This window comes from Xenia sp. Carnegie-2017, unplaced genomic scaffold (assembly GCF_021976095.1).
Source record: "Xenia sp. Carnegie-2017 unplaced genomic scaffold, XeniaSp_v1 HiC_scaffold_16, whole genome shotgun sequence".
NCBI lineage: Eukaryota > Metazoa > Cnidaria > Anthozoa > Malacalcyonacea > Xeniidae > Xenia > Xenia sp. Carnegie-2017.
The window spans coordinates 5,848,197-5,992,375 of NW_025813469.1; the positions used below are offsets into that span (position 1 = coordinate 5,848,197).

At 36.6% G+C, this 144,179-nt stretch overlaps 7 protein-coding genes, 4 long non-coding RNA genes and 1 pseudogene across 14 annotated transcripts in view; 6 read left to right on the forward strand and 6 right to left on the reverse strand.

The window, feature by feature from the left end:
* The window catches only part of LOC124436552 (palmitoyltransferase ZDHHC11-like), a 20,024-nt gene extending 14,439 nt beyond the window's left edge, over positions 1-5,585 (forward strand). Inside the window, exons 5-10 of one of the 3 annotated variants that reach the window (XM_046986496.1) lie at positions 1,977-2,092; positions 2,201-2,323; positions 2,559-2,677; positions 2,759-2,869; positions 4,186-4,232; positions 5,094-5,585. In XM_046986496.1, the coding sequence (XP_046842452.1) occupies positions 1,977-2,092; positions 2,201-2,323; positions 2,559-2,677; positions 2,759-2,869; positions 4,186-4,232; positions 5,094-5,160 (583 nt within the window). In that variant the 3' untranslated portion in view covers positions 5,161-5,585. The remainder of the gene's footprint in view (positions 1-1,976; positions 2,093-2,200; positions 2,324-2,558; positions 2,678-2,758; positions 2,870-4,185; positions 4,233-5,093) is intronic. The other 2 variants (XM_046986497.1, XM_046986498.1) reach the window with 2 other exon arrangements.
* A 5,796-nt stretch (positions 5,586-11,381) lies between these two features.
* LOC124435900 lies at positions 11,382-12,834 on the forward strand (annotated as a pseudogene).
* A 54-nt stretch (positions 12,835-12,888) lies between these two features.
* On the reverse strand, positions 12,889-14,397 carry LOC124435901. Its single transcript, XM_046985832.1, has one exon. It carries the CDS (start codon positions 14,395-14,397, stop codon positions 12,889-12,891), a length of 1,509 nt encoding a protein of 502 aa, XP_046841788.1.
* A 2,309-nt stretch (positions 14,398-16,706) lies between these two features.
* Positions 16,707-21,681, reverse strand: LOC124436553. Its single transcript, XR_006945388.1, has 3 exons — positions 21,509-21,681; positions 20,357-20,809; positions 16,707-16,901 (listed from the first exon to the last, which is right to left on the reverse strand). It is a non-coding gene; the product is annotated as an uncharacterized LOC124436553 (long non-coding RNA).
* Positions 21,682-22,099: 418 nt separating this feature from the next.
* LOC124436801 (beta-1-syntrophin-like) lies at positions 22,100-30,147 on the forward strand. Its single transcript, XM_046986774.1, has 5 exons — positions 22,100-22,914; positions 24,228-24,456; positions 25,725-25,921; positions 26,531-26,730; positions 29,108-30,147. Exons 1-5 carry the CDS (start codon positions 22,164-22,166, stop codon positions 29,198-29,200), a joined length of 1,470 nt encoding a protein of 489 aa, XP_046842730.1. The 5' UTR covers positions 22,100-22,163; the 3' UTR covers positions 29,201-30,147.
* Positions 30,148-36,594: 6,447 nt separating this feature from the next.
* Positions 36,595-84,509, forward strand: LOC124437638 (phosphorylase b kinase regulatory subunit beta-like). 2 transcript variants are annotated; one of them, XM_046987610.1, is made up of 36 exons: positions 36,595-36,874; positions 37,370-37,511; positions 37,933-38,032; positions 38,675-38,782; positions 39,600-39,659; positions 40,119-40,255; positions 41,964-42,027; positions 42,761-42,856; positions 42,923-43,027; positions 43,409-43,501; positions 43,671-43,728; positions 43,806-43,886; positions 44,401-44,436; positions 44,695-44,844; positions 45,682-45,788; positions 46,444-46,496; positions 47,141-47,234; positions 47,308-47,391; positions 51,482-51,586; positions 56,260-56,342; positions 56,759-56,849; positions 58,081-58,142; positions 59,128-59,390; positions 60,138-60,286; positions 61,262-61,330; positions 62,049-62,108; positions 62,205-62,278; positions 69,369-69,429; positions 69,533-69,627; positions 69,746-69,813; positions 70,091-70,152; positions 71,065-71,172; positions 71,990-72,064; positions 83,235-83,279; positions 83,505-83,542; positions 84,213-84,509. In XM_046987610.1, the coding sequence occupies exons 1-36, from the start codon at positions 36,826-36,828 to the stop codon at positions 84,214-84,216; spliced, it is 3,129 nt and encodes a 1,042-aa protein (XP_046843566.1). In that variant the 5' UTR covers positions 36,595-36,825; the 3' UTR covers positions 84,217-84,509. The 2 variants fall into 2 exon arrangements, with proteins under 2 accessions (XP_046843566.1, XP_046843565.1); XM_046987609.1 differs by lacking the exon at positions 84,213-84,509 and having other exon boundaries at positions 83,505-83,977.
* LOC124437641 lies at positions 81,668-82,223 on the reverse strand. The gene is made up of 2 exons (XR_006945790.1): positions 82,166-82,223; positions 81,668-81,899 (listed from the first exon to the last, which is right to left on the reverse strand). It is a non-coding gene; the product is annotated as an uncharacterized LOC124437641 (long non-coding RNA).
* A 710-nt stretch (positions 84,510-85,219) lies between the features above and the next one.
* On the forward strand, positions 85,220-86,193 carry LOC124437640. Its single transcript, XR_006945789.1, has 2 exons — positions 85,220-85,776; positions 85,936-86,193. It is a non-coding gene; the product is annotated as an uncharacterized LOC124437640 (long non-coding RNA).
* Positions 86,194-87,191: 998 nt separating this feature from the next.
* On the reverse strand, positions 87,192-88,907 carry LOC124435902. Its single transcript, XM_046985834.1, has one exon. It carries the CDS (start codon positions 88,905-88,907, stop codon positions 87,192-87,194), a length of 1,716 nt encoding a protein of 571 aa, XP_046841790.1.
* A 16,875-nt stretch (positions 88,908-105,782) lies between these two features.
* Positions 105,783-115,634, reverse strand: LOC124437639 (putative ammonium transporter 1). Its single transcript, XM_046987611.1, has 8 exons — positions 115,547-115,634; positions 112,321-112,572; positions 110,432-110,646; positions 109,190-109,319; positions 108,335-108,441; positions 107,973-108,111; positions 106,950-107,171; positions 105,783-106,018 (listed from the first exon to the last, which is right to left on the reverse strand). The coding sequence occupies exons 1-8, from the start codon at positions 115,632-115,634 to the stop codon at positions 105,879-105,881; spliced, it is 1,293 nt and encodes a 430-aa protein (XP_046843567.1). The 3' UTR covers positions 105,783-105,878.
* On the forward strand, positions 107,399-109,493 carry LOC124437644. The gene is made up of 2 exons (XR_006945792.1): positions 107,399-107,468; positions 109,162-109,493. It is a non-coding gene; the product is annotated as an uncharacterized LOC124437644 (long non-coding RNA).
* An 18,164-nt stretch (positions 115,635-133,798) lies between the features above and the next one.
* Positions 133,799-135,028, reverse strand: LOC124435903. Its single transcript, XM_046985835.1, has one exon. It carries the CDS (start codon positions 135,026-135,028, stop codon positions 133,799-133,801), a length of 1,230 nt encoding a protein of 409 aa, XP_046841791.1.
* Positions 135,029-144,179: the final 9,151 nt, after the last annotated feature.

A 144,179-nucleotide genomic window follows, 5' to 3' on the forward strand; every position in this document is an offset into this window, starting at 1 on the left:
CAAGACGCCTGCTCAGGCGTACACTCGTGTTCTTGTGATCAAACAATTTCAGTTTTGACGATCGGATCAAAAAATGAAAGAATGTCGGAAAACATGAGCCGATGGCGATTGATTTCTAGAGTTTCTTGATTCGAGCAACATTGCCAAGTGTTTGGATCGGGCTATCGGCCATCTAATCAGTGATCAAACATTTGAGAAACTACTTTTATTAAATATCAATAAGAGGCATTGTTGCAAGTATTGTTAGCAAAAGCATGAAAGCTAAATCCTTCCAAATGCCAAATTACAGTGCTAAAATCTCTCATTCAAAGGAAGCTGTAAAAATTTGTAAACAACAAAGTCAAAATATCGATAAATCAGGAATTTAAAAGTATATGTCGCACCATGCAATATGTTGTAGCGTAGCTTTGTCTTTTTTTGCGTAAATATTTCCAACCTTTTTATTGTTTGTTAAAGGATGGCTTCTATATTTGTATTGTCGAAGAATTATATTTTGCACTCCTTGCAGTCGCAATGTTGTGAAAGCCAATGCATTCTGGGCCAACAAAGTCGATTTCTCGACACCACAAGCCGAAGCCTCTACTTGTGCCCCTCCTGAGCGCGAGTAATAAGTGTCAAGCTATGGCCCTGTGGAAAATAACTACATTAGCATTGATATATTTACCATGTGCAATGCCTCGGCATTTAAACAATAAACAAAAAAATTAAAATTGGAACAGAATCATCGGCAATATAGTCCTATCAAAATGTTAATAAGTAAATATTCATACAACACAACAAACCGGTTTCATATATCCTGTTAAAAGAACGATGTATCTATTTACTACACGATTGTTAGACAAATAAGATATTATATTTTACAAAAATCGTTTTAATTCAAAATGGCGAAGAACTTATCGTACTATCTTTAAAATTTACGAACTTTTATGAAGACATCGCTGCTGTAATGTTTTTTGAAGCTTCCTTTGCACGATATAAGCACGTGAACTCAAACACACATAACATGCACTGAGCGTATAGAGAGCAATAAAAAAGGTAAGATAATTACAGGACATTTTGATCAAACATTGTGCACAGCGAATGTTTTGTACGAAAGAGAAGCGCCAAAGTAAGGAATGATTTCATAATGTGGCATTTTGAGAAGAAATTATTATTGTTATTTTTCATATGTTGTTATTACGAAAGGGAATGACCTTGGGACTTCACTATAGATGTGTTTATAAAGTTTTTGTACTTTATAATTTAAACTCAAGGCCACAGTAAAGAAAGAAACAATAGTCTCACTCTAATGAAAATTTAAAGTGGCAAATATCTTATTGTCCATGCGATTAACTTGGTGCAGAGAAGTAAAATGCGTTACCAAGATGAATGTTAAGATGACTAGCTACAGCCAGTAATCTATTTAATGAAAAATACAGCACCAAGTAGTGGGACTACTGACTACAGTTTGTTCCGTGTTCTGTAACTCTGGTCAAGGCTACCCACTTGTACACACTGTGTTCCTATTTTTTTAAGATTTGCCGTAACAGCTTTATTTAGTATAATGAAAGGTATATCTTGTACGCATGTGTTCTCCTTTTTACGTCACATCCTGTTCAGAGTCACCCACTTCTAGGCCACAAAACCCATTAGAGATAAAATTTTTGTCTTATGAAATATACTGCAAGTGTTCTTAATTTCGATTTAATACCTAGGTCAAGAAGTTATTTCCCTGACCCTGATATAAAGGCACTTTAAGGCTAGTTCAGTTCGTTTAGATATACGAACTTGATTGGTATGACTGTTGATAATAAAGTAAATGGTTCGAACGCGGGAGTATTGTTACATGTTTGTAGGTGTAGATTGTCCAGGTTGGTATAGTCCTGAGAAGGACTTTTGCTCAACAACAACATCAACAACAACAGTCCAACAATTTACATCTACAAACATGTAACAGTTGATATTGTTAATGAAGGTAGTTATCTTTTGTTTTGTAGAATGTTTCTCGGTTGTGTATCTTCGGCCCTCGCTTCAGTGGTATTCATTATGGCGTTCTGTCTTTATCTTTGTATCGTATATTTTATCGATAGAGACAGGCTGGTGAAAGACAGATGTACTTGTCTATATGACTGGTTTTACGTTCTAACTTTGTTACACATTTGATATTCAACGTCCATGAAGTCTGACGTGGGGATGACGATGGAAACTTTTTTCTTTTCAGGGTGGAGTATCGTTCGCGAGATGAACGACAAAACCTTTCTGGCTGTCGATATAGTAATCATCGTTTTACTCTTCGTCGCATTTCTTCTGCTCGGTCACTTAATGTGTTTTCATATAGTTTTAAGTAAGTTAAATATTTTAGTTTGTAAAATTTCCTTTAGTTGGCATATGCTTCATTATTTTACTTGCATGCGAAGATGGAAAAAGAAAGAAAACGCTTATTTCCTTTGTTATTTCTTGCCCCGATGGTTATATTGGATATCAATGGGATTGTTGTTTTAGACGCATGTTTCTGGAAGTTAATAAAAATCTTTTTTGATGTTTCTCTTCTAAAATTTTATTTTTCATTTGTGTTATAGTTAGTAAAGGTATGTCCACGTATGATTTTATTGTTCAAAGTCGTCAAACTGTCGCTGAAGCTGCAGAGTCTAATCCATCAATATCGATGACTTCGCCAAAAAAGCTAAAGTCATACAAGGTTTGTCAGTATTAGAAAAGAGTATGAATCCAATTCTAAGTTTGATGTAAGAAATAAAAGATGTTTACTGTGTTTGCACAGGTATGCAAACCGAGAAGTCTTTTTGGGAGAACTTCAATGCAGATCAGTGCAAGCCCGAGACCGAATTTCGAGGGTTCCACCTGCTCAAGAGTTCTCACGAACGTCTTCGAGGTTTGCATTAGCAAATTAAAACACTGTAAACATCTATTACTTTTATAAACAACAATAATGCGAAACAGACAAATTTAACACAAAGGTTTCAATTGTTCTTTTTAAATTACGTTATTTATCGCTTCCTTTGCCATTAACAACAAATTAAAGTCGGTCCATTACTCCGTCGATCCACAAATCATGTTGAGCTCTGTTTTCTTTGCGTATGAACAACAAACCACTCATAGTTTGGGAAATAAATTGCTAATTAATTATTTTCACAGAAAACGTGCGGGATAAAACGCCCACTCCAATTGCATGTCATTGATAAGTCCTACAACTGTTCTTGAGACAATTTTAATGTTCCATGACGTGTGAAGGGTGGAGGGGTGGGTGATCTAACTTTATGTCTAACTTTGAGATGTCTACCCTTCGGCTAGTTTGATGACAATGACCTTGTGTCTTGGTGTAACTTAGGTGCCGATTACATAGGCGAGTTGACCCGCTTTGCCGAGTTGACTCCCTTTGAATAATTATTATATATTGTTTTGACAGTTGATTACATGGCAAGCGAGTTTTCCCGCCTTGCCGGGATCCCGGTTCTTGGTTGCCGAGTTACTCGCTTAGGTGGGATGAAAATTCCCATGTAATCGCAATGTGCCGAGTTGGCTCGGCAAAGCGGGAAAAGAAATTTGATTCACGCGTGCGTTTTGCCCTCGGAAGCAATAAAACCATTAGCCGCGTGGCAAATAACTCCTTTGTGATTGATTTGCAAATTCTCATTTATTCATTAATTAATTTGATTGGCTAAGGTCAGATCGGTTTGCACAGGCTAATGCGAACATAGCTATCTTTCATTGTTTTTAATTTATAAAATAGCCTTTTAGAAACACATGTTGCGTGGTTTGCGTGGTAGATGTAAAAGGCAAAAATCTAAACAATATTAACAATATGTCATTAAAATCGATAAATTTATCTTTCATTGTTATCAAATGGCTATAAACGAATTCGAAAACATAATTCGTGTTGAGTTATATAAACCTTTGTAAAAGTTTGGGAGAAACTCGAAATTTCTTGGAAACATTCACACTTTGTGCTCGTGCTAGCCACGCAAATTCTAGTTTTTCCCAAACTTACCCGCGTTTTTATATAACTCTATAGAAACACGGAATTTTTTATTTTTTAAAAGTGAAACAAAGCGTCGTACTTTACTCCATCAAAAAATATGTTATTATTGAAGGAATATCACATCACATTGATCTTTTTTTATGAAGAGTAGCCCGCATATTTTGTATATCACAAATGACTAACTGAACTTGTTTTCTTTTATTCTTAAGTTGAACAAAGTCGCTGCTCAAGAGATAACTGTTCAATGTGAAAGAAGGTGAGTTGTCAAACTTAGCTAGATCGACAAGATGCAGGTCAGGCGTTCACTCGAGCTACTTGAGAACAGTGCTTGGTTATATTTGCGTACCATAATACGTAGTTGTCAAATGCCACAACAAAATCAACTGTAATGCAATCTCACCTGTGGCAATGTATTATGTAAGCAAATCATGTTTCGTTATACGTGCCATTAGTGGCACTCACCTTTGAAACGATCCAAGAAAGATTTTCGTTGGTTAAACTTCGTGTAAGTAACGAGTGATTTGGGTAATCTCGCGACAATACAAGAAAATCCAAATTTTAAACGTGGTCTTATCTATACATCTGGATGTCTGTTTTGTTACCTTTATTTTGACATAGTCTCCTTACAATTTTTCATGTCTTAGCTATTTAATGTGCATATGTCAGGGTCAGGGAAATAACTTCTTTAGATAGTTAAATACACTTTAATAATAAACTCGATTCAACGAAAATTTACCATATGGTCTTTTGGGGCCAAAAATTAGAACACATCATTAACGATACAGCTCTTAGTATACAGAAAAAGCTGTTTTAGCAAATTTTCTACAAAACTCGCACTAAAAATGTAAAATGTTGCTAAGGTGTATTGTTTGATGATATCCCGTTAACGAATTTTCAAAGAAAACCTTTAAAAGTAAAACTACGTTTTCTCCTTTTCCACGTCACTTCCGGCACGAAGTCGCCTACTTTTTGGCCCAAAAAAATCCATAAAGATAAATTTTCGACTTATCTGATATATTGCAAATGTTCTTCAGGAATTTAATTTTCCCTAAAATTAATATTCCAGCGAGTGATTTTAAAGTGGTCGTCTGATTGCTTTATATATTTTTCTTTCAAGCAGCAGTGCGGAGATGAAAACAAAACATGTACAAGATTGTCGTATTGAAATTGACGATTCAAGTTAAAAACAATTCAATTTTAATATTGAATTTTTACGACATTACTTGGTATGACCGTGTTAAATATTCTATTGGTAATTTTGTAAATCCATTCGATGCTGCTGAAGTCACCCATGAAAGTAGAAAATGTCATTGATTGAAAACCGGACGTCACACCAGTGCATATAAATGATCCCAAGTTGTTTGTAGAAATGGTTCACAATGTGTATCATAACTATTGAGTCAACCATATTTGAATTGCAATAACATTTGTAAATATTTTCCTCCTTACTTCAAATCACTAGAATCTTTATGATCAATTTTATTATGACAAGAGCTGAAATGAATTTAATTAACGAGGGACCATGTTGGTAAACTATATATGTAGACGCGTATTTATAATACATATTGTATATAGCATAGTATATGATAGTAAAATTATGAAGCAATTACCGTGGCACTGGTTTTTCAAATGTATATGTTTAGCTGGGTTGAGAAAAATGTTGAAGTGCAAGATCTCTTTTATACAAAGACGTTGACTATTTTTTTACGGCTTCTACCCTCCTAAAAAAAAACCCGTTGAAAGTAAAAGGTTAAAGTATGAAACAACGCAAAAGAAATTATTGATTTCATACCTGGGTAATTTCAAAGCAAAGATGAAAGAATTAATTTCGAAGCCCATGAACACTCCAACCATTTCTCTCTCGATTTTATTAATCAAGTTGAGGGTGCAAGTATAACTAATTTCGAATTAAGACTGATATAAGCGTAAACTAATTTTGAAGCTGGAAACAAATGCAACGACCCTCCGGTATCGTTCATAACCCAGGAATGGATGGAAGACAAAATATATCTCGAAGATTACTTCACGCCAAAACATGAAGAGCGCAACTCTAGCCATTCGAAGCTCGAATCTTTCCATGCACGACAAAAAAGACGTTTATAAACGCAACAGATTTAGATACAGTACTTGAGAGAATTTATCTTCTAACAGTGGTGACCTTCCCGTGAATGTTTGATTCAATGGCGGTAGTCCATCACAGGGTCAATCATTGTAACTAGAACGACAACTCGCCGCCATGTAATGGATATTTGATAAGATTTTCCAAACATGCGACGCTTTAACAATTAACATATTTTAATTTTTGACACATCAGACCTAAATCCAAAGAAAACTATTCCGAGCAACATTAAAATATTTCGTACAATATTTGTGAACTCTTATGCGATTCTATAGGAATTCTCAAGTACTACATTAATTATGATTTGGCTATAAGTCACGTAGCCTGCAGAAAAGCACTCTACAGCTGCCAGGTGGGGCGCTTAATTTCACCCACTAGGGTGCTTGCTTGTGGAAAAAAGTGGGGGTACATGTCCCGGTATAATTTCCTTAAGTTAATTTACGATAACATAAAATAAGGCGACGACTTGAGTCATGATTTACTTATTGAACCAGAGATCTGACACAAACGGAATAATTAAATGAAGATATGATCTTCGCACTTTGCTGGACAATTTAAGCAATCGTCTCAGGAACCTGAAAAAATCAGGTGACTCAACGGGATTCGAACGCATGACCTCTGCGGTGCCGGTGCAGAGCTCTGACCAACTGAGCTATGAAGTCACACAGTGGTGAGCAGGTCAATATTGCTGGGCTCATGTTTTCTCGTGAAAGGAATGTCGTATGAATGTTTTATGCAGTGCGGTGCAGAGCTCTGTGTTTCAGAGCTCTGCACCGGCACCGCAGAGGTCATGGGTTCGAATTCCGTTGAGTCACCTGATTTTTTCAGGTTCCTGAGACGATTGCTTAAATTGTCCAGCAAAGTGCGAAGATCATATCTTCATTTAATTTCAAACACCGCACTGCATAAAACATTCATACGACATTCCTTTCACGAGAAAACATGAGCCCAGCAATATTGACCTGCTCACCACTGTGTGACTTCATAGCTCAGTTGGTCAGAGCTCTGCACCGGCACCGCAGAGGTCATGCGTTCGAATCCCGTTGAGTCACCTGATTTTTTCAGGTTCCTGAGACGATTGCTTAAATTGTCCAGCAAAGTGCGAAGATCATATCTTCATTTAATTTCAAACACCGCACTGCATAAAACATTCATACGACATTCCTTTCACGAGAAAACATGAGCGCAGCAATATTGACCTGCTCACCACTGTGTGACTTCATAGCTCAGTTGGTCAGAGATCTGCACCGGCACCGCAGAGGTCATGGGTTCGAATCCCGTTGAGTCACCTGATTTTTTCAGGTTCCTGAGACGATTGCTTAAATTGTCCAGCAAAGTGCGAAGATCATATCTTCATTTAATTTCAAACACCGCACTGCATAAAACATTCATACGACATTCCTTCACGAGGAAACATCAGCCCAGCAATATTGACCTGCTCACCACTGTGTGAGTTCATAGCTCAGTTGGTCAGAGCTCTGCACCGGCACCGCAGAGGTCATGCGTTCGAATCCCGTTGAGTCACCTGATTTTTTCAGGTTCCTGAGACGATTGCTTAAATTGTCCAGCAAAGTGCGAAGATCATATCTTCATTTAATTTCAAACACCGCACTGCTTAAAACATTCATACGACATTCCTTTCACGAGAAAACATGAGCGCAGCAATATTGACCTGCTCACCACTGTGTGACTTCATAGCTCAGTTGGTCAGAGATCTGCACCGGCACCGCAGAGGTCATGGGTTCGAATCCCGTTGAGTCACCTGATTTTTTCAGGTTCCTGAGACGATTGCTTAAATTGTCCAGCAAAGTGCGAAGATCATATCTTCATTTAATTTCAAACACCGCTTTGCATATATAACATTCATACGACATTCCTTCACGAGAAAACATGAGCCCAGCAATATTGACCTGCTCACCACTGTGTGACTTCATAGCTCAGTTGGTCAGAGCTCTGCACCGGCACCGCAGAGGTCATGCGTTCGAATCCCGTTGAGTCACCTGATTTTTTAGGTTCCTGAGACGATTGCTTAAATTGTCCAGCAAAGTGCGAAGATCATATCTTCATTTAATTTCAAACACAGCACTGCATAAAACATTCATACGACAAACGGAATAGTTAAATACAGAGCCCTGTATTTGTAACTGTTAGGACATGTAATTTTTTCAACATTTTTCTTCATAATCAATGTGTTTGGGTAAAAAAGGTCACATGGGTATTTTGCCGCCAATTTTGTTTCAGAAACGCAAATTATAACCATTTTTTACTAAGGCGATTAATTATGAAAAAAATGTTTACAATGATTTTACGTTGCTTTATAATAGTGCTAACGAAAGCGATGAAGAAACCTACGCGCGCTCTCCTCGTGGCAAAAACAGTATAAATTGCATCCACTTCGTTAAATAAATGCATTTCGTTTATGATGACATCTACAAGCAACTGAATTTCAAAGCTAGTGATCGCTGTCTATTCATGGATAAGAAAATACAACAGAAAAATTGCCTTTCCACCGATTAATGCTCTTATTATTGCTGGCTTTTGTAACGTAAATGGCGGACGCTTGGCAATTTTACTTCCGGTGTCCCCACTGAGTGTCCTAACTCTTTCCTATGTGGGGCTCTGGGTAAATATGGACTACAGACGTACCCTGTCGTACCCAGTAACGAAAAGAGCTTGAAACTTTTAGACGCTGCAACTACAAATATAACTATCATTGCAGAAATTTAATTTGTCTTTATACTAATTTATACCATTTGAATTTTTTTTTACACACTTTCAATCTAACTTCTATAGAAGTGTTCTTTCTAATAATCGTAGTTAGTAATACACAGAGCACGTAATCTCGAAGATGGAAAAGAAATAACACAGTCACACTCAATCTTCCATAGGAATAGTCAAGGGAGGAATAGTTATTCTCCTTCGAAGATGTGTGACGATCTTATGACTTGTTTCATGAAACAGATCAGTCAAAATATTATGTGATCGCTTCTTAGTTGGTATTGTCATCTTTCCGTAAGCGATGGTTCTGGGTGATATATCTTTTATCATCTTAAGGTAATTCTCATCGCCGAATTCATTCCAGTTATCTAGAGCGTTGGTTCGAGCTTCTTTACGAGATTTTTCATTGTTCAGAAACAAACGCCTTTTCTCTTTCTTTTCATCGTAATTTGGCGCTGGAAGGATGGCTGAATAATAATTCGGGTGGCAAACGAACAAATATTTTGTGAGTATTTCTTCATCAACGGAAGCACTTTCTTCTTCATTCGCCGTTTTATAATACCAGCAGCTCTGACCGCAGGTCAACAACAAAATATTCACGCCAAACGAGTTACAAGCAGCCATCAAAATAAGTTGATGAAACTCGTAGGGCAATCGTTTACCATTTTCTATCAGTTTAACGAATCTTTCGAACTCTAAATTACTAAAAGCGTTATCAACAATGTCCTTGTACAAATGCATGTCCCTTTTCAATTGTTTTGAAATTTTATCTCTAAAGTCTTCTCTCTCGACATCAAGAATCGCCGCCATTGCTTGAAAAAGAGAATCGTCGGTATAATCTCCTTCAAAAAGCGTCAACCCGAGTTCCTTAGTAATCGCATCCCCTTGATAAAACATTGCTGCAAATTTCGCTTTCTTTTTCGAATTTTCCGACTGACCGATCTGCCATTCGTGGCGATTTGACTGGTAATAAATCTTCATACTCGAGTAGATAACATCGCCCAAAATCTTACCGTCCTTGTAAGAGGTAGTCGCCAGACTTAAACAGAAACAAAAATCCATAAAACCGTTTTCATCGACCAAATCAGTCCACTTTTTGAAAGCGTTTTTGTAATGAACGTAAGTGTACATAAAAAATTTCCACGTCCAAATTAACGCAAATAAATTGCAGACAGAAATACTGAAGGCGAGCACTGTATTACATATCATCAAGCCGTATAGAAATGGTGCTGCAGGTAGAGAGCATGTCAGATCTTTATAATCGTAAGGGACACGATCAGAAAAGTCACAATTAAAAGACGCACGCCATCGACGTTCGCGAAGCCAGTTTGCAAGCACAACGAATACAACGACATTGGTGATGCACAAGAACAGTGATTTTATTGTGTACATAAAAACTAAATAATGGCTTAAACGTGCAATCTCTTTGAGACGTACCACCAAATTGCGAATTTTTTGTTTCGTTTCCTTGTCTTCAGGAAGATGCAAACCGGTAAGTTTGCTACTTGAGCCTGCATTACCTGAAGAAGAAAATGTTGAATGTTACATGATTAGAATAAGATTCAATCCGACAAGTTATTCCAACGCAATACATTAAAATGTTTTGATTTAAATAATTATCAATTAAGTTTGTTGTATAGGTTGCATAAAAAAGTGAAAACGACGCTAAGGTTATTAACGCTCAAGTTTGCAAAAACCTTTGTTGGAAATAGTTAGTTGCACTTCCTATGGTTCATCTGACCGTGACATTTTTGCCAATAATAACCATGTTTTAGTGAGACTGTGAGAATTGTCTTGCAGAGAAGCACTTTTGGAATGGCTTGCGCACGAAAAGACAAAACTAAGGCCCCGTTCACACTAACACGTATTCTATCGAAACCGTAAACATTTTGATACGTTTAGGCCTTCCGTCCACACTAGCACGCGGATCGGATTCACAGAATCCGTATAAGTTTGGAAAGGCTGTCGAAAGTGGATAAAGACGAATTCGTATATGTTTTGTGCTAGTGTGGACGGTCGGATCCGCATAAAAATTGAAACGATGACGTCAACCAAACGCAAAACTCAAAATAAACGTGGTATGATTTAAGTAAATTTGCTTCTATTTTATTATTAATCGATTTTTAGGATGAGGATCTCGCTCTTTTTAATGCTTCATTTGTCCGACACAGAAGACAACTATTGTTATGTTGAAATAGTTATTTCTAGGCCTGCATATCGACGAAATAGCTAAACAAACGGCTGACTGAGGCGAAAAGGTTTTGGTTGAAAGCGCGAGCTGGGACAGTTTCGTTTCACAAACTTTCGTCGCGAAAAGTCTTATTTTGCATGATCAAATTGCTTATTATGTCTTGCAAGACATTCATTACAAATCTCAAAAGGTAGTAGGGACCATCGAAAAACGAACCGAAAACGGTAGTGTGGACGCGGATCAATGAGGTATTTGCCGGTTGCCAGTCTCCCTTAAATTTGCGCGGTTTTTGCAATGCATTCTGGGATCGCCAGGGGGCAAACATTGTGTATCTTTATAAAGATATCTTTTCGTAAAAAGTTTATATTCACATTATAATGGAAAAAGGGGATCACTGTGCTGTTTATAGTTGTGATAACGATAGAAGATATCATGAAAAATATATCGTTTCCGATCACGTTGGTATTCTTCCCTATTTTTCTCCGAAAAACGCAAAAGACAAGAGTGCTTGGCAAAAGCTGATCAACAGGAAAAACTTTAGTCACTACTAATACGAAGGTTTGTTCTAATCATTTTCTTGCTGGTTATCGATCCGAAGGCTGTCCCAATCCAACTTTGTATCTAAAAGGATACCAATCAAAAGAAAGAGTAGAAAAATTCTGTGTGAAGGCAGTACTGAGAAAAGCTTTGACAATGAGGATGAGGCATTTTTTGCAGCTGAAATCACTGTTCCTGAGCAGTGTACTGAGCCAGAGTCTGTGCACCAAGAGAGTCCACAAATACATTGCACAACAGACTTGGATGTTACAAGTTATGATTCTGATAATAGCTACAGCTTTGAAAGTGATAAACATGACCTCATTGACTGTTTTTACCATGGCGATGTTAAAATGTTGAAAAGAAACTTATTTATTGAACAAGCTATTTGCAAGAAGAATTGCTACCGCTACTCTGGATTGTCCCTAGAAAGGTTGAACTTAGTTTTCAGTTTGATTAAAGAGAAAGCAAAGAGTATTGGAGAGGTTCTACTGATACAGCCACTGCCCAGTCTATTAAAAGAGGGCATGTCTCAAGAGTATTGACACATTGGGAAGAATTCATTCTTACTCTTGTCAGGACACGAAAAGGGTTTGATGTCATGTTTTTGGCTGATACATTTTCTGTTCAGCTAGTCATGTTTCCCGGATTTATACGACTTGGGTTAGATTCCTGTCTAACGAGCTGTCATTCTTTGTGCCTAGGCCAAGTAAGTCTGAAATCAAAGAAACTACCTAAGCGATTTCAGAAATTTAACAAGTTAAGGATAATTATTGATTGGACAGAATTTTTTTATAAAAACCTAAGATACCTGGGAGCCAGAAAATCTCATGGAGCAGCTATAAGCATTGGAACACTGCTAAACTATCAGTTGGCATTACCCCAACTGATATTTTTTCCTTCATCCCACCCTTTTGGACTGGTTCAATATCTGACAAGGAAATTGTCACCAACTCTGGTTTCATAAACTTGCTAGAAAAAGGTGATGGTATCATGGCTAATAAGGGATTCCTTGTTAGAGATATACTTGTGGTGAAGAAAGTTCACCTTATTTCTCCTGCCTATTGTCGTGGACCTAGGCTTTCCTCTCGTGGAACAACTCATACTCGGCGTGTGGCATCATTAAGATCTCATGTCGAAAGGAATATAATGAAACTAAAGCAATTTCAGATTTTGTCAGGAGTTATTCCATTGACATTAAAATCAGTTTTGGACAACATTTTGTTTATGTGTGCCGCTATATGTAATGTAGGAAAGCGTGGTATAAAGTTATCCTTACATAATCTAAAATAAATTATACTTAATATTTTTATTTTGAAAAACTATTATTTGTAAATATAAATTTTATCATTGCACATATTTCAATAAAAGACTACCAATAATACAATTCTTATAGAAAAGAAACACAGTTTTAAATACATCACTCCAGAAGTCACCATCAAATGGTATTTCTACTATATCAATTCCTTTTTCTGTAAATACAATAAAATCACATTTGTCGATTTGGCTTATAGCCATTTGGACTTGAAAGGAATGTAAATGGTTCCTGTTCAACACTTTAATTCCACTATCATTAGTTTTCCCACCAATAGCTGTTGAGAAAAATGCAGATTTGGGATCCATATTCTTGTATGTTTGAGGGCACTTAATTTCAAGTGTCCTTGAGCCACAACATTCACATTGGCATATTCCATCCAAACGCACTCCCATCCATAAATTTTTGGGGTCAACAAGCAAAACAGGTTCTTCTATTTTAACTTTTTCAGGCTTCTTTGTACGCAGTCTCTTGTAAAGATACAGAACCTCTTTTTCTTTGTCTAGTCCATATTGCATAGCATTTAAGTTTATCAAATTGTTCTTGTCTTCCAAAAAATTAGCAACAGTTTTTGATAAATCAGCCGAAGGGGTGCGCTCTTTTGTTTTTTGTCTAGTGTAAATAGCTTTGACTTTTTTTCCTGTTACCATGGCATGTCTCATTTTATGCCATTCTTCATTTTTGGATTGTCCTTTTGTTGCAGCTGAAATGAACAATTGTTCTTCTTCAGTGAATTTTAATGTGCTAATGAAGGTATCACAGGCTTTCTTCACTCTTATTTTAATCAAATGTTGATTTTCCCTTGCAAATATTTTAGCTTTTGTTTCTATGTTAAGACTATTAAGTTTAAAAACCGTTTTCATTTTTTTTACTTTGTCTGAATGTGGGCACTCAGGAAGGAAATCCAAAATACCAGAATTTTCATCAATGTCTCTCAACTTCCTGGCAAATTCTACTTTGTCTACTTCACTTATTGTGGTTCTCATACGATTTGACATTGGGTCAAATGAGTCAACCCAAGAGTCGCCGAGAGATACATGTTTCCTTTTCCGTTTGGGTTTCACCGAGTGACAAATTTTTATTTCCAGTAATGGTAAGGGCTTATTTCTTGGTGTTGGCTTTGGTTGCCAGTATGCTGGAAGTGAAGTCACTGAAGTTCTTTTACCTGACAAAAACTCTTCAAGTTCAAACATATAAGCACCCAAGTGCTTGCATCCCTGATCTGAACTACCTTTACATTCACAAAATGCAGAAGACACAGAGCCTTTTGGTGAAAGTATGAACCAGGATCTGTATTCTTTCATGCCTTCTGGTGTTTTGCCCCTTTGTGTGGGTAAAACACTGCCAATGTCAATGTGAAACTTGCTATCATCATTGTCATAGACAATAGTTAAACATAAATTCCTTACATGACCATTTTGGTGTAATTTATAATCATCAAATGTTCTCGAAGATGCCAACATTTCTTTGTCATATTCTGCTTTACTAACTATTAAATGAATAAAAATATCCAACAGTCCAAATGTTGGTAAAGCTGACATGTCATTTTAAATGGATCTTGTAGGCGCTTTCCAGCAGGAAGTGTCAATCGTTCTTGAAGACAATGCTCCAAGGAATCCTTTGAAAAATCAGGATCAATTGGTAGTTTTGCCTCCTCAGTGGCTTCTGCTCACTTTATGAGATCGGATTTTAACTTTCCAGTCTTTGAAATTATTTCTCTGGTGAAATTGCTCATCCATGACAACTGTACTAGTGTCAACATTCTTCGCAATGTTTTCATTTTCAAGCTTTTCTTGTTTGGTTTTACAAAATATGGTTTTATGTTAAGATAGACAAAATGTGTTTTTGGGTTTGTATTTGCGGGATATTGTTTTAGGTTTTGATGGACAAGGTACAGTTCTAGTTTTGAGTGGAGATGATTGGTCATTAGAAAGACATGGTTCTTCCTTAAGTTCAAAATCAACCAACACAGGTGGTTGGTATTCATTGGCAGGTATTGGGGCGAGACAACAACTATTGATAGGTTGCAAAAGATTGAAATGGCAAGCAGCTCTGTGAAAGTTATGCAAGACTAAAGTCATTGGACAATCACAGAATCGATCAGGGGCGGATCTAGAGTATGTCAAATCCGTCGCGCGACTGATGTTTGATATTCAAAAATTGCCCATTCATATTAATTAAAAATTCATTAATTATTCTTACTTTATTATCGCATTTACTTCGTGATAAAAATCCATCTTTATTTATTATTGAAAACTAATGACTAACCCAATGAATATCTCGTTGGTAACCAGATCAGTTGAATTTTAATTGACCTGGAATAACCGACTTATAAGCGGGGTGGCTTGACTGGTTCGACGGATAAAGGAGTCTAAGAACGCCAAAAACGATTATTTATTGGTCAATGGCCAGATCAGTGGACAGATCGACTGATAAGAGGGGTGGCCGGACGTATAAGGGAGTCCAATTGCTATCTTACAATTGGTTCATTTAAATTTTTGTTTTATTGTGATTGGTTTGACGGATTTCGACTGATAGCCAACTGAACTAACATAGTCAAGTTCACTGTCTGAATTGAATGTTTGATCGTTTCATAGTAATTTTTATAAGCATGATAGAAACTAAACTACAATCAGATGGAATTTATGGAAATCTTTAACAAATTCATATATTGACATGAATGCTGCTGTCCAAACTGTGAATTTTTTCAAGAGGGTGAAAAATTTATGGATAAATTGTAAATGCTTGGCAAAGACGATCTCGCGAGCAACATTTCAGTCATTGATGGTCAAAAGAAAGCCAACATTGTTTTGAGTTTTATCAGCAGAAATTTACATCCAAAATCGTAATTAAAGGACAAGTGAAGTGTATGCATGAATGTAATATATCAAAGTCAATTTATGCGAGTGTGTGATGCTAATAAGCCATATATTTGGCATGATAATGAGCCTAAATATTTGGAAAAACATTCGAGTTTTGTTCACTTCAGTTTTTTTTTGAAAAAACATAAGCAAAATGTGTTGCTTTTACGCAAAAACGATGCCCACAAAATACATTTTGTATTGCTCTAAAACGCTGAAAATGGCATTTTCAAGGCTCTGAAATTCAAAATTTCTCAGGGGAGAATGCCTCAGACCCCAGGTGAGGAGCGCCTCCGACGTTTTATGACTGATGTTTCAAAAATCCTAGATCCGCCCCTGGAATCGATCATATTTTAACAATGACGCAACACCAGGCGAGGAGTGAAATAAAACCATTTCTGCTCAAGCATAGCATAAACACAAATTTCATGCTGCAAGGACGTGGCACAAGCGTACATATCCACTGTTTCTCCCCACGTACCGCACATAATGCTTCGCTCCAGATGCTTTTCCATCGATTCGTATCGAAATAAATACGGTCGAAAAGTAGCTGGATTTTGTATCAAAACATCGTTATACATTTCTCGAATGTGAGCAAAGTTTTCGTCGCTTTCACCGTTTATAGCCAACGCAACTGCTCGATAAAAGCAATTGCTGTCTCCACATACTTTTACTTCTTTTCTCCCAACTGGTAACGAATACCCATTACAACGAATAGCCATTATAATGGAAATAGGTGCTTTAAATTGAGAATTCTCAAAAATATCACTATTACAGATAAATTTCTGAAGAAATGTTTGCCCTCTGGCGATCCCAAAATGCATAGCAAAAACCGCGCAAATTTAAGGGAGACTGGCAACCGGCAAATACCTCATTGATGCGTTTTCGATTATTTAAAATCGTGGCCAGAGATTTGTCAGGCGGAAAGCAAATTTTCAATATGAACATAATAGCCCAACATAAGACTTTTAAAAAAGCCATCACAGTAATAAAATAGAGAAGGATTTATTAATAACGTTTCGTCTTTAACTTAAGACTTCAGATTATTTGAGTTAATTTATATACACAAATTGTTACAAGAAGAAATAAACACAAAGCACGTTCGGATACGAGTACTGTCATCACAAGCTACGACCGCACATTCCAGACTGGCATCTTTGGTTTCAAACCTTCACTTCATTCACCTAAAACATGTTTCTGATCGTGAGAACTCAAAAAAACTAAGCCATCAACAACGCACACAAGACCGCAAGATATTTCGCCTTAGCACTGGACAGATTAACACAAACCCAATCAACCCTGAGTGCTGACGACGTGGTTTTCAATTTCTCAAATCGTTTCATCACGCAAAAAGAAAAAGAAATCCTTTCGAAGGGCCTCAACTTTGCTGTTCCACCTGCCAAACTAAACTCGTGCACTTTCCTCACACCATTTGAGAAGTTTTACAATCGCCTTCAACAATAACCCGTCCACACACCCTCTGGCTTTTTCCCTGACTCAATTAAAGCTAAGCTAAAGGACATAGCTTACTCGGGTTTTCGCAGTTACAGCCGACCGAATGCCTTATACATGGAGAATGAACTAAACGCGTTAAATGATCTGAGAAATGACAACAACATCGTCATCCTAAAACCGGATAAAGGCAACGGAGTTGTTATTCTGAATAAAAACGACTACCACAAAAAGATGATGGAAATTCTAGCGGACGCATCGAAATTCCAACTTTTAAATGATGATGCAATCAAAATTACAATGAAACGCGAGAGTCAAGTAAAGAAAACTTAAGGCAGAAAAATGCATAAATGAAAAAACATACAACGAACTTTATCCCAATGGTACACGTATCGGCATACTATATGGACTCCCTAAAATTCATAAATCCTCCATCCCTCTAAGACCAATCTTATCTAGTATTGACCACTACTCCTACAAGCTAGCCAAATTCTTTATTCCTTTCCTTACACCAATCTCCGCCAGCTCCCATGTTATCAAGGATTCTTTCTCTTTTGTCCAAGATCTTTTACAAAGTGACATTAACGCCAATAACGTTGTGATGGCGAGCTTTGATGTTAAATCATAGTTCACCAACATCCCAGTTGATGAAACAATCGCCATAATAACTAATCACCTCTTCTCCAACACGTCCTTTCAAGGCCTTGACCGTTCACAATTCACTCAACTTCTCTCCCTCTCCGTCAAAAACTGTCATTTCTTCTTTAACGGCCAAGTTCATCAACAGATTGATGGTGTGGCTATGGGCAGCCCCCTAGGCCCACTATTTGCGAACATATTTATGGCCTTCAATGAGAATTCATGGCTTCACAACTGTCCCTCCACCTTCAAAACCCTTCTTTACCAACGTTACGTTGATGATTGCTTTCTACTCTTCCGATCATTGGATCACATACCTCTTTTCCTTACCTATCTCAACCACCAACACCCTAACATCTCCTTTACATCTGAACTGGAAAAAGACAACACGCTCCCCTTTCTTGGCGTAAAAATAACTCGCTCAAACTGCAAGTTTTCCACTTCCGTGTATCGTAAACCCACTTTCACTGGTCTCTTCACCAATTTCCATAGTTTCATTCCCATTCAATACAAACGCTCCTTGATCTCCTCTTTACTTCACAGAATTTTCAACCTCTGTTCCAGCTATGAACACTTTCATACCGAACTAGAAGTTGTTAGAAAATTGTTCACCTTAAACAACTTCCCTTCATACATATTTGACAATCATGTTCACCGCTTCCTCAACAATACATTTGAACCCCAAAGATCTTATTCACACTGCTCCTAAGAAAATCATTCTGTCTCCCTTTCACTGGCCTACACTGTCTTCAGATTCGCACTCAAATCACTCTACTCTGCAATGCTGCCTTTCCTCATATCAACGTTCGCTTTGTTTTTCGTTCTTCCAGGCGTCTCTCCTCTTTCTTTCCTTCTAAAGATAGGGTTCCCAAGCTCCTGAGATCTGGTGTTGTATACTCAATTAACTGTCGATGCTGCTCTGCATTGTATGTCGGTCAAACCACGCGTCATTTACACACCAGAATATCAGAACACTTGGGCATCTCTCCTTTAACAGGGAAACCTTCCTTATGTCCACCACCATCTGCAGTTCTTTCTCATATAAGAAATACATCTCACTCTGCCGATTTTAATGACTTCTCAATTCTCTCTTTCTCCTCCGACAATTATGACCTTATGATTCATGAAAGCCTTCTTATATCCAAACTTAAACCCTCTCTTATCACCCAAGGCAACTCAATCCCCCTTCACCTTCTTTAATATACCGCCATTCTCACTTAATTCCGTCATCTACACTTCTTACTCCCCTCACATGTAATTTAGCACCCTGTAATATATGCTTGTATTTAAAACCTCGTGTATATAAATTAACTCAAATAATCTGAAGATGTCTTAAGTTAAAGACGAAAGGTTATTAATAAATCCTTCTCTATTTTATTATTGTTGTGGCTTTTTTAGAAGTCTTATGTTGGTCTATTATGTTCATATTGAAAATTCGCTTTCGATTAAACGAATCCGTATACTTTTGAATCCGTGTTAGTGTGGATGGGTCCCTAAAAAGCAATTGGAACCCAGGGTTAGGGGTTAGGATTAACAAATTGCGGAGTATTTAGCGTTTTTCCTTTTTTCATGTCCATTTTCTAAAAACTTCAATAATTCATATCAGGATTAATTAAACTCAAATTTATTCATAATTGATGAGGAATGTAACAATTATTTGCAATTAAAGGCTAAGCGTATGTATTAGCCTAAAACTTTGTAAGCTTGAACAACATGTGCCATATTTGAGCATAATGTGTTCCACTTTCCTTTTCGCTGCCTCGTTTTCGTGCGCAAACTATTTCAAAGGTGATTCTTAATAACACAATTAAATCTTATTTAAAAAATGGTCATTTTTTCGACAATTTTACCATCACATAGATCAATGGAATTCAAACGAACTATTTCCACCAAAGGATTGCGCAAATCATGCGCGCTGATGACTTTGGTGACGTTTTCCAAACAGCTCAGTTTCTTCATAAAACCTGTATAGTACCAATTTTTAAAATTTTTTTCCTTTAGCCTCGATAGCCGAAAGATTTCAAGTGAGAGTGAAGGAATTGAACTGATCCCTCGTGTTTGGACACCCAGACACCACACTTCCCAAGCCCCTGTCTCTTTCAAAATTGGTATACTACTAAACATTTATTGACTGAAATCTAGGAACAGTGCTCAGTGTTCCCCTTGGTTTTAACTAGGGAAAGAATGGTAGGCTAGGGTAAACAAAACACACTGTTTCACTTAGTCTCAGTGATAATTTTTAGATCATAGTAGCTAATTTCATAACTTCCAATCCAACAATATGATATTTTCTGCCTAAACTAATGAGAAATTAATATCAAATTATACGTATATTTCAGTACGGAGCCTTTGTGAAGAGTGATGCTAGATTGAAACTAGAATATTTAGCCGATCTAGAGTGTTGCACATTTTCTTTCATAAGCCATTTTGAGATCATGGAGATTAAAAATCAATTCTATTTTCATACGACAAAAAGAGTGATGTCAAAAACTATACTGGGTATTAATGATTTGCAGTTAGGTTGCCAGGATATCAATTTAATAAATACCTTGTAAAATTCTCTTTTCTGTATTGAATTCTACTGGCTTTATGGTGCTAAATTCAGAGAACACTTCAGATAGTTGTTGGAACAGAAAAAATGTTGCTGGCATCTTGAACCAGAGCAGATGGATGACAAAAAACACACTCCACTCCAAGAGCATCCAGTAGGGGAAATATATGAGATACTTTCCATCAAAGATTCTTGAACATTTGGAGCTGACATAGTTCATGATGCTGTAGTCCAATTGCATGTCTTTATCATCAGGAAAACACCATATATTGTAGGTACCAGAGATGGTGATACCAGCCAATGAAAACAAGATTGCCATTAGCAAACAATTCAGACTGTAGAAGGTCAGGACTTCCCACCATGGACGGAAACGACTTACAGCCTTGTCTCCAAATGATTCTAATTTAGCTGCATCTGATAATGACAACATTTTTGTTTTCTAATGTCTTGCTAAATGTAAAAAAAGTTTGCTTAGCAAGCTGGCCACCATGCATGGCAAAAATCAATCAAAAAGAAATGGCAAATCAATCATAAATACATGTTTTAGGAAAAATTGCAACATTTGTTTTAAATTTATCTGTTTCACATTGTTCATGTTACTTTAATAAAATGTTAAAGATTTTTTTTGTTATAGCACTGGCTAATGAAAACTTTGGAAATGTTTGTGAGAACTCTCACAAAGGTCTCCTCAGTTTTCACACACCTAGGCAAACATAGCAAACATCCTTATTTCTCAATAAAAGTCACTGATCACAAAGAACTTCAGTATAAATTTTGAATGGAAAAAATTGATAACAACATCATCTAACAAACTCAAGATTGGGTGACATTCAACAATATTAAAGAGGCATAGTTGAATCAATCATCAATTTACAAGCATGCTTTGATCTTTTAAGCCATAGAAGACGTGTGGAGTGAGATGAAATGATGCATGATCTATAAACTGGATCTTATTTATCAAGCTAACTGATAACCTGCAACATTTGATAAGTCAAAATGAGTTGTTTCAAAACATGGTTAATCAGTGTGAAAATTCAAAGATATACTTCATATTTGAGATTGACAATGTCTAAGACAACGTGAATGACCTTAACACTGACCAGGCTTTATTATCCAAAACCCAATTACGAACAACACAAAAATACTCACTCAACACTCAATAGGCGTGAAACCGAAGTAACACTAACACTTTTCTCAGAATTAATATGTCTTTGAGTTTGCCAAAATTATGAGATATTTTTGCATTTATATTGTTGCTAAAAACAAGTTTACTTAAAATGAAATCATGAATTAGTTTTTTCGAGTGCAAAATTCCACGAAGAGAAAGAGATACCAACTAATTTGACTTGATAACTTGACCACTTGACTGTAACAAATTTAATATCTGAAATTCCCAATGGAAATATGGAAATTCCATAAAACAGACTAGTTTGAGATTCCTAATCTAAAAATTGGTTACTCCTTTTAGGAAGCTCCCAAAAAAACTTCCAACTAAACTTTTTTAAAAGAAAGTTTATTTCTTCATTTCCTGGAATGAATGAATAAACTATAAAATTCAAACATTTGGAAAAACGTGTACATGTTGAACTGCGGCTAACATGGACAAATGGGCTATTTGCACTTTCCTAGGAAAACTGAGAATTCAATAAATAAGGATATCACCAATGTGATAAGTTCTAAGCGCCGGGTGTTAAACCCCTTGTGAGTCCAAATATCCGTGTTATTAAGGTTAATGGGAAGTCAAGGAAGGTCAACAGGAATTCGCTACTGAAGCAAGACATATATGTGTAAGAGAATGTGAGCTATGGCTGCTTCATCGCGCTCCGGTTTGCTCGATTACTACACGAAGGATGGCTGGCGACGTGTTTTCGTTTCGCTAGACGAAGAAACGCTTACGTTAAATGCCGAAGACTACTCGAAATCTTCCAACTCTAGCACAGTATCGTCCAAAAATGGCAACGACTCGTTGGCAGCTTCACCCGAAGAGAAAATCCCGCCCGAATCGATTTTGAATGAAGTCCGCAAAGTCCGCGTAATCAAACAAGAAGTCGGAGGTTTGGGTATATCTATAAAAGGTGGAAAGGAGAACAAAATGCCGATTCTTATTTCGAAGATCTTCAAAGGACTCGCAGCCGATCAAACAGACGCGTTGTATGTTGGGGATGCGATACTCGCTGTCAATCAGGAAGACCTTAGGAATGCGACCCACGACGAAGCCGTGCGTGCTCTAAAGCAAGCAGGACGTGAAGTGGATTTGACAGTTAAATATCTAAAGGAGGTTACGCCGTACTTTCGCGGCTCAAAAAGTAGCGAATCCAGTGGGGGAATTCCGAGCACATCACCTCAAAACTGGCCTGAACTAAAATCGATTCTTTTGAAACTCTGTTATGTATCGCGATACATTCCAGCCAAAGTCCAAGGGGCGGAAGGAAGAAGTTTTGAGATCTTCAGTTCAGATGGTCGTTCAGCGTGTATCTTACGATGCAACGATGCAGCATCCGCCCAGCAATGGTACAATGTAATACATTCAAACGTTGCTCGACTTATAGAACCTGGTAAGATAATTTAATTTAACCTTCGCCTGTGCATACCAAAGAAACGAATTGAATTAATTACTAAGGGTGATCATTAGCTCAGCTATTTGTCTGAAGTGTGGTGAATTCCTTGAGTTAATTACCAAGGTGAAAGAAACCTTACAAGGATAATTAGTTTCTCATTCAAATGCACTTTGGATATAAATTCCCTTGAAAACAGAGACAATTTTTAAAGAGGTTCATGATCACCTTTGGAATTCTATATGTATGCAAAATCTTAAAAAATTCACAGTTTTTTGTTGTATATTAGTACAATGCATTGAAGCAATTCCAAGCATATCGATTATTCAAACATAACATTTTTGTCATATTAAATTTAATTATATGTGCAAGATAAATCAATTAAGATTCTGTGGCACTTGGCTTTGTAAACAAAACAAACAAACAAACAACATTTGTATTCCGGCCAGTATTAATGCCCACCAGGGGGGTTGACCAGTCCATGAACTTTTCTACGCCAAACGTCTCTATCTCTCGCCATATCTCTCGTTATACCCATCGCCTTCATATCACTGTTCACAGCATCCATCCATCTCTTTCTCGGTCTACCTCATTTGCGGACTCCATCAACATTCATATGCAACATTCTACGAATTTCAGCACTTTCTTCCCTCCTTTCCACATGCCTAAACCACCTCAAATGCTGGCGCCTTACCCAATTCTCGATACACTCAACACCAACTCTTTCTCTAATCTCTTCACTTCGAATCCTATCCATCAACGTTACACCACACATCATCCTAAGCATTCTCCTTTCTGTCGACGCCAATCTTCTCAGGTCCTCTGCTTTCGGCGCCCAACACTCTGCTCCATATCCCAAAACACTTCTAACTCATGCCTTGTACAATTCTCCCTTCTGCTTCAACGAAGTCAACTTTCCGCACAACATTCCCGACAACTCTCTAAAACTCCACCATGCTGCTTGAACTCTGTTCCTCACCGCTTGTATTATGAATTATATGTAGAGTTTTGATTATTTCATTGTTCAAAAAAACTCACGCACTTGTCAAAATCATGCCTATAACAGTTAACACATTTAAGAATAGATTAATAGCTCATGAATTATTGTTTCTGTTTTTGCAAGCTTTTAATGGCCACTCAAGAAATCTATCATATTAACCTTTGCTAATTTTTGGCTTCTCAATAAATAAATAAATGGTAGACTAACTAACCATGAGCCAATGTTGGATGAGCCAATGTTTTGAACTGGCTATGCTCCTGTGTGCCCTTTAGTTTAGCATGACAACTTCAAATTTAATTTTTTCAATCTTTAGCCATTGATGAAGCAAACATAATTTTAAGCGGCACGCCAGGGAACAGGGAGATTCACACAATGGGCTGGCTGAGTGAACAGGTTTATGTTGGAGGTGATAGTCCAAAACCGGAATGGAAACCAGTTTTTCTTGCTTTGACTGATAAAGATATGTTACTGTATGATGCTGTTGCGTTCACATTGGAGGACTGGGCATCGCCATTCATGAGTCATCCTCTTCTTGCTACCAGGTATCCAATTTTTACATTTATCTTTTTAAAAAAGGAATTAATTTATCTCCCTACAAGTTAATTAGGTGTTTACTGAATTAGAATGTCCCTGAACTTTTCATGTTGTTTTTAGTGAAAAGTTTGCATGGAAAATCAACAAACTTTGTACATAGTGTTCTAAATTTGTTATGCATAATGATGGAATAACCGTTCTCAGGTTCTTTTAATTGTATTTATTTTTTTCTAAGCTTTAGGCTACCAAATTGTTCTCTTCAACAGGTGTGAGTTGAATGATTACGAATTATGAGATTACCTATATACGTGACACATACCTGTGTACATGACACATCATACATGTCATCACATAATTCATATTCATTCACCACATGCCTGTTGAAGGCTGCAGTTTGGTAATCAAAAGGTCATTAGAAAAATCAATATTTTCTATGAACTCCATGTATGATTGTAATAACTCAAACTAATTAGTCATTATGTGATTTAGTCATAGAGTAAACATGTTGGGGGAAAGGTGTAAATATAATTGTTTTAATTCATCGCATTATGGACACATGTGTTTATTATCAATACTTTGAAGATTATTGGAAAAAAATTCACTTTCTTGACTTTGTCATTGAAATGATTGGTCACTAAGCAAAACTAATTAGCTGCCCATACAATCTTTACAAATTGTGTCTTGTTTGCCATTTCAATCAAGGCATAGGTGTTTGCTGTAAAACAATGATAAAATATTGTCATAAACTCTTTTCATTTAGCTATTTTAGACTAACCTACTCACTTTAGACATAAGAGCAGTTTTTACCATATTCCAACTGAATCCAAAAGCATGATAATATGCTGTGTGCTATAAAACATAGTAGAGATTTATTTTACTTTATGCATTGACACATTACAATTTCGTCATTAGCGTTTGTATATTCAACATTGTTAGTAATTTTAAAATGAGAACATTATTATTGCAAATTGTTTATGTATAAGAAGTCAAGCTATCAAGATGTAAGTATGTTATCGTTTCATTCTTCTCAAACGTTCATTATTAACAAAGGGAAGTTATCTACAATGCTGCCTTTTGAGTTGAAATTTTAGTCTTTTCTCATTTTTTTTACTTTCATATTTAACTTGTACGCATGTAAAAAAAAGCTGGTTTCTTAAACTTTTCGGATTTGGCCTATTTTCAACTTCGCCCTTCATGCTAATTCGTTATTCAAATTTCAATGTATTTTCATAAAGAATTCTCTGTGCTTTATAAATTATCTGTTGCACGTTGTTAGGTTGGTAAATTCAGCGGGTACATCTACGGAACGCTTGAATTCACCAGATTTGACTTTCGGTACCAGAACCGGATCGCGAAAGGGCGTCGAAGCTCATCTTTTCCGTGCTGAAACACCAAGAGAGCTAGCACATTGGTGTCGCAGTATCATCGAAGGAGCGCACAGTGCAGCTGCATTAATCAAGGAAATCAATTGTGGTAAGATTTGGAATGCTTCTTTTACATCTGTGATGAGTGGTATTTTAAAGTGCTGATGAAGTGAAAATTTCGCTTTTTAAATTTCAGTTTTATTCTACAGAACTTTTAAATTCACAGTAGACTCTCTAAAGCAGTTTATGAATGGAGTTGAATCTCTATTTAACGCTGGTTTTTGTAAGACATTATTCGTCAGAAATCATTTGTTTGAATTTTTTTCAAGACAGGCTTCCGAATGACATGATTTGTCTTTATTTGACATAATCTTTCTAGATTCGTTGTAACTGACGCTCGTTCACTAAAATTTTGTTGTATTTTGTCACTATTGACGGGAAACACAGTTTTTATTTAAATTTTGCTGTCGCAACACTGTCGTAATTGTGGTAAAAAACAAAAAGTATAATAATTGTGATAGCTAGAGTAAGGCCTATAGAATACTAAATGCTACAATCGTTTTACTTTTTATTTAATTCGTCGCTTCCATAGATTGACTTTACACACTCCTGTAATTTGCCGTAATGACAAAAGTTGAGCAGTTTTTTTTACCGCCAGTGCATAGAATATTTGACATTCGTTATTCTTACGTATATTTCATTGTTATTCCTACGTTAGCTGTCACGTGGCACAACGAGGAAACACGCCTTACGATCCATTACGAGAACGGCTTCAAATTAACAGACGCTAAATCTGGTTTCGACCCAAATGGTAAATCGCATGTCATGTGGTCGTTTCCATTTGATCGTTTAAAGATGTCAGCTGACGACGGACAACGTCTATTGTGGCTTGATTTTGGTGGTGACGAGGGTGAGCAGGTATTGCTGTACAACAAAATTTTCTTTAATTAGCATTATTTAAAGTGGTTCTATGACGAAAACTTAACGTTAAAAAATCATCGATTTTAGCATTCAATAGTTTAAACACATATCAATTATTGCTTTCGTAAAATTTAAGCAAAAATAATAATATAACGAGGGAGTTATGAACATTTGAAATGTCTAATTTTCATGTCCGCCATTAAAATCGGCCATTTTGAATATTTGCAATCAGCAAAGGTCAGTGACGTCATAGTCTTAACACGGCAAGAAGCGCACAATGGAAAGTATACAAAGAAAAACATAAATAGAGCAAAAAAATGTCAAATTCATCGAGATCTAGCTCGCTCTCTGAGTCTTCGATCGAGACAAACGCATCGATTTCTTCATCGGAATTTGTGACGGCAAATTTGAACGAATCTAATTCGGAAATTTTGCCATTTGTCGATAATATTGAACCCCTTGCTTCGCCCGATGAAATTGCTGAGTACGAAGCTACAGTCGCAGAAGAACGGCGGGTTGAAGACATGCTGCAAGATCGTTTTGATGCCCGTGTTGATGTTACTTCATGGTAAGATGTCATTCTTAGTGTGTTACTTTGATCTGAATCGTCTGCCGTTAGCTATGATAACTTTATGGAAACATACAATTTGGCCAACATTAAAGGTGTGAATGTGGCCATTGTTCGTTGGATCTTGTTGTCAACCCTCAAGAGTGCCGATGCTGCATGGAAATAGAGCAATGCCGTGGTAAAATGTATCAGTTCGAAATCGATGAAAGGAAATGCATTTTGGATCACCCTGGCTTTAACGAAGTTTGCCTGAACGAATTTGTTCTTCAAGCAGCTTCGTTAGGTTTAAAGACCAAAGGTCTTTACGCATGATACAGACACTTCATTTTGTATTTCCTTTAAAACCTTAGTATAAATGTATATTATATATTGAAAGTTTGCCTGGATGTATTATTGGTTCTCTCAAATTGTGAAAATTTATCATCTGCAATATGTGTAAGTATATAATAATTGCAACTTGTGCTAACCTGACGCCGCTCTCTTGACGTTGTTGGTGTTTGTGGTTTCTTCCAAATAGTAGGTACGGCACCAGGTTTGAGCCGTCTAGTCATACCACCCAAATGGAATAAACGCTCAAAACAATCATCCGAGAAGTGATTCAAACAAATCATAAATCGAATTTTGCGCGAACTTGGATTAAAGTTGGCGCGCTTCGTCTGAACAAATTTAACCCAAATTCTTCTCAAAGACTCGCCGTTTGGGCTTTTATGTAATGAAATGCCTGTACTTCTATCAGACTTATTACTGCAATCTTGCACGACACAGCGTGTTGAAGGCATGTTAAAAAAATTGAGTTATACAACCTTTTAAATCTCTATTTGTATATAGTGTTATATTGTAAACAGCCGCGAGTTAAGACTATGACGTCACAAGCACCTTCCTTCTTGAAAATTCAAATATGGCGCATTTTAATGGCGGCTCTTAAAGTTCAAGTTTTATCGCTACGTAACTCGAGCAGCATGAAATACATTGCGCTAAAATTTCGCCAGAAGAGATTTTTTAACATACACTATTAATCTATGAAAAAAAAACGAGAGGCAAAATTTTCGTCATAGTACCACTTTAAGAAATAGAAAACGTTTCCGCGTTTCTATAGGTTTATAAAAATACGCGGGAAAGATTAGGAGAAACTAGAAATTGGGTGGCTAGCATGACCACGAAGTGCAAGCATTTTTTCGAACATTCAACCAATCAGTACTCCTGTTCTTGAAAGGCTATTTTATTAGGCTATATAGGAACATAAATGGCGAATTTTGCTATTGTAGTCAATGCAACCTGGATAAACGATAGTAATTAGCTAATGTAAGATAGAGATTTTTATCAATGTGCTTCTGCCAAATTTTCGTATATATTAGACAACGTAGTGACGAAATTGAGTTCAGTTTGCCGCAAGGTGAAAAACTAATGATAAAACATAAACAAAAGCGCGCAATAAATCTTAGTTCATACGTATTCTTTGGGACTCAAATTGAGCCAAATTTGTTGTTTCGTTTTCATTTTAAATGTTTTGCGTTTGTAAAATTGCTCAAGACTGAAGATTCAACTGATGAAATCATGAAAATAGCGTCAAAATCACCAGTTAAAATGGCATCGACTCACCCATATACATGAGCGTATCACACCGTTTTACGCCATTTTCACAACATTTTATCTGAGACGGCACATCATATTTGTTAAACTTATCAAGTGTAGAATTATTAAAGCTTTTTTGGCGAGGAAATAAAATTTATAGCAAAAACTATACTGTTGATGTATAGAGAAGTGATTTATCATTTTATTCATTAACTTGCTCAATTTCATTTTCAGGAACTTGACCTCCGCGGATGTCCTAAACCTGTTGTGTTCGTGTTACATACATTTCTCTCAGCAAAAACTGCTCGTTTGGGACTGTTTGCGTGAAACGAAGATGCTTTGTTTTTAGAAGACATTGTATATATTGCAAAAAAGGAGTTTCCATCGTCACTCAAATGATATATTTTTCCATCTGAATAATAGTAGATGATGATGTTTTGTTATAACGCTCATATTTATTTCCGGTTGACGTTTGTCCTAAATTAAAGAATGAATGTAACGGCAATGCTTTGCGAGCTTCATGTTCTTCTCTTGTGTTGTTGAACTGTGAATATAGCTATTACACGGAGTTTAAAGATTATTTTCTGAAAAACCAACATTGGAATAACGTCATTCTTTAATTTAACTCTTACTGTTTCTTCGTCCAACCGCGCTTTGGGGTTAGTGGACCAGACTAGGCAGTAGTCAAATAGACATGCAGTATCAACAACCAGACCGCCAATTTTGGGTAATCCGAAAATGGTTATCTATGCCTACTTATCGCGCAAAGCGTTACCTTTAGACTCGTTCTTTATAATATTGTTTCTGTATGGTTTTTGCCAAACCCCATTGTTTAGCCGATTGTCGCGAATTACGGATGTAGTGTGTGTGAATTATTGAATGTCGAGGATTTAACGGTGTGAACAAGCATTGAAAAAATTTCAGCCGTAACCTTGAAAGTAACCTTTAAACAAGTCAGCCATATTTTGTGTCATGACTTTAAAATGTGCGCAAGGCAACCCCCTGTGATTACTCAATAGAATATTTTTTACCTTTTTTCAATGCTTAAAGTCATCTAGCTGAAGAATTATATTTTTAATATATAGTCTATAACTTATAACTGTATGTTACAAATTTTATTGGGATATTTGTGAAACTTATAGCCACTCTTTTAAAATTACGTTTTGCCAGTAAGTAAAATTGAAGTTTGACAAGTAATTTGTACATTTGTTTTATAATCTTATAATAACTTGCACATGTATGAATTACTTATGAATAGATAATCGCCTCCCGTATTTTATTCAATTTTATTCGAGCCAAGATAGTTAGTCCACTGGCCTATCGTGAACATGTATTCTCGAAAAACTGCTCATATGTGAAATCAGCTGATGTTTAGAATTTGCATGATTCAGAAATAATTGATCTCCAAACGTAAACGCAGTTAAAATGAATTTCAAGCTTGAAACTTGCAAAAGTAGCCATAATTCGTATTTGTTGTTTTCAACTGCGTATGCCCGTTTTGGGATCAATTATTGCTGAATCATGCAAATTCCAAACTTTTGCTGATATCAAAGATGAGCAATTTGGAAGGGCGCGTTCTTAGTTACAAGAACAAAAGCTTTTCTGCCTTTGGGAAATCGACTTTTAACATCAGCACAAGTGGGATTAGCATAGTGATCAGGCAAGTTACAACAGCTACGCAGTTTTTCAAATGTGTATGTTCTGTTTCATAAACCTTCAAAATAATTGCTGTTAGACCATTTAATGGCTGAGTAAAAGTAAGTTAATGATTTAGAACCCAATTCCGTAGACTTTTTAATACCGTGTTCAAGTGAGAGAAGGACGCCATCTTGAGAGGTGTTTTACCATAGAATTTTGTAACTATAGAATTTTGGTGGAGTCAGATATCTAGTAGATTGGGTTCTAGGGCAATTATATAAGTAAATTCATGTGCACTCGTTCTTCAGACAGTTTTAGATCATTTCACACGTGATTCACTAGATTTCTGGTTTTGGCAAAATGGGTCGTTGAGTCTCAGGAATATTCAAGTAAATAAAGTTTGATTATTCAAAGCAATTAGCCACAACAGGAACTATCAATTCTGACTTTTTGTTGCTTAACTGCAGTGGCGTAGTAAACTCGTTAATTCAGGAAGCACAAATTCATATATGCATTTTCAATCCCTTGAAAACAATGGATTTTTAACAAGGAAGTTAATGCGGCAGAATATAAATATATGAAAAAGTGCTCTCCCCAAATTAACGAGCTCCCTCCGCCACAGACAGCTCAACTGATGTTGTTTTTGTTTAGTCAGACGGTTGTATTATCTATAGACATAACAAGCAGAACATGCCTCTTGTTGCTCCTTAATGAGGATGGTGCACACTGGTACGTGGGAAATATTGTGAAATCCAACGAATACCAAAGATCTTACATCATCATTCATGAAAGTTCAAGCGCCGTAACAACTTCAGGGTACCATTGAAAAAAATTAAGGACATGCATCTTTACGTCACCTCCCATAGCGTTGGCTATTAATCTGCTTGTTTGGAAGATAAAATTTTAGTCGAAGCGCAGCTATCGACTTGTTCACATCAAAAGAGTGGAAAATTTTGATAAGTTCATTTCAAGGAATTTCTTTCAGTACAGTTTTATAGTTTGTAAATGATTTATTGTCATGATAATGACTCTAATAGGTCTATTAGAATGTTAGGCATATTTGAAACTAAAATTAGAATGAGAAATAAAATTAGAATTAGAATTAAAATTTTGTCTATCTAGAAAAAATATGTATGGGAGTAATAGAAAGTGAGTGTTTTTCAATGTTGGTATAAACGGCAATGGCAATACCTAGTAGCTAGATTTTTTCAAAAAAAAAAATTGAAGACACAAATATTCGTAAATATTAATGTGAATATCAAAACACATTTTCTCCTCTAAAGATTCCAAAGTGACTTACTAGATGAATCATTGTTGCGTTTAGATTAGCAAACACGCAGAGAAAATCGATGGCGATTGTAGTAACCGTTTTTATGCTTTTTGCGTTGGCAAGTCAAAGCGTTGCAGAGCTTAGCAAATGTAAGTGAGTTTTTTTTAATACGTGGAAGATTTAGAGTTAGTTACTTTTTTGAGAGAAGTGCGCTCAATTAGATTAACTAAAGTTAAGCAAAGGAAGCGATCGCTTTGTCAACACAAAGTTGGTAGCAAAGAAAATATCACTTTGTCCTCTAATATTAAAATACTAGAAGCAACAAAGTTGTAATATGTGCATCTACTGTATCTTAATTCAGAGGCAGGATGCAAAATATCATTTCTACTTGGGAAATGTTGGTTGATGATTGAATACTTTGAGTTTCCTTTCATATTACAAAGTATAATTGTACAACACAACAAGTTCGACTTACTCTGTTGATGATCACAAAGGGAGTAGATTATTAATGAAACTATTTTCTTCCCTATTATCATTTGAATATTGCTGGTTTTTAATTTCTGAACATTGCTCAATGTATGTGTTGCTTTTACAATTTCAAATGGGGCACCAACTTTGTTAAATTTTATTGATTTTTTTATTTTTCATCAGGCTAAATTAAAAAAAGGTTAACTTACTTAGATTAACTATACAATTGTACATTTACAATATAATTACAGCTTATATTATATCACTCGAGCACCACTTTCCATGACATGTTTAAAGAATAGGACATAATATTGAAATCTTCGTATAATGTGAAAACGAGGATAAAAACATGTGGGCACATGCGTTGAAACTGCACCAACGTGTAATTCAAAATTTTAAAAACTCTGACGCAATTGTTTGTTAGCAATCTCACTTGCATCCAAAATTTCGCTGCTCTTTCATAGATAAAGAATTATATTTTCACAGGCGCCCGTGGCATGAACTTGGACGGCTTTGAAACCACTCAATATGCAGTGTCTAAAGGATCTCCAAAAGGATTGCATGCTCTTACAGCATGCTTATGGATGTCCACCCCAGCCAGTTACGCACACACTTTTTATCCCACACTTCTGTCCTACAAAGTGAAAGGTGCACCATATGGAAACAGTTTCACGCTGGAAATCCATCCCGATCTTACTTTGTATGCAGAAAATGATGTTTACAGGTGCGAGTAGACGAAGTACTTTTTCTGCAGAAAAATTATCAAGTCAAACAACTTCACAGCCTAAATAGCTGTTCTTACCTACATAGCTGCTTTTTAAAATCTTCATGAACAGAATATTTGACTATTGCATATTTAAGGCCTTCATCAACAGAATACTTTTTGTAGACATTTCTTGGATTTAGCTAACTGTCAAATACTACATTGTATGGCTTAATGCCTCTACAAACAAAAAGTAATTCGCCATTTGTAGTTAACTAATTTTCTGTACAAGGCTTTGGCAATGATACTAAAGAGACCCTTTTCACTTAAATCCATAAAGTCAACCCTAAGTTAAGCTGATTAACCTTTTAAGATGTGCCCAACTATTTGCACGAAAGTTTTAGTTGTCCAAAAATGTTTGAAAATTGAATTAATTAGAACTGGCGTAAAACTTGCTGATGGTAAACTTCATCATCTGTGCGTCACGTGGAAATCGTTTACTGGTGTTCTCACAGTTCAAAAGAACGGCAATTTGATGATATCGATTTCCAACGTCCGAAGAGGTGAAATAATAAAGCGTCGTGGTACTTGATGGATTGGACAAGATCAAGACTCAGGACCAACTTTCGGATTCCAAAAGAAACATTCGTTTAAAGGAATGATAACAAAAGTCAACATCTGGGACAGAGTCTTGACAAATTTCGAGATTCAACTTGTTGGAAAAAATTGCGGCCCGCTTATCAAGGGTAACCTCAAAGAGTACAGCGACTTTAAAATGTTCAAGGCTGTCAAATTCATCCAGCGTCCACCTTGCTGCCCTATTTGTACTTGTAGCGCTTAGCTTCTCTGTAATGATGATATCAAAGACATAAATAAAGAAAACATCAAATAATTCGATAGATTTTGCAATATTTTTTGTGTTTGAAAACAATTCCAATGCTGTTTATGCTCTGACGTAATCTCCATAAAAGCTACTGCGCAGCAGAAAATTGTTGTAATGATATTTGGGCATTGTTGACAAGTAGCTTTGTGCTCTACAGGTTTTTTTACTCAAACTTAAATAAAAACGCAGTTTAACTATTAAAAAAGTATTTTTTGCAAAATTTGCAGTTTCATCAAAGATATTTCTACTTTTTTAAAGGTACCAAGTCTTTTGCAATAAGTAAAAGAATTGCTTTTTACATCTACGCGTGGGAAGATTTTCCAAATATACAGTATTCACAACTTCTCTTCCACAAGACATTTTTTTCACTGAAGCTGCTCTTTGCTCATATATCAAATTAATCTCATTTCTCAATTAAACAGCTCTATAGTGCTGTGTGTGCTTTTTAATCGTTGGCAAACTTTCTGGGTGAGATTATCTGAACCATAACTTCATGATTCCCTTTAGCAATTCAAACATTGGCGCATATTGAACGTCGGAAATCAACACACTTTTTACTGAAAATCTATTTTTACCACGTAGAGATTGTAGAAATTACCAAGGTCAGCGCTTTCATTTCAAATTCCCGTCTGAAGCCTCAAAAATGAGTCAGTGTCTTGTTTCAAGTTTGTATTGTTTTGTTGTATTCTTTCAAGCATGGGTTTTGAAAGCGTTCACTTGTTGGGGGTCTTCCATGTTTGTGATGCAATAATCCAAGAAAATTAGAAAAGTGATGAAACTATTTCATATTCCCTATTTTTAATCAGTTTCTTTTCTTTTTCCAGCAAACATTTCAACAAAATCCTCCATAATCCATTTGTTTTGTTTCTTTACATTGAAAAGACATATATTTCGTCAATGATTAAGCCATTTAGAAATTCCCTGCTCATGGCGAACTTTCATTATTTTGAAAATTTTCTAATCTGCTAAATTGTAGCTTTCAATGTATCATAAACGTTCTGATGCGAAACTAAACTTTTGGGTGTTTCTCCTATAAAAGAAACCAATACTCCTAACGTTATAGGTGTGACGACACCCAGACACCCACGGCTTCCAAAGACCCGGTTTGAAGAACAAATTCCGCAATTTTACGTGCTAGTGTAGAGAGTGAAGAGAATTAATGTATTGACAATTGAAAGTGCTGCACCGTATCTTGGTGTGAATTGTGGGCGATGGTAGAGCTGGCATCTGTTGCATATACTGGTACACGTTGACATGTCATGTTCTATGCTGATGCATACAATGACCTCATCGCTATATCATGCTTTAAAATTTCAACGCGAGATTACCATATGAAATGCTTTTTTTTTAAATTGAATTTGAATTTGTTTTTTACATTTCCTTCGAGATATTTCTTGACTGATTATCATTGGATGATTGCATTTATTGCTGTGCAGTCTGTTAAAATTTGAACTTTGCACTGCACTTGCAAATATGTGTCCTTTCAGTCTTTGAAAAACTTACTAATGCATGTAATTGCACTTAAGACTATACCTCTTGTCTTTCAGTTAACTTTGACAAACTGAGTAACACGCGTGTTTTAGTAAAAACTACTTTACACAAAGCAAAATTTTCCCAGCCAACATTAAATCACAGCATGATACATCAAAATCTGCTATTATTAACAGGGCTATACCGAGACTCCGACAGGTGAGGGGGAGGAGCCCATCAAAATTTTCTAAATGAAAGTTAAAAATCCGAAAATTCCACCGGCCACAAAAAAAACTGTTCATTATAGTAATTTTTTAATTCTGTTTGTCATAATAAGGATCAATACTCAGTTATTTTGAATGTGGAAAAACATAATTGGTTTAATTATAACACGTTATATTAATCGTTAATAAAACTTCATTAAACTATGCACGTGGACCACATTATTTAGCACACTTCTCTACCGCGTTGTCAAATTCAAATTCACCAGTGAGCTTTTTTCAATTTTAAAAGTCATTAAATTGCGCGAAAATCATAAAATCGCTATAAATTACTGACTTTTACTGAATGTTCGTTCATTTTGTTCAAAAAATACCTGGAGCAATTAAAACTAGTCGATAAATACGATTTGTCAGTTGTAAAACATGACGCATCTTTTCAGCCTCTTCTGCAAATGACTTGATTGCCTTTTTGAAAACAAAAAGTTCAGTATCAGCAGCCATACACGAAAGTTAGGTACTTGTATGGTGAAGAGATTAAGCGATTCCTTAAAATTACTATTTTCATAATGGCTTCACAATAGAGGCTCGTTTGGATATAGAGCTCTGCCTACAAACACCTGACACTACTCTAATATAACTATATGAGAAACAGGCTAAACAAGACGGCACACAGCGAAATCAACAAATGTAATTTTCTCCACTCATCCAAATCGTAATCTTTTGTGTGTAAAATACAAAGACAAATCGAATACGATCCAATTTCCCAATTATTGCGTAATGGAATAAACTTGGGTGGTGCAGCATCCCCCAATACCCCTCTTCGGTACGCCCTGCTATTATTTACTCCGAACAAACGGTTTGCGAGTCATTTAGTGCAAGATTTGGATTTTTATGAGCTTTTTGTAATTTTTCTTAATGTAGAGGAATATCTAAAGTGGAAGCAATCAAAACAAAAAACAAGCTATTCATTTTTATTTGGCTGTTCAGTGTTGACATCCAAAATTCTAATCTGTCCGTGCTAATAAATTTTTATTAATGTAGCTCATGAAGTATCGCCATCTTTCAACTTAAATTAATCGTAGGCTCAAGATAAATGGTCGGTATTTTTGCATGCGAATCGAATAACCAAAATTTCAAACCTTCAAAGTGCCTAGAAATGAAAGAATGAGCGCTTTAACATTATTTACCTCGAAGTAATTCATGTGCAGTTCGAGCAATATTCGGAATTTTTGATGAACTTTTTGTAATAAAGCTTCATTTTGAAGAATGAAGACAGGAAGTGATTAATAATCACCGTAAATGGAAGCAAGTGAAAGAAAGAGAAAGCTTAATTTATTTTATAATATTGGTGAGTAAGTATTTGGTAAAATAATTTGTTTACTGTACAGTATTGCTCATATGACTGCCGAAACTAATTAATCTCTAACTTCTGAACACTTGACATTTAGATTTAGAGGAAATAAAAAATTCATTGAACAAAATATTTCATAGTCGAGAGGGGAGACTCTCTGTGTCATTAAGGGGTGGTTGACAAATAGATTTTGCCACGCATTGTGGACTTTGTCTCCAATGGGATGGAGAGAGTAGCTAGAAATCAGCAATTATAGAAAAATTGGACGAAATCTGATTCAATAATTATCATTATTGAAAAATGTCAGGAACATTTCAAAATATTTTATACTCACAACAAGAAATTTATGGTAAAAGAAAGAAGTATTTCCTGCTGGTCTGCGCACCACACTACTATCCACTTTGTAGAATGATTTGTGTTTTCATTTTTGTTAAAAGAAATAATACCTTACTTCCAAAATTATTTACCTGTCAAAGTTTCAAAATTTTTCAGTGAAACAAAGGATTTTGCGTCACCAGAGTGGAAGCCTTGGTCTATTTCCTTTACACCCTTTTGGCAATAAGCCAAATGAAGGACATGTTAGAGACAATGTTTATTGTGCTCAGGTGTTGTGGGCTTTGGCTTTAGCTTACAGGTGGGGATGTTGACAAAGAATGGCATCCATTTGGTTGTCAATTTTTTATTGCTTTGTTTGTTGATTCCTGTTTATTTTGTTTGTTTAAAATACATATGCACCTTGAACAACTCGTAACAATATGTCAGATTTGTTAAAAAATTATGTCAATTTTTCTTTAAAACCTAGTTTTTATTAACGAAATAAACACAAGCACATGCATTTGTATTTGTCCTTCTGCTTACCTGTATGTTGCAAATGAAGACCATGCTTAATGGCAAGTAAGCTGTTAAATTCCAGGCACCAGTGCATTGCATTTTGTCTTAGCTGTTCTGATTGAAAGAATAAGTGACAGCTAATGCTTTCATTTTTCTTGGGGAGAGACATCCCGTAGAATGTTAATTTCATGGCAAAACATATTTTATATTTATTTCCTTTGTAGGCAAGTCGATGATGACCAAGGAAGGAATTATGAACTAGAACAAAGTGCTGTTAAATGTATGAGAGGAATTCTTTTCTGCTACATGCGGCAGGCAGAAAAGGTGAGAAGAAAATGACATGTGTAAAATTTTTCTTTTGGGAACTTTGTTTTCATCCCAACTTTTTTTCTTTTGTAAGCCAGTGCAAATGTCTTCAACATGTTCACTAAACGTTGCTCAACTTTGTAGAGCAAACATGTGCATCCATCTATCCATCCATCCATCCATCCATCCATTTATTAGGGATTTAGGCGTGTATTTTTTTCAGTAAATACTTTCATTTATGGCAATTGGTGACCCAACCAAAAGTGGATGTTGTTAATTTTGATCTAAAGTTTATTAAAGATGAGTTTTTTAAATACTTAGCAATGCTGTGAGGGCAACCTTCACAAACTCTAATGAATCTGCCAAAAAAATCTTGGGCGTTGGTAGATTGTTACGTATTTGGGGTGAGGGATGATATTCATATATATTCATTCTGTTGTGTGTGGATGATTTCTTCTGAAAGCCAATTCACAGTCAGGCACAACTAAATACATAAATAATCACCCTCCCTTCGCATTTAACTATCTGGCGACAGTACTTCCAAAGAAAATTTTCCTATTGATATTACAAAAAACAAAGAATGGGCGGTGGGAGCCATTTTCATTCCATGTTTTTTTTGTGTGTTTCAAGTTTTATGTAGAGTTTATTTTATAATTACAGGTAGAGAAGTTCAAGCATAATCAGCAGCCTCACAATTCACTTCATTCTATGTTTAACATCTACACTGGAAGCACGTTACCTTTGAGGAAGGACTGGCCACATCTTCAGGTACTAGAAATTTATTAAGTGCCACTAACACCAGAAGCACATTACCTTTAAGGGAGTACTGGACAGATCTTCATTCGAAACATTCATTAAGTACCACTACTGCACTTTACTTTTGAGGCAGGACTGGTAACATCTTCCACTACTAAACATTCATTAAGTACAACTACGGCACCTTATCTTTAAGAGAGGACTAGCTACATCTTTCTTAAATTACCCCTACTGTTAAAAAACATTAATCAAATTCCGTTACAAGACTAAAGAGCACATTTTAGAACATTTTTATTAATATTAACTACATTGCTGAAGATCAGCATGTATCTGGAGTCAATTATCATTGCGATGATTTGTCAGCAATGTTCCATTGTTTTTGTCACAGCCAGCTGCTTTCGTTGACGATGATGCCACTTTCCATTATATTTCTGTTTCATCATTATAATAATTTTTAGAATTTTCTGGTAGCTATACACAGTGTTTTCCCAATCACTCAACAGTTTTTACTGAAACTTTGTGTGATCTTTTAATTCATGGCTGCATTCGTCGGTGTCGAGTCAGTTTAAAAAATTGAGTCTTATATACAGTCTGGTGTCATTATAATATTAGAAGTCTAGTGTTGAAAATTGAATGCAATTGACTTTTCCTTGTTGTCTAGTGTCCTCATAAGGAATTATCGGAAGTGTTCTCATGTTCAACTCCTTTTTAGCCAATACCTTTACTAATTTATAAGACACCTGTTTTTGTTACTCATTGAAGTGCGATGCGTTGTTTAGCGAAATTTCAGTCCCATCGTCTTAACTAAATATTCTCACTTCTTGTATAGATTGACGCAGTTGCCTTGTACTTATTGCTTCTTGCCCAGATGATTGCCTCTGGGTTAACAGTAAGCTAAATATTTTTCGTAAATTTTTTTATGACATATTCCATGAATTAAAATGCAGTGTTAACGTACTTTAATGTACAATTTTTTCCTAGCACAAGGCTCACTTGCTCGTGGGAATTTAACTGAACTTCTTAACTCTAAAGCCCTATTTACACGACATAAACTAATCCGGGTTTAACGCAGGTTTATTTTTTGCGTGTAAATACTACTAACCCAGTTTTAACCTAGGTTAAGCTCAACCTACGTCTTTGAGACAGGCTTTAAATAGTAAGCGTATCCTTGATGTAATTAACTGTATTCTTTATAGAATGTAACCATATCCTTTATAGAATATAACTATATCCTTTATTAACTGTATCCTTTAAGGTATATAGCAATATCCTTTATATCCTGTATAGTTAGCTACTTTATTCTTTAAATAGTTTCCAGAACTTTATCCTGTTACTATTTATCTCTTAGATTATCTATACTCTTGACGAAGTGTCGTTTATTCAAAATTTGGTTTACTACATTGAACGTGCGTATCGTACGCCAGACTATGGTATTTGGGAAAGAGGATGTCTTGATAACAATGGACACAGAGAATTGCATTCCAGGTTAGTTCAATACCATTTTATTGGAATGAAACAGGAATTTTAGGAATTTTTACATGCAGTTCAAAATTTCGAAATGTGTGGGGCAAGGTGTACATTGGTGTTTTTTCATATGTTTTAAGTCATACATAGGTAAAACTAACAGAACCCTTCTTGTTTGTAGATGTAGATCGTCCAGGTTAGTATAGTCCTGAGAAGTACTGTTTTTGATGTTGTTGAATGACGTTTCGAGTTATCATTTGACTCTGAAGATAACTACCGCTAAGGTTGTCGAAACGTCACTCAACAACAACAAAAACAGTCCTTCTCAGGACTATACTAACCTGGACGATCTACATCTACAAACATGTAACGATACTCCCGGGTTCAAACCATTTACTCTAGAACCCTTCTTACTGGTCTTAATGAACTCGCAAAATCTGACCCCAACTAAACGCCATTCATGGCCATCTAACAAACTGCCATGACGCATAACACATAACTGACATTTTCAAATTGTATGAAAAAATGAATGACATAACTGCAACTCATTTTTTTTCCATCCATGATCACATTCTTAATAACACTAGCACTTTACACTGTCTACATCATAACAATTCTAATGTTTTGCTTTTCCTTGAGGCGATTTATATACGTTTCAAAAAGCTCAGCTAAATTTTGGACCGAAGGCTTCTAAAAATCTTGCTATTTTTTTCTTAATTTCATTGATGTAATTCTATACAGTAACACTCCTTTCTTCTCCTTTCTTTCTTTTCATTGCTTACGTCATTTCCTTTTAACAACTATTTAACATCACGCATGCTAGCTTTATAAGGACTTTGAAATTAAGTAGAAATATTGCTTTAAATCTTGTCTCTTGCTTTTTTAACTCGAATCTTGAGTTTACACGATGATGTTTTTTAGAGTGTGTTTTTTCTTTTATGACGTATTTCCCACAAGGGTTTTTCTGTTTGTAAATATGAAGTGGCATTTGATCAGAACTTATCAGCAATTCAGCTTGCCATGGTAATGCTTTTACCAACATTATGGAGAATAATGCGCTATAAAAGGTTACTTGTTTTATTGAGTTACTACCTTTTCATATTTATAATCTCCAACATGGTCAAGGTAGTATTTTGATATAAAAAACAATTCATCTACGCGAAAGAGTTCAGCTTTCACATTAGTCTTACTGTGTAGACATCAACTGTTCATTGCAAGTTTCAAGCATGAAACTCATTTCAATTGCGTTTACGACTCTCTGGGGTTTAATTATTCCTGAATCATGCCAATCTATGTGTTGGCTTATTTCAAACACGAGCAGTTTCTTTTGATCGCCGTGGACATTCATCCCACATCTAGTTTTTAATTTTGGCGTATATATGTTGCCTATTTTATAAAATTAAATTTCGTTTGGCTTTTGTCGATGTTTGCGTAGCCTCGTGGTAACAGCAGAGTGAACGAAGACTATATCACGGATACGAGTATAACAATAATCTTGGCTAGGGTTAGGGTTAGGGTCAGGGTTAAGGTTTGGGTTAGGTTTATTTAAGTTTTTAAGACATAAATAGTTATGTCGGATGAAAAGCGTTTGAAAATTAAGTTCCGATGTCTATGTAAACAAATTCACCATTCACAAATTCACATGTTTGCGTAGCCTATGTTACATATAATGTAACATCATAGCTGTTCGTAACATTATCGCAGAGAATTTGTTTTTTATAATATATAGTTCCATTGGAATGGCGAAAGCTGCGTTGGAATCGTTGAATGGGTTTAATCTTTTTGGAAGCCAGGTGCGTTAATTAATTAAAATATTTACTTCGAGCTCGAGATTTCTCTGAGGTAATATCGTGGAATTGTATGAGGTGAACTACATCATCAAAATGACCAGCAAGTAATCTAATTGTTTAGTAGAATCATACCAGTTGCTACTCATAAAGAAAAGGGCTGCCAGTATAGTTTTCTGTTGTTGTTGACATAGTTATTATAAAGCGAATGACTCTAGCTTAATGCAAGTTTATTTTAATTCAATTTTTGTTTATTTTACATTTGAATATCTTAACGTCTTATTTGTTGGCAACTGCGACGCTGTTATATATGCAATTTTTTACCAGATTCTTTCCGATAAGCTTAAACACTCCTCCTGTTCTGAAATTGGTACGTAACTACATATATAAAGCAAGTGGGAGAGTCTAAGCTAATCAAACCAAATCTCGTAAATTTTTTTGCATATATGGTCTCACTGATCATTCAGTGAAGCATGAGTTTTAAACTCAAAATTATCGGTTTTAAACTCAAAATTATCGTTATTCACCGAAAATAAGTACACATTGCGTACATGTGTGCAGCCTAATATCGATACAATTCTATTAAACCTTAATCTTCTCTCATTACTTAAATTTATGGAAAACACTGACAGCGTGTAACGCTTAAAATCCTCCTAAACACATTAGCATTTGGTCTTAAAAGTTTTTTCTGTTCTGTTCTTTCAATCATTGTTTAAAGTGTTGTCGTTTGATGTTTCAGGGGACATCATCGTCTGTTATTTACGTCGATCCGGATGCTTACAATAGAAACTGCACAATTCTTACAACATTATTGCCTAGAGAATCAAGTTCTAAGGTAAAAAAAACTCACTGATTGTCGTATTATTTCTTTCCTAAATGTGTCCTCTGATTTGCTGTATAGGAAACAGATGCTGCATTACTCTGCATTGTCGGTTATCCAACTTTTGCTGTAGATGACGACAAATTGAAAGAAACGACGACGAAAACAATCGTTGAAAATTTAATGGTAATGGCTCTTAGCTAATCGCGTACTTTACTTTAACTGTGTCATGATAGAAGTTTCCCTGCATCATGTAATTTATTAAAAAACGGAACAAAAAAATATCCTTGCGCAAATGATTCCTCTATAAGATGCTCAAAATTAAGTCGCAAGAAATTAAAACGGAGCAAGCACGAGTGTTGCTAAAATTTTGATTCAAAAAAAGTATTAGTTTGAATTGTTGATGGTTTGATTTTTTCAATAGTTGTTTTCGCCTTTCTATGTTTGTATAAAATATTCAAAATGAAAAAAAGTTGTGCGAATTTGGGATGCTTCGAAGTATAGAAAGATGAAATATTCTTTAGAAATTTTTCGATTTGTCCGTCACGTGCTGTATTTTGCCTTTAGGGTCGATATGGACTCAAGAGATTTTTTCGTGATGGCTACAAGACTGAGATTGAAGACCCTAACAGAGCAACGTACTATAGTTCTGAACTCAAGGTACATCAGCGAATCTTTTTTTGATTTTTTTTTTTCTTTGATTTCATTAAGGCTTCTATTAATTTGCTTATGACTTACAATTTTGTCCAATACAACTTATCTTTTCTCCCAACCGTCTTTGAAAGCTGCAATGTGTATAACCTTAAATTTAAGCTATTTTTATTTTCAGTTGTTCGAAGGAATTGAATGTGAATTTCCATTTTTATACATTTACCTGTTACTTAATGGTACATATTCATTTCTATAAAATATGTTGATTATTTTCTTCATATTTTGATTATAATTATTATTTTTTGCTGCATAGCTTGGTTCAGTAATGACAAAAATGCTATTGAGAAGTATTCAAGTATGCTAAAGAAAACGTTACAGTCGGAAGACGAGACAGGTACTTTATAATATCATGGTTGATTATTCTTTGATGGGAAGACTTTGTGTTCTTTATTAAGTTTTAACTTCAGATATTTTTCTCATATCAAAACTCGTACCCAAGCCTTAACTAGTGGCATAGCCAACTTGATATTTAGTCCTACTATGTAAATTTTTATGTCTCCTTTCAGTTCAAAAACAATCTTTTTGACATGATCTTGATAACGATCTCAAATTTACATAGCAGAACTAAAACTCGCGGGTTGGCTTTGCTACAGATCATAACACAATTTATCAAAGATAATAAAGTTGTTCAATATATAGGTTAAATTCTACGGAAGAGATTAGAGCTTCAAAATCTCATCTCCTTTATTGAAATTACTAAACAGAATTTATACAACGTGCTCTCTAAATGGCTTCATATCTATCGTTGCAGTATTTGTACAACAGCATTAAAAACACATAATACGGAAGTTATACAAAAATACAGCAACTTTAAAAATAAGTCTTACCTTTTGTCTTTTTCTTCGTAGATGACATATTTGAGGATGAAGATGACTTAAATTACAGTAAGTGTCATTGCCGTAATTATAATTTGTAAAATTGCCTGTTAAAAGAACAACATCGGCTCTCATTGTTCAAAGGCTTGAAAAACCAGTTCTCTCTAACTATGCACTGGAATTTCATTCCCGCCAAATTCTCGCATGTTGTGTTGCTTGCATTAACATGAGCAATTTGTTCAAGACATGTTACTGTATCTTTTTCTGTACTTTATTGTTTATCTCCATAATATTGTGGTCTTTACTTTCATTTGTCGTTTTCTTCAGATATTTGTGTCGTACCCAAATATTACTATGTGCCAAGAGATTCTGTGGAGCAAGAGAGATTGAATCCTGGTAGTCAAGAAAAGTTATCTTCTCCTCTTGAGTCTATCTGTCTTTGGGATCAAGCGTTATATATTATAGTGAAATTATTGGGTTTGTACACGTGGACATTTATGTTCTTATTTTACTTTTGCATCATAGTTTTCATTTGTTTCTTCTTCCCTTTTCCATGTGTTGCTATTAATTCCTGTTCCATTCAGGCTCGGACTGGCTCCAATTTGAGGACCCTGCCAATTCAAGTTTTAGACGCCTCTGGAAAATTATCCACAGAAAATTTGAAAATGCACTGTGTGGAGTCATTAAAATGTATTTCTCGCGAAGATTTTATTGTATTCTGAAGTATAAAACATCAAAAGATTTACATATTCATAAACAAAAATTTTACAAAATACATTTCAGAACACATTCATGCAGATATTAAACCGTTGCTAAATGAGTAAAATAGTTAAGTGCTTTAATTTTTAAATTCTTGATGACTTTGACGCTGCATGGTTCAAAGTATTTACACATGTTCATGTGCCATTTGTTGCTTTTAAATATTGTTTTCAATGTGTTATTTTATTGCATGTTGGCTTTAGACTTCTTTGACTGTTTTCTTTTACAGTCACTTATTCAACAAGTTCGGGAATTAAGCATTTCCTTCAATCTCACCACGTTTAATATTTTATAAATGTGTATGATAAAATGGCACTTTAATTTCCCAGTAGCGGTTCGTGTGTCGTGGCACATTGCCACATACGTAGGGCAGTGCGAGCCTGTCGCCAACTGTGTTTTGTTTTTCTTTCCTGTTGCTTGCACTTTCACGCTTACTTTTACTTTTTCCGTTGTCTTTCCTATTGTTTTCCCTGGTTGAGTTATACTTTGCTTTGTCTTTTTTTTAGAATTGATTAATCCTTAAATTAACTAAAATCGTATTGTGTTGTTTTGTAGAAGAGGATTTGATTGACATAAGTCATCTTGACCCATTGGAGCGTCACAAAGGAAAATCAAATGCTCGACAGTACGGATACATAAACCACCGATATTCTTCGTTCAAGGTAGGGGAAGTCGATACAGTTAATGTCTTTGCTGTTCCTGGATATTCTCCCCTGGGATGAATTTCATAAGAATTTCGTGCTCCCCGGGGAAAATAAAAAAATTCTTGCACCATGCCCCCCCCCCTTTAGGAATTTCGCCCACCCTTGAACCATTTCACATCGGTGATTTTTGAAGTTGTTGAATGTTTAGGGAAGAGTGTTTACAAAGTAAGGTCATCTTAGGGTAGGGTTATAATCTGGATTTATGTTGTAGTGTTATTCTTTATTTTTTTATTAATGTAGTGGTCGTGTAACTTTGGTATAATGTAAAGGCAAAAATGTTTTGACTAGGCTATAAGACTACACATATAAAAGCGAATAGAAAGTGTATTCTGTTGAGAAGTGAAACCAAAAAGTTTTTCTTCATCCATTAGGTTGTCGTTTCAATGTATTTTAAATAGGTTTGAAATTTTTAATTCTTGGCTTTGTATTCAATTAGTGCTGGGGCGGAAAATATAAAAAATATTTTTTCAAGCACAATAGTTTAGTGCTGCAACGGAAAATATGTTGAGATTGTCGAGTTTGGTACATTCAGTATATAGAAAATAAAAATCAGATTTGGACGTTTTAGAGTTGCTTTAACTTATATACGTGAGAATGCCGTATTTTTTGATAGGTTATCGAGTCTGATTTAGTTGTGCAGGTTGCTTTGATAGCAGAAAATCGGAGGTAGGTTGAACTACAATAGCAGTGCTCTATTTTTTCTGTAAGTCTTACAAGAAGATAATTATTTTTCTTGACCAACACTTGTATTTATGCCTTAAGGCTTGCCAGCTTATGGTGCATGTACTTAGTGTTTACATGAACTTAAGTTTTTGTAACCGCATTTATGTAGAATATTGCAAAAATATTTATACGGTTAGTCACTGCCCGATTTATTCGAATTTGAGACTCGGCATGTCAAAATTTTTTTTTGTAAGATGTAATTTCTTGTAATCAATTTAGTCTTTCATGTTATTTTACCATAATCTCTAATCAGCATTAGGAGATCTTTTGAAAGAATTTAAGTTTTGTAGACGTAATTAGTTCTCCCAGATACAGCTATAATCGTGCAAACTAACGATTAGGTGTCTAATTGCCAAGCATGTCGTTTTAAATATCAACGTCTGCAAAGAGTTTGGAAGAGCTAAAATAACATAAAGAGAAACATGTAATTGACATAATTGTATGGTATGCGTCACTTCTGGTGAAATGGTTAATGGTAAAGATACGTATGTATAGTATCCAGGTTTTGCGTTTAGTAAACTTACACAGAAAAGTAGTTTATTATAAACTGTTTCCCTCTTTAATTTAATTTATTCTTTAAATCTCAGCTTGCAAGCAACCCTAGCAACATATGGTATTGACACACAAACGCCAAAGCAAGTGGAACCATTGCAGATTTGGCCGCCAAGCGAACTTGTTAAGGTAAAAGCTCAAAGGTATTGTTCGTATAAAACTTATTGTACACTTTATAAGTTCTGCATACTTGTTCCCAAAGGTTTATAAAAAACTTGGTGTAAACAACAAATTATCACTTAGTGGAAGACCTACTCGACCATTTGGATCTTTAGCCACCAGTAAGGTACACAAATAAAGTTCTTTTTTCAAAAAATTCAGTTTGAAATTCAACTTTGTGTTTGACATGTTTTAAAAATTTTGTAGAAAGTCATCTCAATTTATTGTTTCCAATCTTAACTAGCTTGTGACCTAAGAAATGCGCAGTCTGTTTTGTGGTCAGTCTTTTTTACCGAGCCAGTCCTTAACCTTCCTTTGTATGTATATCAACCCTTATAGAGTGTTGTATGTATATCAACCCTTTCTAAGCAACCTCGCTTCGCTCGTCCAACTACTTTTCCATCACTCTGGACGATCTGAAGGTACCTACAGTACCGCTCGCGTATTTGTTAACATAATTTTGCGTATGATATGCGTATGATACGGTATCGTTCTCGTATCATACGCGTATCGTTCTCGTGTCATACGCGTATCGTTTTATTTTATACGCATATAAAGTGATAGGTTGATTGCTGTGCAGTTTATGTATAAAATGCACTGTGAAAATGTGTTAGTGCATCGTTGAAGTGTGTAATTGCACTGTAAATACTTATCCTTCGGACTGCTAAAATATTCGTGATTCGACAATAGCATTCGGATTGTACGTGAAATATTTATTTATTTATTTAGTTATTTATTTACTTTTATTTAAACACGGTATATCTCAACTTGGATCCTAAAGTACAACTACATATATAAAATATAAAAGTTGATTTTCAGATAGCTGTGTGATAAAATAAAATTAAAAAGGATACTACATCTTGGTAAAAAATAAACAAAAAAAAAAACAAAGTATGAGCTATATAAAAATAAAAATATAATATTTAAAAAGTTTATGCATGCAATGGATATTTTCTTTTATCTTCAATGTTATTCCAAGCCTCTGCACCTTAATATGCAAAGCTACGTTTTAAGGCATTTGTTTTTGGTTTTGGCAAGTTGAGAACGTGATTGTTATTTCGTAATTCATACATTTCATTCCTACGTATTGAGAAAAACTGTCGAAGATAATCTGTAGAATTACCTTTCATTATTTGTATCATTAAATTCTCTAGTTTCGCTTTTCTCCTTGCCTCTAAGGTGTGCCAAGAGAGTTTAGCTCTTACAGAGTCTGAGGCACATTTATAGAAATCACCTGTAATTATTCGGCCAGCTTTATTTTGAAGTTTTTGTAATTTAATCTGTAAACTATTGGAGCAGTTGCTCCATACCAAAGCACAGTAAGCAAAATGTGGCAATAGAAAAGCATTATACATGACTTTAAGTGTGTCTTTGTCCAGTACTTTTTTCATCTACGCATTACGCCAATTGCCTTGGCAGCATTTTTGGCCACATTTTCAATATGATTTTTCCAAGTGATGCATTCATCCACAACTACACCAAGTGTCTTAGTGGACGAAACACGTTTAATAGCCTCAGTCCCTATCGATAAAATTGGATCAGCACTAACTTGGGACAACTTTTGTCTTGTTCCAATTAACATATACCCAGTTTTTTTGACATTTAAGGTCAGCTTATTTTTTAAAAGCCACATATGGACTTTATTTAATTCAATTTCCAAATTTTTTTGAATCTCGTTTGATGTAAAGGCACAAACTGTGAGATTTGTATCATCTGCAAAAAGTGCTGGTACGGAGGAACTAAGACAATTCGGCAAATCATGTATATAAAGTAAGAAAAGAATAGGACCAAGATTTGACCCTTGTGGTACAACCTTCGTTATATTTTTACTGTTTGAAATAGACATTCCTACTTTACATACTTGTTTTCTGTTACTTAGATATGAGATGAACCAGCTAAGCGCATTATTTTTTATCCCATAAAGTTCTAGTTTTTCTATCAAGATACTATGATCTACGGTATCAAAAGCCTTCTGTAAATCTAAGAAAACTACGCCATTTATTAACCCCTTGTCCATGTTAAAAAACCATTCATTTGTTGTTCTCAACAAGGAGGAACAAGTAGAACATCCTTTCCTAAAGCCCGACTGATAGTTCGATAAAATCTTGTTTTTAGAAAGGTAATGATTTAATTGGTCAAAAATAATTTTTTCAAATATTTGGAAACAGTAGATAAAAGGCAAATGGTCTATAATTATTACACTCCTCTCTATTTCCGGATTTAAATATTGGAGAAACTCTATCTTGTTTCCAGTCGTTAGGATATTTTCCTTCATCTAACGATAGATTAAAAATGTGGGTCAGGTATGGAGTGAGGACAATAGCAGAATCTTTTAAAAATTTGGAAGATATTTTCTCTAATCCAGCACCTTTATTGCTTTTAAGTTTTGTTATTTTTTGGTAAACTGTTTCATCAGAAATTGTAAGAAATTGAAATTCACAATCTAACGGATTTAAGATTTTATTGTGGAACTAATAACGAAGTTAAGTATTAGCAAATAACGATATTTACAATAACAAGTACGAATATCACTTAATCTGACATGTGTCATATCTACTTAATTATGCATACAATGCTATGTTGTTTATGTCTTTTCGTTTGATGTTTATATCTTAACACGGACTCCCGCTATTTCACTGCTGACTTTAAAAACGCTTTCGTGTATTTCAATCCGTAATTGCATTCGAAACTTTACTATTACCTTTAGTAAAACATGTTATCTGTAGTAGATATAACATAACATTAACAAAATTATTGCTAAAAATTTTAAAGAACTACTTAAAACTATGCACACTTATAAGATATGATACGAAAAATATTCTCGTATCATACGCGTATCGTTCTCGTATCATACGCGTATCGTTCTCGTATCATACGCGTATGTTTTTCGTATTATACGCGTATGTTTTCGTATCATACGCGTGTGTTTTTCGTATCATTTCGTATCAATATTGCGTTTCATACGCGTACCGTATGTTAACAAATGCGCGAGTGGTACTGTTCACTCTTGTGGTCACTTTTTCTACACAAAGTTGTCATCGATCTTATAATCGACCTATTATCTTTTTGTTACGTGAAAGTTCTTGATCGTGACTAAAACACCACACGAGTACATACGAGTACATACGAGTAACATACGAGTACATACGAGTAACATACGAGTACATACGAGTAACATACAAGTACATACGAGTAACATACGAGTACATACGAGTGACATACGACTATTTTCTGGTCAACAAATGATAAACAACACAATTTCTTCAATACATTGATATTTGCGTTTATTTTTCCTTGTATTTGTGTGGACTTTGGGGCAACCATTCGATGGATTTAAATACTGAAAAGGTATTTTACTTTCATACTACATTCATTTGTATGTTTTAGTTGAATTTGTTATAGATATTTTGTCGATGCAATTTGCCAGTATTTGAGCGCTTTTTGACACACTTTCACCTAGGAAATACATATTTATGAAAGCGATTAAATAAACAACGTATAAATAATGCTTTCAAAACGTGCTATATGAAATAAATGTACATTATATATATTTGAATCAAAGAGAGAGTTGCACTGTGTTACGTATCATATTATGCGTACAATTTCAGCTTACTTTTAATGTTTTTAAAGTTCTAGCTGATATAATTCAGTCTTTTAACTGAAAAATCAGTATCTTAAAGACCAAAATGAATGTATAATCGCTTTCATAAATATGTATTTCCTAGGTGAAAGTGTGTCAAAAAGCGCTCAAACACTGGCAAATTGCATCGACAAAATATCTATAACAAATTCAACTAAAACATACAAATGAATGTAGTATGAAAGTAAAATACCTTTTCAGTACTTAAATCCATCGAATGGTTGCCCCAAAGTCCACACAAATACAAGGAGAAATAAACGCAAATATCAATGTATTGAAGAAATTGTGTTGTTTATCATTTGTTGACCAGAAAATAGTCGTATGTCACTCGTATGTACTCGTATGTTACTCGTATGTACTTGTATGTTACTCGTATGTACTCGTATGTTACTCGTATGTACTCGTATGTACTCGTATGTTACTCGTATGTACTCGTATGTACTCGTGTGGTGTTTTAGTCACGATCACAAGATATGTGTTAATCAACATTTGCCAATTATATTTTGTATTTACCTTAGTGGAAGATCTCTATTGTATTTCATGTAATTTAAGTAACTGAAATAATTGTTCTTTTAAGATTTATAGAATCCTAGGCCGTACTATAATATGTTATCCAATAATTTTGGATGAAAAGGACTTTTATATGTCACTTGATATGTCACTTTTGATTGACGAATTTCAGGTAACTTGAACTAATGTATTTAGTTAACTGCAAATGAAATTGAAACAAGAATTAGGTTACATTGAGCTATTAATCTGCATCTCTTTTTATTTATTAGTTTGTTCATGCAGGTAACTTGAAAGTTTTTATCTTTTATTGTATTGCAATGTATAGTGCTTGATTACTTTTTTTTATTTTTTATTTTCGTTTCCTGCATTAAGTGCAGTGGAAGAAAAAATTCTATAATTAGCTGCACAAGTGTCCATCAAACAGTGTGGCGCGACCAACTTATGTATGAAATCACGTATTAAATATTGTGATTTGCGTTTTTTTATGTTAAAATAAAAGAAGAGCAATGAATTTAGCTTTCAAATGATGTATGTTTTTCATTTCATAACTATCAGAAATATGAGATAGTTTTGCTCAAATAAAAATTGCATTTAACCACCATTGGGTATTAAATACAATTATTGAACATTCTTTAGCGTTTGATAAAACACAGGTAAAAACCTGCTGTTTCATTTGCGTTTGTTTGAAACGGCATCGAAACCCCATTAGCTGTAACTAATTCCCAACATTTGAAAAAAGCAATTGTGACTTGCAAATTTAATTTGAAGAGTACTCGATCATTTCATATTGTTATAAAATTTAATCTCTCCAAGTACTTATGCACTCTACTTAACCCTGTCATACCCAACGATTACACTACATTTTTTAATTATTTAAATTTACAACACAAGAACATTGACTTTACCATAGAAAAAGAACACGACAACAAGTTACCTTTTTTAGACATACTCGTTACTAAAAACACAGCCACGAACACATACACGACATCTACTTTTCATAAGAAAACTTACACTGGCCTATTACTTAATTTCTTTAGCTTCACCTAACAAAAGTATAAGACAGGACTGATTACAACTCTCATGGACCGCATATAGAAAATGAACAACACGTCGACTGGCTATTATCGTGATTTAAATGCTCTCATTGACAATATGAAATGAAACTCCTTTCCCTCGCCTTTCATAGAAAAAAATATTAAATGATATGACCATGACAAAAACACAAACAAAATAAACACCAGAAACGAACCCACACCTACCCAACTCGAGACTTCTTCAAACTACCCTACTATTTTGGCTACATTTCAGAAATCACGGAACGGAAATTACACAACTTAGGGCCTGTTTATATGGAGCCGAGTTACACGGCTGATCGAGTTACTCGCTTAACTGGGTTTGAAAAGTGATCTATTTATATGGCCCCGGGTAACTCGGCTAGTACTTCCGTTCATTTGTCTTAAATGAAGTTTGCCAATGCGAACTTTAAGTAGAGGCGCGAGTTTTTAAAAAGCCTCACAGTTTCGCAGCAAAAATGGAATGGGTGAATATAAAATTAAAAATTATGTTATGCGTATGTTTTTTTATAATCATGCTGCAAGTACAAGGCTTAGTAGGCATGCGTACAAACAGAGCCAATTTTCTTGCCTCGCCGAGTTACCCGGCAAATGCGTTTATATTATAAAAATTCATCCCGCCTAGCCGGGTAACTCGCTTACACAAACCGAGTTCCCGGCAAGGCGAGTTACTCGGATGTGTCATACATTGAGTTCTATAATAACTGGAGCGGCTATCTCAAGCGCGGCCTTAGATATCTGATGACGCCAAAAAAAAATGGCGGATTTCGTCCGCTGCCGCTGAGATTTACCGAAATTGACCGCTTTTCCGAAAATTTCACAATTTCCCACTCCCTCCTGAGGAAAGAGTGAAGAAAATGTATCTGTGTATTTGGGATTCGGCAAGCAATTTTTTGATGAAAATCACGATAAAAACCTACAATTCGTAACAGCGAGTCAACCTAGCTTTCCAGTTATCGGCTGCTACGAGGATATATTTATTACTATCGACGAAAGAGCTATATGTCGGCTACACATCTATGAATGCAGATATGCGTCGTTTTCTTACCAGCGTCAAACTTGTTTGATCGATTAAACTCTTTAGTCTATACAAAAAAGTATATCATAGCTCATCTCCACAGTGGCTCACGGGAGAGAATTTAGCTTATTTGTTATCATTGCTATTTTGCTTTCTTTTCGTAGAATAGGCAATGGCTTTTTTCGCCACAATTGTAGGATTTTTACTTGTTTCTTTAAAAAAGTAAATATTAAATCTCAGGATATTTACGGATTTTCTGTAATTGAGTTTCGTATTAAATTTCAAAAAGACTCAAGTCTGCATAGGTTTGGTAAATGAAAACACACAATATTGTATAGAAATTACTTTAAGTAAACTTTTTGTGATGTTCGGAAGTGCAACTGCATCAAATACTTGTAAAGTTGTAGCCCAATTTTGATTTTGTTGTATTGATATATCAATTGGGCGAAATGCAAATAATCATCAAAACACTTATGCTTCCAATGGTGTTTATAATTCATTTTTAGTTTTAATACTTCTACCCTTCTTTTTCACTTTGTTTTGTTTTTCCTATATTTGCAATATAAGTGCACAATTTGAATGATTAACACAGTTTTCACCTCAATAATAAATTTCATAAGCAGTTGGTAGTGCATTTTGTTCTCTGAGTATCCACATTTGGTGTTTTCTTCATACAAGAATGATGAAATGCATATGGATATGTCATAGCAAGGCAATAAAACCAAATGAATTAAATACCTATAGTGTACTTTTATGCTAGAAGCTTAAAAGCTTTTTAGAAATTATAAAGTTATTGGATTATATTAACCATATATCATCAATCTCATGAAAAGAAATAAGAAGCAAAATATTTGTAGAAAAGCTTTGAAAAGTGAAAAACATTTATTTAAAAAAGCAGTAATGATGCATATGATAAATCTCCATTCTGTACTCTAATAGGTAAATAAGCTCAAACTGTTTCTTAAAGAAATATAAGAAATATATAAGAAATATACAGTACAATAATTTTAAAGGTTTCATCACTGAATCTTTGATGCTTCAGTATAGTGCATTAGATATTAGTAACATTTAAACAACACTCAACTAAAATATTTTGATAAAGATATGACATGATTTAAACATTAAGTTATATAAAACCCAATGGCTTATACAGTTTGATGCTTCACATCTGCATCGAGTCATCATCAATCTCAGTACAAATGTTTACATAGACACAAACTTTATGGCCTTCTCATTTTATATAATGTGAATTGACATTTAATTAAGCATCAAAACACACACAACCTTCTTGCCATCTTTTTTTGGTTCATGAACTTTAACTTCAAAGCATTCAAGGCATCATTAGTGAATCCATTGTCTCCATCCATAGAATTTGACCATGATCAAATTAAATAACTCTGGATAAGGCAGACAATAAATCAATTATCTTTACAGCATTATCATTTTTTTAAGACTCTGCCTGGTCAATAACATCTTCCAGTCATCTTTACTCCTTGGTCTTCCCTGCATGTTGTCAGCAAATAGAACATAACAAATCATGGGTACTGTTGGGGCTGATCATTTCTTTTTGATACTTTTCACAGAGCAAAATGTGTGCAGGGTCTTTTTTGCTTTAGGGAAACTATTTTGCAAATAGATGGGTAAATTTACGATTTCATGCATTAACAAATGACAGAAAAGTATGCAGAATTTTATTGACAAAAACAGGAAAACATCAGTATAATTGGCGTTCAAGTCAGTCTTAAAAAATACGATCTTTAATATGTATTTTATGGCTTTTAAAGAGCATGTATAATTGCTTTTCAATCGTTGACGGACTAACAAAACAAGCAACTATCTCACCTGTGAGAAGCGATATGTTCCTTTTTGTGGAAACTACGACATCCATTGAACTGTTGCCATTATAAAAGACATGCTAAAAAAGATATCGTCACAGAATATGGAGCTAACGATATCCGTATTCTGTGATATCGTGTTTGTTTTTGAAAAATTCTTTATAATTTACTATAGACACCAGGGGGAGGTCGAGAATATTATTTTTCTGCAAAGCGATCATTTCAGCGGAAATACGTCCGTTGGCCGCCATTTTTTTGGCGACCTCGCCCCAGTAAAGTTAGCCGCTCCAGTTATTATAGAACTCAATGGTGTCATATAAACGATTCACCGGGATGCATTCATTTTATATAAAGGGCCGAGTTACCCGGCTTGGCGAGTAACTCGCTCAGCAGGGTAACTCTCGACTCCATATAAACAGGCCCTTAATAAAACGCTACTGCACAGACTTAGACATCAAACTATTCTTTTCATCTTTCAAAATCGCAAATCCTATTCCTACTCTTTTAAAATCCAACGTGGTTTATGAATTTTCTTGTGTTGGATGTAATTCCAGTTACATTGGGGAGACCACTCGCAACCTTTCCACACGGATTACACAACCACGGACAAAAACTGACATATATTCAGACACCTCCTCTCGTCACCACACTGCAAAAACAATTACACACAATCCTGTTTCTGTATCTTAGACACCGCTCACACTCCTTTCGCCCTTTCACTCAAAGAAGCCCTTTATATAAAGAAGCGTAAACCTAACCTCAACAAACAAATACAACATCTTAACACTATCTTTGACCTGTAAATAGCAATTACAAAACATGTCATTGAAACTAAGGAGTTCTTAACGAAAAAACAATTTTGTCGAATACGCCTATTAAAGTTTGATTGGAGTTTTTTTTATATATGCTTGCATTTTAGCGGAAGCTGTCTTTCATCCGTAACAATTGGAATATGAGAGGAAGACCAACTGTTTGTCTTCTCATAAGAGACTATCACTCTAGGTATGTTTTATCCGAGTTTCATAAGCTAAATTTGTTGACAAGTTTATATTTTTTGAAAACTTCAACACCGTAAAAAGCGATTTGAACTGAATTTAACAAATTCCTGACAGCTTGAATTCATAACATATGCATGATGGTTTGTTAAACAGGAATGCTCATATAATACTGTTTGTTTGTCTGGGAAAATTTTTCTTTTCATATCAATCAATAAATGGCTATAGTACTGCTTCCCAATACTGATAAAGTTGGTTACAAGTAAACATTACTTTTCTGTGCAGTGTAATATTTTACACTGAAAAATTGCATATCTATTTAGCTATAACCAAGAAGTGTAATAAAAATTTTCAAATTATCCTTTAAATTCAATAGCGTTTTGCTCAACAATTGAAACTTGTTTTGTGATTTTTCCAAAACAGTGGAACACATTTTCAAGAATTTCTGGATCTCATGGCAAAATTGAAGAGAGGTGAATGTGATGGTGTAAGAATAAGACTTGGTAGACTTCAGGTATTATTTACAACGAGAACCGACATTGGAAAATCAATGAGTACTCGTTTATTTTTCCCTTTTCGAAGTCCCCAATATATTCATGGATGGCTGAATAAGACAGTTGGAAAGTAAATGATTTAAAGATTTTGAATGCATGAATTTTTCAAGATAGGGTCGAAACACAACAAGGATTATGACTTTGTTAAAGTTACCCTTGCAATGAAGTTCTGGCTGCATCGTTTGCTGCCGACCTCGATTTCTTCATGATTTGATTGTTTTGCGAGTTTGTGTTCAGCCGAATTGTACTGTTTGATGATTTGAATAAACTCCATCCGGCGCTGCAGTGAATACATTTTAGGTTAATGCAGTTTTTAATATAGAATGAAAACCATAAGAGGTATGCATTGAGAACATTGTTATCTTTACACACTTGTGTGTCAATTAAATTGATTAATAACTTTAATGAAATGACGGGGATCGTTAATTGCCGTGCAAAGAGGTATTTTATATACAAAAGACGGAAACCTGAAGTGAAATAATCTACAAAAGTCAGTTTCCCACGCAGTAACGATGATTGAATTTCGTAACATGAAGGTTGGAAACTGGGGTTTATTACAGTATCAAGTCAGTTTTTTATTCAAATTGCGAGTCAAATGGCAATAATTGTTTGAATCTTTATCAAATCCTTGTGTCTCCAGTTTACACAGAAGGAAACAACTAAAAACAATATGAATGTAATATAAGCTGTAGCTCTTCTCTTATTATAAAGGTAATAGAACATGACCTACTTTCTGTCTCTTCTCTTTCTTCTATTATTTTCAGCTCTTATAAATTTTGCTTCAAGTAACTATAACCTTTGCTGCTATTCTTTCGTTCGCAATAACTTCTTAATTTATAGCCTATTAAGGGAATTATTTTAGATATTTTTGTGATTATAAGTATTGGCATGTAGCTAAATATGGTTCAGATATTGTTTTAATTCATGTTTTCTTGCTTTGTTAGAGTATACAATCTTAAAGTGGCATTTTCAGACCAACTAAAATAATAGTCCTTATATTTATGAAACGTTGTGCGTCCAAAGAAAATCAACTTTTTTCTTCTAATTTATTTTTGTTAATGGCCTAAAACTAGTAAACAACCAAAGCGATAGAGAGCGTTAATGCACCAGATTTTATTCGGGGGATTGGGGGTTATCGTTGATATGCACATTGAAGACTGACCAGCTTAATAGTCTTCACCAATTTTTTAGACTTTCCTGTCTGGATCATGTATTGAACATTTGGACTTTCTCAAAGACATTAGCGATGTGAGGTTTGTAATAATTGTTTTTCTATTTTGGTTTATACATTTTCTGGAGTGTGTCTTGTCTCAGTCATTTCATTGGGCAACCAATAATTACTGTATTGAACTGAAATGTACGCCCATATGATTTCTTTAGACATTCCTGTCATATGTGGTTAATGATACTACAAACCAGATGTAAACATTGGGCTTAAAACTAGCAAAGAACTGTCACTCTTCAATTCACAGCTTTACTATTAACTAATCCTTTCTCAACAAATTCACCTTTGCACATCCACATTTCCTTCCAAATGATGCAACTACACGCTTATTAATCGAATCTTTATAACTTGTAAATATAGTCGGATGATAAATTTGCTGATTTAAAATATAACTGTATGAAAATTATCTTGTTTGTTTCCTCAAATATTGAGTTCTACATGCAACTTTTCTTCGGAGTGTGAGGTAGCGGACACCTTATGTTGCCGATCAGCACAAACGTGCCGATGGCTTTTTAGAATCAAAAAAGCCCTGCCAGTTTAACAAGAAGACAGTAGCTTTAAATTTTGAAAGTTTAACCATGATTTTAACCATGACTCTAACCATAACCATAATCATAACCATGAACATAACCCTAACCATAACCCTTAATCATAGATATAACCACAAGCATGACCATAACCATAAACATAGCCATAACACTAACCATTAACATAACCATAACACTAACCATTAACATAAACATAACCATCACCCACATTCTAACTGTAAAGGTAACTTCTATAAAGTTGCTTTTTTTCACTTATTTTTTTGTAAATGTTGTTGTTGATTAGTATTTTCCCGCTATTTATTCCTATATGTGGGATATGTGCCCACAGTCATCATGGTCAATGCAAAGTGGCTTCTGGTGACCGTTGAACTGCACTCAAGCCTTCATGTGTCCCAGGCCGACAAATGTTTTGTCTTTGAAGGCAACTTGCTTTGTAAAATGTGAAGTATCTTGTTTTCATTACAGCAAAAATGATCAAAGCAATGTATTTCAACAAATCAAAGAAGAGTCTTTGACGGAGCCAGAAGTTCCCGTTCAAAATATTGCTGATTGGACTTCTGTAGAAGATGAAGTGAAGGAGTATAAACCGTTGGATAAAGATGAAATTCGTAGCCATTCTAACGAACAACTTTTGTCGATGCTAACAAATGTCGATGCCATAGAGAAAGAAGTACTTATACTTGATTTACTCATAAAAAGAGAAGGAATGAAATGTGTCGTTGGAGAGGGTACGGAATCATCATAATTTGTTTTAATTGGCCGCTTTTTTTGTAGTTTGAGGGAAATAAAGTAAAATTACAGTGGATAGTCTCACTTCGCTGTGCAACTTTTAATTGATGTTTTATATTTAAATTAAATAACCTAGATAACTGCCTGCGGTTAGTCAGCTCACCCTCACATTATAAGGAATATACAGTATAGAATACACGGGTCTACTTCGTGTGCAATTGACTAGCTGTCACTATGGTAATCACATGCGTAATAAGATATGCATGGCACACAAAAAATTAACGAAGTGGCCCTACGGTGTCACTATGCTGTGTCACTGTTCGTATTGAACAGGAAAAAACAATTTACTGGCTGTTATGCACTATGCTAATCACATGCGTAGTAAGATATGCACTACAGAAAAATTTAATTGAGCGAGGCAACTAATTTTTTTAATTCTGTACAAAATTATTTCACCGTGAATATATATGAATTACATTTACAAATGTTTTTCATTTGTGTATAACCTAATGTTAAGAATAATTTACTGTAGTCTACTATTCCAATATCAAAAGAGCAATGCTTTTAGGAATATTCTAAGTATTTTCATCACGATTTGCTATTTTTGTGTTTGTATCCCTATTGTTTTGTTTGTTTATAATATTTGATATCAAAGAAAAACGTCTTCCCAAATTTTGATGCATATTTTTATGCCTTTCGAATTTTTATGTTCTTCTTCTACTTATGGACGGATTTCTCTATTTCAGATTCTTTAGATGTTCGACTTCATAAATTGTACATTAAAGCTGGACGTGTACAGGACTGGAATGTCATACGTCATTGCAGTGGCTTGCTGAGGAAAATTGTTGATAGTTTAGCGCCTGCCATTTCAACCATTTTGGTTCACGGAAAAGTGGTTTGTGTTATTAAAATGAAACAATTATTGACATATTAAATCACGGGAGAGGATAGATCAGGATCATTTAAAGCCAGTTTAGCAGTCGCGGAAATTCAGTTTGGTGGTGGGGAGCGAAGTCTTACAAATTTTCAAAATTATTTTGACTGTACCAAATTATGCATGGCAAGGCAATGCATTAGAATACTTATAAAACATCAAAAAATCCGTGATTTTTAAACAAAATTCTATAATAATTTGAACCAATGTAGTCCGACCAAAGATATAAATGACAACAGTAAGAACATAAAAACAACGTAGACCAAAATGTTTACCCATAGAATTATTCAGACCCCATCATTATTCCTTGACCTTCAGTACGTTTAGTTGTTTTCACTTCAGGTGTGGGGGGGCAGCTACCTTACCACCACACCGAGATTGCAGCAACTGCAAATCAGTTTGTGTGAGTATTGAACTCGGAAGATGTAAAACTATGTATACAACATCGAGCATGCAGTTGAACTTTTTTCTTTATTTTTAATGAGCTGTTTACATGATCTCGACTCACAGCGATTCAGTGATGCGCGAAAGGATTTCGATGCAGTAAAACGAGTCAAAACTTCAAACGTAAAAATGACAACTGATCATTATTCAGCACGACAAGTTATTCCTGTTGTGATTCTTCAATTGGGCCAAATTGTTTTTTTCTTTTAAATGTTTTGCGTCTTTATAAACTCAGGGTATCGTAAAATTGCTCAAGAAGATTTATCAGATGATAAATATTGACTTGTTTTCATTTGCCAAAATCATTCATCGCTTCGCGAAATCCCCGACACTGCTCAAGTAATCAGTGCTTAATGCATCTAAATTCTTTTAATTTATGCGTATTAATAATGATGATCAGTTATTTTTGAGCGACCTTAAGATCCCAATCTAAATTTGAGAAAGGCAAAATTGTGTTAGCGAGAATTTTTTTATTTGTGTTGTTATTTTTAGGTTACATTAGGTATGTTTGGTCATGAAGAGAGAGTAGTTTATGAACCACTTACTCCAGGCGCCATTGAGGTAAATTTTATTGTTAAAATATACATACAGTTGCCGACGAAAAAATTTGCACGATATTTTAATACAAGCGATATATCTTTGCCATTTGTGTTTCAGCTTTTTTTGGCATGTTTCTAGTTGCCGAAATAATTCTGAGCCAGTTGAGGGATACTTACTTAAAAACGATTCAAACATTTTGATGACAAAATTTTAATGAGAAACAAAATCAGGATTTATCTTCAAAGCTTAGTTCCATGGCCCTCCTTCAAAGCTTAGTTCCAAAACACCCAAACTTTGCTTTCAAGTGCCCAGAGAAGCATTTTTAGACATTCTCTTCTGGCAAAGAGTCAAACGTAAAAACATCAAGTTTTGAAACCAAACTCAATCAATTCTTGCAGAAAGTTTATGTAATGCAGATTTTTAAATTTCTTAATTCTGCGTATTTTTGCGAAAAAGCGACTTGTACCTAAGTCTTTGCATGCCTTTTCGACATTATTGCAAGATGCAGGATAATTATTGGGCATAATTTCAAATGAGTAAGATACATCGCTTGTTTCATTCATATTTCTACCTATGTTGGCTTAGCTATATTCCCAAGCGTATTTCAAAAGTCAGTTCATATTTCTTTCTTTGTTAATGTTGTATTGTATTTATTATTGTTACTGTTTTATTCTTGTATTTAATAATGCTACTGTTGTGTGTGTGCTTGGCTGCAACTTTTTTTATTTCGATTATTTAGAAAATTTTGTTCGAGTATTGCAGTCCATACGATGTACGTATGGCTGTCTTACAACAGGAGGTTGGTAATTGTTGTATTTCTGTGTTATTTGATATTTTCAATGATTATTTGAATTTTGTTGTTGCAATAAAATATGGTTATTATCATTGTTCGTAGATGATTATTTATCTTTCCTCGTTCATATCTTCAAATCCAGATGTTTTCAATGGCATGTTGAAAATAAGAGTGGGGTGAGTCTAGATTTTTTTTGTTTAAATGATATTGACTGGGGTGACATAAAAACGAAAATGAAAGAAATGAATGTGGAAGGAAATGAATGAGAAAAAAAGAAATGTATAGGACACGAGATAGGAAAGATGGAAAGGACGTGAGGAAAGAAAATAAATGAGAGAAGAAGTGAATCAGTAATTTGAGCGATGAAGTTTAATAGTGAAACAAAATGAGAAGAATGAAACTTTTAAAATACACGATAAATTTCTTTAGAGCAAACATGTTTCGGCATACTTTATACCATCTTTAGAGCGAATTGAATCAATATAGGAAGTTTACATGATAATAAAGTAAAACCTGTATTAAGCAGCACCGTATTAAGCGGTCACCTTGTGTTAAGCGGTCATATTGTAAAATCCCGAAAATTTTATAGTATAAATACTATTAAAGTGACCTTTATTAAACGGTCATCTCTATTAAGCGGACGCGGTCACTTTTTCCTATGTCCCGAACTTAAATTTTCATTGTTTTGAAACTGTATTTAACGGTCAGGTTAAGCAAATACACCACATAATAAAATATATAATTAAATATTTTTTCTGGAACATGGCACTTATATTGTATACATGTCTTTATATTGTATTTATCTTCCGTAATGACTCAAAAGAGCCAACATATTTTCTGTTTGTGTGAACAGCCAGCAATTTAAACTTTTCTTAGAAACAAGACACTTCCCTTTCCACATAAAGAAACTGTAACTAATCTATCCTCGCACACATTCAAACCTGAAGAACTTGATCTACTAGAGAATGGACTCTATTTCTCTATTAAACCTCCGCAACTTAACGACGCCGACATCCTCTCCACATTCGAACGAATCCATTACACCATAACTAACAAGCTGAAAAACAATGACGACTTTATTCACATCAAGAACGAACTCACACACATCGTACAAAGTTACACCTCGTCGTACCGTCCTTCACGATCCGACATCAAAAACACCGTATTTGAAGAACATTAAAAACAACAAGGACATCATATTACTCAAACAGACAAAGGAAATGAAGTAGTTATTATGGACAGAAAGTTATATGATAATGCATGCTTAAATATAATTGACAACAAATATAGATTCAAACCATTAGATAATGACCCCACTCTACTCAGAGAAGGCAGACTACAACGCTTTTTTAGAAATCTTAAAAACAAGTCTCCATAGACAACCAAATATACTCTTCAGTTTCTCTTAGAGGCTCACAACCAGCACGCTCTTATGGTCTCCCCAAACTTCATAAACATAGACAAAACAATAATGCCCCTCCCATTCGACCTATAGTCTCGTCTACGAAATCTTATAACTATAATCTGTCCAAGTGCTTATGCACTCTACTTAACCCTGTCATACCCAACGATTACACTACATCAGACTCTTTTACTTTTGTAACGAACTACACACCCAAAACCACAACAACAACAACTACTTCGTTTCTTTTGATGTCCAAAGTTTTTTCACTAATATCCCCTTATCCGAAACCATAGACATTGAATTAGATCTTATTTATTTACACCAGCCCAACCTTATCATTAAAAATCAAGACTGTAATAAGTCTTGTATTTAATTCTCCAAACTTACATAAGTACAGGTTCTTATATACATTACTCATGCATAATAAATAAGTAATTACCTACGTCATTACAGCATATAAATATAATTAGGCATGCAATGTCACATCTCTTTTTCTTCGGGTTTTTTTAAATAATTTCACACTATAAATGTTTTTTAACTTATTTTTATCTAATAAGAATATCTATTAGGTTTTTTGACTAGACGTCCATACCGAGTTCTTATATTACTGTTGTTAGTACTTTCATTACAATTTTTATAAGATCTATTGTTCTCACTATAAGACTTATCTATATCTTGACTTCTCGATTCTTCATTAATCTTTAATAAATGATTTCTATTCCTTCTATAGTAGGTACCATCAGACGTAACCAAATACGATCTTGGCTCAAGTAACGATTTTTCCACGATTCCTTTCTTTTGGAAGCCTTTTTCTGTTTTTACACGTACCTTATCTCCTTCTTTTAATGGTGGAAGTGTTTTTGCAATGCGATCATTAAACTCTTTTTGTTTCTTGTGATACATTTCCAATTTTTCTTGAACATTAACAGGGTTTAATGGTTGAAATTCAAGTAACTTCTCTGATATTGGTAGTAATGTCCTAGTTATTCGTCCCATTAGTCGTTGAGCTGGACTGCCAACAATTTCATCTCTAGGTGTATTTCTATAATTAAGGGGTCCTAAATAAGGATCGGTGTTATCATATTTTGCTTTCTTTACGATTGCTTTTGCTGTCTCCACAGCACGTTCTGACATGCCGTTACTTTTTGGATATCCTGGTGAACTTGTTGTATGTTTAAATCCATACTGTAACGAGAATGCACGAAATTCTTTACTCCTGAACTGTGGACCATTATCTGTTATAAGATCTTCGAAAATTCCGTATCTCGCAATTTGAGATTTCATCTTTGTGATAACTGTCTTTGATGTTGTATTTAACAAGTAATCAATTTCAAAGAATCCACTGTAGTAATCTACCATAAGAAAATAGCTTCTACCATTCAATTCAAACAGGTCTGCTCCAACTTTACTCCACGGTCGATGTGGTACAGTATGGGATTGTAGAGGCTCCTTTTGTTGATGACTCTTATGGGCTTTGCAGATTTCACACTTTCTAACTTCTGCTTCTATTTCTAAGCTCATCTTTGGCCAATATAAACACTCTCGAGCCCTACGTTTGCATGATTCAGATCCAAAATGTCCTTGATGTATAGCTTTCAACATATCAGTTCTTAATGACTCAGGAATTATTACTCGATCTCCTTTAAACAGTAGGTCATCTTGTACTGAAAGAGTGTCTCTAAAGTCCCAGTAATTCAAAACACCAAATCGACTTTACTGCGTAGATCTGGCCATCCATTTTCTACGTACTGTCGTAGCATTTTCATTACTTTATCTTTCTTTGTCTCTTCCTTCAACTGGTTCATTTTCTCTTCACTTACTGGCAAGACAACATTTATCTCAAAATCTTCTAAGTGATCATCTGATTCTTCTTGGATATACGCTCGACTTAACTCATGCGCGAGATAAAGTTCTGCTCCTTTCTTAAACGAGACTTTCAAACTGTTCTTTTGAAGTTTCAGCATCATTTTCTGGAGTCTCAATGGAGATTGATGAAGGGGCTTCTTGAAAATCTGCTCTAAGGGCTTATGATCTGTTTCAACATTGACATCTCTGCCATAGATGTAATCATGAAATTTTTCACATCCAAATACAATTGCAAGTAACTCTTTTTCAATTTGTGCATATTTCTTTTGACATTCAGTTAAAGCACTCGATGCATAAGCAACTGGTTTGCCATTTTGAAGACAAACTGCTCCTAAACCTGACATACTTGCATCTACGGACAATGTCACATCTTTTGATACATCGTAGAATTGCAATACAGGTTGCTCTCCACAGGATTTCTTGATTCTGTCATACACTATTTCATGTTGATCTAACCAGCACCAATCATTTTCCTTCTTTAACATATATCTAAGGGGACTTGCCATTTCTGAAAGATAAGGAATAAACTTGGCCAAATATTGAACCATTCCAAGAAATCTTTGAAGATCTTTCTTATCTTTAGGAATTGGCATGTTTAATATTGCTTTAATCTTTTCAGGATCGGATTGAACACCATCTGACGTTATTTTGTGTCCCATGTAATCTACATTTGTTACTTTAACTTTTGTTTTTTCTTTCTTTAATTTGAGATTGATTTCACGAGCTCTATTCAGCACATTGATAATTCTTTCATCATGCTCTTTCTCTGTTGTTCCCCATACTAAGATATCATCATTTTAATTTCACAACCGTCTATTCTGTCAAACAGCTGGTGCATAGCTCTTTGGAACACTTCAGGTGCTGAGGATATACCAAATGGGAGACGATTGAATTTGTATCTGCCAAAAGGCGTATTGAATGTTGTAAGATAACTGGAATCTTCATCTAGAGGTATCTGCCAAAATCCAGAGGCTGCATCGAATATGGAGAAAATTTTAGCTCCAGGTAGTCTTGATACGACTTCTTCTATTGTTAAGAGAGGGTAATGTTCTCGCTGAATGGCTTCATTAAGATGTCTAGGATCAATACATATTCGTAACTTGTTTGGTTTTTCCACTGTTACCATTGACGAAACCCATTCCGTTGGTTTTTCTACAGGATCGATGACACCATCTGTTGCATTCGTTCTAACTCTTCTTTAATTTTCGTTCACATAGCTACTGGAACGCGGCGAGGAGGATGAATTGTAGGTTTTACATTTGGATTGACACTGATACGATGTTTAAGGGGTAAACATCCCAGTTTGCCATCGAAGAGATCTGCATATTCATTGAGAATATCGTCGCTAGTGAAAATAGGCTTGACATCTAGAATTCTTTTCACCATACCCAAACGCTCGCAATCAGGTAAACCAAGAATAGGCTTTACATCGTGTGTCGCTATATAGAAAAGAAGATTGTATCGTTTGTCTTTGTAAGAACACGTCATCACTGCTTGTCCCAAGGTTTGAACTGAATCTCCACTATACGACATGAGCTTTGTATTTGTTTTGGTAACTTGTTGCTCAGCTTCTGTGACTTTGTCGAACAATTTTTTAGAAACAACATTACATTTTGCGCCTGTATCCACCTTCACGTTCACCAAATGTCTGCCAAACTTGAGTTCAGAATACCACTCGTCATTGCTTTTTTCTACAGCTTCGATATTCATTCGATTGTCCACTTTCGAGCTTGTGCGTTGTTGCGTAGGTGTGATTGCATTAACAGCACCAATAAACAATTCTTCATCACTAACTTCATGAACTGTTCTTTGTGACTTTTGTGTAGACGTTAGACACACCCGAGCAAAGTGGTTTTTCTTATGACATTTGTGGCAAATTTTTCCAAAAGCTGGGCATTGCTTTGGAAGATGTTTTCCTCCACAGTTTCTGCAATTGTTCTTTAATACGAATCTTTTTCCTCGATGTTTATCTTCTTTTGTTTGACTTAAGTTTGTGTAACTTCCTCTTGAGGTTTTCAAATTCTTCCTAGCCTCCAGTTCATCGACATCTTGATAATTAGTATGATCTTTCACTTGTTTGTTCCGACAATTCGTTTGCGCTGCATATGTTTAGAGTCTTGTCTAAAGTTAAACTTGTTTCGCGAAGGAGAATCTTTCTTACTGCATCACTGTTAATCCCACACACAATACGATCTTTAATAAGTTCGCTCTCGTGGTCACCAAACTCGCACTTTCGAGCAATGTTTTTCAAATCTGTAACAAACGAACTAATCGACTCTGACGGACTTTGCTTCCTTGTATGAAATAAATGTCTTTCGAATATTAAATTCTTAATCGGCATAAAAATTTCTTCAAATTTCTTCACTAGAACTTCTGGATCGTCTTTGTCTTCCTCTTCGTTGTAGGTAAAAGAATTATATTTTTCAACCGCATCTTCGCCAGCTAGATTTAAGAGGATGCATGACTTTTCTTTCTTTGATTTCCGACTATGTCCTGCAGCAACAATGTATATTTCATAGTTCTGTTTGAAGCGACGCCAATTCTCAGCAACGTTGCCTTCAAACGAGAGTCGTGCTGGCCTAGAAAATCCTTCTGCCATTCGATAAGAACCAACTTTTCCTAATCGCTGCCACCATGTAATAAGTCTTTTATTTAATTCTCCAAACTTACATAAGTACAGGTTCTTATATACATTACTCATGCATAATAAATAAGGAATTACCTACGTCATTACAGCATATAAATATAATTAGGCATGTAATGTTGCAAAGACCTAAAGCAACTTTTTTTTCGTCGCCACATTACAAACTCATTTCCTATTTAACGGACAATTTTGGTCAAATTGACGGAGTCGCGATGGGCTCACCATTAGCACCACTTCTTGCCAATCTTTTTATGGGATATCATGAAAAGTATTGGATCAAGAAATATGACGGACCTAAAGTATTGTTTTACCGACGCTACGTAGATGATATATTTTGTATTTTTAACAACGAGGATGACGCTCTCTCTTTGTTTTTTAATTATTTAAACATACAATCACAAGAACATTGACTTTGCCATAGAAAAAGAACATGACAACAAGTTACCATTTCTAGACATACTCATTACTAAAAACACATACACGACATGTACTTTTCATAAGAAGACCTACACTGGATTATTACTTAATTTTATTAGCTTCACCTAACAAAAGTATAAGACAGGACTGATCAAAACTCTCATGGACCGCATATAGAAAATTAACAACACGTCGACTGGCCATTATCATGACTTAAACGCTCTCATTGACAATCTCAAACGAGACTCCTTTCCCTCACCTATCATAGAAAAAATCGTTAAATCATATGACCATGACAAAAACACAAACGAAACAAACAACAGAAAACGAACCCACACCTACCCATCTCGAGCCTTTTTTTTAAACTACCCTACATTGGCTACATTTCACAAATCACAGAGCAAGAATTACACAACTTGATAAAACGCTACTGCTCAGACTTAGACATCAAACTAGTTTTTTCATCTTTCAAAATAAAAGCAATTAGTTTCAAAGATCCTATTCCAACTCTTTTAAAATGCAACGTGGTCTATGAATTTTCTTGTGCTGGATGTAATTCCAGTTACATTGGGGAGCCACCCGCCACCTTTCCACACGGATTAAAGAACATACAACCACGGACAAAAACTCACACATATTCAGACACTTATTGTCGTCACCACACTGCAAAAACAATTACACACAATCTTGTTTTCGTATCCTAGACACCGCTCACACTCCTTTCGCACTGAAATGGCATAAACTATGCCGAAACATGTTTGCTCTAAAGAAATTTGTCGTGTATTTTAAATGTTTTAGAAAAAAGAAAGTTATTATAAATGCACACATCGATATAAATTAGAACAAGTATGAACGAAGCAAAAAGACAAGTGCGAGGATGTGTTTGCGACACTAAAATGTCAACATTTACTCATCAAACTTTGAACTTTAAAAGGTGGATTGTCCAAGAAATGAAAAATTTGCTAGAAAGACATTTTCCCAGTGAGAATACGGAGGTATTTGATGTTGCTGAAGTCTCTTCACGTTAATTTTACTTTTCATTGTTGATTGACATGCTGCGATTTTATTTATGTAATATTTAAATCATATTTTACGAAGTTGGTTTACACGTTTCCACCAAGTCGAGTAAAAGAACTAGTTTGGGTTGTTTTAACATGTAAAGGACGTATTAATGGCAAAGATTTAGCTCCAAGGTACGAAAATCGTCGATAAATTCATTTTGCAGAACACGCATAGCTTTTTTGCATCAAATACAATCACCATTCTAGTGAAAGTTTAAATTTCAAAAATGCTTGCAACATTTTTTTACAGAAATATTTTGGAACAACGTCAACTGAATGGTGCAATGCATCGTGTGCCACCTGGTTTTTATTCACAGGGTATTAATGTTTTTATGCGTAAACATTTCTTTGTGTGAGTACTGACATTCTGACATTTCTGATATTTCTGTCTCTATCGAAGACAATTCAGTCTTCGATACAGAGTGTTTGGTGAACATTGCAAACTTCCCTTTTTTTGCAAGACGTTCATAAACTGTTTTTGCTTCAATAGAATACTTCCTTGGTGTTTAGTACATTTGTGAAACACCATTCATCTTTAATGTTTTCCATCAACTTTTTCTCATAAATTTTATCATCGAGTTGGTTTTAATTTCAGTTTGGAAGATTTTAGAACGTTCTGAAAGTGGATTTTCTCTGTCGAGATCATATTTGCCCAAGGTATTTAATCAACATTTTTAGTTACAACATTTGCTTTACATCAAAGAAACAACTGTCATTAGTAACTTGAATGGTTCGTGGATCTTTAACACGTTTCTAATTTAAAGAACCAAATATCAGTAATTAGTATAGTAGCGCAATTTATTGCTAGAGAAATAAATACATAATAACGTGAAAGTCGATAAAAAATTTGGAAATATGTAGAACAAACTCAGGAAGAATATTTTTTTACGAATGCCATTGTATGAGAGGATGAATAGAGAAAATTAGAAGATCGACTACATCGAAGTTACTATAACTTTTTATACTTCCTTGCAGACTGCAATTTGAACAATTACAGAACTTAGAAACGTGTTGGAAATGAAAGTAGAATTTTTGAATGGCAATTTTCTCATAAAGAAAATTTACGTAAAGAACATAATAGTGAACATGAATATACATCAATTTTAAATAATACTGTATGTATAGTTAAATAATTAACCTCTGCCTATGATTGTATTGTAGAAATATTTAATGGAGAAACCATTGTTTTTTGCGGCTATTGAAATAAATTAGAAGATCCTCGTTGTCGAACACATGTAGTTATTAAAAGATCAATTTTCAAGCAACTTTCAATTTCTGTAAATGTTATTGTATAACATGCTTGGTTGATTAACAAATAATTGATTTTATTCATCTTTAATTGTTTTAGAATAAGGGCCTGTTCATATGAGACGGTTTAGCCCGCTTAAGCAGGACTAGATGGTTTGCCAGGCCAATTTGTAATCGCATTCATATGCCGTTTCCTTCAAGCGGGATCTCGCCAAGCCGGGCTGGCCCGCTCTTGATATGAACGCAATTTCAAAAACATTGTAAAATAATATATGAGGCGATGTTGTATGAATAAAAAATAATTTCTTTCTTTGCTTTAAGTTTCCCACCATTGATGAGTTGACGGAGGGTGAAAAAAGTTTCGCTTTGAAGGTGGAGGAATTCTTGAGCAACGTTTCAAAGCCTGAATTTAGACAATTGCTCGTTGAGGTATGGTTTCTTGATTTTAAACATTTACTTCCGTCATCACGACGTTTTAAGAACTGTGAAGCAATCAACGGTTTTTTAAATAGGAAATTCAGTATTGTGATTGGCGGTAAAGGCTAACTTTAGCAACTTTATTGTCACTGAATTTTTTTTTCATAACTGCTTTATTATACGTATAATGTATATTTAAGAAAATGTCTTGTCCAGAGCAGGTCCTATTTCTATATAGCCCTTTAGAGTAACTCTGCTACTGCTTACAATAACTCTTCTAGACAGCATTTTCTGCATCAACTGCAAGTGCATTCAAAAAAACGAACTCTTGGTGTATTAAGTGCAGGGAATAGTAACAGTAATAGTAATAGAAGAAATAAGACTAAAACTTAAATGATGCCAAACTATATATCAACCAAGGTTTATATTATTTTCAGATATTAGCAAAATCAATATTTGGATTTGTATGAACTGCAAAGAAAATTTAAGTTTTTATATAAATGACGGAGATTCTTTCCTATTTGTGTAATCATTTCTGCGCCTTTACAAATATCCGGTTACGTATGAATGGGCGTACTTATTTATTAATGTAAAGGAGCATAGAATTGCTATATCGAAGCTTCTGTATTTCAAATATATTTGATGCACGTTCCTCTTCTGAAACTTTACACTACCCATGATATCCATAAATCTCTAGCTGGAAAAAAGGACATTGTTCTTCAAACTATTCTTACTTGTAGCGTGTTTTACTGTAAAGTAATCATTCAGACGACGTACTTGTAAATATAAAAACTGATCTAAGTGTTTAAACGATATTAATATATTTTAGCTTTTAATGGTGATGGCGACAATACTCAAACGAAATAAAGAACTGAGGTTTCATGTTACTATAAAACTTGACGACGTAAGTCATCCTTATTATTAATACATTCATTGTGTGTTATTGTAGTTGACTATCTTGACTCAAGGACTGTCTGTTGTATTATTTTACGACTTATAACTTACCAAAATATTTTGTTGTCTCGTTCGACCTCTTTTGCTACTCGTCTGCAAATAAATTCAAGTTTTTTATGCTTTTTTTGCAGCGTTGTCTAAAAGTGAAATTATAGGCTTCACTTAATGACCTAAAGCCCAGTCTGCTAAATTTTCTGACTTCACCGAAATTTTACAGTTACTACTGAGGCAGGACCATAGGGATTGGAAATAAGACGATAGTAGGCATCATAATATAATCTATAGTTAAAAATATGGTACGCGTTTTTTGGGGAGGCAAAATCGATTCCCTAAGCTACAGTGGAAAACTATGATTTTTTCTCTTTTTTGCACATATTATGCGTAAATACTATAGTAAATACTATCACAATCTAATTGTTGAACAGTGCTTTCCTTTTTATCGTAATTTTAGATGGCTTAAGAAATTCATATTTTGCAAAACATGTTGTGCTGATTTTATACTTATTCAGCAAATTATATAAGTCCGTGAATCATTGCTTGATAAGAAGCCCTTTTTCGTCTTTAATTTAATCACTAACAGATTTCAAAAAACATATATTTATCATCCATACCGGAAATATATTAAAAATTGTCAAACTATATGAATATGTAGGTTGTAAAAAAGAAAAACTACAAAAAACACTATAAGTTTTCATTGCGTACAGTTTAATTAAAAATACAAAGCATATGAAGATTATAGACAACATACAATGATAATATCAGCTCGCTAAAAACAATTACTAACGCTTTAAAATGACAAATTCTCTTTATGCTCGTACAAAAGAGTAACAAAACCTACTACAGTATATTAAAAAGAATCCAAAACTCGAAGCAGACGGCAAAAACGGGATTTTTTTATTTCATGTTTTAATCTGGGACCTAATTTCCTCCCCATTTCACGTGTCGCCTAAAAACGTCATCAATGCCACCTCCAATCTTATTTATAATCTCTATGGGCAGAACTGACGATATCAAGGACTGAGATCTGCTTTTTGTGCGTTGATAAACAGTTGCAGAGTTGATAGTCCAGGTTTTATTTTAAAAATGTTTGGTAAGATTGTTTTTTTTAATATTCTTCTAACTTATTTTTGATTTTGAGTTTTGCTTTTTGTCACCATTCAACTAGCGTCCTTTCCTCACCTTCACAAGGTAGTTATACATCTAGGAGATAAAAAACGTTTGCTCCGGCACAGTATAGATTTTATACAGTATGCTTACTCTCATCGGAACCTTTGAACTTTTGTCCTCGCGCATTTTACCCATTGTTTTTATTAAACTAACTGGATATACAAAGTGGCCTGGGAACTGTTGTCAAAAGCATGGATGCCAAAAGGAAATTTGGGGTGGAAAACTTCCACTTGAAAAATTATTGTTTATCATTCACTCCCTCCTGGTTTCTGGTTCAATACAAAATACAACCAGTAAAAAACAATACCGATAATGGAATAAATCCATAACGTTTACGATTGAAATGTATGCTTAACCGTTTTACATAATGTATATACATTAATAAGTACAAATTTCACATTGGAGAAACTTTTGCTTTTCTTACACGACAATTTTAATCAAAAATAAACGATGCATGATGGCATTCGTCAGTTGGAGTTTGGATCGTGAATGTATTGTGATCAAGCTTATTACAACTATCTTTATCGATTAAATCGACGTTAAGGCATGAGAAAGTGTCCTAGGGCAAGTCAACTGCTAATTGAATCTTGTCTAAATTTGCTGTCATTTAATTTTGAGTAAACATTGCTTGGATACTGGCAGTGGCAGATGTCATAAATTAACTCTGGCAGTTAGGGTATTAACTTGATATATTATAGCAAAACTCAAAATATTATATAATGCAATTGCTCGTTAGAAATCTCTAAATAATTTTAGCCAACATTTTTGTCATGTGCTAAAGGATTGGATCTTGGATCAACTGCTGAATAGCAGAGCAGAACTAAATTATTATATTTGGAAACGTCGACTTTTGTAATTGAAGTGTATTGTTTGTCTAACATGTATCATTGGTTCTTGCTGCATGAAAGCAAATTTATGTAAAAAATAGTGTTTTGAGCCATTACAAGTTTCATAAACACCGAGTTTGCCTCTAAAATTGTTTTATTATTCTGAAAACTTGAAAAGTTGAAACAATATTATTTGTGGGAGGTTAAGGGTGTATATTTTTGATTCACAACAAAGAATTTATACTATTCTTGCAATTAGAGGAGCATTAGAAGTTTAAAGAGAAATTGGGAGGCTGGTGAGATAGAGGGAGAGGCAATTGCTGTTCAACAAGGAAATACTTTTCAAACTCAAATAAAATATCAATTCTTGAACAAGAATGGAAAATATTTATCCCCAACCTTTACCATAGTAATTTTTTTCCCATTCTTCAACAAAATAAAGAAAATAAATTAAACAAATCAATAGTAACTTATTTTAAAATAATTCTAGACTCAATGCAAGATCAAGGAACTCTGCAATTTATGATCTCAAATTTATTTCAGTCAATTAGTTTATTTATTTCTACATCATCTTCATCAGACAAACAGATTTTTGCTTCTTCTGCAGTCAACTTCATTGCCACCTATTCATCCCAAGATAATCCTGATTAACCTGGAAGTATACAAAAGTGTGTTGACTGTTGTAAGATAAGGCAATGCAAAACTCAACTAGTCATACACACAGTCATGAGCAAATCTTTGCATCATATGGTGAAAGCAACTCTGTTTAGTTGGTTGATTTTTGATGTTTATCCAATTATCCTAATTACTATTACCATGCATAGTGCATCAAATGTCATAGATAAAACTAGTAGCATCAAGCATAACTTTAACACCATTATCTTTGTTGCTTAAGTTCAGACTGTTTTACAAATATTGCAGTGTAGTAGTATAATGCTTGAAATGCTCAAATGCATTCCATTTCGACACAACTCTAATGTGTAAACCTCACTTTTCCCTCATGTTTTCAGAAAAATATTTGGACTAAATCCTATTCCATTTCTTGAGTTAGGAGTGCGGAAATTCAATTCATATGTAATGGGCGAGTTTCGTTTAGCCTTATTACGGAAAGAATTGGCTGTTAAAAATTACTGAATATTTTGAAAGAGAAACAAGATTATCTGGCTTACCGGTGTCATGAAATGTTTTCTTTTCTTGCACTATTTCCCCATTTCGTTTACCACAAGTTTTCAGCATGTTTTGTTGATGAAATTTGAAAAACGGTTGTGATTGAAAGCATAGTTTCAATATTTTACTTCTTTTATTATCTCGTCTATTGAAGTTTTGGGTGAAATCATGATGGAAGAAAAAGTTTTTTAAACATGAGCCTGTGCAACTCCGCTGACATTTTCACCCTAAATTTGCCATATAAGGTATGGCGGCATCCATGTTTTGACAACATGTTGCGCCCGTGAACTCCATATATATATATATATATATATATATATATATATATATATATATATATATATGATAATGATAAGGATTCTCTGGATTTGTTTTAAATTTTTATTAAGCTTTCAACTCGGTGCTTCGAGCCTTCGTCAGAATGTGACAATATATTATTTACAAAGATTTTGTAGGCGTTTGGAGCGTCTGATTGGTTGGTTAGTAGTTGAGTTGATATTATCGGATGGTATAAGATGCGTTGTCATGGTTTCGGGTGTATCGATTACGTTAATGAAATTCGAGTGTTTTATTTTAGTCGTTGTGTTATTAGTTTGTTGTTTTGGTTTTATCTTTAGTTGTGAATAGATGATGGGGATGTCAATATGTCTGTTAATTGTGTTGTTGTCTTTGCTGTACCATGCCTCTTTGAATTCTCGTGCGTGTTTTGTCTGTGCGCGTCCAAGAAGTTGTGTTTTTGTCCAGTCAAATGTGTGGTTGGTATCGTAGGTATTTTCTGCTGGTAGTGATTTTGGGTCGCGTCGTTTGATGGCATTCTTGTGTTCAGTGAGTCTTGTTTCAATTTTCTTGGATGTTTGTCCTATGTACTGTTTGGGGCAATCTTTACATGGTATCATGTAGACCGCGTTGGTTGTGTCGAATGTCGTTGTTCGGTCTTTATGTTTAGTGAAGTATGATTTGAGTTTGTGTGTTGGTTTATATGCGATGTTTATTTTGAATGGTCGGAGTAGTCTTGATGTCATTTCTGATGTGCCGTTTATATATGGTAATGTCACTATTTTTACTGGTTCGTCTGTATCTTCGTTAGGTTTTTCAGTTTGTGGTTTGTTGTGTATTTTGTTTAATACTTTGTTGATAAAGTTTCGTGGGTAATTGTTGTTTATGAATGTAGAGTATAAGTAGTTGCGTTCATTCTTCTTGGCTTCTTCTGTATTGCAGTGTGTTTTAATCCTGTTAAAGAGAGTTCGTATGCAACTAATTTTGTGTTGTGTTGGGTGATTGCTATTAAAGTTGAGTATTTGGTCTGTGTGTGTATTTTTGCGGAATACTTGCGTGTTTAATGTGCCGTCATGTGATCTGGTAAGTAGAATATCTAGGAAGGTAAGTTGTTTGTTCTGTTCTTTGTCCATGGTGAAGGTTATGTTCTGTGTGGTGTTGTTTATTGTGTGTAGAATGTTTTCTGTTTTGTCTTTTCGACGATAGCAAAGATGTCGTCAACAAATCTTCTCCATAGTCTGATGTGTGTGTTGTTGGTGACTGAATGCTTTTCAAGGTGTTGCATAACAGCTTCTGCAAGAAAGGTGGATAAAGGAGAACCCATTGGCGTTCCTGAGATTTGTCGGTAGTATGAATTTTGGAAGGTGAATTCAGTGGAGAGGCAGAGCTCGAGCAGGTCGATGATGTCGTCTTGGTCTAGTTCGGTTGTGATTTTCCATGAGTTGTTGTTAGTAAGTAGTTCGTTTGTGACTTGTTTGGCTACGTTTAGGGGTATGGATGTGAAAAGTGACACTACATCGTAAGATATCATGATTTCGTCTGGTTTTAGTTTTACATTTTTAATATTGGTGAGGAAAGTTGTGGCATTTTTGATAGTATGATGTGATGATTTGACTAGTGGGTGCAGAATATTAGAAAGATAGTTAGATAGTTCATACGTGGGAGATCCAGGAAGAGATACAATTGGTCGTAGTGGGTTGTTTTCCTTGTGAATCTTTGGTAGTCCATAGAATTTGGCGGTGGAGGAGTCGTTGGGTCGGATTCTTTTGTAGACGGTTTCGTTAAGTTTCTTTTTGTCTTTTAGTTGTTTCAATTTCTTGTTGATGCGGTTGGTAGTGGTTTTGTTGGGGTCTGTTTGTAGAGGTTCATACGTGTTGGTGTCTTGTAAGAGGGTCTTCGCTTTGTTGATGTAGTCTGATTTGTCCATGATTACAGTTTTGCGTCCTTTGTCGGCTGGTAGTATGACTATGTCTTCGTCGTTTCGTAAGTTTCTGATAGCTTTTTGTTCTTCGTTGTTGAGTGTGACTGGTCTTTTGAGGCAGAGGTTTGTCGTTACTTTGTGGCGAATGTCTTCTTTGGTTTCATCACTTAAGTTGGTGAATTTCAGTGTGGATTCTAGATCGGCAACGAAGTCGAGTTTGTCGGCGTCTTTGATGTTGTTATTGAAGCCTTTGCTTAAAATTTTAGTCTGTGGTATGGTGAGTGGCTTGCTTGATATGTTCTTTACCCATGAATGCGTGTCGGTGTTATTTTCCTTAAATGATCTCGATTTTTGTAGTTTTCGTTGGAGTTCGTTGTGTCGTTTTGTTCGATACGCGTTTGTTGTTTCTTTGATGGTTTCGTCAATGGATTTGGCATCGGTTTGTGTGATGTAATTCGTAACAGTTTCTCGATGTTGGTTTAATTTTCGTCTGTAGATTCGTAAGCGGTTGTGAGCGTCAGATATGAGGATGTTCAGCATACGTCGGCCGTTTGATTGTGCTATTTGTTGGGCATAATTCGTTTTTATTGGTGGTTGGTAGTTGATACTGTTCGGTAGGATTCGCTGTTGTTTGCAGTTGTGTAAGAAGTGTAGTTGCTCCAACGTCGATATTTCTTTGCGTGCGAATAATTCCCACTTTCTCGTTATTCTGAGAGTAACGATCACAACCGAACTAGACCAAGACGACATCATCGACCTGCTCGAGCTCTGCCTCTCCACTGAATTCACCTTCCAAAATTCATACTACCGACAAATCTCAGGAACGCCAATGGGTTCTCCTTTATCCACCTTTCTTGCAGAAGCTGTTATGCAACACCTTGAAAAGCATTCAGTCACCAACAACACACACATCAGACTATGGAGAAGATTTGTTGACGACATCTTTGCTATCGTCGAAAAAGACAAAACAGAAAACATTCTACACACAATAAACAACACCACACAGAACATAACCTTCACCATGGACAAAGAACAGAACAAACAACTTACCTTCCTAGATATTCTACTTACCAGATCACATGACGGCACATTAAACACGCAAGTATTCCGCAAAAATACACACACAGACCAAATACTCAACTTTAATAGCAATCACCCAACACAACACAAAATTAGTTGCATACGAACTCTCTTTAACAGGATTAAAACACACTGCAATACAGAAGAAGCCAAGAAGAATGAACGCAACTACTTATACTCTACATTCATAAACAACAATTACCCACGAAACTTTATCAACAAAGTATTAAACAAAATACACAACAAACCACAAACTGAAAAACCTAACGAAGATACAGACGAACCAGTAAAAATAGTGACATTACCATATATAAACGGCACATCAGAAATGACATCAAGACTACTCCGACCATTCAAAATAAACATCGCACATAAACCAACACACAAACTCAAATCATACTTCACTAAACATAAAGACCGAACAATGACATTTGACACAACCAACGCGGTCTACATGATACCATGTAAAGATTGCCCCAAACAGTACATAGGACAAACATCCAAGAAAATTGAAACAAGACTCACTGAACACAAGAATGCCATCAAACGACGCGACCCAAAATGGTACCAGCAGAACATACCTACGATACCAACCACACATTTGACTGGACAAAAACACAACTTCTTGGACGCGCACAGACAAAACACGCACGAGAATTCAAAGAGGCATGGTACAGCAAAGACAACAACACAATAAACAGGCATATTGACATCCCCATCATCTATTCACAACTAAAGACAAAACCAAAACAACAAACTAATAACACAACGACTAAAGTAAAACACTCAAATTTCATTAACGCAATCCATACACCCGAAACCATGACAACGCATCTTATACCATCCGATAATATCAACTCAACTACTAACCAACCAATCAGACGCTCCAAACGCCTACAAAATCTTTGTAAATAATATATTCTTACATTCTGACGAAGGTTCGAAGCACCGAGTTGAAAGCTTAATAAAAATTTCAAAATAAAAATCCAGAGAATCCTTATCATTATCATATATATATATATATATAAGTTTGAAAATTTGTAACACCAAAACCCATGGCAACGCATTTCACCCCATCCAATCACATTAATCCACCCACTCATCCAATTAGACGCTCTAAACGTCTCCAAGCTAAAAGCACGTGTAAATAAATATTTTTCATTCTGATGAAGGCTCGAAGCAACGAGTCGAAAGCTCAATAAAAAATCAATTAAAATCCGGAGAAACTGTTATCTTTTATGTATATATATATATATATATATATATATATATGGATAATATTCCTGGATAAAAGAGCGCTCAATATTCTATATATTAGAAGAGCGTAAGATAAAATGAACTAAAATAAAATAAAATGGACAATTGTTTGCTGTCGCTACTCAGAGTTTCACGCCGTAGGGCGATCTTCAGGCAACTGACAGATAATATTATATTTGCTGACTATATACATCGACTAAAAGGTGTTAAGTTAAATACCGCAACGAGACAGAACTTTCTACATACACGTGGACACTGAAAGAAAACAAACGTAACTACAACATTAAATGCGACTTCATCAAACAACTTCCAGGTGGAACAAATAACAAAGAAGTGCCCTTTGCCTTGAAGAAAGGCTACTTATCCTGAAAGGACGTAAAAGAACATTTTAAATAAACGTTCCGATATGTTTAGTGCATGCCGTCATGTAACTTAACACCTTTTAGTCGATGTATAGTCAGCAAATATAATATTATCTGTCAGTTGCCTGAAGATCGCCCTATGAAACTCTAGTAGCGACAGCAAACAATTGTCCATTTTATTTTATTTTATTCATTTTATATATATATATATATATATATATATATATATATATATATATATAGGAAGTTTATTTGAATCTCCATAATACAGTGCTCGATGCTTAAGCTATTAGAGCGTAAATAGATAAAATAAATAATATTGCTCACTCTTAAGCTCTGAAGAAGCAATCACGAAAATCTTTATCGGATGAAATTGTAGTTTTATTTTCTCCTTATATATATATATATATATATATATATATATAAGAATCCAGAGATTCCTTATCATTATCATAATATGCCTGGGTTACCAATTTTCAAATATATATATATATATATATATATATATATATATATATATATATCTGGAATGATAACGACAATACATTTTATACATATAAAATTGAAGCCAAAGTCCTAGTCTCTTGCGCGGTTTGTACGTCAGTTTCAATCCCCCAACTTCAAAACCCTACACGGCCACTATAAGTTTGAATTTTTTCACACTAGTGCTATCGCGAAAGGCAACGCCACGCTAACGGACAACTCACTGCGAAAATATTTTTTTATTGAGTTTGTTGAGAGAAAGGATATGTTTTAATAAAACTTGCTGAAAAGACAGTGATAAGTTTTTTCACTTATGCCAATTTATTGCGTTGTGCCTGGGTGCACAAGAAAGCAAAATGGCAAGAAAATACTTGGTGAGAAAATTTCTTTTCATCGGTAGGTAAATTTCGTCATTACGTCAATACTTATGAATTTTAAGTAGATGCATTTTTCAAACTCGCGCTCTTAAACCAATTTTTCAAAATAAACAAAGATGGGGAGTATATGAAAGCGCAATCAAAGTGTTAGTGGAATGAAAAACAACGTTTGTGGAAAAGCTACTAGATGATTTGTGTCATTACCTTTATATATGTTCTATGAGAACTGTATTTCAAGCGAGATACAAAATAACTGTAAAACATGGTTTGTCAAAAATTAAAGGAAAACAACTGTTTTTCACTTTGTAAACATTTGTATGTACAGTAGAAAGTATATTGTATCCTGAAAATTTTGTCGAATACTCACGTTATTCCTAAAATTTTGAATTGTTTATTCGCTGATGATGTTTTGTCAGTATAAACGTAATGAAACTTGACTACCAGTAAACTTGACTAATTTTTCCTAACGAAAATACAGCTTTGTTGACTTTTGATATTAAGAAAGTGGACGCTAGTAGTGACTACATGTTTAGACCAGCCAAGTTAGCTAAATCTTTGAAGGAAACTTTTTCATTGTTAACGTAAGACAGTACTTACACAGTCTGGTTACTCAAAATGTGTATGAAGCATCAAGACTTTACAATAATTCTGATATTCTTTTGTCACTAAACTATAATACAACAATCATTTGCATCAAAGATTACAACAAAATGATATAACAAAAGGAGAATATAAAATAACAACAAACTGCAATTGTTTTCAGTTTGGTCATGTCAAAACTACCTTGATTTATATTGATATATTTTTGATAACAGTGTCCATGTATACATTCACTTTAGGTTTCCTTAAAAGAATACTCGATTGCTTACTAAATGGGAGAATTCTTTTATAAAATATGATAAACACAGAAACAAATGGAAAGCAAGCCAGTCCAGCTTCATTTGCAGCAAACATTTTTTAAAACATGATTTTAGTCATCCAACAAGCTCAGATATAGGTTTAATGCCATTCCTTCTGTTTTCCGAAAATTCCAAACTGGTACAAATAATTTCCTATGTTCTCAAGACACAATATCAGATATACATGCAAAACCATCTTTAGCAAATTCATTTCATGTCAACCACGAATTCTTACCACAGTCTATTGAAGTGACTTCCACTACAAAAGTGACCACAAAACATGGGGTAGATCTAACTAAGCTCGCTAGTACTCAATGATTCAATGGACCTTCAGCAGTTGCAAAGTTTTCATTCAGTACAAAATAACATTGAGGAGTATTTACCACAATCTATTGCAGTGCCTTTCATTGCAAGCACAACCACATTACATGAGCTAAGTCTACCAGCACAAGTAAATATTCTTCACAAATCCATGGAGTTGCAGCATTCCCAAAATGAAACATTAGCTGTTGCCACAACTTCAAATGCAATTCAAAAAATGTATAAAAAAATAAAATTGTTGCAACAAAAATTACGAAGAAAAGAATCTGTCATGAAGAACACAAAAGAAATAGCTTGCACCTCAAAAAAAATCACCAATAATTCCATCTGAAATGTCTCAATTACAAAAAAAATGTGTTTTAAAAGATCATTATTCAGGTACATGGTCCAAAATTCAAAACTGAAACCAACCAACAGACGATATAACAATGCAACAAAGGAATTTGCATTAACATTAAGCTATTGTTCTCCGAAAGCATACACATATGTCCGATCAATTATGCCCCTGCGAGCTTGCGAGTCTGTTCGCGCAATCAAAAAATTTTGTTCAATTAATTTAACTATGCTTCAAGTCATGGTAAGCTCGCTGCGAGTAACTCGCAGGCACTCGCAGCGAACTTGCGAGTGCGTTTTGCGATGTGTGGAAAAGAGCCATTACTCGCAGCGAGCATACCATGACTTGCAGCATAGTTAAATTAATTGAACAAAATTTTTTGATGGCGCGAAAATACTCGCAAGCTTGCAGCGAGGGCATTTTGCGATGAGTGGAAAAGAGCCTTGGGCTGTTAAACAAATATCCCGTTTGAAGATGGATATAAGTATTGCTATGAAATGATAAGTTTTTTTTCAAAATGATAAGTTTTTTCTCTGGTAATGTACTTTGAAAATAACATATTTGGTTTGCTGCAATAAATTTTTAAAGCAAAACTAGAAAATGGACGTCCTGCTGCAAATTTATTGATAGTTTTGTTAAATTTTCGTAGTTGGTCACAGGAGCTATGCAATTATACAATGACGAAACAGGAAAGGTAAGAATCTTGCAATGAACTATATAGATATCAATCAACAATATCTGCCGATATAGCAGGAGTCTAATTAACCGGTTGATTCTAACGTTTGCAATTGATTTTATTGTTTTGCTATCTGCAAGCATCCCAAAGTAGTGAATTCTGTGTTGTTTCTATGTTTTTTCCGCAAGTCACTTCGTATAATTTTTTTTTAATCTTTCGTTTGTTTTCTTTTCCAAAAAACAGGACATGTCGACATTTTACAGTGCACCTACTTCAGGAAAGTATGGTACAACAATATTTTTTGCACAGGCTATTGTGAGTCAACTTCTTAAAGAATCCGTAGATGTTGACTTGGATTCGGAATGCGTGATCTCATAGAAATGTATATTATGCTAGTTGGCAATTATTGATGATAACACGAGATTTTATTTTGCATTAAGATTATTAGACAATTTTATGCTAATTTTGAATGCGTGAAATAGTTTTCACTACAGTCTGAGCCCTGTTTCAAACGTCGAACTTTACAGAAGCCGAATGCATTAAAGGAAAAGCAAATTGAGATGAAATCCTGACTATCTTTGGTTTTAAATGTGTTTGGTTCACGTAATGTTCGACGTTTAAAACGGGCCTGAGTTACTCGTGACTTGTAGATGTCTTGTTGTTATCGTGCAAGGAATCAATAAAAAAATTTTTTGCCATGTTGGTCGAAATTTGAATTGTGAACGAGAGAAATTCTTTGTAAAATTCAACCAAGACGGAAGTAGTGACTTAGAAGATTCAATTCCAGATGATGATAGTTTTGCTGATATCTCATTTCATAAAGAGCCACTCAATATTACCAACATTTAGAGACTAATTCTAAAGATTCTATGAATAGTTCAGAGAAAGAGGGGCAAAAGGTGCAAAATCTTATCAACCAAGCATATAAAAATTCTGCTAAATTTGATCAAGGTAAAGCAAATGTCGAAGTGAAAGATGATGATTTACTTGTGAAAGAAGTTGACAAAGATTTTCAAGTAATTTGAAGCCGACGATTGCCAAAAGAACCATGTGCAAGTGAACCACACTATATTGTGTCTCTCAGGCATTTGTCTCTTGAAATTTTTACAAGAATATTTGCCCTGAATGATTTCCTTTACTCAGTTTATTACTGGATAGACTCGTTCCCTGAATCACCAGTACATTTTCAACTTTGTACATATTTAGGAGAATATCTGTCACCCATTAAAGCGTGGAATCTTCTGACAAGTTTATGTTGTGTATGGTCACAGAATAGATAACTTAACAGAAGGGCCACTCTCGTCGTAGCATTTGAAGTTTTGTTGCCAACTTTTAGCCTGCAAGCAGGCATCGCCGCCATGTTGGCTGCAAGATAACTCCAGCAATAACCATTGAATTACAAGTATACTAGAATAATAACTCGGGGTGAAGCCAGTCCTTTGTAACTTTAGTTTTTTAAAAAATACACTTTTTATATTCGCTTTTTCTGAGTTAAAAGAAGTTCTAGATATACCTCCCTATTTCTACTGCCAAAATATTGTAGTTCTCGGTTGAATACACAAACTATCAAAGTTTTCAAAAATTTGAATCGTCAAATAAAGAGAAAAATGTGTTATTTAAGAAGCATTTTTCATGTCACGAAAACACTAATATTGCAAGTACATATATAGCTCAGGGTCTTAATGAAACGTAGAGATTCTCGCAAAAAACTATTTAAAAAACTTTTTTCATGTCATGTATAAATAGAAATAACATATTTCATGCATACAATGTCCCCTTTTTTGTATGTTGCATGTAGAAAATGCAATAAAAAGGAAAAGAAAATAAACATCGCATATCACGAATAAGCTTCATGCATATAGGCCGTATTCTGTATCAAGAAAATGTGCTAAAAAATGATTTCTAAATGCCGAAATTCATGGCTACATAAAAATCACAGAAAACTACTTATTTTTACTGACTGAATATGATTTAAGTTGTTTGCATCTCTTGAAATTGCAATCTTTGGTGTTTCAGTACTCCAAAGTTTCATAATATTCGTTTAAAGTTTTACCTGTCGCCATCTTGTTTTATTTGTGAGCTCTGGTAGGAACAAAGAGTCTCTTATGGCATTTGCGTCTGATTATTGGAGTACTTATTTATCACCACAGCTCTCTGGTTTGTCCTTCTTGTATGTAACCAGCAATACTAAGTGCATTCGGCTGACTCCAGTAAATCAGCAAGTGATCCAGTTATTCCAGAAAATATTCCTGAGCTTGAAAGTAACCATAAAGAAGTAGATACTCACCTGCTACTTCATGCAAAGCATGCAGCGCAAACCTATCATCATCTTATCGTCAAAACCCCCTATAGGGTTGTTTTTTTTTAATTTGTACTGCCACGCAGAAGAAAGTTGGTAATCTTTATTTATTGACGGGAACTGGTAAAAAATTTCGAGCCATAAATATCACATCATTGTCAGATAGACTCGGAGAGGATTTGTGGCAATGCTTACCGTCATTTCATGCATTTACAGGTGAGTACATTTTATATGTCCAGCAAACATCCATAAAACCTTGTAATTTTTTCTTTGCATAGTTGAAAAAAAAACAAGTCTTCACCATAAAATAAAAAGTAAAAAGCCTCATGCGCTACAAATGATCTACAATTGGTATAATTTCTTTTTTCGGCATAGGCTGCGGTTCTACGAGTGCCTTAACGGGAAAGGGAAGCCTTGGAAGGTACTTCATGATAACCCTGAGCTTATCGAAACATCTGGCAAGTGTTCTGACGAATGCCTTCCCCCAAAGGCAGATAGCCTGCTTCGCACATTAAGAGAGCCAACTACCAAGCAGCCATCTGGAGGAATTGTGTTACTATCAAGTCGTCATACAACTTAAGAATAAACCAAATTACAAATTTATTATTTTCAAATTATTATCTTTGTTTTCAATTTACTGTCTTCGAATTACTGTTCTCAAATTACGTTAAGGACCGTTTGGTCCCACGTACAAGATTCATTAACAACAATTTGTCTTTTACTCTTATTAAATAACAACACCCTTTCAAACGTCACTTCCTGCTCCCCATTCCGTCCAAAGCGGCAATTCATACGGTAGCCACACCGGCCCCTAAATGGAAATTGCAACGTAACAATCCATTTACAACCATATTAAGCTACCGTTAATTCTGGATAACACAACAAGAACATAACTCTCAAATTCTAAATTATTTAGATATATAAACTTTAATTGTCCACCTCAAGTAGACATAGTTTAGTCACGGGACGGATCAAGGTTACTGTGTTCATCTTGTAATCTCCCTTTCGTTGATGTTTGGCTCTGGTCGATACTGTTGAACTAGTTTTTACCTTCACTGTCCGCACATAACCGTCATTACTTGCTATTGCTTCTACAACGACACCTAACGGCCATTGTCCCCGTGGGTAGTTTTCGTCAGCTACAAGTACTAGATCTCCTTTTTTAAGACTCCGTCTCGGTGTGTACCATTTCTTTCTCTCCATTAATGTTGGTAAGTATTCTTTGAGCCATCTACGCCAAAAAACATTTGCTAAGTATTGAGCCTGCTTCCAATTCTTCTTACAGCACAAATCATTTTTGTCAAATAATCCCGGGGGTAAACTAGTACTTGCTCGTAAATGCAATAAGTGGTTTGGAGTTAGAGGATCGTCATCTTCAGGACTATCACTGTTGCGCGTGAGAGGTCTTGCATTCAGGATTAGAACCACCTCTACAATCACGGTTTGCAGGACTTCGTCTGAAACTACTTGTTCCTTGAGAATTGCTTTGAGGATTTGTCTAACAGATTGTATCATTCTCTCCCATATGCCTCCCATATGGCTCGCTGAAGGCGGGTTAAAGTGCCACTTAATTCTTCTTTGCGTACAAAATTTGTCCACTTTACTTTGATCCCATTCTTCAATTCCTTTGTTCAATTCCTTGTTAGCACTAACAAAATTCGCATGCTAATAAATCTCCTGAGAGCGTTGATCATCGAGTCTGTATCCAAGGAATGAGCTATTTCTATATGGATTGCTCGGGTCGTGAAACATGTGAAAAGGCAACCATATCCTTTCACCAACGATCTACCTCTTTTCACCAGCATGGGTCCAAAATAATCGATTCCTACTATAGTAAAAGGAGGTTTTTGAGGTGTCACTCGGCTTTTTGGTAGATCTGACATTAGCTGCTCACCCAAACGAGCCTTTCTTCTTTGACAAGCTAGGCAACTTCGTACTACGCGTCGAACTGCTGTTCTTCCTTTAATTATCCAGAATTCCTTTCTTAGTGACGATAAGACGGATTCTTGACCCATATGACCTACTTCAGCATGATGTTGACGAATTATCATATCTGTGACGGGATGCTTGAAGGGTAGAATAATAGGATGTTTTGATTTCCCATTGATTGGCGCATTACCAAGCCTGCCTCCAACTTTTAGTAAGCCGTTCACCATCATTGGATTTAATTGTCGGATGGAGATTCCTGATTTTCTGAGTAGTGCCTTGTCAAACTCCTTTCCATTTCCTGGAACTGCAAACAGTTTTAGTTCTTGAGAAAATGTGGTGTTCTGTACATGTGCGAAGATCTCCCTATCGGCGGCATCCAATTCTTCCATTGTTAGTCGTCCAACTTTAAATTCCGATTCCAAATGAGGACCAGAAATAACTTTCCTTTGTCTCGCCTTGCTAAGAAGATAATCCTTATAACGTAACAACCAAGCAACAGAACACCTCAACTTCCACCAAACGGAGTGGCGTGAAATCAACATATCCAACAAATGAGGCTGTTCTGCAGTCACGTAGATTTGGGCTTCCTTCCTTACCTCTCGGTCTTCATCCATTAATTCAGGAATTGTTATTCCCTTCGGCCAATGGCTTTCATCCTCCCAAAGGAATGCAGGACCTTTTAACCATTGGCCTTTATTTCTCAACACGTCCAATCTAACGCCCTTGGAACCTTCATCGGCGGGATTGTCGTCTCGGTTCACGTAATTCCACTCGGATGGGTGCGATCCACTACGAATCACTGACAAACGGTTGGACTCGAATGTGTGAAATCTTTTGCTTTCGTTGTTAATACATTTGAGGACTGACATTGAATCTGTCCAGTAACAAACTCTTTGCACTACCATATCTAATTCTTCTCGAATAATCTTCGAAAGTCTTACGGAAATGACGGCAGCCGTTAATTCCAGTCTTGGAATAGAAATCTCCCTTAATGGAGCGAGTCTAGCCTTCCCAATTACAAATGAGCAGTGTATTTCGTTGTTTCCATTCTTTAGACGCAAATATGCCACCGCCGAATAGCCAAGTCGAGAGGCGTCGGAGAAAATATGTAGACTCACATCTTTAACTTCTATGAATCCTGCAGGTTTAAAACAGCGGCGAACCCGAATTTCTTGTAGCTTTGGGAGATCAACTACCCAACGTTTCCATTGCGAAAGTTCGTTCGCCTGAATGTGATCATCCCATCCAAGTCCTTTTCTACAAAGCATTTGCAGTATTAACTTCGCCTTCATAACAAACGGAGCAATAAAGCCTAAGGGATTGAAAAGCGAATATACTGCTGACACTATCTTCCGTCGAGTGACAGGACCTTCGTTTTCTAACTGCAACATTCTTTCCGCTACAACCCACACAAACATATCCTCTTCTGTGTCCCACTTTATTCCAAGAGTACTTTCTGTGGGAAGCTTATCCAATTTAAATTCTTTACGGATTTTGCTCTCTCAGTTTCGGGAATTGTTGCCATCAAGCTCCTGCTGTTGCTGTACCATTTTGTAAGGCGGAATCCTCCTCTTTTCAATAGTTGACGCAATTGACTCGCTAAACTTATTGCTTTCTCTGGTTCGCTTATTGATTTCATCAAGTCATCGACATACATGTTACGTTTCACCGTCTCTACTGCTAGTGAGTCGTATTCTTTTTGATACAACTCGGCTGTCTTCCGCAAACAGAAATTGGCGATACTTGGAGAAGACGTTGCTCCGAACAAATGTCTCGTCATTCGGTATTCTTCCATGTCTCCGGAAAGGTCTTTATTTGGCCACCATAAGAATCGCAATGCGTCCCGATCCTTTGGTTCCACTAGAACGTGATGGAACATTGCTTCTAAATCAGCAACTACTGCAACCAATTCCTCTCTGAAGCGAATTAACACGCCTGTTAACAGATTTGTCTGATCCGTACCCTGTAGAAGTTGTTGATTCAACGACGTTTGCTCATATCTGGCTGCACAATCATAGACGACTCTTATCTTTTCGGGCTTTAGAGGATGAGTAACCGGGTGATGTGGTAGGTACCACGTTGGTCTGTCGTTTACCTCTAGTTGATCCTGAGGAATTCTTTCTGCGTAGCCTTTGTCAATGTAATCGTTTATTGTGGCTTGATACTTTTCCAACAGGTTTTCATCCTTGAGAACAGTAACAGATTTTTTCAAAAGCAAGCCTCTGCGTTCTGCGATTATTCTATTATTGGGTAAGGAGGGCGATTTCTTTCGCCATTGCAGGGCAACTTGAAAATGACTATCCACTACTGTCAGCGTCTCTTCCATTATTTGAAGCGCTCTCTTGTCTTCAAGCGACGGACACACTTTAGTTTCAACTAGGGAGCCCTCAAAGTCGGTCTTCCTCAGTCTTTCCAATTGATACTTGAGGCATTCATTTTCCGCTTCATCAACTTCATTATTAGTGGCAGAGTCAGGGGCATCGAATTCCAATCGTGCAAGATTAGCCGATGCACACCGTTCATTTCGGTAGGCGACAGGACCAATCACTGTCCATCCTAAACTGTATTTAATTGCCACTGGATCCTTCTCCTCTCCCAATTTATATTCTAAAGGTAGAAACAACTTAGGATTTTCGCGCAGTCCGATAACCAGCATAACTTCACAAGTCTCTAACTCTTGCAACGGAAGATTGCGTAAGTGCGGCCATTTTCTTATATCACCTCTTTTTGCTACACAAGACTCTGAAATTGGTATTTGGTTCACCGTTCTGACATTTGGTAATTCAACCACTGTGCTGTCGTCCATAGAACTTACTACGATATCCACTAATTCACTCTTTAATTCAGTCGATCCAGTCATCCCTGTCAATGTGAAGTCAAGCTTACGCCCAGTTATTCCAAGTTGATTTTGCAAACGTTTATGACAAAGTGTTACTTCTGAACCGCTGTCCATTATTGCGTAAGTTCTGACTGCCGGTCGATTATTCCCCTTTGCTTTTACTTTCAGTGGGACAACGCTAAGGCACACGCGGTCTCCGGCCCCAGTTGCAACTGCTACCTTTACTTCATCTATACTTCCCTCTTTGTTCGGATCCCTCCTTTTGTTTGTGTTATTTCCTTCATACAGTTCGTCTTTTGAATTCTCCTTACTGGACGTATTCGTTTGTGGTGGATGTAACAACGTATTGTGGCCGTTTCCGCATCCTTCTACTCGACATTTAATATCAGTCTTGGGACAAGATCTGGCATAATGCCCTTTAATAAGACACCTGAAACAAAGTTCGTGTTCTTGAACAAACTTCTTCTTTTCGTGATAAGGAAGTTTCTTAAACTTATCGCATTTCCATATCCTACGGCCTTCTTGACAAATGAGGCATTCATGTTTGATGTTCTCCTTTCTTTAAAGTTTCCATCTCTACCGTTCTCTCGTTTGTACGCTCCAGCTGCAAACGAACTAGTTCTCGCAGAGGGACCCTTTTTCCCTTCTAATCTCTTGCCTCCATTGTTCCTTACCACGCCGGAATAGAGATCTCCGAATTCATTGTTCACGAGTTTGGCTCTTTTCTTCACAAACAAAAGGAAATCTTTAAATTTAGGTCTAGAACCAGATTCGATAATAGAGCCCGCACATTCTGTCCACCTAACTCTCATAAATAGTGGTAGCTTACGATTTAATTCGCGTAGGGTGTTCATATGGTCCAGCTCGCTTTCATATTCTGGCCCCATACTAGTAAGGGTTCTGTTTGCCACTTCCAGATGTCGAGTTAACTCCAACAAACTTGGTCCATCTGCTTGCTTCAATAGCGGCAAATTCATCAATTTTAGAACGTGAGCCTTTGCAATTATGTGCGGTTTGCCAAAATTTTCATACAGTGTGTTCTTCGCGATATTATAACCTTCCTGGGCAGGTAAGTTAACACAACTCTCAATAGCATCACGTGCTTTACCAGTGCAATGTTGTATTAGGAGTTGAAGTCTAGTAGAATTATCTGGATTGTCCTTTTCTAAGCAAGTCTCAAAATTATGCATGAAGGAGGCATAATTTATTGCATCACCCTCAAAGTGCATATATTTGATTTTTGGCATGGAAACTACTTGTCTCAAGGCTTTTACTATCTCGTCTCCTCCTCCTCCTTCCTTTAATTGGATCTGTTCGGCTTTTTGTTTAATTAAGTTCGTCATAGGAGCTGATTGTGATTCGTCTTCCGACGATCTTACAGTCTGATCTGGATTAGTTTGAGTTTTCTGCGTTGGTACCTCCGACTGTTTTATTTGTGGTTCGGATTGATCTACAAGTCCCCCACATTCCTTGGCTGGGAGGGCATGCCTTTTGTTTGTACTAGCGAACTTTGCGGAACATACGCCTTTGCAAACGGTGACAGGTTTTTTGTTAGTTTTGATACCGTTACCGCTGTGGTCTTACCGTGGTCTTCTTCGAGTTCGATCTCTGCTTTTTCGCGGCAAGCGTTAAGGCTCACCAACGCTCGCTCTTCTTCCATTTTGGCTTCCATAGCCTCCTTTTCAAATCTTAATTCTGCCATTTTCCTTTCAAGTTCATGTTGTTTCGCTAATTGATCTCTCTTCAGCTGTGCAAGGGCTAACTTTTTTTTCCTTCTGGACACTGTTGAAGACTTGGAACTATTGCTCCTTGACTTACTTGCTGAGCTTCTACTTGTTAGTAATGAAGGCGAGCTAACCTCTTCTCGTTGTTTTGCTTCTAATTTGGCATTCCTTTGCCAAGATCTGACCATTTCGTCCACATGCACCTTTTCTGCCATCTGCTCTTTGTAGCTACGATTTGCTATTTCTCTTTCTTCATCCTGGACGACTAATTCAAGGTATTGTTCGTGAATGTCAACGAACGCCTTCCAATTATCATCATATTGTTTTCTCTTGATTTCGTCCAATGTTGCACCAGCGTGAATGCCTTCTTGTAACCATCCCTGATTGGTTATTAAATAGTTTATTAACCCGATACGAGTCTTAAACAAAACGTTGATTGTTTCGTTTCCGGTCTTTCCTATATTTGATTCCGATATTGGAGTATTTAGTTCATTGTCGAACACTGTGAAACCTACGTGTCTGAAGCCACTCTCAGATCTTGTTTTCTGTTCGACAATCCGCTCATCTTGCAACACTATCGGCCAAGATTTTACTGACATAATCGAACTCCCAAAATAGAAATGACTTCGCAAGCTGCCCTAGCAACTGTCAATCATTCCATGTAATAATCCCAAAGGTTTTGTTGCGATATCCCGTCCCGAATAAGCAAGTATATTCAGATAGCCGTTTCCTTCGAGCAATTAAATACGTCGTCTGTAACGAGCGAACATAAATGAAAAACACCGTCCCTGACGCGAGAATATAGTTGAGATACACGAATATAGATGAGATTCACCGTCCCTGACGCGAGAATATAGTTGAGATACACGAATATAAATGAGATTCACCGTCCCTGAAAAGCGAATATAGATGAAATACACGAATATAGATGAGATTCACCGTCCCTGACAAGCGAATATAGATGAAATACACGAATATAGATGAGATTCACTGTCCCTGACAAGCGAATATAGATGAAATACACCGTCCCTGACGCGCGAATATATTGTTTACCAATTAACAATCGTGGTGTTTAGGTCCTTAACTGTTACTATCAAGTCGTCATACAACTTAAGAATAAACCAAATTACAAATTTATTATTTTCAAATTATTATCTTTGTTTTCAATTTACTGTTTTCGAATTACTGTTCTCAAATTACGTTAAGGACCGTTTGGTCCCACGTACAAGATTCAACAACAACAATTTGTCTTTCACTCTTATTAAATAACAACACCCTTTCAAACGTCACTTCCTGCTCCCCATTCCGTCCAAAGCGGCAATTCATACGGTAGCCACAAATTGTTTGCAATCGCACATTAATATTCAACCTCCTGTGAGGCGTGAATGGCACATGAAAAATGGTCAGTTAGAGATTCTTTGGATGACTGGACCTTCTGCTCCAGATACACTTATTAAGTGCGTAACATGCAAGTGTAAGGCTGGGTGCAAGAATCTTTGATGCTCTTGCGTGAAGTCATATTTACGATCGTGACTAAAACACCACACGAGTACATACGAGTACATACGAGTAACATACGAGTACATACGAGTATATACGAGTAACATACGAGTACATACGAGTAACATACAAGTACATACGAGTAACATACGAGTACATACGAGTGACATACGACTATTTTCTGGTCAACAAATGATAAACAACACAATTTCTTCAATACATTGATATTTGCGTTTATTTTTCCTTGTATTTGTGTGGACTTTGGGGCAACCATTCGATGGATTTAAATACTGAAAAGGTATTTTACTTTCATACTACATTCATTTGTATGTTTTAGTTGAATTTGTTATAGATATTTTGTCGATGCAATTTGCCAGTATTTGAGCGCTTTTTGACACACTTTCACCTAGGAAATACATATTTTTGAAAGCGATTAAATAAACAACGTATAAATAATGCTTTCAAAACGTGCTATATGAAATAAATGTACATTATATATATTTGAATCAAAGAGAGAGTTGCACTGTGTTACGTATCATATTATGCGTACAATTTCAGCTTACTTTTAATGTTTTTAAAGTTCTAGCTGATATAATTCAGTCTTTTAACTGAAAAATCAGTATCTTAAAGACCAAAATGAATGTATAATCGCTTTCATAAATATGTATTTCCTAGGTGAAAGTGTGTCAAAAAGCGCTCAAACACTGGCAAATTGCATCGACAAAATATCTATAACAAATTCAACTAAAACATACAAATGAATGTAGTATGAAAGTAAAATACCTTTTCAGTACTTAAATCCATCGAATGGTTGCCCCAAAGTCCACACAAATACAAGGAAAAATAAACGCAAATATCAATGTATTGAAGAAATTGTGTCGTTTATCATTTGTTGACCAGAAAATAGTCGTATGTCACTCGTATGTACTGGTATGTTACTCGTATGTACTCGTATGTTACTCGTATGTACTCGTATGTACTCGTATGTTACTCGTATGTACTCGTATGTACTCGTGTGGTGTTTTAGTCACGATCCATATTTACAACGTACTGACATTTACGGTTGTTCTGACTGCAGTAACTACGCCTCTGAAGATGACGGCTCAATAAAAGAGCCGGATGAGTGTGATGATAGCGATTACGATGATACCGACAATACACACGAAAACTTCATAAACGATTTCAATGAAATGCTCTATTAAGAATGCACTGCTCAGCAGTGTGTACAGCAGGAGGTAGAAGGCGACCAAGAGTTTCTGAGTACGCAATCTCATGTACCAATTTATTATCGTTATATTATATACACCAAAGATGAAGGACTCCTTCGCAATTCAATTTCAAGAATTGTTTTTCCATTTTTTAGTCTTTTTGTTCATCAAGCAGCTATGGAAGATAAATATCTAAACGTATCATTTCAAATGAACTTGATCTTTAATCATTATGTAGCACCGATGATATCTCGCTTAGTATAAGCTAAGCATGGTACAATGCAGATTGTCGAAAAAACGACAATAAATAAAACTTTTTGACGGAGTCTCCGTTGCAAAAAGTAAAAACAAACATCGATCGCCAAGAAAATATACATTATTTCAGGCGGGAGTGGACAAATTTTTGGCGTATGTTGCCTTCATCTCATAACAGGACATTCTTAATGGAGTTATCATTCCAGTATAGGGTGTTTGCATCGGTTGCCATTTTGGAGGAGAATCCCATATGGTGAAAGGAATTTATGTTTAGATGTAGATCGTCCAGGTTAGTATAGTCCTGAGAAGGATTGTTTTTGTTGTTGTTGACTGACGTTTCGACAAACTTAGCGATAGTCATCTTCAGAGTCAAATGAGGAGTAAACGTCAGGTTAGCCGTATTTGTTATATGGTTCTTACGTCACTGTATTGTGTGTACAGGAAATGTGTGGGTGTCAATTGTGTATTGTCATTGTGGATTAGTGTGAAGTGTAATGTTTTTAGTAGATCGTTTGTATTGTGAATTAGTCGTTTGTTAGGTGCCGGTAATTGCTGTGATCTGTTCAGGGGGGTTTGTTCCAAGTTGGTATACCAACTTTCTAATGTGATAGTCAGTGCTGTAAGTAATGCATTTTGCCGAGTCCCAGTTAATGTTGTGCTTTGTGAGTCGGTGATGTTCGGCAATGTGATTAGTTTTGTCTTGTTTCCTTGTACCTCGTTTGTGTTCAGTAAGTCTTATGTTTAAGTTCCTGCCAGTTTCCCCGATAAAGAAGGCGTGGCAGTCGGAGCAGTTTATTTTGTAAACTGCACCTTGTCGTTCGTTGGGTTGTTCTTTGTCCTTTATGTTCGTTAGTACTTGTCGTAGCGTTGTGATTGGTTTATGTGCGACACGTATGTTGTATGGTCGTAAGATACGTGAGATAGTCTCAGACGTACTTTTGATGTATGGTATCGTTGCGGTTGTCGCTGAGTTGTTCGTTTTGTTGTGTTCGTTGGGTTTGTAAGTGTTGCGTTTGATGTAGTCAAAGTTATAGTTGTTTTTGTCAAAAACACGTGTTTTCGTTGTGTAGAGCGTCCGGTGAATCACATATGATTTGTGCACGTCTTGTTAATGTTCTGATTGTTGTAGCTTTGTGTGATGTAGGGTTGTAAGATGATTGGTTTAGTAGTCGGTCAGTGTGTGTTGGTTTGCGATAATCTGCTGTTCGTAGTTTTTGACTATCCTGTTTTACCAAACAGTCGAGAAAAGGAAGAGTTCCGTTTTCCTCGACATCTTTGGTAAATTGTATGTGATTGTTCTGCTTGTTGATGTGAGTTTGAAAGTTATCAATCTCGTCTGTATGTAGTGCTGTGATTGTGTCATCTACGTAGCGGAGTTAAAAAAGTAGTGCATATTTGTAAGTCGTGAGCGCCCGTTCCTCTATAGATTGCATTACAATTTCAGCAACTACAACAGAAACGGGTGAGCCCATTGCTGTTCCATGTAAGTGTTTGTAGTATGTACCTTTGTACTGGAAATAAGTCGAGATGAGGCAGATCTCCAGTAGCTCGATAGTGTCTTCTGTCGGTAATGGCAGTACGTCCGTGGTGTTTGTAATGACGGTTTTTTACATGTGCCTGATTAAGTGGAATACTGGTGAACAGTGATTTCACATCAAAAGACATGTATATAGCTGTCCGGTATTTGTATAGTGCTCAGTTTTTTAATGAAAGTTTCAGTGGATTGTAGCTTGTGTTTTGATTTGCTTGTAAGTGGTTGCAGTATCTCAGTCGAGTACTTTGAGAGTTCGTAATTAGGCGAACCACAGAATGATACAACTGGTCGCATAGGTATTTGTGGTTTGTGAAGTTTTGGTAGTCCATATAGTCTGGGTGGTCGTGGTACTAAACATCTAAGTCGATAGTAAATACGTTCAGATATAATGTTAGATTTTCTCGTAGAGAAGATTTTGCTGTTAAGTTTGCGTACTAGTGATGGTTTTGGGTCTCGTTTGAGTTGTTCGTACGTTTGTCTGTCGTTAACAAGGGTATCCATTTTGTCGAAGTAATCAGTCCTGTCCATGACCACAGTCACGCGTCCTTTGTCTGCTTGGTAAAATGACGATGTTGCTGTCGTGTTTTAGTCGTTTGAGTGCTTTTTGTTCGTCCTTTGTCAAGTTGTTGTCACGTATAGAGGCCGATTAAAAGCGAAGGCTACCCTGCTTTTGATCTCGTCTTTGGTTGTCTCTGACAAGTCTCTTTGATACGCTAGGACAGCCTCGACATTTGATACCATCGTCTCAGTCGGGATTCGTTCAGGTGTTATGGAATGTTTTAGTCCGTAACACAGTAGTCGTGTTTCAGTTTCGTCTAATGAGCGGAAGGAAATATTCCTCACTCAGTTATCGTCATGTTTATGTCTTGTATCTGTTTTGGTGCGTTTTAAACGTTTAAGTTTTTGTTCTTGTTTGATTTCGTGTTGTGTCTCAGTCTTGTTTGCTCGTTTCTCTGCAATAGTTTGTATCTTAGAAAGTAAAGTGTCACTTGCTGTCGTTGGTATGAGTTCTTTCAGTTTGTTCAGTCAAGAACAAAGAGTCAAGTCTTTGTTCTTGACTGAGAAGACTGAGCAAACAAAACTGTGACACAACATCAAATCAAAGAACAACAGAAACTTGAACGTTTAAAACACACTAAAACGCGTACCAGTAACAGTGAACTTAATCTGGCAATTACTTGTACAAAAACCCTCATTACAAACACCACGGACGTACTGCCATTACAGACAGAAGACATTATCGAGCTACTAAAACTCTGTCTGACCTCGACTTACTTCCAGTACAAAGGTACACACTACAAACAATTACATGGAACAGCAATGGGCTCACCCGTTTCTGTTGTAGTTGCTGAAATTGTAATGCAATCTATAGAGGAACGGGGGCTCACGACTTACAAACTTGCACTACCTTTTTAACTCCGCTACGTAGATGACACAATCACATCACTACATGCAGACAAGATTGATAACTTTCACACTCACATCAACAAACAGAACAATCACATACAATTTACCAAAGATTTCGAAGAAAACGGAACTCTTCCTTTCTCGACTGTTTGGTAAAATAGGACTATCAAAACTACGAACAAAGTTTATCGCAAGCCAAAACACACTGACCGACTACTAGACTAATCATCTTACAACCCTACATCACACAAAGCCACCACATTTAGAACATTAACAAGACGTGCACAAATCATATGTGATTCACCGGACGCTCTACACAACGAAAACAACAATCTCAAACGTGTTTTGACAAAACAACTATAACTTTGACTACATCAAACGCAACACTTACAAACCCAACGAACACAACGAAACGAACAACTCAGTGACAACAGCAACGATACCTTACATCAAAGGTACGTCTGAGACTATCTCGCGTATCTTACGACCATACAACATACGTGTCGCACAAAAACCAATGACAACGTTACGACAAGTACTAACGAACATAAAGGACAAAGAACAACCCAACGAACGACAAGGTGCAGTTTATAAAATAAACTGCTCCGACTGCAACGCCTTCTTTATCGGGGAAACTGGCAGGAACTTAAACATAAGACTTACTTAACACAAACAAGGTACAAGGAAAAAAGACAAAACTAATCACATTGCCGAACATCACCGACTCACAAAGCACAACATTGACTGGAACTCGGCAAAATGCATTACTTACAGCACTGACTACTACATTAGAAAGTTGGTATACCAACTTGGAACAAACCCCCCTGAACAGACCACAGCAATTACCGGCACCTAACAAACAACTAATTCACAATACAAACAAACGATCTACTAAAAACATTACACTTCACACTAATCCACAATGACAATACACAATTGACACCCACACATTTCCTGTACACACAATACAGTGACGTAAGAACCATATAACAAATACGGCTAACCTGACGTTTACTCCTCATTTGACTCTGAACATGACTACCGCTAAGATTGGCGAAACGTCAGTCAACAACAACAAAAGCAGTCCTTCTCAGGACTATACTAACCTTGACGATCTACATCTACAAACATGTAACGATACTCCCGGGGCTCAAATCATTTACTTTATTACGAAAAGAATTTATGTTAATTTTATCCTTTGCTGGGCATCGGCACTCTTATGTAGACCTCCAACATGGCCGCTTTGTCCAGGGGCGGATCTAGGGTATGTCAAATCAGTCACGCGGCATATGTTTATAGTTCAAAAATTATCAAATTTAATGATTACAATTTTTTGTTCTGTAATAGTTTGGATTTCATCGTCAAAATTCTGTTTTATGTATCAAAACTTATACAAATACCACCTTAGTAAACAGATCAGTAGATAAAAACATATCTAGAATTATATTAACTGGCTGACTGATAAGCGGGTGGCTCGACTGGTTCCACCGATAATGGAGTGCTTATTTAAGCCATTCCATTGATCAATAGCCTGATCAGTGGACGATCAGGAATAATCTCGACCGATAAGCGGGGTGGCCGGACGATAAGCGAGTCCAATTGCTGTCGTGTAATTTGTTCGTTTAAATTTTTGTCTTATTGTGATTTGTTTGACCTATTTCGACTGATAGCCAACTGAACTAACATAGTCAAGGTCACTGTCTGAATTGAATGTTTCATCGTTTCATAGTAATTTTTAAGCATGATAGAAACTAAACTACAATCAGATGGAATTTATGGAAATATTTTACAAATTCATACATTAACATGAATGCTGCTGTCGAAACTGTGAATTTTTAAAGAGGGTGAAAAATTTATGGATGAATTGTAAATGCTTGGCAAAGACGATCTTGCGAGCGACATTTCAGTCATTGATGTTCAAAAGAAAGCCAACATTGTTTTGAGTTTTATCAGCAGAAATTTACATCCAAAATCGTAAGTAAAGGACAAGTGAAGTGTATGCATGAATGTAATATATCAAAGTCAATTTATGCGATTGTGTGATGCGATTTATGTCAATATGGCGTATGGTAAGCAGATTGATGATTCTAAAATTGTTGTTGCCGAAGGTCTTTTATCTATGATTACTTTAGTGCTTGTGGAATCGTGGCCGTTTTATGGCAATGAAATCTCACATTCCCGCAAATATATTTCAATGGACAAAAAATCTGTAGCCATAAGGCGCCATACTATTATTTACTTTATCATAAACACATGTTTGGGGCTTTTCAGTTTATGATCATTGATCATTCAATCATTGGACAGTTATACTACACATTGTTTAAGAATTGAGAGAATGAACATTGATTACACGAGAAGCTGTTTACTATAACCTGTGATTTTGAGTCTTTTCTGATCCATGAAGCGTTTTATTTTGGCAAATTAACTGGAATGGTATTAAACCTAGGTATTTCACATACATAAAGTGTTATCCCATTTCACATGATGTGTCCTTTTCTAACTGAACACCTCATTTAGAGATGTCAAGTTGTGTTGATCTACAGCTCATACCAGATTGTTTGCTATATATTCGAAAGGGCTATTGATGTATGAAAAGCATTTTCTATAAAGTAAAAATGTCTTCCTATGTATGCAAATAAACCTTGAAATTTGGCAAAACAAAGTATTTTTTATGATCACTAGGTAACATTTTTAAAGACTATATCTTTTTTGGAATAGATTTATTGTAAAATAAATTTTACGTTCCTAGACATGCTAATGAGCCATATAATATTTGGCATCATAATATATGATATTTGATGAGCCTAAATATTTGGCAAAACAGTGAAGTATTGTTTGTTTATTTTGTTTTGAAAAACGTAAACAAAATGGGTTGTTTTACGCAAAACAATGCTCACAAAATACATTTTGTATTGCACTAAAACGCTGAAAATGGCATTTCCAAGGCTCTGAAATTCAAAATTTGTCAGGGGGAGAATGCCTCGGACCCCTCCAGGTGCGGAGCGCCTCCGACGTTTTATGACTGATGTTTGAAAAATCCTAGATCCGCCCCTGGCTTTGACGTCACATGCAAACACTCTATACTTATAGTTCAATGCGTAATAGAAATTATAGTAACTAAAGTAGTTTCGGCACCTCAATGGCATTGACATTGATTTTCTGGAGGTTTTTGTGTATGCCGTAAACAAGTATTAAAAACTTAAGTCTAATTGCATCGATAATATAACTTATTAGTTCTAAGTTCATTGTTGTGTTTGGCACGGACGCTCGTTCGGATGCTGTTGCTAACTTCTCATTCAATTCTGGTAGCTTATTATGCTAGTTTGGCAAGTTTTCTCTGATATGTAGTTAATAAGAAGTTTCCAAAATTTAACTTTAATGTGCTTTCGCGATTTTCATTAGTGAAGAAACACTCGCGACCTTCAAATACTGTAATAAATTCGCATTCTTCAGAAAATCTTTACCAAATACTGTATCGGAAATTTTAATATGTACGGAATAGCACAGGGATTGTGTTGAGATGCTTTAAGATGCTCTTTCCAACATTCAGATTTTGGTAGAAACTGAAAAGCATTCCACAAAGGTATCCTCAATTTGGACAATGTATATTAAATAGCATGATAAAAGAGCATTCAATCCACCAAAGTTGTACTCTTTACAAGCCTTGAAATAGCAAAACAATTTACTATCGCTGTCCAGGGTGTTTAAAACCAAAGCTGTTTTATATTGGACGCAGTTATTTATTTTAAAAGCTTTGCTTAGCAAATATCCTTAACATAGGCAACAGCATTTCTAACAATATATTGTTGGTAAATATTGTCCTCCATAATCACTCTCACCAATCAACAGTGAGTTATTTGAAGCTTTTGCTTTGGTAAGTTGTATACGAACTGCTTTGGGCTTTTCTTTGAAAATTGAGAAAAACAGTGTCCATATCTTTGAAACAGTTTCCATTGGAGGATGTTAAAAGTGAACTGAAAAAAGGTTTTGTAAAAGCTCTGATAAATTTTATTGGCATGGGGTTGTCACTATTTCCACCATGTTGACAAATGGTTCCAAAAAAATTCTCAAGAGCATCGGTGTTAAATTTTCTAGTCAAGAAGAATGTAAAATTGTGTGAGACATGCAGATAATTCCAGAGACAAACAAGGCATTTATAGATACAGGCCCATCCCTTCAATGATTTTATTCTGCCTGTTATGTGTTTGCTATCTTTCAGCACTTTGATTCCATGGATGAAGATGACTTCTTTAAGAAAAGAAATGTGCGTAGAGTTATTTGTAATGGCACTCCTCCATTCTTTAAGTAATTTTAGTTGAGGAACTGTTGACACAATCAAAAAGTGAATCAAACTTAAAAACAACTATGCTGTGCCCAAGGCTGATGGCGGCAAGGCTTCAATTGGTGAATATATGCAAATAAATTCAACAACAGTGTGACTAAAAATTTGTGGCGTATTTAACTTTCATTTTTTGGAAATTGGTGGGGTGAAGGTGCTTATCAGTAAGTTTAGGTGCTGCCCTGATTGACAGTGACTTATCTTTTTCTTAACATTTTTCAATGTCTTTCCAGCAAGCAGAATTTTTTTCAAATTGAAAAGTGCTGTTCATGAATTGTTTTGTATGCACTACGGCAGATGGGGATAATCATACATTAGAAATATTTTGTATAATTTTGAAAAAACCATGGTTTTTGCTAAGTGAAACTCAGTTTTAGTGATATGCTGTAGAAGTTAGACCCCCATATCTGATATCACCACACAAATGTTGAACTCAATAGAATTAACCTCAATCACTTCGTTGATTGAGTCTTGCGAAACATCAACTAGACAAGCTTCATTTACCCGTACATTATCCATAGGTTGTTTTTAACCTCCAGATATGCTTCGCAGCATGAATGCAAGACATGATGTTGCCAATTTATTCGTCCGATATCCCCCAAAGTCCTCTAAACCAACAGTCTTCTCTTCTGTGATGTTGTAGTACAGTTGCGTTTTCAATGTTATCTCGTCAACACAAAGTGTGCACAGTTTTTCCATGTCATCCATGTAACACACCCTTTCCTTCAACAGCTGCTAGGTTGCTGGTGGAATACCTGCTGCTATCTTGTTGAAAGTTTTGTTGGCAGAATAAAAAGCTTGGAGAGGAGACTATATGCTTTGCCACTAGCGTGATACAATGAAACTGCCAAGAACTTCATTTCTGGTGAGTTCCTTCTTCCATGTTCTTTTGCTGAATGTAGCTTTACTTGCTGTTTTATAAAGTTTTTTAGTTCAGTTGATAATTCTTCCAATTCAGCATTCAGTGACTCATTTGTTGTTGTGTTTTTCTTCCAAATTTATTTATTCTTTTATTTAGCCTTGCAACTGTTTACTGTTTTGCTTTCATCGTTTATCTTTGACGTTTTTTTTCTTGGTGTGTCATTTGAAAGTCAGGAAGGTGTTGACTACAGAAGTCTTTCTTTTCTGTCTGTAGCCCATCTTTTAAAACTGAATTTATTAAAAATTATTAAATCTTAAATTGTTTTGCTAAGTTTATCTTAAGGCTTGTAGCATCTACCTTATTTATTTTGTGAATGTTGTTCATCTTCCTCACTGACATTTGATTGAACTGTTAAATGTGTTGTCGCACTTGATATCTCTTTTCTACATTTTTTTAGCACCTGAAGATGAAGGTCTCTGCTTAAGTGTTTACTTGCGTAATGTATTGAAATACCTGGTTGAGAATTACCTGTTTCTTCAGTATGGATTGCTCTTCTTTTCTGGCCAACTGTAGGTGGCGGATTTGAAATATTGTACAAGGTTGGCTTAGTCTGGACTTTAAGCATGATTTTTCAAAGTTGAGAAACATACATTCTTCAAAATGCTCTGCACACTATGTGCAGTTATTATAAAGATAATCTGCAGTTTTGTCTAACATGTCCTGCCATCATGTGCTGTGAACCCATTCTTTTGATCTAAGGTCATGTGATAGTCATAAGAAGTTGTAAAAGTTTGCTTTACACTGAAAATATAGAACGTTTTATTTTACCTCAGTGAATAACGCGGAAAACGAGAGAAGTTTATATCAGGTCGAGTTTTTTTGCTGTTAGAGCAGTTTACTGCTGAACAATAGGTCCTTGCTCCACCTTTTATAGTTTATGCATTTTATTTGCTACACGAGAAGTTCGACGTTTGGAACAACATTGAAGTTTTGTGGATTAGTTAGCAGGTGCTGTCGAATATTCGACACATGCCACACTTGATTCAAGTCTGCCGGATTTAATTGTCTCAGAAGTTGCATTTTTCATGCAGTTAATTTGTGAATTATATTCGGCACATGAAAAATGCGACGTTTTAAAGTCATGAAGATGTTTTGGATGGATTTTTGGAGTACGTCTTTGACTACGAAGCGGCTATTCTTCGACATGGGCTTCAAAACGCTAATAATAAAGTGTTGAAAAGAAAAGTACAAGAAGAATTTTTGGAATACCTTGCGTCAATATTGTATCAGAACTTTGCCCACAGCCAATACAATGAAATCTATGATAATGAGCACATCAAAGTGTGAATTATTACAGAAAGTCAGTAGATCTATTGGGAAAGTTTGCAAAGGAATTGTAGAGATGGCCAGCCAACTTATTGAAAGTACAAGTATAACAAGATATATTAGCCAAGATATATTAGACTTGATCTTATTCCTACTTCAAGAAAAGTACTTGCTCTTATCCGACCTGTTGTCGACGGTGAGTTAACAAAACTTCAAGATGAAGTACTGCAACATTTTCAAAGATATATCAATGCATCAAATCCTGAAACAATAAAGTGTCTGTTTAAATTTATCACTTGGAGCAATTACGTAATTGCTGAAGAAATAAAAGTAATTTTTCACTTAAGCATTGGAAGTATTCCATGCTTTATTTTCCATACATGCAGTTGCGCAATTGATCTTGCACTTGCTGTCATATGACGGCTAAGGTTCCCCCCCAATTACCAATGAAATCATTGCTAAAATTCTTGGCAAGAGCATCATATTTTTGCACAAATTGACTTTGATATGTTACAGACGGGCCTGCATTTCATTTATCCTTTACTTATGATTATTGACTTAAATTTCTGCAGAGAAATCTCTACACCAGATGGCTTGCTTTGCAACATCAATTTATTTTTTCTCAAGACGAGATAGTTTTTGCTTGGTTGAAAAAATCGCACTTTGGTTAGCAGCATACATATTGACATTTGGAATTGTGAAAGATATTCCAAAATTCAGTGTTGATTGTAGTTTTAATCAGGCTTTTGCAAATTAGCTATTATGAAACTATTAAACATTCAATTCAGACAGTAAGCTTGATTATGTTAGCTCAGTAGGCTATTAATCAAAATCCGTCAAGCTATTTACAATAAGAAAAAAACTTAAACGAACCAATTGCAAGATAGAATTTGGACTTCTTATCCATAACGCAGCTGGCTTGCCAGTAAAGATCATTCCATATCAGTCAAAAGCATCCACTGATCTGGATATTGAACATTGAATTGATGCATATGAGCGTTCTTTGTCTTCCTTATGCGTCAATAAGTTAATCCATTCTACTTTTATCAGTCAGTCACTTACTATTCCACATATTTTAAAATTTCACGCATCTTATTCGCAACGCGATGTTTAGTAGAAATATGAAATTTGAAACATCAAACATGCAAAAAATACATAACATTATTTACTGATGAGAAAATGTCGAAATGGAGCGCAACATCATTACGTATATCATTTACGTGAAGAAAAGTCTTCTACTGTCTTATTTAGCACTTCGAAACCCTCTTATTTACTTCAGGTAATATAATGCAACCATACAAATTTCTTTTTTAGAGGTGTGATAAAGATATATGAGAAATATGCTGTGTTTTAGAGAACAAAATTAGGGGAAGTCAATAAATTAAATGTGCGAAATTAACTTTGCAGTGCACCAGGTGGGATTTCTTGCTGGATAGCGTCGTGGATATTAGCATTCACAGCTGCCGTTTGAGACCACCCATCACCATAGCTTTCGATTGGATATGCCGGTTCGCCATGTTTGGGCACGTCCAGTCCTGTGGACAATACAATACTATGAGTAAGTTATTAAAGTAAATGGTTTGAACCCGAGAGTATCGTAACATGTTTGTGGATGAAAATCGTCCAGGCTAGTAGAGTCCTGAGAAGGACTGTTGGTATTGATGTAGACTAACGTTTCAACAACCATAGCGGTAGTCATCTTCAGAGTCAAGTGAGGAGTAAACGTCAGGTTAGCCGTATTTGTTATCTGTTTCTTACGTCATCGTATTGTGTGTACAGGAAATGTGCTGGTGTTTGGGTTTCAATTGTGTATTGTTTTTGTGGATTAGTCTAAAGTAATGTCACAGTAATGTGAGCTTATCTCGCGTATCTTACGACAATACAACATGCGTGTCACACATAAACCAATCACAACGCTACAATAAATGCTAACGAACATCAAAAACAAAAAACAACCTAATGAACAACAAGGCTCAGTTTACAAAATAAACTGCTCCGACTGCCACGCCTCCTCTATCGGGGAGGCTGGCAGGTACTTAAACATGGACTTACATCAGAAAGTTGGTACACCAACTTAGAACAAACCCCCTGAACAGATCACAACAATTACCGGCACCTTACAAACGACTCCTTCACAATACAAACAAACAAGCAACTAACACATTACTTTAGACTAATCCACGACAACAATACACAATTGAAAGCCACAAACCCACACATTTCCTAAACACACAATACGATGACGTAAGAACCAGATAACAAATACGGCCAACCTGACCGTTTTCTTCTTACTTGACTATGAAGATGAATACCGCTAAGGTTGTCAGAACGTCTGTCTGCATTAATACCAACAGTCCTTCTCAGGACTTTACTAACCTGGACGATCTTCATCCACAAACGAGTAACTTATTCTTGCCCCTTAAAATAATTACTTGATTTTGTGTCTGCATTTTTCAGATAATATACCTTTCAGCTCAATATGACGGGGGACGCGTAATAATCCAGAAATGCGTAACAATCCAAAAATCAGAAATCCCCAAAATGCTGACCAAATTGTAATGACAAATGCCCCGAGAAGGTTCCAACCAAACTGATTAAATGATTGATCGCTCCACTTATAAAGAACGCCCTTGTCTGTGTTAAAAAGCGTCACAGCCATTACTCCCCATAAACCACATCCGTAGTGTACTAAAGGGTAATTAAATCCAAATATTTAAATTTGTTTCTCATGTTGGAGACGAAATGCGAAACTCAAATTTAAATTCTTAATCATTATCTTCCAACTCTAAAATACATTAAAGATATTTCTGAACAATTATTGCATCTAACAAGTCAATAAAATAGAATATAAGTAAAAACTTTTACATCAAATGCAAATGAGGATCTGCTTGTAAAAATTGCCTTGTAGGAACACAAAAGAACTACAAGCAGCTTTCTATGTTGTCGCTTTTTGAATGGTCATCAATACATTTAAAAATTATAACGGTAAGCTATATAAAAAAACAACACTAAACGTGAGAGTGAAATGATGCAAGACTTACGCCTTTGTAGCATTCGTATTGTGAAAGCTGACACTCACAGTCAGATAGTAGGCTTTATAATCTTGTGATGGCTATTTTTACTATACTGGTTACTTAGTTTGAATTATTTTGCAAAAATTTTGCCATTTATGGAGAAAAAAATTGCCATTAAATAGTAAGAGCCAATTAATGTTTAGAATACGAGCATTATTTAAACCTCTAAGAAAAGGACATCTATGGCGGTTTTACATTATCCTATCAAGACATTTTATCGAACGTATTAATTGGAGAGAGTTTTCACAAGCATGCACAATGTTGTTTTCTATCGCCATTATGCCAAAGAAGAAACTAAGTATATTGTTAACGAGAACTTTAAAACTAGACATATAAAAACAAGGCATACTGGCAGCAAATTAAATTACTATTGTCTGCTCTATATTTCTGCACTATATTAGCATTTAACTAATACCTGCAACGGCATCAAGTGGATCGTCAACTTTAAGTTTCTCAAGGACAAAACTCCATAACATAAAGACCATACCAGCAATAAGACCAGTAATGAAGGCAGCATAGGTTTCAACAGAGTTGCATCCAGCACATATGGAGACCTTCAAAAGGTAGTTTAACACCTCTGCACTGTAGATATATTACTACAAATCATATTCGCATTTACGCACTTTTCATTACAGTTATTTAACCTATTTTATTCCATTTACTTGATCGCACAATCTAGAAATCATTTCTAGCGTTTTTTTTTTTTTGAAAAAAGTGAACATTATTAGATCTAAACTATAATATATAAAAATAAATTTTCTTGTCATTGAATATTACCATGCCTGAAAGTCCTCCATTAATAGTTGTCAGTAAACTCCAGTGTCCATCAAACAATCCCGTCGCAATTCTTTTCATCAACATGGTTGTGACAGCTCCACCAGCACCTATTAAAAGATAGAGTAGTTGATGTGACAGTCTAATTTTTATAAGCAAAAAACATTTATACGAGCTAGTTTCATTTTTAAATAATTCCTTTTGACAAATTCATTTTATGCCTTTACATTTGGTGCATGTTCATTTCTTGCTATTTCTATAAAAAATTTAGTTTGTAGCCTAAAAAAAATCTTTAAATGCTTAAAAATGTAATGTTCTTTATCAAAACTTGCATGCATAAAGACAAGAGATTATTTGCAAACACGTACCAAACAAAACAGATAATTCCATGCAAATTTCAATTTTCAAATAAGCGATTTAAGTAATTTTATTTAACAGTGCTTGTTCCAAAGAACAAAAATTTGTGTCGTGCTGCCTTTTAATTTAAATTCATTGCTAGAATGACTGGAAAAATTACATTTGAATTGTACAGCAAACGAGCATTATGAGGAAAATCAGGTTATTTGATTTAAGAAACTCACGTCAAATATTCAAAACAAATATTAAAGGCAGTAGCGGATCTGGATTAGGTCAGTATATACTACTGAGAATACATTTCCTTTTAAAAATGTTTGAACTAATCCTAATGTGTTTTAGCAAGAAATAATAAGTAAAAATTTCTAACTAACAGCGTTGTTAACAGACGAATTTTGAATTTAAAATGACCTTCTGCAATATATTTTACTAATACTAGATCCGCTACTAACTAAATGCGTACTTCTTTTCATTAGGAAAATGAAACCAAAAGTTTCCAAAAACCTGATAGAATCGTGTTAACAATGGCAAGTGCAACAACACTTGCATCGCCCGAATAGGAAATAGTTAATTGTGATCCTCCGTTGAAAGCAAGGAATCCAAAGAAAAGGATGAAACCACCTAACGAGACCATCTAAAAACGAAGTTAAGAACACCTTGAAAAACAAAGAGTTTTACTGAATATTTTATTTAAAAAATAAGTACCTGCGTACATGTGGTTAGCCGATGAAGTATATGGCTATTAATGAAGTAGATTAATAAACATGTAGCTCAAAAATATTATATATTAAATAATAATTGCACCAAACTTGTTCGAAAATTATGAAAAGAGCTATGTACTCCCTGACTAGTCAAATGGCTGGCCAACACTACGGTGACATGTGAACCAAGCAGTACATAAACAATGTTAACAAGTACTAAACTGGACTAATTACTAAAATTTGATTAATATTGCTATAGAGATGCATCCCACGAGTTTTTTCGATTGCAAAAAACGAGGATGAACATTCCACATAAAGCAAGTATTTCGATGTATTTGATGTTGCTTCACCGGAAAATTTTGCAATAGAGGCATTTTTCAACGTCATATGTATAGCCGACTATCCCATACGATTACGACAGACAAACAGACACTTTTCCCTGTTGCATGGTGGTTAGCCGTGCATGTGCAGTGGCTACCCACAAAAATCATTAAACATTTGCCCCATAAAAATAATTATAGTTTTTCAAAAATAGCTCAGTAAGAGTCAGTTTAAACTATACAGCATTGCCCACAAAATCCTTTTTATTTGTAATTGTGTCATTGTTATTCCAGAAAAAGTGGAGTCCGTCAAAAGAAAAAAGATTTTTTGAAATCCTAAACTTTACAGTTAATGCCTAATTGATTTTGTCGTGACTCTACATATGTAACATTGAACGTATGTGATTATCAATTTCCTTTCACATTCTGCAGTATCATTTTTGGTATAGTTAAACGTTCAATTTTTTTATTTCTATTGACTGTCTACACAGCAATCACAATTTCTGAAATCCCTAAAATTACTCCATTTATTGTTGTTTCACTTTTTTCTAAAAAGATTAAATAGATTCGGACTTGTGCCAGAATATTCAATTTCAATTTCGCCAAAAATTTCCAAGCAATTCATTTCTTGCGCATTAATTTAAATAAAGAACAATGTTTGTAACGGCGTTAGCCTTTCAGAAAATAACTAAGAAAGTAATCATTAGATAATTCCAATCACTTACTGGGACTGTGTGCCCACGTATAGACTGGTCATTCGTCTTATCAAATCGTCCAATACGTGGACCAATACATATCGCACCAGTTAAGGCAAGCATACCACCAACCATGTGGACAACACCACTACCTGCAAAATCTAGGTATGCAACGTCGCTGTTTCCTGCAACAAGCCAACCTTCATTAGACCACGCCCAATGTGTAACCACAGGATACACAAATCCTATTAAATGAGAGAGACTAGAGAATTACATCACATTTTAAGATTGAATGACTGATACAAAACACACAATGTAACAAAATACACTTCTTAATTGTTTTAAAGATAATTCATAAACTACGAAACAACATAACGCCCATCCAAATGTTATCATTGAGTGTTGCTAGAATACTTTGCAAGAATAACATGTCTATAAAGGTATAGTTTATACGTCTCATTGACATCGAAATCATGCCGTCAAAGATCATTTCGATGGTTTGATTTACGGAAATTCGATGAATAAATTGGTTCGATTTGAGGTTGTCACTTAAACTGACCAATACCTCAAAAGTTTTTCTTGCAAAGTGAAATCTCAGCTTTTTTTCTAGTATTTTAACGCATAGATGAATTGATTTCATGTTCTCAGTTACTAAAGTAAATGAAAATTCTTTAGGCTAGAAACAGAATGTTAAGTTCTAATGGTTTTTCTTCGATCAACGCACGATCTGTTTAAGAGAATTCAGCCGAAGTCAAAGAAGAGAATCCTCAGATATTAGACATCTTAAAGACGAAACAAGAAGAAAACTGGACATTATTTTTAGTAATGACGACTACGCAAAAACGAGAGTTTTCGTTCACAAACAACAAAAGAGCAACAAATACTGAACTATAAAGATACTTGTTAGAATAAATCACCATTTCCCTATACAGCACAGCAAATGAAAGCAAGTTCAACTGTTGCTGTTCTATGTGCGAAAAAGTTGCAAAAAAAGTTGCAAAAAAACTGTTCGAATTGCCATTGACATACAGCGTTTATGTAAGAAAAAGCGTACAAAAAGTAGTTTTGCGCTCAGTTTCCATACATCGAAAGCCGAGATTTATGTCAGCCAGAACAAGCTTAGAACCATCAGAAGGCCCAAGTTAAAGTTTGATAAGTTCACCTTTTAATGAAGATAAAATTTAATGGTAAGGATGGTGAAGATGTTGATACAACTCATAATAAACTTGAAGAACACTCTATAAACATGTTTGCCCGTGTAAAAAAAAGAAAAAGAACCAGCAGTATTCCTGAGTCACAGTCAGTAAAGTGTTAAAACTTGTGCAAACAAAGATTGAAAATAATGGCACCAAAGATATTTTAGAATTTATACAAGAAAATGCAGAGATGTCTCGACAGACAGAAACAAACACCTTCTAAAGACTTTATCATATTAAAATCATGCAATGGATGCAATTTCAAGGCTTTTTTGCTCAGCCCATATTCAATACCGAAAGTCCCTCAGCCTAGCAATTTTACCAATGCAACAGTATTCAAGATTGGGAGGGAATTACACATTTCAATCACAAATGAGCTCATACACAAATTGTTGACTAAAACTGAATTATTAAATGTTAAGAACGAAGTTGTTATTTTGTTATAGGAAATTTTTTTTATTTGTATTGAAATTATATGTGTAATTACATTTAGTTAAAGTAACTATTCGAATTAAGTTTTTTTAATAGCGAATCCATAAAATAAAGTAAAATAAAATAAGATCAGCCAATTAGTTATTATCATTACATTTGTACTCATCATAGAAAATATAAATAATCTTTTTTTGTTGATTTCCAAAAAACAATGAAATATTTGTAAATTCACTTTTATTTTTGATACATTTTTAAATTCATTTTTCTGACTAGAAGTTTTTAATGTTGTACCTGTAATTAATCCTGAGTATATTAGATATGCCATGAATTCAGCTCTTTCAGCTATAGCACCACTCACAATTGTGGCAGCAGTAGCCGCAAATACAAACTGGAAAAACCAGAATGCGTATGCGTCACTGTTAAGGTCAGCTAGTGCAAAATCTGTATGACCAATAAACCTTTCTGCTTCTCCTTTGATGTCATTCATGTTGCCACCAAACGCAAAAGCAAAACCAAATAACCAATAGATTATAGCACCAATAACTAAAGAAGCACAATGTTTTTCTGATGTAACGTGTGAAATAAGCTCTAAAAAAATGTTTTCTGAGCTAATGAAGCAGAGAGACCAAGCTAAAGCTAACACAGCTTTCTCATTTTTTAAAACTGTAATTGCTCATATGCATCACATGTAGTTGATCAACCGAAATTTAATTAATAAGCAAGTGTAATTCTTCCGTATGCTATGACCAGAAAAATGGGAAAAAATAAAAATTTCATTGTGCATTTCTTAGAACTTACTAACTTTTAAACTTGTCATTTTACTACGCTGAATTCAAATCTGAAGAGTTCCCAAGTCGAAGACCCAGATTTTTGTAATTCGCAGTTTTAATCGTGACTCATTAGAATAAAAGTGTGATCCTCAATTTACTCGAAGGATAAAGAAAAATTTCATTAGTAGAACTTAATTAAATTATACCTCAACCCATTCGAATTTAACACCGCATAACAATATCGTAAAACGATATTAATTATTAATAATTAATAATTAATAATAATTTATTATGATTATTATTATTATTAATAATAATAATAATTAATAATTAAAATTATTATTTATTATTTATTAATAGTAATTAATAATTAATATTAATTATTATATTGTATTGTTACCGTATTTTTCACGATATTGTTTGTGAAACAAACAATACTTCAATGTTTTTTGCCAAATATTTAGGCTCATTATGATGCCAAATATCATATATTATGATGCCAAATATTATATGGCTCATTAGCATGGTTAGGAACGTAAAATTTATTTTACAATAAATCTATTCCAAAAAAGATATAGTCTTTTAAAATTTCTACCAAGTTGTCAGGCATAGACCCCCATAGAGACCCCATTCAAACCTCTATGTAATGAGTTAAGTTAGAAATTTGGTACTACAAGTGACAGTTCATAGATATAGAAAAGCTCAAACTTCAAACCATGCAAGTTTATTGTAACCCTTTACCCATCTCCACATCAATGCCAGCAAATTAACCTTTTGAGAAAAAACTCAAAATTTTTTTCTGTCAAAGATTAAGCAAAAATTAAGTAAAGATTAAGTGAGATATTATTAATATTTTAATTATTATTATTATTATTATTATTATTATTATTATTATTAATTATTTAATAATTTATTTAAAATTATTAAATTATTAATTATTATTAATATTGGTATAACAATTACGTATAACAATATCGTAATTTAATATCGTATTGTTTGTTTCTTTCACAAAGGAAAGAGCAAAATTATTAATATCGTTGATCCGTCACAAAAAAGACTCTCATTTGCGTCGTGCAATGTAAGTTAAAATTTGTTTTGAAATTCATAAAAGTGCAGTAACAAAGGACTTGTTTTATAAAGTCTGTTTTAAACTAACGTTTAGAAAAGTACAACGTCTTTAGAGTCAAGCAGCACCAGCCTTAACGAGATAAATGAAACAGCTGTCGTTGTGTATGAAGAAAAAACAGAGGAGTTGGAGTCATGTGCTGTTTCAGAAAATCCGTTTACTATTGAAGACAACACGTCTGGTACACATGAAATAGCAGAATTTGAGGCAATGGTAGATGATAATATAAACGAAGAAGTGGAACTTTGTGTGGCTATTGAAGAACCATTATTTGTTGACGACGACACTTCTGTTAACAGTCACGCAGCGAGATTTGGAGCAGTAGAAAATAGTTGTTTGCTGAGTGATGATAGTTCAAATGAAGAGGTAGACGTTAAGATTAAATCATGTAATACTTATTTTATTAGTCTTTTGATTGTTCAGAATAAAAATACGAATCTTTTTTAATACGAATCTTTCAATTGTCATTTATTCATCTGTTAAAAGCAGGTTTTGTATTTACTTTACTGGATGTGTCTTTTTTACAATGTCTTTATACGTTTAGGCTGCACAAAGTGAAAAATCATCAAACTGTGATTCAGATAACCAAGAAGATCGTATTTAATTAAATCCATCGAAAACAATCAATTTAGCCTTCCCCCTTCCGTCGCATAGAATGAAACTTTTCAGATTCGACGTATTATACTAGACAGAAATTTGACATATAAACTAGGTCTTATGGACTCAACACTTTGTATGAAATTGGACATTGAAGTTTTTCTTTCATGAATTTGCTTGAGAAAAAAGAATTTAAATCCAGTGAAATGACAAAAAAAGACAAGAACTGTCGATACTGTCTGTAAATTTACATTCCGATGAAAAAAGTTTTTTGATTAAACTTTTTCTTCTCATCTTTTCTTATTATACAGTCTTTTAAGTGGACAATGTAATTTTTAGTTGCTTTTTCTCATTGCAAGTTGCAAGGTACAACGAATCCAAAGTAGTAAATTTTCAGCTGTAAAAAATAATCTTTGGTGAAGAGTTGATCTTTGTCTGAAGTTTTTCAGGGCGTTGCTTACTAGTTTTATTGTTGCCGAGTAGGTTTTCATTCAGGAGAGTAAAACTGACGTACAAACTTCGAGTGTATATTTAGATTTATAAACCTTATGGTTGTTATTATTCTATATAGTGCTACGAATAAAGTTTTTCTATGTTTCTCCGGATAAAATAAAGATGGCAGCTTTTTATTATGAATGAGTGATGATAAAAACTGCGAATTACAAAAAGGTTCGGGTCCACGACTTGGGAACTCCACTATTGATTCAGCGTTGTCGAAAATAGCAAGCTGAAAAAAGTATTCAGTTCTAAGATGTGCCAAATAATGCTGAACGAAATCGTACCACAACTTACGGATTAAACTGTGCACAAGGTACCTAACTCTGTATGTCTCCACTTTGCACGTTCTACCATGAGATTGTGCTATGCCCAGGAAAAAATAAAATCTACATAGGTGAGCGGGTATTTCATAATTAATAAACATCCGCTTCCTCCAGATCAAAATTCTTAAAACTCACGACTTTGAAATTTTACACACGTCACGTTGTACCGGCAACCGATAAAATATACTTTTACGTGTACTTACATAAATCCAGGGTGTTCTTTAGCAAAATATTTGTGGTGTTTTTTGATCGAACTGATCCAGCCTCAAGAAATGCAAAACCGGCTTGCATAACTAAGATAAAAATAAAAATTTTTGTAAAATATTTTATTGTCTTTCATTGCACAAATATGCTTCACATTTAACTATGTCATTAAAAGTTGATGAAAGCATTTTCCTAAGCTTGGATTTATTTAATGCAGCTTATTTGATACTTTTTTCAGTCTTTTAATTCGATAAGCTTAATCTGATATAAAATAAGCATCTTTTACTTGTGTTGTTTGACACTAGTAGTCCAGAAATGAACAAATTCTGCAAGTGATCTAATATAATCACTAATGTGACAGCTAATGGATATCGAGTGCTTGGTAGTGGGAACTATGTAGCAGGTATCGGGTATCGAATACCAGGTTTCATGTTAATATTACTGTGTAACTGGTACCGGCTCACCAGGCACTGTCAAAAAAGTTATTTATTGCATTTTTCCTTTAATATGAAATAGTTTTATTAGTTAATTAGGTTAGAGATCCAGCACCTGCAAAAATTGTTCATAATTTTAGTACTACAGGCCGGGCAGTAAAATAGTCTAAAATAGTTCGAGTTCCTAAACATAAGTACAACTGTAAAACGAACATTATCGAATTCAATTATACTATATTTTTTTACAAAACATGTACACTGCTTAGTGAAACTTCACCTGCATGGCCAGGAAAGTTATACTTTATATAAGCAACTAGCTTGCGGAAACTTTACGAGTCAGCACATTGCATTCTACATATGCAAATACACGTGTAGACCCTACGCCAAAAAAGTGAGAAATTTTTCTATACTGTATTTCCATCATGTTAATTTAGCTCGAATATATCTTTCAAAATTGAATACTTAAAAAACACCCTAGATTTATCATATTTTAGTATTGGAGAAATCAGTAAAAGAAAACGGATTGGCAAAAGGGCATGAGGAATTGTATACAAGAGGAGATATATTGATTACATTGCCGTAAATTAAAAGCTTTGTTGAGATTCCGCTGAAAAGAAAAATGTTTTGTATAAGAGGCAAGATTGTTGTTTTCGCTGAAGCACAATAGTATCGCTTCCGCATCTTACCCGTGTCCAATCATGATGGGGTATTTATGCTTTAATTTTGTATATTCAAAATAAAGAAAGTGTTCACTATCTTAATAGACTTTCTTAACTTTGTCCACTAGAGAGACGCTTTTAGTTTTTTTACAGGTAATCTAATTCTAAAGGTTTCATCCAAAATTTGCAAAGGACTAGAATATTTACATTTGAGTCTGACGAAGACATCCAAGAACATGTGTTAGAAAATTGATTAACAAAAATCCTAAGGATAACCATTTTGTAAGAAAGTACAAATTATTTCAAGTAACGTTTCGTCTTTACACAAGATATCATCAGACTAATAAATAAAAATTGTAAAGATGTTCGTCTATGCATAATTAAAGATTTACATGTTAGGAACGTGGCTATAAGACTTAGGGAGTTTCGTGTGATTATTAAAGCAAAAAATATAAGAAAAAATATAAAGTATGAAATGTTAGTGAAGATACAGATGCTACAAATGAACATAATGGTGTACTTAAAAAAGGTCAAGTGGAATGGATATGACTTTGATATCCGGTGTGGGTGCTAGTTTTGAAATTAGGAGGCTTTGATAAGTCATCAGGAGGCTTTCGTGGATCATTTGAAATGTTACCTTAACTATATTGAAATTTCTTACAAAATTGCTTTTGTAGAATTCTATGATTTACAATTTTTTGGCATAAATCCGTTTCATGCCTTACAAGTCAGTCGCTCCTATCCAGGAAGCTCTCTATGCAGTAGTTTGAAATGATCCAAGAAGAAGTAAAGCTCGAAATTTAATCCATTGTTTAAAGCTTTTTTCAAAAATTGTGTATTTTATTTATTTCGGTCATGTACTATATCCATATTTTTCCTGTCACTTTCCTGGAAACAGTCCCCAGAAAAAATTTAAAACCTCGGTTGAATTGAAAACAACTTTGAAGTGACCTAAAGTAAAGGTTTGAGAAGATTATATAAATCTGTAAGTACTTTCATTCATCTTTCTTGCCTATCTTCTTCCTCCAATATCACAACAAGAGCAAGTTCCCAGAAATTGTGCAAAAACATGCTTTATCGACTTGACGCATGAGAAGAATTTTGCAGGAGCTTGGGTTGAAATTTGAGTAAAATTTAGAAATAATTATGAACTTTGAGGAATTTTTAATTTTGATACTTTTCTACAATGCTAGACCAAAGTTCTCTAAATTTAAACCAAAACTTGTTTCAATCAATCCAACTCAACAAAAACAGCCCGGTAGTATTTAATCCAAATCGGAAATATAGATAGTTTTAAATTCTGTGAAATATATTTAAATCTAGTTGATTAATTGTTTTAAATTGTTAAGAGTTGAGAAAACATACAACCTCACGGAATTCTTGGCTCATTAGCTGAGCTTTATAGCGATTTGGGGACAGGTGCTTCCCTTTTAGCAAACAGGGCAGACAAAATACTTAAGCAGCTTATTGAAGGCTGTATAGGCGTCTTTCAACACACAATATGCAGCGAGAATCTTCTTTTGCCAACTTTACCACGAAAACAAGACTTTCTCTAAGATTTAAATCGTGAACGGTAAGACTAATATTGGTAAAGTGGTAGTTCCACGAATTTTGGTTTAAGTTTTTAATATTTATCAGTTGTTATAATAAAGAAGATAAATATTTAATATATTGATCAAGTATTAAAACTTGTATCAAGTTGAAATTTGCACTTGCTCTTTGAATAAAAGTACTCCTCAATAGATGGTGACTTTATTTCAAAACCTTACAGTATTGTTTCTTTGCACAGTAGTTAGGGCATTTGTTAAGATCTTAGCAACTACATAAGTTTTTCCAACCCTACATATATTTTGAAAATAGTTTGCAAAGTCTTTAAAGAGCTTTTCTACAGATATTTGTGTACACTAGCTACTAATGGAATTGTTAAACCTCCATCTTTGAAGTATATTGACGATTTTGAATGATACTTTACAATGCAAATACTGAGAGTAAGTAACATCCCCATACATACACAAAGCAATCCATTCACTTAGGCAAATTGCTCTAAATTCTATAACTGGCAAGAATCAACAAGCATTGTTGAATCATATCTTTTTCTTTCTGCAAAAATCATTCATTTTGAATGTTTTATGTACAGGTACAAGTATTTTGCAGTTAAAAATTTTTATTGTACTATATTACAGGCTTGGCATGATCAGCGTAAAGTATATAGGGGCCGTCGGGCTTTAGCCATATTTAAATCTTTTGGTACTTAAACCGAAGAAATATTGCAACTTATTATATATTAACATATATAATCAGCACTCACAGATGTTATAGAGTAACTTATTTAATACATCTCTTGTACTATTAATACAACTGCATCACTATTGTTATTGTAAGCACAATTAAACGCAGTTATAACCATATTTTATGTGGGAAGTCTCCTTGCTTTAAATAGGAAATAAATTAAATAGGCGTGTTTAACCCTACTATATGGTTTAACTTTATATCTGAAGCATCAGCTCCTCCAGAGAAACAATAAAGTTAAAGTTTGGGATACCATAATCAAACCAACATTTCTAAACTGTTAACTTACCAGCAGGTCCAAAGACTGAGGTCATTTGGCATTGCTTTTGACTGATACATTAAATTATGTACACTCGTATGTCCATTATAAACAGTTCATTGCATTTCACCAGGACGAGTAATTGCTGTCACTTTCCTATGATAAAGCCAAAGCATTTATCCTATGCTCCTCCTTCGCTGCACACTGAATCAGTATATTGCTAAAGATGCCAAAGGTTCAGTATTTGATAATTCCAATTGGGTGATCCTTTCCCACGTCTTTCCCAAATGAAATTGACGCTTTATTAAAAACTATACTTAGCTCTGGAACTACCAAAAAGTTGAATTATGTCACTGTATATGCATTGTTACATGAAAAAACCGACTAAGAAAATGCATAAGCTCTTGATTCCATCACAAACTGTTCCTTTTGGGCAAGTAAATGTTTCAAAGAATATCCATAACCCGGGCAAGATCACTTCTTTGAATCTCCAGTTGACTTCACATAATACTGGATCTGTCACTTTCAATGAGGAAATATTATATTCTTTTGGAAGGTTCTATGCGTATGCTACACTCTGCCCTCTTTATGCACCTTATTAACACGTCGTCAAACACCACGTCCCAGAAATCTTAAGCTCTCAATCATTTCAATGAAGCGTCATTACTTTAGGCTTCAACGTAGTGCAAACAACATGAAATTTTGAACGCAAATAATGCTGTGACCAATATATTTGTCTTCCTAAGAATGTTATATGCAGTGCGGTGTTTGAAATTAAATGATGATATGATCTTCGCACTTTGCTGGACAATTTATAATTGTTCATGAACCCGAAAATTCATTTCAACGGGATTCTAACCCATGACTTATGAATTGATTGACAGTGGAGAGCAGGTGATTTTGTTGGGCTCATGTTTCTCGTGAATTGTCCAGCAAAGTGCGAAGATCATATCTTCATTTAATTGCAAACACCGCACTGCATATAACATTCTTCATATGACAGTCCAGTCACAAGAAAACATGAGCCCAACAAAATTGACCTGCCCTCGACTGTGTGACTTCATAGCTCAGTTGGTCAGAGCACTGCACCGGCACCGCAGAGGTCATGGGTTCGAATCCCGTTGAGTCACCTGAATTTTTCAGGTTCATGAGACAATTGCTTATATTGTCCAGATAAGTGCGAAGGTCATATCTTCATTTAATATTTGTCTTCCAGTAAACAATTATTATTTTAGTCGCTGTCCTTTTCAGCAAAATCGTGTTTAACTTAATTTTTTATTACTTAGGTTTATTTTTTATGTATTTCATTGCAAACAACATGATTACTAAGACTATATCTCTCCAATATTTTTGACATGTCTTATTACGTTTATTACCATGAAATTCAGTTTTAACAAAACTTCTATAATATGGAAGGCTTTCAGAGCGTAAACTGGACAAAAATATTGCCGGAAACCCCAACTCAAATATAATGGAATAAAGCATCCATTTTACTCAAACAGATACTGAACACTTACGGGTTTTGAAACAGTTTTGAAACATTTTGTATTAAATGTAGCTATAGTTTAAAGATTGTTCAACATGATTTCGCATGTTGAAAACTTGGGCTTACTTAGGGATGATTCCAACTACATCACCGGCTCTGCTTTTATTCTAATTAGTTAGTCGCCATGTTTTATAGTTATTTTAAGACAAGAAACGAACCCACCATGAATTTTAACTAGCTCCTTATGAGAAACGTCATGCAGTAAGCACGCATTGATTAGATAGTGCAATTAAAACATAAAAACGTGCGTCGATAATTTTTTACTATTTAAGAAGCAAATATGTCCAAAAGGCAGAAGTCAAAGCCATTTATTATAAGTTTAACTTTAGTACGACCTAAAAAATGAAAGATGGTCAAGAGGAATTCTGGCATCACATATTGTAGAACCAAACTACCGAAGATATAAACAAATTTCAATGAAACATTAAGACGAGCAGTTAATAAAGCTACCCAGGCTAAGAAAGAGAAAAGGGATTGAAATACTTTCCTCCTTGTGAGAGGAATTGGCAAGCCTGGCTAAATTTTCACCGACATGTTGTCAGAACTACATACATAGCAAGACATTAGTTAAAATAAATCTTGAAGTGCCGATCAATCAAATCAAGTTTATAAAAGTTAATCTATTTTTGTGTTTTTAGAAACATTAAAAGTTTCCTAACCCTACTCTAACCCTATAGCTTTAAGCAACTTGCATCCCTATTCTGTTTTTTGTGTTTATTTATGTTGAAGCTCAACTTACAGACAACTACGAATCCATTCACCATTAGGAAAAATTGATCCATGTTGTCATGAAGGACTGTCCTCGTTGGAATGGTTGAATTTGGCATTTTCAACCAACTGCACAAATTTCTTCAATTGAGTTCTTCTGCTCTCTATTCTTTCAAAGGAGTTTTAGCTCTGAGACAACTTCTGCAAAATGAAAGCCTTGTAACAATAGCTGGCGAACTTTGATACATGTGGGAGGGGCTGGGATAAAATTAACGATTGCAGAAATTCTAAAACAATGTATGTAAAATCAAACCGTCAGTTGCCATCAAAAAAATGCTCCATAACGTTTCCAGCACGTTAAATTTTAGTATACTTTGCACTTTCTCTTTATTTTGCAAAATCAATAAATTTCGCACATTCTCTTTATAGCAAATGAAAATATTTGAAATAGAATTTACGATCAATAATTTCTGATCACATGATATTTTCCATAACTTGTACATAACAGGTTAGCAATGTGATCCTCTGAAAAATTCGATGAGCAGAAGCATAGTTTTAACTTTAATCCCAATGACAGATACACAGCTTAAGTTATCTTTACATTTTAGAAACTACACAACAATGTCATATGGATGATTTAGTCACTGGTGGTAGAAAAAAAACCCTTGCTGCCACATCAATAATAAGAGAGTATCATTACATGTTTCTATATGAAGATCGTCCAGGTTAGTAGAAGGACTGTTTTTTGTTGTTGTTGACTGACGTTTCGACAACCTTAGTGGAAACCATCTTCAGAGTCAAATGAAGAGTAAACGTCAGGTTAGCCGTATTGTTATCTGCTCTTACGTCATTGTATTGTGTGTACAGGAAATGTGTATTGTCATTGTGGATTAGTGTGAAGTGTAATGTTTTTAGTTAATCGTTTGTTTGTATTGTGAATTAGTCGTTTATAAGGTGCCATTAATTGCTGTGATCTGTTCAGGGGGGTTTGTTTCAGATTTGGATACCAATTTTCTAATGTACGCCGTTGTCCATAGTCAGTGCATTTTGCCGAGTCCCAGTCAATGTTGTGCTTTGTGATTCGGTGATGTTCGGCAATGTGATTAGTTTTGTCTTGTTTCTTAGTAGCTCGTTTGTGCTCAGTAAGTCTTATGTTTAAGTTCCTGCCAGTTTCCCCGCTATAGGAGGCGTGGCAGTCGGAGCAGTTTATTCTGTAAACTGCACCTTGTCGTTCGTTGGATTGCTCTTTGTCCTTTATGTTGGTTAGTACTTGTCGTAGCGTTGTGATTGGTTTATGTGCGACACGTATGTTGTATGGTCGTAAGATACGCAGGATAGTCTCAGACGTACTTTTGATGTATGCTATCGCTGCGGTTGTCGCTGAGTTGTTCGTTTCGTTGTGTTTGTTGGGTTTGTAAGTGTTGCGTTTGATGTAGTCAAAGTTATAGTTGTTTTTGTCAAAAACACGTGTTTTCGTTGTGTAGAGCGTCCGGTGAATCACATATGATTTGTGCACGTCTTGTTAATGTTCTGATTGTTGTGGCTTTGTATGATGTAGGGTTGTAAGATGATTGGTTTAGTAGTCGGTCAGTGTGTGTTGGTTTGCGATAATCTGCTGTTCGTAGTTTTGACTATCCTGTTTTACTCAAACAGTCGAGAAAGGGAAGAGTTCCGTTTTCCTCGACATCTTTGGTAAATTGTATGTGATTGTTCTGCTTGTTGATGTGAGTTTGAAAGTTATCCATCTCGTCTGTATGTAGTGCTGTGATTGTGTCATCTACGTAGCGAAACCAAAAAGGCAGTGCATGTTTGTAAGTCGTGATCGCCCGTTCCTCTATAGATTGCATTACAATTTCAGCAACTACAACAGAAACGGGTGAGCCCATTGCTGTTCCATGTAATTGTTTTGTATTGTGTAATGGAATTAAGTCGAGATGAGACAGAGCTCCAGCAGCTGCATAATGTCTTCTGTCGGTAATGGCAGTACGTCCGTGGTGTCTGTAATGAGGGTTTTTTAAAAGTAAGTGCCAGATTAAGTGGAATACTGGTGAACAATGATTTCACATCAAAAGACACTACTGTATGGTTGTCCGGTATTTGTATAGTGCTTAGTTTTTAATGAAAGTTTCAGTGGACTGTAGCTTTTCTTGAGACTAATGTTAGATTTTCTCATAGGGAAGATCTTGCTGATAAGTTTGCTTACTAATGATGGTGATTGGTCTAGTTTTAGTTGTTCGTACGTTTGTCTGTCATTAAAAAGGGGATTCAGTAGTATAGAGACTACCGGTTCTGGCGCACCTTACACCTTGAGACCTAGTATACGCAAAATTAAGCGCCCCAGCCCTAGTTCGTTTACACAGTACGAAGTATACATGGGTCCCGACAAAAAGACGCATAGATGTATAGAGGGGTTCAGTGCATACATGGGTCACGATAAAAAATCGCATCGGTTCTGGTGCACTTCACAGTTTTAGAAAGAGTATACACAAATCTAAGCGCCTCGGCCCTAGTTCGCATATGTGGTTCACATACATAGTAAGCACATATAAGCACATAGGTCGGCACAAAATCACATAACAGCGAAGGCCAAACCCTGGACAACGGCATGAGCCAAAGATGGCTAACGCACCCCGCACCCGCGCGGACGGCTGTCGGGGTCTAATAGTTCAGATGTGATAATTAGTTAGTACTCGTCGAGAGGGTTCCCCTCGAGGACCCAGTCCAGCATGCAGAGGTGGGCATCTACTCGCTACCTGGCAAGCACAACTTGCCGTTGCAATTCCTCGGGACCAGCCAGGAGGAAGCGGTGAGGCCATCCCCTACATCACATCAGCTCCTCAACTAGCTTTTCTCGGTGCCCAGGCGACTTGACATGCTTACATAGCCATTCCACATCCCCGCAGCTGTCGTCACACAAGTGGCAAACGAATTTCATAGCTTTACCAGCCAACCACGCACGATTATGCCGCGGACCATTGAAATGCCCGGTTAGATTCATGATGCTCATAGCGCCAGTTTGACATGCCAAACACTCCATACCACTGACGCTATTTCATACACACCGTTTTATTCAACTACTGGTTTTCCCTCGCAAACAAAAGAGATGTTCACTGCAGTGATTTATTATGATCACAGCTTCGGTCTGAAGCCCTGGCGTGGGTGGGGTGATAAAAACTATCACACCAAGATGATGCAACACTGTCAACGACGCACAAAGTTTATGTCTAGCGTGAATCGCCATCCGCCACTTGACGCTGGATTTTTTTCAGAGCGTCCATGCGCCCGAGCTGAATGCCCTCCTCACGCCCGCCGCACGTGCAGCTTCCAGCTGTGCTTCTAGCTCTCGCGTCTGTTCGCGGAGAGCTCTCTTTGTCTGGCTTCTACTGTCGTCTTTCAAAGAAGTGGAGCGCTCTGCATCGCCCAAAATGAGCTGGTACTCACTTTTGTTGCAATTGCTATCTCGAAGCAATCGGCTTGTGATCAGCAAGATTGTTCGGAGCACGGTCACGGCGACGTCCGAATGCGATCGTGTTTTTCAGCTTTCTTGGCCAGTCTGCGGCTAACGACCTGACCAGCGAAAGTGGCCGTGCCGCAAACAGCTGCTAGGCCTTCAAGTGCGATTCCGAAAGGAGTTAAGACGACGGTACTGAGTACAGCCACGCAGCTAACAGCGCTGCCCACAGTGATAGCAGACAGGGCATTGCCCGCACCGTCTAACCTGTTCACAGCTCGTTTGTACATTTTGTAGGGCGTTTGGCGGGCATCCATTTCCGTGTGCAAGCGAGCTTCGACCTCTGAAATCTTCTGTAATCGGTACGTATTTCCAGCATCGCTCGCAGTAGGCAGCGTAGGATAGAGAGGCACCGTCGACACCGGAGGTGAAGAAGGGGGCGGAGGGCTCACAAGGTCATACTGTATAATATAAAACAAATTCCGAAGAAGCAAGACATCATGAGATTGCAAAATAAGAATCAAAACAAGACGAGATGCCATCACCCCGCCAGAAGAGATGGAAGTTCCAACCTCTCGCAGTTTACCGCTGCTCATGATACCACTGGTTTTAGCCCGCTCAAACCAGAGACTCTGAATCTGTACCTTGCCATTCTTCAGATTCGCACCTCCCCAAACCGCACCACCACAATGTCCTGTCGTACGAGATCAGGCAGCGTTCTTGTAGCAATTTTCAGTAAACTACCCAAACGATCACGCCATGGAGTTCGAGCTTGTTTAACTTCAGCAGCGCGACAGTATAAGAGAGAGTGCCCTCGATATCCTCATTCCCAATTTTGTTTTGTTTTGCACCATATCATCCTGCAAACGAGCAAGATGCTCCTCCTGATCACTGATCACCGAAGCAGCCACCGTCTTCTCCCAAGTGGTCGTCCAAAACGCCATGTCCATCTTAGTCATCTTGCCTCTGACGCCTCCAGGCATAAAATGACGATCATAATTTATAAGTTTGCTCTCGGGTATTTGGAGTAGGTCTCAAGCAAGGCCGCCAAATCACCGAACTTCTGCCCTGACCCCGGTACGCAAGAGCATGCTGTCTGATCTCCTGCAACTTTTGCCTCGCCAGGCGAAACTGGGGATGGCCGAAGTCGACTACGGTGTTAGCGACCACCTCAAAAGATACCTGCGGACAAACTGTTGGTTTACGATGTTCAAAAGCACGCTATTGTCAGCCACAAAGGCAAGACGCATATCCTGATTCACCTGGGGCTCTGAGATTTGCTTCAAACCCTTGAGGGTTTTCCGTAAACAATTGTACCAGCTGCACGCGGAGGGGAATAGTTGCTTTTAAGAAAGGCCTCGGAATCTTCTGGCCCGCCAGAAAGCGTCCAAAGACGAGCAGCAGCAAGCGAACGAACTCCCTCTTTCCGAGTCTGGAGAGAAGGCGAGGTTGTAGTGACTCCGGTAGTTGGTTTTCAAACGGACATCAGCGACGCTGTCGCAAACTTGATCTGCATCTTCAGGATATTTCAGCAACCTGGATTTGACCGCGCTCAGGACCGACTCTCCATTGAGAAGCTAAGGGTGACCCTAGAACAAGTCATAGAGCTCTTTTACGCTTGGGTGCTTTTTTAGCTCCAGCAAGCTCAACTAAGCATGGGGGTAGCTTGGTATATACTGCAATGCTTTGCGCAGGAAGGAGATGAAGTCTCGGTGGTGATTTGGTGCTCCAGCCCCCTTTGCTCGGGCCCCTTTGGGGAGATAACCCAAGACCTCCATAAAGCACTAAGCGCGTTTGATAATGTGCTCAGGTTGGCTCTCGATAAACTGGAGGACCGCCAGCCGCCGAGCCTTTGGGATGAGGGAGGCCGACGGATAACCATCCGCCACCCGCTCAAGCCACTGTGGGAGACCATCGATGATCCGGACTCGAATATGTTCCATTTTCTTCAAACATACGCTTAAAAATCTGGTGATATCCCTCCTGAACTTCTTTCTTTAATTTTGTTCAGATTTTTCTGGTAATGACGGAGAAAGCAAAGCTTTCACTGAAAGTCCACCGCAATAGATTTTTCGTCGCAATAATAGGCAAATCGCTGATTGGTGCAGTCCATAGCGAGGATCGGTTGCTCGCAGCGGGTCAAGAGTTTCTCGTACAGTTTGAAGATGACAGCTGGTTTATTGCCCGTGCCGCCGAGGAGCGTATTAAGAAACCGCTTCACGTTCGACTTATCCGTGAATCGGAAGAGATAGAGTAAGTTTGTGTTAACCTTCATGTCCTTTATGTTGTCGAAGCTCTGGGAGAGGAAGAAAACGTTCAATTTCAGATGATGGCTATACATCGTAAAGAACTTATAGAAGCATTCCTCTGCGTTCCGCATTTGCGATTCATGACGCGGATGTCGTCGATGATGACGTAGGACTCCGGTTCTATACTCGTATCCTAGATTGATTCAGGCATGACGGAATAATGCTTCAAGACCGTATTTGGTTGGACATATTGATCTGCGGAGGTGTTCGAAATGATGTACAGCCTTTTCGGACGAACGTGAGCAAGGAGCCGCTTCATGAAGAAGCTCTTGCCCATATTGCTCTGACCCAAGAGCAAAACATTCTGCCCCATTTTTTGAGTGAAGGCAGAAGCTCGTCAAACCATTCTTTTTTGTGAAAGTCAAGCCCGGGGATAGCGGGGTAATTACCGCCACCAGTGCTAGTATCCCATTGGGACGACTGATGGCGTCGGGACGACTGATCTGGGTGAGGGGAATAACAGCCGAAAATCCATTTCGGAAAGATATGCACCGCTCTGAATGTTGAACGACTGGCCGATGTGGGCGCTCATCTGGATCGAGGACGCGGCCCACAGGGCCTGGGAGATGCTGTTGCTGATGGGGTGATGGAAACGTGAAGCCGTCGCGGGCGCCAAAGCAAGGACATTGTGTGCCAAACTTGTAGCTGACGATTTCAACCTAGAAATGGCCCTCGATTTTGCGCGATTCACTGCTCCCATTTCCCGTGCGCTTTGCAGCATCCAGGAGCATGCTCTTAAATTCATCCAAACCGCTATTCTTCACTCGCCCCGTGGTCTTCCGTCGTGTCCTTGCCGTTCTTCTAGGCGCTGCGCGCTTCAACGCCCCCGTCTTTTGTCTTGTTGTCGACCTTGGCGCTACGCGTGTTCTTCGAACTGTTCCCGTCGTCGTGCGAGTCTATCCATCCCTCGAACTTTTCGCAGCACCGCCAGTCGTCTGATCGCGAGATGGCATATATTACACGCAGTAGTCGTCGGAGGGATGAGACATGTCGCCGTTAAGAATACCAACGCCGAAGATACTGTCAACGACGTTGTTCCCCAGCGAGGTGAGTGCACCGAGGCGAAGGGGATAGCGGAATTCTTCGCGTAAGGGGCCATCCTAGTGGCGGCTCCCAACAGCCTTGGGGAAAAAGCCGATCCTCAGCGGATCATGATTGTGGTTTGCCGTTCAGGCGGAGGCGTCTTCATTTGGTTGGCGATCCAGTCTCCCGCCCCCTTTCCCATCAGCATGGGGAGCAGGCTCAACCCCGCCAGCGCCCAAGGAAAGCCTCCACGCTGCATGAGCATTTGTGACTTGATCGGATCGCTCATCGCTTTTGCAACTCCGACGGCGACACACCGGCCCCAGGCCTAACATTCGTGGGAGGGGAAGAAACCCGCCATATTGGCGGTTTGTCGTCTCGAGGTCACCCCCGCGATAACGGCGGTTGCTCATTTTCAGATCACTACCTTCCATGTTGCTAACGATAAAAACTTCACACTTCAAATGTAATTATGCTATCATATGTAATTACTGTATATCTCAGACGACACTTCAGCTGATGCCTTACTCTTTCGACATCGTGTACGTATACTGATCGAGGCACAGAAGGTTCACTTTGATTGACGTGGAGGCGTCGGAGGAGAGCGCAAACGACTGTCCGCCACTGCCGTGAACTAATAATCGATTGTGAGATTGCCTTGCGCTTTTGCGTTGTCTGTGACAGGGTCCAGATTGAGATTGATCGGGATCATGAACCACTTGTTGCAGTAGTCCTCGGCCGTGATGGGCACTTCCGTGCCGTACGTCTTTCCGAAGAACTCTTGGACCAAGTTGTAGCCTCTCAGGTAGGAACTTTTATTGGGGTCGTAGAAGTGAGTGACTCCTGTTTGGCTATCTTCGCCGCGCTGCACTGCTACGAGAACTTCAGGGGATGATCAAAGAGGTTCTGCTCGTTCACGATGATACGGAGCTGGCTTGAGTTGGCGTGGATCATAGCTAATCGGTTGCTGTAGTCGGCGGCGGCATTTGGAGTAAGTCCTGGTGCGTCTCCGAGCCTTTAGTCGGTGAAGAAGAGAATCATCTTCCAGGGATCGGGGCATTGTGTAGGAGCGCGAGAGTGCCAGCGTCATCGTTCAACGACTTCTGAACTACTCTGGGGCACCTGGTGTGAAAATACAGCTCCTTAGCGATCGAAACCTGGTGTCTGTAGTCTTTTCCATGCGATAGGTGGGGTAGAAAAGTCGAGCTCTAGCAGTTCTTTACGTATTCTGCTGATAGCGTCTGCGTTATCCACACCGCCCCCTTTGTAAGAAATTATCATGTAGCGACTGAGATCGCCCTTTGGGAGGTCGACATGATTCTTCACCTTTGTGCCCGGAGGCAGCCAACTATCCCCACTGGGTAAGACGGGGAGGAATGGGCGAAACTTATACTGAAAGTTCCCGCTGAGGACACGGACGATATGTTCTTGCACCGTATTCAAGAAGGCTTTGGTTGATGCGAGCTGGACACCAGGCATTCTTTTAAGGTTACGATCAGCAGCAAAGTCAGGATCTCCGGCCCGTCGCTGCTGTGTTTGTCGCAAAGGCATAGCCAACGCGACGGTCCACTCCATAGGCGTAGGTCTGCATGGGGATAGCTTTCATGGCCTTCTTGGGATCCAGCTTCTGTAAGCCGAATAAGTCACTATCCGCGTATTGCAACTTCCCGATCGAGCTCTCTATAAGACTCAGGATGTGCTGAACCGGCTACATATCAGCCACGACGCCACTCTGCGTGACCTCTTGTCCGTTGAGCTCCACACGGATGTTTTTTACCCAACTAAAGGCTGGGCTCGTGGGAGTGAGAAGGTAGTCGCATCCTGGACTACCTTCAAAGGTGTCAGGAGACCACGGATGGGCTCGGGGATTTGGGATGTGTCTAGAGTCGTCGCCATGGTTCACCTTAGGTACATGCGTCAGTGGCTTGTACCTCCAATTGGATGGAAGGGGGCTGTTTGGTCATGTTTAAACGTGGCAGCCGCAACAAGCGTAGTCCTATCCGCGGTGACTAACTCGCCGGCGGTCAGTTGTTGCCCTCCAGGCCAACTTTACGATACGGGTTAAGGACCTGAACACTGCGGGAAAGGCGATTTTCGTCGAAAGTGCCCAGTTTGAGCTCCATTATTTGAATGTCGGGCCTGAAAGCAACAAGCTGTACGTTGTTATTGGTGACAGCGAGACCGCGCTCAGCATCCTCACGGGGACATACACAAAGGTCGGGCACCTCATCAAAGTTATAAACCAGACTCTGGCCAACGCCGGTCATGACGGTATAGTCTTCAGCTACGAGCGGGCTCAGACCGAGTTCAGGTCAGGGTGCCGGCTGTAAGACCCTGAAGATGAAAAGATAGCCCCTCCCTCATCTCGGCCTAGGCGAGATTGCGGCAGGTAAATCGTGGGATGCCCAAGTGGCTTCTCCGGAATCGTGAAAACCCTCCCATGACCTGAGCGCGGGTCGGCGGGCAGTCCTCCTTTACACGATCTGATCCACCCTGCTGAGTATGAGGGCAACTCTGACAGCCGGGTCCTCAAACCTTCTCGTGCAGACACTCGATGGACTTAACAATTATGTGTTTGCTAAGGCCGACTTGCGGCGTCTACGCCCCTACGAACAAGTTAATGAGGTGTCCTTTTGGTTGAAATTCAACACTGGAAAGTACATTTCCAAAGGGTATCCGATCTTTCTGGATCTAAGAACCGTTGATATCGATTAATTTTAATCAGAGATTTAATGTGCCAAAAGATGATATGAGCAACGTATCAAGCTAATGATGGGCCTTCCATGGTGTTGCTGCAACAGCTCGCCATGATCTCAGGGGTCAAGGTCTGCGAGGTTTCCCACTTCTGGAGTTCGGCGATATATCCGATGTCTCGCTGGAGGTATGGAGAGCAATCTCGGGAAGCGTTCGTCGACATGGGCAGAAGAACCTACCGTGCGCGGTGGCGGCGGCGGCATTGCCCATTGCGGCCGCTGCCCACTTACTGTACAGGCGCTCCAACACTCAAGAATGTTACAGGCGCATCATCGAGAACTGATTAACGCTGGCAAGTGTTAAGAATGACGAGACATTATATGTGTATTAAACTAAGTATAAGATATCTGATCATAGTACTAGTCACATGATCTGGTGCACTACTTGTATGCTAATTTACTCACTCTTTATCTTCTGTTCTGCTCGACACCGCATGGTTTAGAACAACGCTCACTGTGTAACTAAACAATTAAATATATGTCGTTTTGTTTCTGCTTAAATAATAAATTAACAGCAAGCACCCTTGTGCCTTTTTAGACTCCGCTGTGCTTTTGTAATTATGCTTATAATTACAGTAAGGAATGGAAGATGGATTACCCCTCTCGAGCGTTGACATCGAACGCCTCTTGAATGACGAACGAGACCGAGGACGGCTCGTTAGCAGCACGACAGCCTACCACATCTCTACGATGGGCAGTTTTGCATCAGCAACACGGACAACATGTACCCTCCATGATCCGGTGGAAGAAGGCACCACTGGCTAACTGTTTGTTGTACTGGAACGCATGTGCTTGTCTTCGATAGCTTTGGACGTGCGCTCGCTGAAATAGAGGAAGCATATACAAAGCCCCAGCTACGAAGATATTTTTGAAGGCCTTCCCGAGTGGTCATGGTTACGAATACGTTTGCAGTGCAGAGTCGAGCAGCGGCTTTCTGCGGGCGCCATGCTGTCCTGGCGGGGCGGTTGTTTATAGAAGAGGGTTCTGTAGAGGGGCTTTTAAAAAGATTAAGGGGGGTGTTCGGCGAAGACACTCTAGCCAATGATCAGAAGGTGCTCGACCTTGTGCCTCTGACCACTGGCGGTGGTCATGACGATTTCGAAGCTAAAGAGAAGCCGCCTAAGACACTTAGTGACAAAGCCGTCGCCCCGACAAATCATGGTCGCGTTTCTACGGACGGAACCGTTGCGGAACGCCTCGCAAAGGCGTACTAAAGTCCTGCGGGGTACTGGCGAGGCCGTGCTGCTATCCCAAAGCTGGCTAAAGAGGCTGGCGTCGGCGAGGATGTGGCTCATGAATGGCTAACAAAACAGGCCATCTGGAAGATCTACTTGCCCGCACCAGCACGAAGTTCTATCCCCCGACCTAAGTTTAAAATCAGCACCCCGAATGAGGTCCACTAGGCCGATCTCTTGTACCTGCCTCACGAGTGAGTCGGAAGACGCACATTCAAATACGCATTGATGGTCGTCGACGTAGCAAGTCGATATAAGTAGGCCCAGGCGATCACAGACAAGACAGCGACCCAGGTTGGGAAGGCGTTAGAGTCTATTTATGCCCGTGGGCCTCTTCGATGGCCTAAAGTTTTACAAGTCAACCCTGGCTCAGAGTTCCGCGGGGCTGTGAAAAAACGTGTGATAAAAATGGTGTCACGATTCGACGGGGTAAGGTCGGGGTTCATAGAGATTAGGGATCGTAGAAAGATTCAACCGAATTTTGGCGGAGCGATTATTCGGTTACCAGTATCATCGCGAGCTGGCTGAGCCCGGAACCTCGGAACAAAGAATGGGTATCACGGTTACCTGAGGTGGTTAAAGCGCTAAATAATGAAACTACTCGTTTGACGGGCGAAAAGCCCTCCCTTGCGATTCGGAAGAAGAGCGTTAATGCCAAATCCGATGCGCCGGCGCTTTGTCCAGTTAGTTTCAATGAGCAACGCTTGCCATCGGATGTTTGTGGCGGTATTTGTATGCGCCTAGAGAACTCGAGTGTGGCGAAGGGCGTAAGGCGACAGATCCTATCTGGAGCGTGACCTCCCACCAGGTCGAGCGGGCTGTAGTTGAGGGCGGGAAGCCTGTGTTGTATTATTTAAGCGATTGGTGCAAGCGCACGTTTGTGCGCGAGGAGCTCAAGTGGTGCCCTGGTACCGTAACACCACCGGCTTAGCCGTGGAAGGCATTTATTTCTGTTATTCTGATGTGATATTCACCTGCGCACCGGCTTCCTATGCCCGTATGCTAGGGTAGAGATTCCCTCAGCCGCGATCCAGCGCTTCGTGTCCAGCGGGCTCAACGATGTCTTGTTGACGTGCTCGCCGACGATCTGATGCCCGCGGCTGCGCAGCATATCCATACCATGGCGGAAGCGCTTTGCTTTGAAGAGCGCCTCTTTGTATTGGGCATGACTGATATGCTTTTTACGACGACCATTTTAACACCTTTGCCTTTGCGCTCCTCCAGACCATCGGCTTTCAGATAGAGTACATCTTGGGCCTGAGCCCCACAAACTCAGCAATAGGCAACCCAGCGCACTCATCCTTCATTTTCCCCAGCACCTTCTTGTTGACTGTGCTGAACAGCGGATGGTCTTTGGGACAGTTTCCGGTGTCATACTGACCGGCGTCGCGCCTCATGTCGGCGAACACATCCTCAGTTTGGATATCCAGCACAAGGCTGTTGGTGTCGGAGTAGAGTACCTCTGCTGACGACCCGTACTGCGCCTTGAGATGGTTGTAGTACCAGTCGTACATCAGATGCTTCGAGAGGTTGAGAACGCTCATGCCCACGAAGACCGGCCGGTTGAGCAGCAGACTGCTTTTATTCATGTGAACGGCTGCGAGGTCTCATCGCCAAAGATGAGATGCCGATTGTATGTCGGCTTGGCGATAAGTTTGCGGAGTCTCTCGTCCTCGCTTGGCCGGAGCAGCTTCGCCTCGACACGCTTTCGGAGGTTCTCCATCGTCTTGCCAAATACGCTGTTGTTCAGCAGCTTGTAGAGGTTGACTTCAAAGTCACTCTTTGCCTTCTTCTGGAGTTCGGTGTTTTTCCTGATGTAGGGCTCCATCCATGGGCTTTGATCGTAGCGGAGTGCCCTGTGGATCTTTTTCAGGCGCATGCCAAGCTGCAGATTCCGATAGTGCAGGACGTATCGGCTCTTGTCGCGCAGATTGGGGACCAGCTTTTCGACCTCGTGAGACGCACCCCCATACATCTGTTTGAAGAGATTTTTCTGGTAATCCGACATCCACGCGTTGTCCACCTTCAGATGTTCTGGCGCTAACGGATATGCATTGTTCTCGTCATGCAGCTCTTCTGGGTACTCCAGATCGACTTCGAGAATGTAGCCCTTCTCTGCATCTACAGGCTGTTTCAGTGCCACCTTCACATCCTCTTGGGCGACCCGCTCGAACGTGCCTGTCGGCAGCGGCTGCGGCATCGCCCAGCTGTACAGGTTGTTGGCGTCGTTGTACTGTATCCAGCTTTGGGGCTTCTCCGGATCGTAGTCTGGCACCTTGGGGTTGTTGGCCTTGGCGAAGCGCCTGCTGGCCATACTGATCCCGCCACGCAGGCCCTTCTCGATGAAGAGATGCATGTCAATGTCGGTGAGCAGCTCGAGCTCAACCCCTGTGCGCTTGAGGAGAGCGTCCCCGCTTCGGTCCGGGCTCGTGTAGTAGTGGGCCGGGTCTAGCTTATATCGCTCGAGGCACAGTTTTCCGAAGTTCTCGAAGACGTCGGCGAGGAGGAGGACGTCGGTCCGGAGGTTGAGATCGTGGTAGTCGCCGAGGCTTGTGCAGCCGAAGGCGTCCCAGACCCTTTTTCCGTGAGCGTAGTCGTCGTCGGTGTTTCCTTCGCCAGAGAGCTTGCTGTAGAAAGCCTCCTTCGCCGGGAAGGGCCTCCTCGTCGAATCGGGGCCAGCCGTCCATGTACTCGTTGGGGTAGACCCCCTTCCGAAGCAAGAGGTTCGCCTCTGGAGGTTCGGCTCGTAGTCTGCTGTGATGCGCATGTCTCGCGGGTCGCTGGCTTTCACCAGGCCATCCAAGCTTGAGAGCATGAACTGGGCGCTGTCAATAATCGAAGATGGCCGATACTAAAGAGATGTATTTCTCAGCGTTGTTGGGGACGCAGGTGACCATCCCTTCAGTCTCTGCGATAGTCTGCATAATAATATGGCTGTCGTAGCCCCGAAGGTTGTGAAAGACAACCGGTATGGTTGTCGTCTTTGAGATGAGCCGCAACTTCAGGTTGCACTCATTGTGGCAGTGGTCTCGCATGGAGTCGCCTTCGAGGGGCTTGCTGCAGACGTGGCAATTTGCGGCTTTCTTGTGGCTCCCCCAGTCCTTTCCTGTCATGTGCATAGGCTCGGAGTTAGGCTACACCGTCTTGATCTTACGCTCTTCTTTTTGGAGCGCTTCAAGGAAATGCTTTGGTAGGCTCGGCGAGGAGCCCTTGCGGGGCGTTGTGGTTTAATTCCAGCCAGAAGCTCATCGATGTATGCGTCCATGTCATCATCGGTAGGCTCGGCGGGTCTGCGCCTGCAGTTTGGGGATAGGCCTGCACTTGCGCGGTTTTAGAATAGGCCTGCGCTTGCGGTTTGGGGATTGGCGGAGTGACATTTTGGCGTGGGTGTTGAGGCAGCGGGCGGTTGAAGAGTCTAAGAGAGGCGTTCAGCGCGTGTCCGCTGATTACACCTTGGTCATATAGTTGCAGAAGTTTATTAACAGTATCCATATCAGTGAATATAACCTATAGTACGCTATTCTCTAAATGGATGTAGTCTAGCATATAATGAAAATTCAGTTAATATAACCTATCATACGCTATTCTCTAAATGGATGTAGCTTAGCATATAACCTACTATACGCCCTTCTTTAAATAGTAATTCCCGGCCTCCACATCGCCGAGGACCAGGCTAATCTGCCTTCGTGCTCGGGCCTCTTTCTACCAAGGCGAGCTTTTCGGCTTGCTGGCCACAATCTGCGCATCGTTGCACCTCTGCCTGCGTGCTGATACCACAACCCCGACATGCGACCGGCACCGGCGAGCCAGGCCGGATTTGTTGCAGATGCACTCCGCAATACTTCCCCATACATGACTTTCCACACGGTGTGGACCTTCACCCACGCGCACTTGTTCTTGCCCTGCCTCATGGCTGTCGAACGTTTGGATATACGCTGTGAATCGTCTTTCTTCAAATGACCCACAGCCGGCGGAGGGAGCCCTCTTGACGAACACTAACTACCTAATTATCACATCAGAACTAATAGACCCCCGACGGCCGGCCGTGCGGGGGGTGGGCCGGCCGTCTTTGGTTCATGCCGTTTTCCAGGATTTAGCCTTCGCTGTCTTGTGATTTTTTTGCCGACATATGTGCTTACCATGTGCCTACTATGTATGTGAACCACATACGCGAACTAGGGCTGAGGCGCTTAGATTTGTGTATACTCCTTCTCAAACTGTGAAGTGCGCCAGAACCGGTGCGATTTTTTTATCGGGACCCATGTATACACATGTATACATCTACACGTCTTTTTTGTGAACGAACTACTGCTGGTGCGCTTAAATGTGCGTATACTAGGTCCCAAGGTATGAGGTGCGCCAGAGCCGGTAGTCTCTATACTACTGATTCATTTTACATGTTTGCAGATGTATATCGTCCAGGTTGCTATAGTGCAGAGGACTGTCTTTGTTGTTGACTGACGTTTCGACAACCTTAGTGGTAGTCATCTTCAGAGTCAAATGAGGAGTAGACGTCAGCGGTATCCCTTTTGTGGAAGTAATCAGTCCAGTCCATGACCACAGTCACGCGTCCTTTGTCTGCTGATAAAATGATGATGTTGTTGTCGTGTTTTAGTCGTTTGAGTTTACTTGTTACTCGTATTTTGTCAAGTTGTTGTCACTTATAGAGGCCGATTGTGAAGCAAAGGGTACCCTGCTTCTAATATTGTTGTTGGTTGTCTCTGACAAGTCTCTTTGATTCGCTAGGACAGCCGCGACACTTGATACCATCGTCTCAGTCGGGATACGATTAGGTGTTGTGGAATGTTTTTGTCCGTAAGACAGTAGTCGTGTTTCAGTTTCTCTAATGAGCGGGAAAAAATATTCTTCACCCAGTTATCGTCATGTTTATGTCTTGTAAGTGTTTTAGTGCGTTTTAAACTTTTAAGTTTTGTTGTTTGTTTTAATTTGGTGTTGTGGCTCAGTCTTGTTTGCTCGTTTCTCTGCAATAGTTTGTATGGTAGAAAGTAAAGTGTCACTTACTGTCGTTGGTATGAGTTCTTTCAGTTTGTTCAGTCAAGAATAAAGATTCAAGTCTTTGTGATAGTTATAGAAAGTTAGAAAGAAGCAATGGTTAAACAGTGCTGTACAATCTAGTTGTGATTTTACCTTATCATTTTAGTAAAATATAGTTTCAAATTCAAACTCACCCAATTGATTCATAAAACAGCTCGATCACATCATTTCGCGTTCACACTAGGCTTTCTATAAATTTCGAATTGATGTTGATTAAATGAAAATTAAACAAAAAATCCTTACGCCAACTCTTATAATGAAAAATTTATGTCAAAATTAAATTACTTTAATTGTTGTGTGTCATAAATCATAAATAGGCCTTATGCAAAATGACGTCACATAGGCTTGAGCGCGCGTGCAATTGTTGTCTTTGTAGTCAGATTTCATAAAAAACATGGCTTCATGCAGTAGTAGTGTTGCAGTAAGTCTTCAATTTTCAAAGATATCTTGAAACATAAACTAAAATTTTAATTTTTTTGGACTTATGAGTGGCAATTCGGAAGCAAGAAGATTCTAAATCAAAATGATAAATGTTTCAACAGTAAATGGGACGGTGAATATTCACAATACTTATCCTGACATGGTTTTATACAATAACCTGGAATCCAATCTACTATAGATATTTGACTTCGCGAAAATTGTATAATAATGAAGTGATGCAAGGCGCCATCTTCAAAGGTGGCAAAACTGACGTATTTACAACTAATATTTGATTTTCCTGAGTTCATATACAGTTGCAAAGTTGATAATCTAGTTTTGATTGTTAAAATGTTTGATAAGATGGGATTTTTTAAACATTGTTTTAAGTTCATGGCCAGAAATCGCAAACATTGCACACACGTCGCGTCAGCTGCGTTTTGAATAAACAAAAACATTTCAACCGAATAAAAACTATAAATTACAAAAGAAGCGCTTAAATGATTGCAAATATATCTAAGGAAAGGCGCTTTGTTCTAATTGGCTCAATGGTTTCCATTTGAGGTACCGTTTCAGCATATTTTATCACAAAATATTAATGTGAATGTGATCGGCAAGTTGTTACACCAGAAATGCTTGCCACGACTAAAGTATACCAAATACGCTCAAAAATGTTCAAACTTAACCCTACATGGAATTGGCTGATGGAACCAAGCAGAATAATATTTCAAAAACGTGGAGATGCTAAAATTATTCTTAACGATAACAATGACCAATATGTGAAAGCTATTCTTAGAGATGCGTTATTTATTCCCTCCTACCCACAAGATGCATAGTCTGATACGGCAGCTGTTTCAAATGGGGCTCAATTTGATTTCTCAACCCCTGAAAGTCAATGAAAGCATCAAGATGGCATCACGTTTCAAATAGAAGAACAAGACCGCTTATACTTCTTAACTACTTATTAAGGTGGTAATGTAAATGTTAGCTCAAGTAAGATGAGCCTTGAATTCATTATCAAATAATGGCACGAAATCTAAGGTCAATGTAATTTTGATAATGTTATTAAACTAGAAAGTGAAGTGACGAGAATGAAAATTTCATGAAAATTTTATAGATCCCAGTTAGAATGTACAACTTGCATTAAAGGAAAATTTACAAATATAAGGAATAGGAAGCCAGATAAGTAGAGCTCTAGAAATTTTAGAAAAGGTTCATGTTGAATTAACTGGTCCTGGGTCACCTGTCTCCAAGAGTGGATTTAAAGGCGTAGTCAGACCTTAACACAACTTTCGCTCATATGAAAGTGTATATTGTTCTTACCTCTCTCGCGAAAACCTAGGTTTCCAATTCAAATTTAACTCGAGAAACAATGCCTTAAATGTGTGTATTTTTGCCTCTTGTTCGATCGCCATTGTGTACATGCAAGCGAAGCCGCAGTCCAGCAGCGGTTTTTCGTCGTGACGTCACTGCGTGGTGATCGTTGTCAACATTAGACAAAATATAATAGCAAAAGTAGAAATTACGCATAAGCATATTCATCGTTGCATTTTATTTCCTAAGTTTTTAAATTATTTTGCGCAATGGATACGGATTACTCAAACGATTCCTCTAGTAATTATTCTGGAAGCAGTGTTTTAAACTACGAAGAAATGATTAACGATCAAAACATGATTCAACCATATGCTTATGAGCCGATTGAAACAGACTCTAGCGACGAGCCTATGGACGACTCCGACGAAGTTCAGCTGTTGTAACAATGAATGAAGACTCAGCACAATTTGAGGGAATAGATACTCCGGACTGTATTACAGATAATCCTGTTTTTCGAAATCTTTGTTTAAATTATTGGGTATTACGACTGGCATGGAGTGAGTACAAACAACACTATGGTTCAAGAGCTGAAGAAGGACTGGAACACAAAAGACAAAGACATGTGGCTTACAGGCAACTGGTTCGATGGTGTTGGAATGTATTGGGCAAGGAAATTAGAGTACCACTACCATCTTTTGCTGTTAGCTACATTCGAGCACATTTCCAACCACCAGGTCTAGAAGAGGACTTTGTCTTTGAGGGTTTTAAATTCGCTGATGAATAATAATGGTAATGTAAACTATTATAGCCATATTTATAAGTGTCGTTAATCATGAATTGCTAATAAATAAAAACATAAATTGGATTTAGTAAATGAACAATAAATACAAATTATAATGGACAAGCCAAACCAATTCTTTATTTGCGCTATGCAAGGATTTTGGTGTACATAATTAAAAAGTGCCTTTGCTAATGAATTTGCATAGCAAAACAAAAAATTGTGCTACTTTACTATTAGAGATTCTCTTATTATTGTGCTTGTATAATACTTTCTTTGTTTGTCTGTTCTATAGATGCAATATTTCTTGAATTGTTTGCTGATAAAGAAATCTTGTTATGTACATTTTTTACATTAAAACAGCAGACATCTTCCATCATACCTCGCACAAAAGAATATGACTTACTCGCCATAATTGGCTTGGCTACCCAATTTTCTCGCCCTTTTGGGAACACGATATTATATCACTTTTCCCCTTGCTGCTTTCCACATTGAACTTGTGCTTGTTTTCTGCCAGTGTTTACATTGTGGTCTATCACTGCCAACTTGGTTCTTGCAAGCATAGCTTTATACAAAAGCACTTTTAATAAAGTATTTTCCTCCTTCCACTTGTGCTTATCGTGTTCCCAAAAGGGCGAAAAAATTGGGTAGCCAAGCCAATTATGGTGAGTAAGTCATATTCTTTTGTGCAAGGTATGATGGAAGATGTCTGCTGTTTTAATGTAAAAAATGTACATAACAAGATTTCTTAACAACATTCCAAGAAATATTGTATCGATAGAAAAGCCAAACAAAGAAAGTGTTTTACAAGCACACAAATCAAGAATGGGTAAACAGTCCCAAAAATAGTTATGTATATATCAATATTTATAATTAATAATGAGAATCTCTAATAGTAAAGTAGCACAATTTTTGTTTTGCTATGCAAATTCATTAGCAAAGGCACTTTTAATTATGTACACCAAAATTCTTGCATAGCACAAATAAAGAATTGGTTTGGCTTGGCCATTATAATTTGTATTTATTGTTCATTTACTAAATCCAATTTATGTTTTTATTTATTAGCAATTCATGATTAACGACACTTATAAATATGGCTATAATAGTTTACATTACCATTATTATTCATCAGCGAATTTAAAACCCTCAAAGACAAAGTCCTCTTCTAGACCTGTGGTTGGAATGCTCGAATGTAGCTAACAGCAAAGATGGTAGTGGTAAATTTCCTTGCCCACATTCCAACACCATCGAACCAGTTGCCTGTAAGCCACATGTCTTTGTCTTTTGTGTTCCGGTCCTTCTTCAGCTCTTGAACCATAGTGTTGTTTGTACTCACTCCATGCCAGTCGTAATACCCAATAATTTAAACAAAGATTTCGAAAACAGGATTATCTGTACAGTCCGAGTATCTATTCCCTCAAATTGTGCTGAGTCTTCATTCATTGTTACAACAGCTGAACTTCGTCGGAGTCATCCATAGGCTCGTCGCTAGAGTCTGTTTCAATTGGCTCATAAGCATATGGTTGAATCATGTTTTGATCGTTAATAATTTCTTCGTAGTTTAAAACACTGCTTCCAGAATAATTACTAGAGGAATCGTTTGAGTAATCCGTATCCATTGCGCAAAATAATTTAAAAACTTAGAAAATAAAATGCAACGATGAATATGCTTATGTAATTTCTACTTTGCTATTATATTTTGTCTATGTTGACAACGATCACCACGCAGTGACGTCACGACGAAAACCGCTGCTGGACTGCGGCTTCGCTTGCATGTACACAATGGCGATCGAACAAGAGGCAAAAATACACACATTTAAGGCATTGTTTCTCGAGTTAAATTTGAATTGGAAACCTAGGATTTCGCGAGAGAGGTAAGAACAATATACACTTTCATATGAGCGAAAGTTGTGTTAAGGCCTGACTACCCCTTTAAATACTGTACTGCATTCACTGACAATTACTCTGGTTGTGTCTTATGTAGTTCCTGAAAGAGAAGACTAAAACTCTTGTTGTAACAAAGAAACTTCATGTTTTATAGCAGCGTATGGTCAGATAAAATGTTAAAGACATGACAATGGTATAGTATTCACATGTATTAAGTTCAAATCATTGCTGAGAGAAAGAAGAATTAAACCTGAAACTTGTTGTTCTGATTCACTACATCAAAATGGCACAGCTAAGAGGCAATGGCCTACATTATTTGAATTGACTAGGTGTTTAATGTTTGCAACAGAGTTACCAATATAATTATGGCCATATGCTGTTCAAAAAGCGGCTCATATTGAAATAGATCAATTAACAATAGAAACAAAACTACACCGTGATCTGCGTTCACAGGTAACAAACCAAATTTAGCAAAAATGTTGGTATTCGGTTCAGAATATTTTTCTTATGAGCACAATCATGAGAAATTAGATTCACAATTTTCAAAGGGGTTATTTGTTGAATATGACAAAATAGTCCTGCTTATCTTGTCTACAACCCTATTAGTAGAAAGGCTTCAGACATAGGCTTGTGAAGTTTGTAAAATATGTAAGTATAAAACATGCTACACAAACTGATTTTGAGATAACAAATGAGATTATGTCTGTAGATTCCAAAACTGAGACAAATGTACATTATTAGTTATAGATTCATCAGAAACTTGGTATGAGTTGAAGTTTACCTATGACTCTGATTCTGCTTCCGTTGATTATAATGACAAGAGAGAAGAAAATGAGTAGCCAATTAGGACTTGCTCATACAGGAATAGTAAGTTCCCTGAATATTTTAGATACAATAACTCCGCGTGCCATGTAAATGTAGACTATTGTTATAAGAGTTTGGTTTATCAAAGACTTTTTCTGATGCAATGCAATCTAAAAAGGCACCTAAATTGGAGTAGTCGATGAACACATTTAAATTGACAGTCCTACCGGAGGGTAAAAATTTAGTAGAGGTGAAATGGATGTATATAACATAAATGTAAATAGCAAGGGTGGAGACACATCCAAAGCTCGTTGTCTTACTAAAGGGCTTAGTCAAGTCCATGGGCTTTACTATGAAAAACTTTCTCTCCTACTGCAAAAATAACATCCGCAAGTGTTGAGTTAAAATGCAACTTGCATCACATTATAATGTTATCATACATCGAATGGATGTTAAAACCGCATTCCTTCATGCTCAACTTGAACGTGAAATATATATTGAGCAACAAAAATATTTCAAAACACGCGAAAATAGGCCTAAGCTTGTGCTAAAACTTAAAAATCACTATATGAGCTTAAACACTTAATTAAAATGTGAAAAAATAATGGCCCGAAATGAAGTAATTGAACGTAAAAAAGCAGAATTACTCAACAAAGTTAACAATGATGAAACATTTTCAGAAAGTTGTTTGTCATCAGAAAGTGATGAGGACTATATATGCCCCAAAACTGGCACTGATAATGAATATGACACAATGAGAAAACATTTATTGTGTTTGAAGGTATGGTTGAACAGTTGTTTATCAATTGCAAAACATGCAGTTCTCTTTGTGATATTGAAAAATCTACAACTGGCAGCAAGGTTACAGTAAGAACAACGTGCAACAACAATCATAACTAAAATTGTACATCACACCCTTGCCACAACGAAAAACTATTTAAAGACTTAACAAACTAACAGAATTTCACCACACTGGGGAACTTGACGTTTACCAGCAGCTTCTCTTAAAATACTCACCCAAACGTCTTCACTTATCGTACAAAGGTATGCTTGCAATCTAGGTCAAAGCAGTCGCACGACTGAAGTTTATAGTTAAAATTATTTACCAAATTTAATGATTACAATTTTTGATCATTAAATTTTCGTTCTGTAATCGTTTGGATTTCATCGTCAAAATTCTGTGTTATGTATAAAACTTAAACAAGTACCACCTTAGTAAACAGATCAGTAGATAAAAGCATATCTAGAATTACATTAACTGGCTGACTGATAAGCGGGGTGGCTCGACTGGTTCGACCGATAACGGAGTTCAAGAATACTTATTTAAGCCATTCCCTTGGTCAATAGCCAGATCAGTGGACGATCTGGAATAATCTCGACCGATTATCGTGGTGGCCGGACGATAAGGGAGTCCAATTGCTATCGTGTAATTGGTTCATTTAAATTTTTGTCTTATTGTGATTGGTTTGACCTATTTCGACTGATATCCAACTGAACTAACATAGTCAAGCTCACTGTCTAAATTGAATGTTTGATCGTTTCTTAGTAATTTTCTAAAGCATGATAAAAACTAAACTACAATCAGATGGAATTTATGGAAATCTTTTACAAATTCATATATTGACATGAATGCTGACTGTGAATTTTTCAAGAGGGTGGAAAATTTATGGATGAATTGTAAATGCTTGGCAAAGACGATCTCATGAAAGAG

Coding starts and splice junctions, on each gene's coding strand:
- LOC124435901 (XM_046985832.1), bottom strand. CDS start 14,397: ATGTCAGCTTTACCAACATTTGGACTGTTGGATATTTTTATTCATTTA.
- LOC124436801 (XM_046986774.1), top strand. CDS start 22,164: ATGGCTGCTTCATCGCGCTCCGGTTTGCTCGATTACTACACGAAGGAT. Junction 25,922..26,530: donor AATCAAGGAAATCAATTGTG/GTAAGATTTGGA, acceptor TTCCTACGTTAG/CTGTCACGTGGCACAACGAG. Junction 26,731..29,107: donor GTGGTGACGAGGGTGAGCAG/GTATTGCTGTAC, acceptor TTTCATTTTCAG/GAACTTGACCTCCGCGGATG.
- LOC124437638 (XM_046987609.1), top strand. CDS start 36,826: ATGGAAGCAAGTGAAAGAAAGAGAAAGCTTAATTTATTTTATAATATT. Junction 40,256..41,963: donor CACAGAGAATTGCATTCCAG/GTTAGTTCAATA, acceptor TATAATATATAG/TTCCATTGGAATGGCGAAAG. Junction 70,153..71,064: donor CGAGATCATATTTGCCCAAG/GTATTTAATCAA, acceptor CTTTGCTTTAAG/TTTCCCACCATTGATGAGTT.
- LOC124435902 (XM_046985834.1), bottom strand. CDS start 88,907: ATGTTTGTGTGGGTTGTAGCGGAAAGAATGTTGCAGTTAGAAAACGAA.
- LOC124437639 (XM_046987611.1), bottom strand. CDS start 115,634: ATGCAAGCCGGTTTTGCATTTCTTGAGGCTGGATCAGTTCGATCAAAA. Junction 110,647..112,320: donor ATACTCAGGATTAATTACAG/GTACAACATTAA, acceptor CTCATTTAATAG/GATTTGTGTATCCTGTGGTT. Junction 108,112..108,334: donor ATGGAGGACTTTCAGGCATG/GTAATATTCAAT, acceptor TACCTTTTGAAG/GTCTCCATATGTGCTGGATG.
- LOC124435903 (XM_046985835.1), bottom strand. CDS start 135,028: ATGCTCTCAAGCTTGGATGGCCTGGTGAAAGCCAGCGACCCGCGAGAC.